General features: G+C 32.3%; 8 protein-coding genes, 3 long non-coding RNA genes and 6 pseudogenes across 22 annotated transcripts; 14 read left to right on the plus strand and 3 right to left on the minus strand.

Annotated features, from left to right (window-relative positions):
• Positions 1-4,907: 4,907 nt before the first annotated feature.
• LOC146925129 (uncharacterized) lies at positions 4,908-9,482 on the plus strand. 5 transcript variants are annotated; one of them, XR_015010407.1, is made up of 7 exons: positions 4,908-5,343; positions 5,998-6,105; positions 7,155-7,193; positions 7,443-7,506; positions 8,311-8,438; positions 8,521-8,608; positions 9,177-9,482. It is a non-coding gene; the product is annotated as an uncharacterized LOC146925129 (long non-coding RNA). The 5 variants fall into 5 exon arrangements; XR_015010410.1 differs by having other exon boundaries at positions 9,180-9,363; XR_015010408.1 differs by lacking the exon at positions 8,521-8,608.
• Positions 9,483-10,715: 1,233 nt separating this feature from the next.
• Positions 10,716-13,869, plus strand: LOC146925130 (FRIGIDA-like protein 1). 2 transcript variants are annotated; one of them, XR_015010412.1, is made up of 4 exons: positions 10,716-11,735; positions 12,529-12,692; positions 12,781-13,594; positions 13,676-13,869. XR_015010412.1 is itself a non-coding variant. In XM_085710091.1 (3 exons), exons 1-3 carry the CDS (start codon positions 10,874-10,876, stop codon positions 13,540-13,542), a joined length of 1,788 nt encoding a protein of 595 aa, XP_085566217.1. In that variant the 5' UTR covers positions 10,716-10,873; the 3' UTR covers positions 13,543-13,674. The 2 variants fall into 2 exon arrangements, 1 of the variants encoding a protein (XP_085566217.1); XM_085710091.1 differs by lacking the exon at positions 13,676-13,869 and having other exon boundaries at positions 12,781-13,674.
• A 12,663-nt stretch (positions 13,870-26,532) lies between these two features.
• LOC146925131 (putative WRKY transcription factor 20) lies at positions 26,533-31,019 on the plus strand. 2 transcript variants are annotated; one of them, XM_085710092.1, is made up of 6 exons: positions 26,533-26,923; positions 28,538-28,702; positions 28,820-29,327; positions 29,427-29,553; positions 29,634-29,792; positions 30,177-31,019. In XM_085710092.1, the coding sequence occupies exons 1-6, from the start codon at positions 26,723-26,725 to the stop codon at positions 30,661-30,663; spliced, it is 1,647 nt and encodes a 548-aa protein (XP_085566218.1). In that variant the 5' UTR covers positions 26,533-26,722; the 3' UTR covers positions 30,664-31,019. The 2 variants fall into 2 exon arrangements, with proteins under 2 accessions (XP_085566218.1, XP_085566219.1); XM_085710093.1 differs by lacking the exon at positions 26,533-26,923 and adding an exon at positions 28,233-28,341.
• A 2,440-nt stretch (positions 31,020-33,459) lies between these two features.
• Positions 33,460-35,090, plus strand: LOC146925132 (uncharacterized). Its single transcript, XM_085710094.1, has 2 exons — positions 33,460-33,848; positions 34,353-35,090. The coding sequence occupies exons 1-2, from the start codon at positions 33,629-33,631 to the stop codon at positions 34,943-34,945; spliced, it is 813 nt and encodes a 270-aa protein (XP_085566220.1). The 5' UTR covers positions 33,460-33,628; the 3' UTR covers positions 34,946-35,090.
• A 147-nt stretch (positions 35,091-35,237) lies between these two features.
• Positions 35,238-38,277, minus strand: LOC146925133 (scarecrow-like protein 21 pseudogene; annotated as a pseudogene). The gene is made up of 2 exons (XR_015010414.1): positions 38,144-38,277; positions 35,238-37,161 (listed from the first exon to the last, which is right to left on the minus strand). The product of XR_015010414.1 is annotated as a scarecrow-like protein 21 pseudogene (transcript).
• Positions 38,278-41,604: 3,327 nt separating this feature from the next.
• LOC146925134 (uncharacterized) lies at positions 41,605-45,504 on the plus strand. The gene is made up of 2 exons (XR_015010416.1): positions 41,605-42,150; positions 44,917-45,504. It is a non-coding gene; the product is annotated as an uncharacterized LOC146925134 (long non-coding RNA).
• A 6,245-nt stretch (positions 45,505-51,749) lies between these two features.
• Positions 51,750-53,827, plus strand: LOC146925135 (cytochrome P450 71D10-like). Its single transcript, XM_085710095.1, has 2 exons — positions 51,750-52,892; positions 53,028-53,827. Exons 1-2 carry the CDS (start codon positions 52,008-52,010, stop codon positions 53,637-53,639), a joined length of 1,497 nt encoding a protein of 498 aa, XP_085566221.1. The 5' UTR covers positions 51,750-52,007; the 3' UTR covers positions 53,640-53,827.
• Positions 53,828-54,494: 667 nt separating this feature from the next.
• Positions 54,495-56,684, minus strand: LOC146925136 (uncharacterized; annotated as a pseudogene). The gene is made up of 7 exons (XR_015011210.1): positions 56,185-56,684; positions 55,893-56,104; positions 55,649-55,810; positions 55,472-55,562; positions 55,120-55,136; positions 55,005-55,035; positions 54,495-54,764 (listed from the first exon to the last, which is right to left on the minus strand). The product of XR_015011210.1 is annotated as an uncharacterized LOC146925136 (transcript).
• A 7,945-nt stretch (positions 56,685-64,629) lies between these two features.
• On the plus strand, positions 64,630-66,038 carry LOC146925137 (uncharacterized). The gene is made up of 5 exons (XR_015011017.1): positions 64,630-64,826; positions 65,015-65,101; positions 65,273-65,328; positions 65,576-65,636; positions 65,823-66,038. It is a non-coding gene; the product is annotated as an uncharacterized LOC146925137 (long non-coding RNA).
• Positions 66,039-75,321: 9,283 nt separating this feature from the next.
• On the plus strand, positions 75,322-76,611 carry LOC146925138 (cytochrome P450 71D10-like; annotated as a pseudogene).
• Positions 76,612-90,959: 14,348 nt separating this feature from the next.
• Positions 90,960-92,964, plus strand: LOC146925139 (cytochrome P450 71D10-like). The gene is made up of 2 exons (XM_085710096.1): positions 90,960-91,981; positions 92,189-92,964. Exons 1-2 carry the CDS (start codon positions 91,085-91,087, stop codon positions 92,798-92,800), a joined length of 1,509 nt encoding a protein of 502 aa, XP_085566222.1. The 5' UTR covers positions 90,960-91,084; the 3' UTR covers positions 92,801-92,964.
• Positions 92,965-104,262: 11,298 nt separating this feature from the next.
• Positions 104,263-106,216, plus strand: LOC146925140 (cytochrome P450 71D10-like; annotated as a pseudogene). The gene is made up of 2 exons (XR_015010418.1): positions 104,263-105,198; positions 105,457-106,216. The product of XR_015010418.1 is annotated as a cytochrome P450 71D10-like (transcript).
• A 1,791-nt stretch (positions 106,217-108,007) lies between these two features.
• Positions 108,008-112,331, plus strand: LOC146925141 (cytochrome P450 71D10-like; annotated as a pseudogene).
• Positions 112,332-113,938: 1,607 nt separating this feature from the next.
• LOC146925142 (cytochrome P450 71D10-like) lies at positions 113,939-116,056 on the plus strand. The gene is made up of 2 exons (XM_085710098.1): positions 113,939-114,943; positions 115,149-116,056. The coding sequence occupies exons 1-2, from the start codon at positions 114,047-114,049 to the stop codon at positions 115,758-115,760; spliced, it is 1,509 nt and encodes a 502-aa protein (XP_085566224.1). The 5' UTR covers positions 113,939-114,046; the 3' UTR covers positions 115,761-116,056.
• Positions 116,057-117,676: 1,620 nt separating this feature from the next.
• Positions 117,677-119,738, plus strand: LOC146925143 (cytochrome P450 71D10-like). Its single transcript, XM_085710097.1, has 2 exons — positions 117,677-118,800; positions 118,970-119,738. The coding sequence occupies exons 1-2, from the start codon at positions 117,904-117,906 to the stop codon at positions 119,579-119,581; spliced, it is 1,509 nt and encodes a 502-aa protein (XP_085566223.1). The 5' UTR covers positions 117,677-117,903; the 3' UTR covers positions 119,582-119,738.
• A 2,724-nt stretch (positions 119,739-122,462) lies between these two features.
• LOC146925144 (cytochrome P450 82A4-like) lies at positions 122,463-125,506 on the plus strand (annotated as a pseudogene). The gene is made up of 2 exons (XR_015010419.1): positions 122,463-123,421; positions 124,697-125,506. The product of XR_015010419.1 is annotated as a cytochrome P450 82A4-like (transcript).
• Positions 125,507-127,111: 1,605 nt separating this feature from the next.
• Positions 127,112-132,341, minus strand: LOC146925145 (uncharacterized). 2 transcript variants are annotated; one of them, XR_015010421.1, is made up of 5 exons: positions 132,031-132,341; positions 131,744-131,793; positions 131,567-131,648; positions 131,272-131,369; positions 127,112-127,257 (listed from the first exon to the last, which is right to left on the minus strand). XR_015010421.1 is itself a non-coding variant. In XM_085710103.1 (4 exons), the coding sequence occupies exons 1-4, from the start codon at positions 132,266-132,268 to the stop codon at positions 131,323-131,325; spliced, it is 417 nt and encodes a 138-aa protein (XP_085566229.1). In that variant the 5' UTR covers positions 132,269-132,341; the 3' UTR covers positions 131,268-131,322. The 2 variants fall into 2 exon arrangements, 1 of the variants encoding a protein (XP_085566229.1); XM_085710103.1 differs by lacking the exon at positions 127,112-127,257 and having other exon boundaries at positions 131,268-131,369.
• Positions 132,342-142,737: the final 10,396 nt, after the last annotated feature.

A 142,737-nucleotide genomic window follows, 5' to 3' on the forward strand; every position in this document is an offset into this window, starting at 1 on the left:
TTGTCACCGAACAAAAAGTTCTAATCCTACCGGCTCAAATTGGTTAAGAAAAAGATAGAATATAACAATTCAAATCAGGGTAGGCTTCAAAAGGCTCACAGGACCAAGCATTTTTGCCTCAGTGTGCTAATGACAAAGATCAATCAACAGTAGAGAAACAATGCAAGTTCTAGAAATGTAAAAGCATGGAACACTCTATATAAGTAAATTGGGAAAATAAAATTTGGACATGAACCTTACAGTTATGATATCTGGGAGTTGTGACTACCGATCTTTAACTGCCGTACACTTCGCCTTTGAAATACCAAGTCACTCCTCCTTTTGAACTTTTGGAATACCACTTGAACAACTATTTGTTACTAAACTGTAAAAAGTCAACAAACAAGCAAATTCATCAATAATAAACAAGTTCAGATTCAATCACATAACAGGGGGATACAACTGAGTTATTCAAACATACTGACAATTGTCTGACTCAACAATAAAAATAAAATACTGAAAACAAAAACATAAAAAAAAAGGATGGGTTGCCTCCCACCAAGCGCTTTCTTTTACGTCATTGAGCTTGACGCTTCAACACCCTAGTCAAGGTGGATATTTCCACTTTGATTCAACAAGCATTCTCTTTCCACTTTTATTTTTTTCTTGTTGTTCATTTCCAACTTCATCTTCACTATCCACTTCGTCAACCTTTCTGTTGGTACTCTCAAGATTCACCGACTTGAGCACTTTTCTGGTTCTCAATTCAATGCCTTTGCCATTTTTATTCTTTGAATATTCAACATTATCCTTATTTTTACTGAAATGGGGATAAGGCAACTTCACATAGTATGGAATCACTTGAGGCTTATCACCATCCTTGAGGAGCTGACTTTTAGACTTTCTCAAAATGGAGCTTGCATCTATGAGTTTCTCTATTTTATCTCCCTCCTTCTTGGATTCACACTCAACTTTCTTTTTCTTACTCTTATCCACTCTCATAAGGATAGCTGCTACTCTCCCATCGCTCATTCCAATCATATTGCATGCATCATTCTTTTGATTGTTGGAAGTATTGCCACCAAAACCTCCCCTTGATTGTGTTGCCATTAGCTTTGACAACTGCCCAATTTGAGTTTCAAGGTTCTTAAAGTAAGCTTCATTGTCCCTTTGCACACTTTCTTGATATGACTTTATCTCTTGGAACTTGGATTGGGTTAATTTGATGAAACTAGTCAAGGCTTCTTCAAGTGCGGTTGGTTTTGTTTGTGGTTGTTGTTGGGATGGGTAAGTAATTGGGTTTAAGGTGTTGTTGTTTGAATATATGAGGTCAGGATTTTGTGTCCACCCCATATTATATGTGTTTGAGTAAGGGTTCTCTTCTTGATAAATTCTCATATCGATGGCTTCCTCACTCACTCCCTCGGGTACACATTCACCATTAGCATGTCCTTCACCACAAAATTTGCACCTCAAAACTTGCGCTTGTTGAGTCTGTTGAACTTGTCTTATACTTATGTCTTGTACCTGTTTGGAAAGTGCTTCTATTTGTTTACTCATCAAAGCCTGACTAGCTAAGATAATACTATTCTCATTCACTCCAAGCACTCCAATCTCACTTTGCTCAATCTCAACACAACACTCATTCTGAGCCATGATCTCAATTAGAGTTTGAACCTCAAGGTCTGTTTTTTCTCTTATACTACCCCCAGCTGAAGCATCAAGGAGCATCCTAGTTTGAACATTCATCCCATTTGTAAATATTTGCATCTGTTCCAGTAAATCAAAACCATGTGGTGGACACCTCTTCAATAATAGTCTGAACCTCTCCCAAGCATCATAGAGAGATTCTGAATCACCTTGTTTGAAACCACTAATTTCTGCCCTCTTCTTCAACAACTTCGATAATGGAAAGAACCGCTTCAAAAACTTCTCCTCTAACTCATCCCATTTTTGAATTGTACCATTAGACAGGGCATGCAACCAATCTTTTGCTCTTCCAGTTAATGTTAAAGCGAACAATTGCAACTTCTTTTGATCTTCAGTCACTCCATCAGGGCAGCAGAACAAACAAGATTCATAAAATAAACTCAAGTGTTCGTATGGGTCTTGAAGTGATCCTCCATCATACTGATTTTCTCGAAGACCCACAAGAACTGAATTTTTTATGTTGAAGGCAACTGGGTTCGCCGGTTGAAACCCATGAGTGATAAGACATCGGTGTGTTCCTATACCATAGTCCCCTAAGGTGCGTCTAGATGGATTATCTCCCATCTTAAATCAAATAGTATTTTGCTTGACCTTGCAGAAACAACAAAAAGAAAAACATACCATCATAGCACCGCACAAGATAAATTAAAAGCAACAAGAGTAATTTTTTTTTTTTTATATATATACAAAAATATAAATGACAGAAATCCTAAATAAAAACAAAATTGCCAAACTGAAATGACTTAACAGTCCCCGGCAACGGCGCCAAAAACTTGATAGGCGTTTGGCAAGTGCACCAAATACTATCGAAGTAGTAAAAATATCGATCCCACAAGGACTGTGTTAATCTCAATTAAGCAATAAGGTAAAATATTTAGGATGTGTAAAAGTTATTTTTGGTTTGCCACTAGGCAGTAGATTTGATTGCATAAAATTAAATAACATAAAATAAAGATTTGGTTAGAAAATAGTAGAGAGATGAGATCAGGTCTTTCGAATCATCTATGTTCCCCTAATTGATATACTGCACCTATTCTTATGAATGATTTTCTAGCTCCACGATAGTTAACAAAATAGTCATAATCAATCCCTTGACTTAGGACCCTCTTCTCACACTACAGCCCCTAATCCCTTAGGTGGTCTAATAATACTTGAAGGTTTAAGCACGTTAACCTAATATCACTAACAAACGATTATCTATTCCTAGACTAACCCTGTTTATTAGAACAATCCAATTAGGTCTAAGTCGAAAGCTATGGTCAGTAGTCATTCGTTCTCACGAAATCATGTTTATATGGTGTCAATATATAAAAAGCATTAAGAACAATTGAATTGAATAAAAACTAGATTGTCATTCACAATAAATAAAGTTTCACAGCAACATGGTTCAATTAGGGTTACAAAGAATCATCTCAGACCTAATCTCTAAGAGATTTAGCTACTCATAATTGAGTTTACAAATAGCATAATCAATGAAAGAATTAAAACATACATAAACTGGTAAAGAATGGAGGAAATCGCCCCGTTCTTCAGTCTCCAGGTCTGCAAATCGCACTTTCTCTCTCCAAAATTCGTAACCCCTCTTTTTGGAATAGGCTTCAGCTTAAATAGGCTCAGAATTTCGCCCAAATCGTGTCACGTTTTAAGTAAATCGTGACACGTTTTTGCAAATAGCTGAAGAAATCGTGTCACGTTTTTGCAATCGTGACACGTTTTGCTCCAATGTCGAAAGCATGTTTTTCTGGTCTGATAAAATCGTGTCACGTTTTGGCAAATCGTGACACGTTTTTAGCGTTTTTCCAGCATCTTCAACTTTTCCTGTTTTTCGCACTTTATCATGCTCAAAATAACTGTGAACTCCAATATTCTTCAGAAAATTACTTTCTTCGAAATCTTCAACTTTTCATGCTTTTCTTGCTCTTCTTGTTGCTTAAGCTTGCTTGTGAACTCCAAAATGTGATGAAAATGACGCTAAAAATAGCGAATAATTGACTGTCATCACACATCTTCAAATAACACATCTTTATATAACTCATTTCTTTAAATCACGCATCTTCAAATTAACATGACAAGGATAAAAATGCTAATTTGTATCCTATTCATATATGTTCTAGCATGGCTGCATCACGTTTTTCTTAAAATAATAATATACCTTTGTACCTTTAATAAAAGAATAGCTACAGGTCACAAATAATTGTCAATATAGTGAACTAGTTACAAATAAATTTAAAGAAGTGCGCAAGGTCAAAATTTGAATCTCCATTATAAGGCGACATCTTTCATAAGACATTTATACTATCATGTAAATTATTCCTAATTAATAGAGTTGATAAATCGAATAACATACATATAAATTACTTCCAACTAATAGAGCTAGTAATTCAAAGAACATATATGGAAGAAAATGCATATATGGACAGTAACTTGGCAACCCAAAACAATGGCAACACTCAAAATTTGTTACATAAAATTCTGTACATAGTAAACACTAGTTAAATTATAACTAACAAAAGGAAGGTCCTATAATTGGTTCACGTAAAATAAGGACTAATATATGAAATTAAAGTAAATCAATTGTCAATCATAACTCAGGAAACATGTAGACACAAACCGTAGCCAATTAACAAGAAGTACGATGTCATGAACAATTAACAAGTGAAAAATAACTAGCTGATTCAAATTATCATATAATGAAAACAAGCCAATGAGTCAGGTAACAGTGCAGCGGTTTTGCCTTCTACGATTAGTAAAATAATCATACAATACACATCTCTTATACTTATCGAATATAGAATTCACGAATATAGCACATCAAAGTCATAAATTCAAAGATAAGAGCATACCAAAATTACACCGATAAATTAGAGCACGAATTTAACATATTCTTTATAAGATAGAAAAAAATTGAAAACAAAACCCTTCACTATCCATATCTTAATAATATACAAACATGAAGCAACAAATAGCAACTTTTTTTACACCAATCCAATGTGGCACATCCTCAATCCAATGTGTCAACTTCTTAAGCATCCAATGCCAAATCAGCACATCTTGAAAGCTCATTTTATCATCCAAAATAGTAATCCACATTTTTTCACAATTTTAAAATCATCAAAATTCAATTTAGAGTATAAATATTTGAATGTGTTAATTTCCCTCTAAGAAATGTCATTTTCGGTGCTATTATATAGAAAAAAACAAATGGCCAATTTGAAATGAAGGCCAATACATACCCAGCCCAACACTAAAGTCCAACCCTTTATCAGATTTTTTTTCAGAACATTAATTGCAAACAACTAAAAAGGGCTGCTTTTCCCCTATTCTCACGCTGAATTGCTGAAACTTCAAACCAAACCCTCAAAATGAACACACATCAGCTATGAGACAAACTTCACTCAATTCAAATTCAAAATTCAAATCCTCCCCTTCAATCTCTCACTCTCTCTCTCTCTCTCTCTCTCTCTCTCTCTCTCTCTCTCTCTCTCTCTCTCTCTCTCTCTCTCTCTCTCTCTCTCTCTCTCTCTATCTACAAATTCATTCTCTCTTTTTCCTCCTCTCTTCTCTTCTGTTTCATTGTTTCCAAATGCGATTCTGAATATCAATCGAAATCCTGTCAAAGTCGAATTTACGAAAAAACGCACGATGGCTGCGAAGGTAAGAATTCTAAATCCATTTTTGTTTTTGAATTCATGATCCATGTTCATGTTCAAACTATATAACTGTTCTTTTACTCCCTCTCCCTCTCCCTCTGTTTGTTGTTGTTGTAGTTATGGAATATCCAAGTTCAAACTCTGTCTTCATTTCAATACAATTGAATCTATAAGATACCACATATACTCCAAAGTTTTCCTATGATTTATTTATTTCTGATTTTTATTTTAGATTATTGAGTTTTGATTTTTGATTCTTGATGTCTGATTATCAACATTTGAGTTTTGATTTTTTTTTCCCTAAAAAAGAAAAACCATTTCAAGTTTTGATTTTCATTTTACATTATTCATCATTTTGTTTGATGTCAGTTTTTACCTTGCTATTTTGCAGATTATACTAAAGAATAAAGCTAATTGTTATTTTTGTATTTAAGTGATTTAAATGATCCATGGACTTTTTATTGGTGATTTATACTTATTATGATTATTTATTATGATTATAATGACTTTACCAATCTCTGTAAGCTATATATACATACCATTTCCACATAAAATTTTATAAATTCTATATATACTTATCAACATGCTTTCAATTGTCAGTTTCTGAAGGAGTTGGTAATCTTTTGATACATGTTCATTTGTTTGTTTTGATGGACAGGTGCCACTGTTTTAACAGTTATTTGGACAAGTGTGACTATATATCACGAGCAAGGACTTTACGTCAGTCTACAAATATTGACATTATGAGCGAGGACTTCATTTTAAGGTAACTAAAATTGCTCCTTTCGCCATTTTTGTTGTTGTTGTTGTGATTTGATGGATTAAAATTGAACTTTAGATCCTATGAAGCCAAAGAAATAAAAAAACCTAATCTCTGTATCACATGATTCACATGTTGTGTTTGTTAGTATGCTTCTTTGAAGGACAATTGTTTTGTATTCTTGATCGTTGAAAATCGTTTGTTATATCTTTTTGATTAGAAATTATAAAATCTGTCACTAAAAAAATTGTCCATAAATGCTTCTATTGTTGTTTTAGTCTTATAGCTGACATTGGCTGCATGTCTACTATATGGCATTGTTGCACATGCCTTGATTCTTTAGTTAAGTGTGTAATTTGATAATTTTTTAGATTAGTTCTTCAATTAAAATATTGTGCAATAGCAAATCAAGTCATATGCCATATGAAATAGGTATTTTATATAATATTTGCATGTGGAATTCTCTGTGACGGCTTACAAGTTACAAATGTGATATGTTTGGGAATCTTTTAATGATCCAATATCATGTCCAGACTTGCAAAACTGTTCAGGAAATTACTATTAAATAGCCAATTCATGGTTTGAAGATTTTAGTATAACCGAGTGTAATTTTGTAATCTAAAAGTCTCTGTGTCAACTTTTGGTTTTGAATAACCTTTTATGTTGATTATTAAGCTTTCATGAATCATTCATACAACCCTATTGCATTACACTATATTGGTTATTGTATTAATTTAGTATCCCTATAATAAAGACTCAACTTATATTTGCATGTACTTATATAGAATTTTTAGGTAGACAATGAGAAGTTGTAAAATCATGAATTATATATTAGGCTTAAGCAATGATGAGAACAATTGGGCAGGTTTGTGATCGATTTTATATACTAAACCAGGTTATTTTGATTAGCATCAAAACCTGATATTTTTTAGAACACAGTCTTGAATAACTGAAGGTATTTGAATCGATAAAGTTGTTAATTACAATCCATAGTTATTCTTCTTCCTTTTTCACATTTAGTTTATGATGTTTTGAGTTAATTTGTTTGTGTACAGGTTCTTTCAAGAAGATATCAAGGAAGAAGAATAAGCAAGGTGATATTTGAATTTCAAAATCTTAACCTGTTTTTTTATCAGATCCGAAATTACCCATCTCTCTGATGAAATTTGTTTTCATTTGTTATTTAATTATCATATCATTCATCTCTGAGTATCGATATTGTTTGGTTTTAATCTACCTATTTTAGTTTCAAATATATAAGTTGTTAGTCTCAATATATCATCTCCTCTGCCAATTTGATTTTGATTGATATTAATATAGAACCATTTTCTTTTTTATTTTAGGTTTAGTTAAAGGTGGACAAATTATGAAGATCTCAAGATTTGGAGCAATGACAATTTGCAACAGGTTAATATTAATATATGAATTTGGGTCGTTCTTTGTAATTGTTATAATAATTGTAATCATTATATTATGTTTACATGAAATTATTCATTGGTCCTCTATTTAGATTTTATACAATTTAAAGTGAATTCAAACTTTATTGTGAATTGCTACTTCGAGTATTGAATGACAATAGATATGTATTACTGTAAGAGTTTATGACGATTGCTATGAAGGAAGAACTTCTTGCAATTTTGAATCCACTTTCAATTCAAAAGCATCTTTTTATTAATTTATTGAAACAACTCATTTTCCATTTACCATGGGATATAGAAAAGCTATGAAATTTAATTATATAGTACAAGAGAACTAAAGTCTGTTGTTTTGCTTAAGGCATCTGAAAGAGTAAGATAGTACAAAGGTTACATACACTTAATAGGTTGTGGAGATATTGAGAAAAGTTCACAATTGAATTCCTATTTTGTAGTTTTTCTGTGAGTGTACCATGCTCATGTATCATTGTTATTCTTACTTATATCTCCACTAATAGATTTGTGAATTGAGGCTTCTTATATCTGCCATCTTATTGTTTGAATTCTGCATTAATAGATTGCAAAATTGATGTTACTTCTTATATCTAAAATAATATTAGATATACAGTTTATAACCCTGTTTGGATTATTGAAAGCCTTAGAATTATTGAAAGCCTTTGTTGCTTCAAGTTTATGTTTCTGAATGGCCTTAATCATGTTGTTTGGTATACTGCAGATTACATAAATATTTAGTTTTTCAAATTTTAGAGCTCATACTTATATGGTTTATTTGAAGTATGAATTGTGGCTGGTGAAAAATGGCAAGGTGAAAAAGACATATCTTCCTCCCTTTTATCTGAAGAAAGAAAACCGATTTGGAGACCGGAATGGTCTCATTACTTCTGAGTCGCCTATGGATTCCAGGTATCATAAACTCCTCTGCTTCTGTTCATTTTTAATTTCAGATATAAATGACTGATTTTCTATTTTCATTTTCATGCAGTAGCTTTGCACTTTAGGAATATCAAACTTTTTGTTCAATATTGTAGCTTTGTTGTCCTGTTTGAAATTAAAGTAGAACAATTTGAAGGAAGGTTTGTGCTTTTTTACAATGTTTGTTAGCCTTTGCTTGGTTACTTCGATTGATGATTGTTTCATTGTGTTAAAAATTGGGTTGATATTCATTTGGTTGTGATTCCAAATTGGGATTCCCATATGCAACAACATTAAGTTTTGAATTTTAGGCTTTGCATTGCTTTACCTTCAGACTTCAAGTTTGATTCCTGAAATTAAGTATGCTAAACAATTGCTTTTTAAATTTGCTAGACCTTGCACTGGTTTGTAATTTTTTATTGTGTTGACTTTCATTGCTTAATTAATGTAAACTTTATCAACTGGTTATATAGTAGTTCATATGATGGTAAGGTTAACCTTAAGGGCAGTCTTGCCCCTGTTTCTCGGAAAATGTTATTTACTAATGTTATGGAAGGTATTTTTTTTTTCATTGGAAAGATGACATGATTTTTGCTTTTTACAAATGCTTTGACTATGGAGTAAGTCTGTTTTTTTTATTTTTTAAAGAAGGCTATAAATTGAACTTTGATGATTAGCTATAAATTGCAACTGCTTTCTTTCTCTCTATTTTAACTTTGAAGTGTTTAGTAGGAATAGGATCTACTAGGAAGGCTCTATGTTGAATCTTGGGTAAGAAGACTTGGTAGATTAGTTAACGTACAAGTGGAGTTAGGTGCATGCATGGAGGGAGTTTATCTATGAAAGTTTATCTACGAAGGACCAAATTCAATGTGCATTATTTTTTGAAAATCAATTTATCCTACTGCTATCTTAATTTAGATTTACATATGTACTGTCTCTTTATAATGGTGATGTAAATGAAACCCTCTTACACTTCCTAATACTATGTTCTTTAGAAATTTCTTTAGAATAGACAAGGCTACTTTGTGATTACACCATTGTCATGTATCAGATATTTAACGATCAATTAAATTGATTGATTGGGATGAGATTTCCCTTTTAAAGTGGAAAAAAATTCCAAAACACGGGAGGCTATGAATATTTGATTTAAGTTTCTGTTTAGTAAAACCTAAACATATTCTCAAAAGACATGTGGTATATAGGTATTATATATTCTTAATACTTTAAATTATGTAGTCATTTAATCATTATTGGTCAGGGTTATGTAATTGCTTTAAATTCAATTGAACTATGTCAAATGATGACATATTTGTTCTGATGATGACAACATCTTATTTATTTAAAAAGTGCATTATATGTTTTTATTTTGGTAATACGTTCAGAGTAATATTTTGTTAACGCCACAATAAATATTTTTTTCGCCCCGTGCGTTGCACGGGTGGAAATCCTAGTTTTTATACAACCCTATGATGAATAGAAACTCCCCCCTTACAAACTCATCCTAAAGCATGTTAGATGCAATCTAATGATTCACAGACCTAATATTAGTGAAAGATAGTCTCACCCTTACCTTAGATAGTTTTTCTGAAATCAAAAGCAGCGTTCTTCGTTCCTAGGGTTCTCTCTCTCTGAGTTCTCCTCTTTCTCCAAAAAGCGGTTTAACGTAAAAACTCTTTCTAACCTAAGCTTCCTTATTTATAATACTACTCACTCTTCTTATTTATAATACTACTCACTCTTCCTAAATCTATTTAGGCCCAATAACTTATTCTTCTTTCTATTCTAACCTCCAATTCTACTTACACTAATAATTCTCATATTCTAATAAATAATAGAATAATGTCACTTAATAAAATACTAGCACCTCACATATTTAAAATAAATCACATAAATAGATTCTAACTTAATAAAAATAATTAAATAAAAGGAGAGCGTTACAGTTTTTCCCTTGAAAAATGGTTTAAGGGGTATTCAGATTATGTAATCCGGAAAAATCATGTAGCGCGCCCTATTTTTTGAAGTTTTCGGATTACAAAATCCGGAAAAATTCGTAACTCATTTTTCAACCTTTAACAAAGGAAAACACCGTTCCGGATTATTAAATCCGGAAACTTCTAGGGCATTTTTGCAAAAATAATGCAGAGCGCGCTAGAAAACCATAGGGTGGGAAAAGTAAATCCCTAATATTTTATCATAGCAGGCAAGCCCAGCCCAACCAATTATTATTGTTTGTACTTCCTGTTGTCTGTTATTGTTCGTTTCCGCACTCTTCTTCCTTCCATCAACTAATTCAACCTAATCACACAATATTTTGCAAAAACTTGCCACTGAATCACTAGTTACCACTACAATTCATTCAATTTCATGTTCATAATCAAAATCAAACCCCTTTCGATAAATCTTTCAAACAAGAACAACAAAGAATGACAACAACCTCGAAAACAATCTCAGCAGCACTAAAACTCATCGACAACAAGAAAGAAAACCTCAAAAAAGCATACGATGATCTTCAATCACACTCTTCTCATCTCTCTTCCTTCCCTCTTTCATGGCCAGACATTGATTCTCACTTCACCACCCTCCACAACACTCTCTCTCAACGCTTCCTTCACCTTCAATCCCTAGAATCACAATTCCAACAAAATCACAACGACCCATCAATCTCTTCTTCAAATTTATCCACCCCAAAACCCAAAAATCAAAACTTTTCATCAATCAATAATGACCCATCTTCGAATTCTAACCCTACTATTCAAAACGGTGCAGTTTCGGGGTCCACAAGTCATTTGGAAGGGTTGAGTGCATTGTGCAAGAAGAATGATGGAAAAGGGTTAAGGGATTTCATTCGTGTGAATTTTAAGGATAAGGTAACAATCAAGGATGAACTTCAGATTGCTTTTAAACGTGCATCAAATGCTGCAGATATGGTTCTTGATGCTCTTGATGGTATTTTTGGTGCAAATGCAGTGGTTGATGGAAAGGAATTACCTCGTTTGAATAAGAGAAGTTGTAATTTTTTGTTTCAGCAGTTGAGGGTTTTTTCTCCTTATGTTAGTTTTGATGTTAGGAAGAAAGCTAAGAAATTGTTTAGTGTGTGGAAGGTTAACTTGGTGAATGGTGTTCATGAATCATGTTGGACTATGGCTTTCTTGCAATTTGTTGCTGTGTATGGTTTTTTGTCTGAATTGAATGTTGGTGAGCTTGCTGCTTATTCTGCTACTGCTGCTACTAATGATGAACTGCCTGACCTGTATCAGATTATTGCTTTGTCAGATAGAGTTCAAGGTAACAATCACTTAATTCAATTTGATTTGATTAGGGTTATTATTAAGGTTTTAAGATTAGGAGCCGGTATGGTGCAATTTTGTTTGTTGCATGTTAATAGTTGCTGTGACACGATCCTTAATTGAATTTGATTTGATTTAAGGTTTCATTTTTTGAGCTGTTAAGATTACGAGCCGTTGTGTTTGTAGCATGTTAGAAGTTGTTGTGAGTTGTGACAGAACACAATCCTTAATTGAATTTGATTTGATTTGATTTAAGGTTTCATTTTTTGAGCTGTTAAAATTAGGAGCCAGTATAGTGCAATTGTATTTGTAGCATGTTGATCGTTGCCGTGATAATACTGTTTTTGTTACATTGTTCTTGGAGTTCGTTGGATTGTTGGTTTTGAAATCTTTTAATGGTATGGAGCAGTGTTGTCATGTCAAATAGCGGCTATAGTGTAGTGTAATTTTAACAAACCGCTATTGTTCCGTGGTATGCATTTAGTATAAATTGTTGTCAAATAGCGGCTATAGCGTAGTGGAATTTTAACAAACCGCTATTGTTCCGTGATATGCGTTTAGTATAAATTGTTGACAAATAGCGGCTATAGTAGTGGTATAAGTTATAACATTGCAATGTAGTATAATTTGAACAAACCGTTATTTTCAACAATATGCAATTGACAACACTAGTATGAGGTTGTAATTTGACAGTTGACACTGCTGTTAGTTTTTTCTAGTGTCACCCTTTTAATAGGCATGGCAGCAAAAGGCTTTTAGGTTGTAAAGACTGATTTTTGTTTGTCTTGCAGATGTTATTCAGAAACTTATTGAAAGGGGAAAACATATTTTGGCTGTCAAGTTTATTTTTCACTTCAAACTTACTGAGAAGACCCCACCTGTTCCTGTTTTGAAAGCTTATGTGAATGATGCAGAGAAACTTGCTAAAAGACTCGCCTCCGAGGGAAAGTCACTGGTAAGTATGGAGCCCTGGTTTATTTCCTGGTGCATGATGTGACTGCCTATACTATATTTAATTAGTTTTTTTCTTTCTTTTTTTGCAGAATGAGATAAAATCTAGAGAAATTCATGCACTGAAATCAGTCATTAAGGTTATTGAGAGTTACAATCTTGATTCTGAATTTCCGCGTGCAAGCATTGAACGACGTATAGACGAATTGAGCAAGCAGCGCAAGGTTGGTGGAAAACCCGCTGCGCCAGCTTTTGCTGCAATGCCTCTTCAGCATCCGCAACAACAACTAAGCGGGATCAAGCGTCCTCTAACATCTGCTCCATTCGGTCCCGCACCTGTCCTTAATAATGTTGGTAACACCCCTTCAGCCATACACCAATACCAACAACCTCATTTTCAGTCAAAAAGTTTGTTGCCGGAACATCCAAATCCATACATGAGCATGCCACCAACCACGCCATTTGGCATGAAGGCGCCAACTCCAACCGTTTCCTCCTATACAGGTTCTTCAACTGGGCCTTATGGTCTTGATGGTGTCCCAGGGGGTCCTAGTGGCAACCTCAATCAAGGTGTTTCTCATCCAAATTCATCCCAGCCACAGGTTATGCCTGGTTATTATGTTCCGATGGGTCCTAATGGCAACCTCAGTCAAGGTGGTTCTCATCCGAGTTCGTCAGAGCCGCGAGTTATGTCTGGTTATTATGCCCCAATGGGTCCCAGTGGTAGCCTCGATCAAGTTGGTGCTCATCCAAATCCGTCTGAGCCACAAGTTATGCCAGGTTATTATGATAGTGCCTCTGTCTCCGGTGGTTATGGTCTGCAACATTATTACGGAACATCTTATCTTCAATAGGTTAAGCAATTGCTTAGGTTGATATTATAGGTTTTTGCACTTTTGGCTTTCGGTTATAGAAGCAGAACATTACATTAAACATTTAAGAATCACAAGTATGGTTTCAATTTCCTGAGCCATTTTGCATGAAAAGGTTCATTTTAGATAGTCATGATCTTCTCTGAACCTTGTTCTTTCTCCTCTTCCTAATTGCGTAGCGTCCATTATTTTCGCTAGGCAATGAAGCTTAAACAAGGTTTGGAAAATAATACTCACAAGAATAGAAACTTTCTACATTTGTATTAGGCATAATTTTGCTCTAGAGTTATTAAACAAGCGGTTTCATAAGTGTTTTTGTTTCTCTTTCTCTCGCCCTAGTAGTTAAAATTGCTTATCAACATCCGATAAGTGTTTAATTTCTTGCTTTTCACAGTCAAGTATACTTTCAAATGTCCTTCCAAATAAAGTGCTACTATTATATTTGCACAATGAAAACATTCCTGACAGCAATAGATCAAATGAAATTAAATTTGTTAAAGACACTCAAGAAAAGTCAAGGAGGAAAATAACGAGTAGAAAATTATACATGAATATTACCTTATGGGAAAGCCACACTTGTCAAATGACAAATATTTGTAGACCAATGAATTTAGTAAAACAATCAATTTTATAAGTTTATACATTAAAATAAGGGTAATGTTAACCGGTGCCCCCATGGCACTGATTAAGAAAGCAAATGTAGTAAGTATTGCATTTGAACATGTGTTGTCAACTCCTCAAAAACATAAAAAAGTGTTATTTTCATTTTAAAATTTCCCTTTTTTAGGTTCCTTAACCGGTGCCCCGGGGGCACCGGTTAACATGACCCAATAAATAATCATGTGAAAAAAATGCACACCTCGTTGAAGAACTACACATTGCTTTTGATATGTAATGCAGGGATGGACACATTGATTGCCCAACTCAGTTAAATCTGTTGAAATTGTGAAAGATGGGTCGCTAAAGTTTGCGGAATTTCTTGATTCGCTACCGTCAGTCATATATGATTAGTCCGATCAAGATCAAACGATTCAGATATTAAATTTGAATTTTAAATTTAACATAATTAAAGTTCAAACTAAATATCTGAATCGTTTGATCGATCAAACGAACCAGATGTGATTGAATGCATGAAGCTAATTGCGCTCATTTTAAAAGTGTACTCAAAAATATTTTTCTTCTAGACTATAAGAAATTGAATGCATATTTTGATAGGGCCTTTTGTTCTAAGAGCCAGATTGTGCTTGCATCACATGATGAAAGTTTTAGATTTTTAGCCATAGATCACTAGATACAAATTATAGCATATCATCAATAACAAAGAAAGAACAAGAGATTGTGTACCTTTGAATTAGGTTGATGAGGATAACCGTAGACAACGCCGACAACTATGAGAGGGGTAACTACCCTCATTCCGTCTAGCTCTAGGTTTTCACCAATATTCAGAATAATTAACCGTCTAATGGGATGACGTTTAAATAGCTAAACGGCTGAGGGCAGGGACCTCTCATTGGGCTTATATAAATGGTCCAACCCATCACGGTCCATTTAGTTACAAAAGCCCAATCACTCAAATTCATCATATAATTAGTGCTTAACACAATAGACCATAATTTATATTATGACACCGACTTATAATAATTGATTATTGTCAATCCATAATTGATTAATTAAATAATTAATCCAACAATCTCCCACTTGGATGACAATACTCAATTACTGGAAGAATAAAAAATTCACTTGTCATAAAGAATTTAAAATTTAAAATTACATGTATGGTCAAAGCACTAATCATTCAAAAGAGAAGTAAGCTTTAATGCTGCAGAAATTGAATTCGATAGGGAAAACAAATCATACAGATCAAAGACTCACTTTTCTAACATATGATGAATCTATAGTGACACGTTTGAATTAAAAAGAATATGTCACTAAAGAATAGCCCAAGCATTTTTAAAAAATGATGTAACAAACTCCCACTAACCCAAAATAACATAGACTTAATCAAATCATTATGAGTTACAATACTCATATATATAAGTCTGTGGTTAGTGGTTCTGCCAATGACTTTTCAATATTACAGAAGTCATATATCCACATAGGTACACGAATAGTAATTACTTATAGGGATAGCCTATTAAGAGAGTGTAATTACATATAGTCAAAATCAATAAATGTTCTACGACATTCAATTAATCCAAGTTTTATAAAAAAACGTGACTATGAAAATCCATAAAAGCAAAATAGGAAATTCAATAATCCCCAAATTGGATTAACATAGACACTTAGTTTAAAGAAAAAAATGTGGATTAATGTGGCCACTAGAATGTCAATAACAAAAGAACATGTATGATTATCTCAAATTATAAGTACCACAAGAACACAATATCATACTCGATAGGAGTATTGATATTATACATTGTACTTACTATTTATGACCTCATAAAATGTAGAATGTTGGTAAAACAGAAGCACAATATATATTTGCATGCTACGAGGTTATTGTGCATATTCCAACAAAATTGACTTAAGCATCCAATTATGATGCTCATTGAGATCGATAGAATTTTAACATATATCTCAATATAATAGAATGAGACTAAAGTTTAAAGTCTCTTAAGCTATGCCATATTTTATAGTGTGCACAAGAGTATATGGCGATAACAACAATAATATTGTGTACACATTTCTCTTGATCTCACATATATATATATATATATATATATATATATATATATATATATATATATATATATATATATATATAAACAAGAGTGAGATTTCTCATTTGAGCTCATAATAAATAATATTGTGTACACACTCCCACTGATCCCACATATATATAAACAAGAGTAAGTGGGATTCTCATTAGTGATCACTGATACAAAATATTATAATAATGTAATATTCAACAGTGGGATACTCAATTACTAGTGCAAGATTATCAACATAAGTGGTTATATAATTTTAGCCAATAGAGTTTCATGAACTCAACCACATATTTTGCACATGAGCATAGCAGAATTATTAACACAAGTGGTAACTCAAGAATAATATGAAACCCCCATAAATACATATTTTATCAATGGCAGATATTATCAAGAATTGAGTTTCGTAGTTAACCACATATTCTGCATTTAGAATTAAGGAGAACGTAAATTTTCATTTAAGAATTTTATAACACAAGATCTCCTTTTCACAATTAAAATTCCACAGAATTTTATAAACATAGTAACCGTTATATGACAGAGTATGATGATTATATAAAAAATTTATCATCATATGAGTGAGATGAGTCTCTAAAAATAGGATATAAGACTCTGTTCACAATTTTAATAACTCACTCAAAACTCAAATGCTACAATTTATACTTACACAAATTTGAGAAACAATTAGGTTACAAGCAGCGGAAATACACAAGACTTATATTTTATTATTATTGAGGATATAAGAGAAAATAGTCATAAGCTTCCATAAGTATTAAAGAATAGCAATAGCATAACTAATATCCTCAATATAAGTCTCTACAAAAATTTCATATCTAAAATATGAAAAACAAATAAATATATTTGTTTATGAGATATAGTTAGTTGACATGTAGAATTTATCTCACTTGTTGAAGAATGATATTTTCTCCACTTGGTGGAGAATGATAGTTAAACTATCTTACCCACAAAAGGATGATTATGTTAAGTAATGTCATACCGATAGGGTATGTCCATCACGTTACACAATACATAGCAATGATTCTCCCACTTGATGGAGAATAGACAATGATAGTTGAATTAAAAAGTCTGAAAGATATTTTAAATAAAATATTCAACTATTTCTCTATCACAAAATGATATGTTAAGTAACGTCACACCGATAGGGTATGTCCGTCACTCACATAACAAAGGGATAGTAGCAATCCAAAATATTTATATATATAAAAAATCACATTTAGGTAGAAATTTAATTCAAAATGTAATAATATTGGATTGCAAAAAATTTATACAATTTTCTACATGTCTTTAATAGGGTAACTTACTTATTGTAATCTCATTCAAGAACCTTAAGGATAATAATAAGTAAGAACTATATCATCACAATGTACAATTCTTATGTCTCAAAATTTAAACATTGATAGAGTATTATAATTGACATAAGTATAAACATTTTAGGTACATTGAATAATAACAATTATATTAATAACAACACACCGATAGGGTATGACTGTTACCAATATAATGTTAATCTATTTAACAAAATTCGCATAATTGTACCCACGATGGGTGAGATTACAATTATACAAATAAATAATGTTTAGAATATGATACAATAATATCATGCATAAACAATTATACTTAAATTTACTCAACTTCGGTCATATTCAAATGATAGAAAAATGTGTTTAACAATATTTTAAATTAGCACATCATAAATATGACTTTAGAATTTCTTTTATATGAAGTAGTATAATAACAAAAGTTATTATTTGGAATAGAAGTGTGTCAAATAGTTTTCTAATTTATCCAGAATAGAACTCTTAGAATAAAATTTTCAATACTCCCACTATAAATTAGAAAGAACATAAATACAAAATGGAGCATTATAGTAAGAAAATAGTATATAACAACAGAGTTCTGTTTAGAATATTCTGAAAAAGGATTTCACTTCTATATAGGATATCATAATTGCTCAACAAAAGAGAAGAAAGACTAAATTTCTTCATATATGCAATAATAAGCAATAAGTTACAAGAGGATAAAATAATTAAATCACAACATACCTCGGAGAGTGTGACATTCATCCTTATACTTAGAGCCAATGATTGTTGATGACTTAACGAGAATATCTTATAATATAGTCATCTCAAAATATTCATCAATGGAGAATAAGCAATTGTAAATAAACATATGTGAGACTCTAATTATAAATCAATATGATTTATATAAGAATTCAGATGTAAGGATGATAAATATTTTCAAAATTGCCTCAATTTTTAATAAGTTGTTATGATAATAGTTAACAGATAAACAACAAAGAGGCTTACAAATTTAATTCATCATTAAAATTTTAGCATAAAAAAAATGCAACCACGCCTCACTCATAGTTCAACATAATTGTGATCCAAATATTTAATCGCGACAAGACACATAATTAGATAGTTAATGGTGTTTGTCACAAAATTTAGAGTAATAAATTAAGGGTCTAGATTAGAGAGTATAGCAGAAAACATAATGTATATCAAAGAGAAATATGTCAATTTTAGATTCAATTAATATAAATGACATATATAATATACAACTTACTATACTCCTTTTGAAAACAAAATATTATTAAGACCCTTTAAATCAATTTGTCGCCAAAAGAATGATCAATTAGTGAACTTTGGATTTTTATGCTAAGACAATATGAATTAAAGAATATATTAAATTCAATATATTTGGCATTAGAATTAATAAAATTGAACCTTCTAAAATTCACAATAGTTTAAGCTCAAATATTGAGAATACATGATTTGAAATAAATTATTCTCAATTTAATTGATATCTAATCCTTACAAGATTTGACAAAATTTTGAAATTCATGCATCAAAAAATACAATATCAACAATTCTCAAAATATATTAGTTTATACAAGATATTTGAGACAGGAATATAAGACTGAGTCTAAAGATTCTTCACAATACTAACACTTTAAAAGAATAATTTACATAAGTGTTATATTTTAGACTCAAATCTAAAGAATACATGATTTAAAAGAACATATGATTCTCATATCAATTTACATAAAAAAATTAGAGATTTCAAAAGTAATTTAAATCCCAAATTTTAAGGGTATAAAATAAATCAAATCTTCTGAATATTTTGGGCACAAGATAAATTATATTTATATTCCAAAATAATATAATATAATATTTACTAGTTAATTAGGGATGTAAAATTCCTCATTGACACATCAATCTCAAGTTTGAGACTGAGATTTCTCATAAATATCAAACAAGAGTAAGGAATATTCATATAATTTTCACACACAAAAAAAAAAGTGAAAATATAATTTAATTATCCCCCCAAATAATAATGTATAAAATATCAACATGTATCAAAATATTCCAAATTTATACCAAAACAATTGGAGGATATAATAATAATACTTATTTGGCATAAAATAAAATTGGAATTTTAAGGATATGGCACACTCTACCACGCGCCTGAGTGTACAGAACAATGATTCTTCTTAGCGCGTGTGCGTCACGCGCCTGACCTCATTTTCTTTGTTGTGAGCGCGTGGTTTTCACGCGCGGGTCTTTCTTCCTCGCCCGTTTGGGCTGGATTCGGGTCGAAACGACCCGCGAATTGACCCGTCCTATCCTTGCTCAATATACAACAAAATTCATCAATCTTTATATGGATTTGATCGAAATTGGGAGAAGGGAAGAACCCATGTGTCAATTTTGAGTAATATTCACCCATTCACAGAATGAAAAATTAGGGTTCATAGCAAAATTTAGATTCAAAATCGATTTAAATTGGGTTTGGTTCGGAAACTATCGATTAAGAGAATTCCTCATTCGATTTCATGAATCATTTACACAATAGTGAGGATTCTAGGATCAAAAATTAAAAAAAAAAAAAAGGTTCATGTGAATCCGATTTGTTAATGATTTGTTTGATAGAACACATATTTTCTCAGTATATTCAACAATACGGATTTAATACACGAAAATAAAACCCTAAAATAATTATGGCACTAGGATAGAGAATTAAAGCCATGAGTTTGGGTTAAAAGTATGCACCGAAAAAATTAGGCAACCATCTATTCTTTTCAAACCAAATTATCGATTAAAAAATACACAAGGTATTTGATAATTTGAGAATTCACAATAATGGTTGATACAAATAAAACCAATGGCATGAATATACCATATTTCAGATTGAAAGAATGAACCAAACACCATGATAAGGTACGTATAAAGGAAGCCATAAATTGTATCTATTAGGCTCTGATACCAATTGATGAAAGTTTTAGATTTTTAGCCATAGATCACTAGATACAAATTATAGCATATCATCAATAACAAAGAAAGAACAAGAGATTGTGTACCTTTGAATTAGGTTGATGAGGATAACCGTAGACAACGCCGACAACTATGAGAGGGGTAACTACCCTCATTCCGTCTAGCTCTAGGTTTTCACCAATATTCAGAATAATTAACCGTCTAATGGGATGACGTTTAAATAGCTAAACGGCTGAGGGCAGGGACCTCTCATTGGGCTTATATAAATGGTCCAACCCATCACGGTCCATTTAGTTACAAAAGCCCAATCACTCAAATTCATCATATAATTAGTGCTTAACACAATAGACCATAATTTATATTATGACACCGACTTATAATAATTGATTATTGTCAATCCATAATTGATTAATTAAATAATTAATCCAACATCACAATCATGTTTTGATTGTTGTTTTTACGCCCTCACATTGTTCAAAAGGTTCTTAGATTTATCGAATCGTAACTCTAATCACACAAAATCTACTAGAAATTATAATCTGATCATTATTTTTTAGATCGAAACGTAACTTACGAGCGACATATTTTAAAGATTGAGTAATCTAAGAGGTCTATAGAGAAATCACCTACGTGTTTATATTAAAGTAAAAAGTAAAACAAATAACTAGAGGTAAAATGAAAAGTATCTTTCATAGTTTTTAGGTGTACTTAGAATAATTGTAAAAAAGAAGAAGATATACTTAGAATAATAATAAAATTACATTGATGTGTTGTGATGAGATATTTTTGATATATTCCAACAAAAACTAATTCAAATTGAATAACTTTTGAGATATTTCTTAATTTTTTTTAGTTATTGCATACATTCTTGGTCTATAGTAGTTTGGCTCTTATTTTTTCTAGAAAACAGCCCAAATGGCAACTAGTTTAGGCTCTTATCAGTCTTAAATTGCTGAATTACGACTGTCTATTTGGAATCCATTTCATATAGGAAAGTTGATTGTATTGTTCGAGTGAAGTTATGGCTATCATCAGAGTTTCTTCTATATACATGTTATGTGCATTACTAAAATATATTTATCTTAAAGAGATGAAATTCTGGCCACTAAACTACTTGTCAAATAAAATAGTCACTGGCTCGAGTTTTACCCTAGAATTTAAATAGGGTACATGAGAGAAAGTTGAAACTATTTTACCTATGAATTGATTTATTACCTATGAAAAGATGTGTCTATATTATTATTAGCTAAAGTATAGACTGTTTATCTCACCTTTGCTAATCTTTGTTGTATGTTGATGGTTTGATAATGTAACGTGTAAGAGACCTCGTTTTCTGTATGTTTGGAAATGTTTATATTCAATGATGGTTGAGATGTGTTCTCATGTGTGTTCCATGATAATCGGTCGTATATATGTCATGACTTCCCAGCTTACTTGGTTTTTGCTATTATTAAATTGTGAACATTTCATTCCATAATAATGTTTAGGTTTAATTACACTTTTGGTCCATGTGTTTTGATTTACTCACGAAAATGGTCATGCCTCTTTAAAACAGAACAAAACTATCCTTCAATTACCATTTTTGTTGCATTTTTCGTCCTACGTCCCATTTTATCCTCCAAAAACACACAGATGGCAAATGAAGGCCAATGTGGCATTGCCAGTCTGAAAAATGCAATTTACATGTCATTAAAACAGGGATTAAAATGTTAATTTACATGTCATTCCCCCCTTATATATCTTTAATTTTTAATTCGTTGTTATTTCTGAAAATGTTAAAATGTTTTTTCATAATAATATAATTAATTTGGTGATTTTATAAATGATATTATCCACATATGCATTGCCACATAGGTGTTTTATTGGCCACATCAGTTAAAATTTTGACACATCAGCGTTTTTGGAGGATAAAATAGGGGGTAGGACGAAAAATGTAACAAAAATGATAATTGAAGGACAATTTTGTTCTGTTTTAAAGAGACAGTACCATTTTCGTGAGTAGGTCAAAACACAGGGATCAAAAGTGTAATTAAGCCTAATGTTTATCCAGCTTTACTTGATTTTTTTTTTGAGAGAATCTAGTTTTACTTGATTGATACTACCATATTCCATCATATTACGTAAATATTAATTTTTTTTTTAATATTATTTCATTACATAATACGACAAAATGCTAGAATTTGATTTAGTTCAAATTTACACTAAAATCATCTTCAGTGGCAGTTCCATTTAGAATTAGCAGGTGTTATTAGACTTATGAAACAGTTTCCCCGCCTTAAAAATTTGCTTAAAAATCAATAATTTGAGCAATATATAGACAAATTGTTGAGTATGATGTTGTTAAATGAAATGTGATACAACAATATATTCATAAATGATAATCGATCATTACAAATCAATTTTGTGACGGTTGAGTTAAAATCATTTTAACCTAAATTTTAAAATGATATTCCAACTTCTTCAAAATCTAACGAGTCCCCTACGATTAGACCACGTCACCATGTGATCTCGTGAGCTTATAAGAAAGTTAGTGTTAGACCCAACTCAAATTCCTATTCAAGTTCTAAGAGACGTATCATGCTACCACCACTTGACACTACATGCAATGCAACCCAAAATGAGTTCATTAAAACTTTGTCATTGAAGATGCTCTGCACTATTCAAGTTATTAAAATCTGGTTTTAATTGATCAAGCACGAGTTTATCGTAAAATAAGTAATAAAAAGTGAGTTGTTAGTTAGGATTTAATTTCACTTTAGAATTTAGAGGAACCGCATCTTTCTCATGTAGGCATAGGCTAAAATTTTAAACGTGCCGAGCATTTTTGTTCATGTGGAGCATGAACTAACCAACTAATTTTTATTTTATTTTTGACAATAACTAAATCGATAAAAAAAATACATGAGTCAGATACAATTTAATCGATAAAAAAGTCAGATAATATTTTTTTAATAAAGTCAAATCACAGCAAATCATTATTATTCAATAAAGTAGAAATAATTTTAATTCATAATTATAATGTCATAATTCACCAAAAAAAAAAATTAATGTCATAAATTAAAGCATCAGATACAAAATAACTATAAATAAAATATAATCATTATGTTGTTTACTTTTTTCTTTCGGTAGAAAATTATTATGTTCTTTTTTTAAGGAGAATTTTTTTTATGTTGTTTACAAGCATGAGTTTTTACTATTATCAAATATCTTCTGATGATTGGTAAAATACGAAAGATGAATGTTAATAGAACAATATACTATTTTTAGAATTCCCCCAACATGTCCCCTCCATGAATGAAATTCTATCGGAGACACTGTTAGTTATAGGTTAAATGAGAACATATTTCATCATCATCGAGATTCAGCCATTGCTTTCATGTTGAGAGAGTGTTAGAGAAAATACTAGAAAGATAGTGCTGCTGGTGCTCCTTTTATTGTATGAGAAGTGTTAGCAACACTCTCTTGTCAACACTTACATTTTTATTGGATGAAATTCATGTGAGTTCCAACACTTTATGTAGACCTCATTTTAAAAGTGAAGACTCGCATTAATTTCATCTAATAAGAGAAGAAATGCTAGCGTCTCTCTTTCGTATATACATTCTCATTCTTTTTTGTTTGTAAGTAAGCAATCGAGTTTTTTTTTTGTTTTTTTGAGAGAAGTAAGTAATCAAGTTGAAGCCTCTAAAAAAAAGTAATCAAGTTGAAGTATACACTAGCTAGTTTGCGTAAAAAAGAGAGAGGTAAGTAAACAATTGCCACATAAATTAATTTGCTGCTTAATTCACATATCACTTGATTTAATTCACTTATCACTTGATTTTGCATCAAATTATTGGTTTTGCAAGTGGATCAACAATCACTTATCACTTGTTTACTACACACATATCCCACATGCATTTGCCTACATCATGCATACGCGTTCCTTGATTTGAATCAATGATCAAAGTTCAAATAATATAGCCAACAAACTATCCAAACAATTAAATTATTTGAATCTAACCCACATATCCCACATATCCCACATCATTTGCTTGAGCTTGACTCTCCTATCAAAACGATTAAATTATTTGAATCTAACCCTTTATGGAACAAATTTTGGTTTAGCTTTGGCTTTCAATTTCAACATGAGGAAAGGGATTTGCAGTTCTTTACCCATCACTCAAGTTGATTTTGTATGGTGAAGAGTAACATTGAGTTGGTACTTGTTACACCACTTTTCACTTTCAAATCTTACCTAGCTTAAAAATAGATAGCAAAGTTATCATAATAATTCTTTTAATTAACAAACAAATATTAGAATAATCATTAATTTGTTACAAAATCTTTGTCCAATAGGGAATAATTCAGTGACAAAATCATCAACCTCACACTCACAACTTTAAAAAGTCTAAAAGTTCAATTTGCAACCAATTTTCTTCTCTCTCCGTCCCATCTCGTTCATCTCTAACTTTTAATTTTGTTTTGTGCAATAATTTAATTTGATGATAATAAACTTTAACCATCTACCACATATTATCTATGATCTCTTACTATAATCTATAAAATATAAGTGCGTTTTCTATCATCACCACTTCAATCTTGCATCGTGGCTATGAGTGTTTATAGAAATTTTCACTTTATTTGTGTTTTTGTAAATATTTTTATAATAATTATTATCATTAAATAATATTACACTAAAAAAGTTATAGAAAATTCAAACTCTATAGTGCTATAAGTTTCATTAAAATGTGTAGACAATATTTCTTGAAGAAACGTAGGCAACCTTAAACGAAACTTAATATGAAAAGAAAGAAGTTTAAAATTCAGAAATTATAATTTCTATCGATTTATGAAGTTACTCATTTGTGAGGTAGCTCAACTCTAATAAAAACAATCAATTAGTGTCGACTTGATGATTAGTTTCATAGTAAAGAATATTTTTTAGTAACCAAAAAAAATAGTAAAGAATATTTAGAATACTTGTACATCACTTAGTTGACTTTTTAACACATGTTAATTTACAATTTTGATTTTTAATATTTTTAATTATGTATTAACAAAATTTATAAAAAATTGATATTTAAAAAAAATATTCATCGAGATAAATCCATTTTTTTTTAATTTTTGATATAATAACCTAGTGGTTAGAAATTCAACCCTAACAATGACTAAATAGAAAATAAAGAGTTCGAACCCTAACACTACATATTGCAACTAAACAATATTCATGGAACAATCCTACAACATTTTAGCTACATTTGTAATTATATAATAATATTAAAAAAATTGCAATTAAAATATGTTACTCATTCCATCCTAAAATAACAGAGTCATTTGCAAAAAAAATTATCACAAAATAATTGACTTATTTCACTTCAATGCAATATTAATTATTTTTTTTATAATTATAACTTTAATTAATACTACTTTCACCACTCTCAATTTAATATATCATGTTTTGCATTAATGATAATGAGGAATGCATCAATACTTGACAATACACTCAAAACCATTTTTCTCTCCTTTCACTTATACACTTTTTCTTAATATGTATCAAATGAACAAAGTGTTTACTTATTATGGAACTGCATAAGTATATGAATAATTTACATGATGAAAGAGGTCATTTATTATGGGTAGGGGTAGTAAATTATTTTGGGGAAATGTTAGTTTGTGCCCTTAAGGCACAAGTTAGTGAATCAAATATAGAAATAGTTTATTGGAATGTGTGTATTACATTTAATTTTTAAGTTTTTATTGAATTGATTGCACAAAATTTTATAAAATATTTCTTCTTTTAGATTTCTTAACATGTGCCGTTAAGGCACAAGTTAACACTATCCATTATTTTGATTAGTAAATAAACAAAATCAAAATTTCAATTATTACACTTTGATGATATTTTTTCCCAATTTGGGAGAGTTAATGAGAAGCAACAAAAAAGGGTGAGAACAAAATGGTTTAAATTGACAAAGCAATGACCATAACTTAACATTGAGTCACACACATGAATGAATGAATGAGTAAATAAATCTAATGAAAGATAGATATTCTAGAGAGAGATTCATTACAATCTTTCAAGTCAACTCCACTCTCTCACCATCTCTGACAAAGAAGACAATATGAAATGACCATTATACCCCTATCTCTATCTTAACTCTCGATAACATCGCCGTCACAATGGAAGCAACCACCACCAACTCCGGCGAAGGGACACCCATTGATCCGAATCGAACTGGGTCGGGTCAAAATTCAATGGCAAGATACAAGCTGATGTCGCCGGCGAAGCTTCCGATCTCGAGGTCGCCGTGCATCACAATACCCGCCGGGTATAGTCCGACGTCGTTGTTGGAGTCTCCGGTTCTTCTTTCAAACATGAAGGTCAGTTTTCGAAGTGTAATTTGGTGAGGGTAAAATAGTAAAAAATATGTACTTTGGAGGAAAAAATTGAAAATGAAAAATGGGTTAGTGAGTGAATTGTGATTCCATAAGTAGAATGTTTTGTTTTTTGGTTAAAATTTGTGCTTTTACTTGACCCACTAGAGTTAATAATCACTTTTTGTAATTGGCATGTTAAAAATTTGTTGTTTTTCACTGTTTTTTTACTTACAATATGGGTGGTGAGTGGTCTCAACTCAAATCTTAGCTTTTGGGTGGAATATTTGATGACTTAAGAATACTTGATTTGAATGCCAGTCATGAAAAGATTGTACTTTGAGGGAGAATTTTCAAAGGGTGTTGTGTAATTGTGTTATCTTGGGAAAAAAAGTAGAAAATAAAAAATGGGTTAGTGAGTGAATTGTGATTCCATTAGTAGAATGTTGTTGTTTTTTGTTGCTAATTTTGGTCAAAATTGATTCTTTTACTTAACCCATTAGAGTTAATTATCACTTTCTATAAATGGCATATTAAAAAATTGTTCTTTAAACTGTTTTTTTCCTTGCAAATTCTCAGCAGCTAAAATTGTATATATGGGGTGGTGTGAGTGGCCTCAAATGTTATCTTTTGGAAGGAATATTTGATGACATAAGATTGCTTGATTTGAATGCTGATGAGCTGAAAATGCCAAAACCTATAAAGTTATAAATTCTTATATGCTTCCTGTTTAGTCTCGTGTCGAATTGTTTCATTTTTTAGAGATATCTTTTTCTTTGTTTGATCCTTTATGTATTAATGGTTAGGTTATGATGCTTGTGCCTTAGAATTTTGTATTGGATGCTTTATGCTTAAACACTGTATTATGTTGGAATATGACATTCTTCTTTTATTATTTTAGTGTCAGTGTTGTTTTTTCACATAATGAATCTTCCTTTTGATTGGTTTCTGGCTTCTTGTACTATTTGTTTGATTTTGTTTTAACGGTGTAGCTGAGTGCTAAGAAAAGTGTGATTGTTTTGTACTGCACTAAGTGGAACAAACGAATCAATGCTTTGCCAATGATTAGTGGATTGATTTTTGTTGTGTGTGCTGAAAGAATATAGTATAAGGAATGTCATAAAGATATGTGAAAAGGACATGATTTTCTAGAAGAATCCAGATGTTAATGGCCTGAATAACGGTCTTAATCTGTTTAGAATTCTGTGCTATATTCATATTGGAACAACTTTTCCAAGATTTTTTTTGGTTACAAGCTTTTCTAAGATTTGATTGATTGATTATATAAGTAACTTCAACGTATTGTACTATCTTTGTCATACCGACTTCAAATAAAAAAGGAAATATTTTCAGGAGAAATAAAGAACTTTGTTTATGCTCAATTGTAGGGAGCCGCTCGCATCGCTTGCTGATAAATCTACTAGGTTGTTTTTGGTTTTCTCAGATGATTTTGTATATGCTCGGTTTCCATAGTTATTACTGATTTCAAAGGTCAATTGATTGCTGTTTGTTTGGGGGTTTAGGGTGTATTTGAATTTATAATTTTTCGTTTGATTCAAACATTGTACGTTGTTACGCCGAGCATTGTAGTTTAGTATTATTTGTTTCATTGCTTTGCAGGTTGAGCCTTCACCGACTACAGGGTCCCTTCTTCAAGCTTTAAACTGTTCTATGGCTTCTGCTGGTTCTGCTACATTTCCTGTAACTTCTGCATGCTTCAATACCAGCACTGTTAATGGCAGAAAATCAAGTTTCTTTGAGTTTAAACCACAAGATAGAAATATGGTAATTGATGTTAGTAACACTTTGATGAAAATAAATTGGTTGTAATGTTTTAATTAATATTATTTTGAAGATTACTAACTGCTTAGCACTTATCCAATGCTATTCACTCATTTTAAGGTTCCTGCAGACTTCAACAACCATGTTAGCGAAAAATCTACTCAAGTGGAAGGTTCAGGAAACGGTCCATCATTTCGATCTTCTCCATTAAATGAAAAGGAGATAGCAGATCAATCTAATGAATTAAGCCTATCATCATCACCTGTTCAAATGGTTAGTTCCAGCACTAGCGCTCCCGTCGATGTCAATTCGGATGAACCTAACCACAAAGGCAACACTGCTAATGGGCCTCAATCATCAAATGATGGATACAATTGGCGAAAGTATGGGCAAAAACATGTTAAAGGGAGTGAGTTTCCGCGCAGCTATTACAAATGTACGCATCCTAATTGTGAAGTGAAAAAACTTTTTGAACGCTCTCATGATGGTCAAATCACTGAGATAATATATAAGGGAACACATGATCATCCTAAACCTCAACCAAGCAACCGATACTCTGCTGGTTCTGTTATGTCTACACAAGGAGAGAGATCCGATAACAGGGCATCTTCTTTGGCTGGCCGAGATGGTAATACCGGCTAGATGTTTCTCGTTGCTTCCATTTTAATATTACTTATTTCAAAGAAAATAATTTGGCTTTCTTTTTCTTCTGATTTTTGAATTGTAGACAAAGCATCCAATAGTCCAGAGCAATCAGTTGTGGCAACAAATGATCTTAGTCCAGAGGGTGCTGGATTTGTGTCGACCAGGACAAACGATGGGTTTGATGAAGATGATCCCTTCTCAAAGCAAAGGTATGATAATTAAGGTCAAATGTCTAGGTTTTCTTCAGCATGTGTGCTTGCTTTCTGACAATGGTTTTTTTATTGAGCAGAAAAATGGAACTCGGAAATGCTGACATCATTCCTGTAGTTAAGCCTATCCGAGAGCCACGGGTTGTGGTACAGACTATGAGCGAAGTTGATATATTGGATGATGGATACCGCTGGCGTAAATATGGGCAGAAGGTTGTGAGGGGAAATCCTAACCCAAGGTATATCCTTGCATGAAATTAGGAAATAGAAGTCAAAGTAATAAATTCCAATTTAACATATGTCTTTTGTCAAAGAATTTATTTTTCTTAATCTGTAGTGTTTATTGGAACTCACACAATCACTTCTCAATCAATTTGCATTACAATCTCTTGCTTTTATTTCTTTGTGACGTTGATGAACATGACATGATATATGTGAATGATATGTGTTTATGATTTTAATTTCCTGCTGCTGACTAAGTGCATGTTTGAAGCTTCAACAAAATCGCAGTGCCACCGTAATTTCATCAAACCCATCAATGATTATAAACATACACTAACACATGATACTTAGCTACATATTTCTTGTTTATCGTGTATCTTATTATCATTCTTATTTGGCAGGAGTTATTACAAATGTACAAATGCCGGTTGCCCCGTTAGGAAACACGTGGAAAGAGCATCACATGATCCGAAAGCTGTAATTACAACATATGAAGGCAAACACAATCATGATGTACCTGCCGCAAGGAGTAGTAGCCATGACATGGCAGGACATGCAACTTCATTTCGACAGACAAGAATAAAATTGGAAGAAAATGATACTATTAGTCTTGACCTTGGGATGGGAATCAGCTCCACGGCTGGAAATAGATCGAATGGGCAAGGGAAAATGCTGCTATCCGAATTTAGGAATAGCAATCAAACTCACACAAGCAATTCCAGTTTCAAGTTTGTTCATAATACTACCTCAGCTCCGGTATACTACGGTGTTCTAAATAACGGTTCAAATCCGTTTGGTTCTAGAGAAAATAGAAATGATGGTTCGTCTTTAAACCACTCCGCGTATCCTTGCTCACAAACCATGGGAAGAATACTAATGGGGCCATGAAATTTATTATTACAGTACTAAATAAAAGTAAAAATTATGAGTAGCATTGTGTTGTTTTTTGGCGGGTATATAGCTTCAAAGGTAAAAAAATCTCATTTTCTGTAAGGAAATGTAGATAGTTCTTGTATGTTTATATCACTATCACTATTTGAGAGCTGCTGTATAGTAGTAGTATTGATAGTGGCTCCAGGTTGACTTTCAATCTAATTGTTGTTTGTAATTGTATAATTATAATTGTTATCATCATCATGATTATTATATCCAAATTCTTCTGTATAAATTATGAAGCTGATATCAAAGCTACTACTACAGAAATCTTGTAAAAGTGGCTGAATGAAACTATTGTTTGTTCACAATTTCACCTTTGGTTAATTATCTCAGTTCTGAGTCCCCACTGCATTGATTTCACCAGTGATTGATGGCTTGTTTTTGGCTATTTTGAAATTCAATAGAATTGCATGTGACATACCATCAACTTTTGCCTGTTGGATTTTCTCAACTATGTTTGTCTCTTACACTAGGTGTTGATGTAAAACTTTTGTATAGTGTCATTTTCCAATGCTTGGTCATTACACTATACCCATACTCTGATATTTGATTACCTTTTTTTGTACAATTCAAGGCTAAAAGGAGTGTGAAAGCTTTCAGGAATGAAGTAAGAAATTAAAATTAACAATATTTTATCATATCATTTTTTTTTCCTGAAAAATGTATAAATTTTTATGAAAATATGACTGTGTAAATAATTGGATGTCATGTGTACACTTCTTTCTTATCCTCTCATTTCCACAAGTGACAACTGAAATCCATACAGGAGGTAGCAGCCAAAATAGATAGACACTGCCACACTGGACCTCTGCCTTGGAAATTGACAAATTGTACTGTGTTTGTTGTTTTCTAGAAAACAAAACATGGAACGGAGATTTTTTGGATATTCCTAGTACATTATTAACATTAGGCTTAACTAATGATTAATCTTAACTAAAACCCTTATACACGTTTTTGGGTGAGATACCTTAGATTTAGAATGAATATATACATTTCATGAATCCATGACCAATTGGAATTTGCATATTGTGTACTACTGTGCTGTACTTTGTAAAATTCATGGGTTGCATGGTTGAACTTGAATAGTATTATTTGATTTGGCTTTATCTTTTTGAAGTGTTCTGACATTTTCACGTTGGTCTTTAATTGCATTGCAAGTAAAGCACAATTTTTTTTTTAATTGGTATTTTTGTCTTTGCTATCAAAAAAGACAGGACTGAAGAACAATGCAGCCACGTCGTCATGCCATATTTATTCACATGAGAACAATGCGTCATCCCTTCATCCTTTCCGAGCACAATGATCCACCCATATGCTATTCCATCTGTAAAAACTCTCGGACACAAACACCACACACGACTTTGTTACTAACACGTTAACACTGTTAATTATTTAAGAAAATAATATAATTAAATGTAATCATATTCGTCAATATCCTTGTGTCGGAGGCCGGACATGTATTCAATCAAAGATGTCGACTTTATAGAGAATTCCATATATCTTTGTTAAGGAAGAAAGTTCCTTATTTGCTTTATTTACTACATGAAATGTGAATGTTGATAAAGTAAATGTCGAGCCATTAAGAAATGGTAATCATCAAATGGCTCTTCAAATTATCAAATCTACTGCAAAATACTAATTCTAAATGTGAATAATCTTATTTTATCTATCTATGAACTACAAGTTACTACTAATCAAAATGGACAAACGTGACTAAATTTAAATCACAGAAATAGGGTCCCAAATGGACAAAGAAATATAAATGAATACGGACAGCCCTTGCTTTCTCAAGCATTCCCGAAGGGAGATAGGAAAAACAGAGATATGCCATAAAAAAGAAAAAGAGATAACATACATTTTTGTCCCTTTATTAATTATTACCTTTGCCCAAAGTTAGGCCAGCCCTCTTTCATACAATTTCTTATCTTCTTCATGTGCTTTTGCTTTGCAAATTATAAGTCACTTTTGATTATTTTACTATGCAAATAAATATATGTATTTTGTTTTGTATTAAAAAAAAGAAATTATGAGTTCCTTTATAAAGTATTCTTCTCAACATGAGAAATTAATAGCCAAGAGAAATGAATAGAAAGAATCATAAGGAGCGAGAGTGACATATAGAAAAATATATAGGAACAACTTGGTGCACAAAGCTTCCACATACGTAGGGTTTAGGAAAGGGTCTCATTATAGATAGAAAAATATATGATAAAAAAATTACTAATATTTAATTAGTATTGTAAAACGATTTATATTTGGGACAATTGTTTTTGCAATTTGATTTACAATGTGAGACAGAATGAGTAATACTTTATAAAGTAGTGGCATGAATATTATTACAAGGTCTTGGGTCATGAGGAGGTCGAGATCTCACATTGAGTTTTGAGTAACCTAAAATTGGACACAATATCTTGACCAATTTTTAAAAAAATTAGATTTAAGAATTGTTTATCTTACTTTTTTTATAGAATTAAATTTAGGGTGTGGAGATGATGTCCCAGTCTAAAGTAAGGAAGACCTTCATGCTCAAAAAACACTTACAAAAATATTTATCTCTTCCAAAGGCACTAACGGGCTCGAACCCAGGACTTCTTGGATTCAAGACCTGTCTTTTTACCTCTAGACAAAACGCTTGTAATTAAGGATTGCTTATCTTATATGTCCTTAACATCTACTTTTCCATCCGATGAGAGATTTTACTCACACTTACATACCTATAAGAGGTAAATTTAGGAAGAGACTAATGTTATACTTTACTGTTTGTACACCTCATTTTTTGTCATTGAGAAAATCTTGCTCCATACTGGACTAAGACAGCAAATCATTTCATTCAAGAAGACACCCTTTTGTCTGCTTTAAATGTTTCATTCCACATGAGCACATACACATACAAACACACACAAATTAAGAGGAAGAAATGCAAGCCTTATGGTTGTCTTTGAAAGACAATGTCAAATGTGGAAACAAACTCACTGATGTAATAAGGCAGCCACCAAAATTTGGCAAAGGGAGTAGCTATGTTCTACAAAAGGAGAATAAAATGAACAAAGAAGATGAAGAAGATAATACCCCCCTCATGGAAATTCCAGCTAGACTAGTTTTTTCCAAGCCAAACAACACACAGGCTCGGCTTTTCGGTAAAGTGATTGTTGCCTCTTTTAAATTACATTTATAATAATTGAGTCTGAGAAGTTACGTAGTCAAGTTCTTACTACTGAACTCCTTTGGAAAGAGTTTGTTGCTCCTATATGCATGAACACAACATAACATATACTGATAGGTTTCAAGATTGAAATGTAACAAGAGTTATGGTTTATAACAAGTCCACATAATGTAGCAAACTATTTCAGAAGATATTAGTTAGCGCATTTCATGTGCAGTATCAAACTTGTCTGCCGTAGATGTCAAGTTTTTGATGTCGCTGCAGCCACATTGAATTAGACCGCGATTTTTTTCTCCTCCGTCACTATTTATAAGCACTTTTCACATTTATTACATATATCGGAAAAAAAAAACTTATAGTATAATTAATGCGTACATTTAGCGTATGACTTCTAATCTTTTATCATTTTATTTACTATTGATTTTATGTAGGAAGTAACTACTAATTATAGTTCCTCTACATTGTTAAATTTTGGCAGAGCTTGGTATTGGAGACCCTTCAAGAAAAATTGTTGAGATGATATTTCAGAAAGCATGGATGAACACCTCAAAGCCACTGAGGAAAGTTAGAACAGTTCTAAGGGTGAGATACTCAGAAGAAGTTCTTGAAAGATTTGAGAAGTATAGAGAAAAAGTGAAGAAACAGTATCCAAGGCATCCAAGAAGTACAGTAGATGGAAATGAATTGTTGAGATTCTATGTCACTACAATGAGATGTTTCCAAGGGAAACCTATGAAGAAAGTTCATGATCTTTGTAAAGATCCATCGTGTCGATTTTGTCAAGTAATTCAATTCAATTTTGACGCGAAACACGCGGAGACTCTGTTGAATACATGTGAGAAAGATTTTAGTAACAGAAAAAGTGTCAATGCAAGAGTGAAGAATGTGAAAAAAGTTTTAATAGTTTGCAGGATAATTGCTGGAACTGCAGTGAATGAAGTTGATGGTAACTACGAAGAATGTTCTGAGTGTGACTCAACTAGGCTAGGAGAAATGCAATTTAGCTTAGAAAGATTTGTAGTGAAAAATCCTAGTTCTATTCTTCCTTGTTTTGTCATAATTTTCAACTGACATGTTTTGTAGGTAAATTTTGTCACTATTCGTTTTTATCTTTGGTGAAGTGCATCCATATTTAAGAATGTACAATCCTCCTTGAATTTTTTAACATAAAGAGCCTGTTTGGATTTATTTATTCGAACTTATGTACTACCATAAATACTTGTGAGACTGTTTAGGAGAGCTTATGACACATTTATAAGCTGTTTTCAGCTTATTTCTTTAAGGTCTCCAAGATAGCTTATGAAAACAACTTCTAACTTATATGAAAACAGTTTGACTTCTTTTTTTATTAAAAAAAAAAAGCTTTTACATAAGCACTTATGCTATAAGCATTCAATTAATCTGTTTTGCCAAACAACACATGAATCTAGTATGCTTTCTAACAAATTATGAAATTATTCTACCAAGTTAAGCATACATCTACTAGAAGAAATTATTCCAGGAAAAATGTTAAGGATAATACATATAGTCTTACATTACAAAATGAACCAGTTGTCATTTGAGTATCACCTCCAAGCACTAGAGGTAATAAGAGGTTGATTCATCCAACCAAGATAAAGAGCACCATCTTTCTCTTGTAGAGTATAATGTCCTTGGTAATTTTCTAGAAGATTTTGTATTGAACAATTAATATAAGAGCTTAATGGATATGGTGTGAATCCAGCCATTGTGAAACATGATCTCCACTTCTTCAGAACCTCGTGACGTTCAACTCTCTCTGCGCCTTCACACGCTACTAAATTGACCACTTCGCGAGCCAAGCAATGCTGTTCCACATTAATCCTTTCTCTGTGCTCCCTTGGCAAAGCAACATCAATTGATTCAAAAACTGCGAAGTAGTAGTTCATTGTCTCGACGAAACGTGCAAAGAATGGAAGCTCGTTGGTATTTGATTCTTGCTCAACAAGAGTCACTACCTTAGGAGACAAACATTTTGCCAATCTCACTAATCGATCGCGATGATTCTTACCACCATGTACATCTTCATCCGGTACATGGTGCAGCATCATGGCAAAATTCACCGCAATAGCTTCACCACGACGAAGTTCAAGGTCTTCAAGTCTCACCTCAGAAGGACTAGCCCCTATAGCATGAAACTCAAATGCTACATTATATGACTCTGCAAGTTTTGACAACCTTTCTCCAACAATACCAAGTCCTCCTCCCCTAGCATAAGCTGAAGTTGAGTCATCAAAACCGGTTATTCTGATCTTCGGCGGTCCTCCAGGTTTTCCAGCAAGTGCTTGGATTAGACTCATCCACTGAATTCCCTGATTAATCTGAAAATCAATTATATGAACTTCGCTTTCATCTTTCAAGGCTTCAGCAATTACACCATTTGCCGACATGTAACCAAATTTGAGGTAAGGACAAATTTCATAAAGCACATGCATGTGTGAGAGTAGTTCTTTACTAGTAGCAGTTATAGGTTCTTTGCATTTCAAGGATTTGTATATTATGCTTCCTGAAGAAGCTATTCTTGCAACAAGAGCTTCCAACATGTATGCTCCTAACCTTTGAATTGGATTTCCTGAAACCGAAACCATTTTCGACAACTCTGACATTAACCATTCAGCTGTTTCCATATCATTTTCTGATATTGCTTTTGCACACGTAAAAAGAATTTCTTTCAAATCCCCTCTAGATATCATCTCAATCATTTTGTTCCACTTTTCTGCCTCTAACAAAAGTGGATCAGATTCTTGTTGAATTATTACAGTATCATTATATATGTCTAGCATATCTGCAGCATCATGTCCTAGCATAGCATTTTCAAGCTCTCTTATCTTGTGCCACAAGTCATCTTGGTTATGTGTCAAGCAAGATTCGTTCTCTAAAGAATCATTGATAATTTCAAGAGAGTTTCGTGACGTGAACGTGTAAGATTTTGACTGTAGCTTCGAGACCGGACTATTGTTAGAAGATTCAAGGGTTTGTTCTAAAGCTTGAAATGAAGGGTAGGTTGAATGGCTACCATTATCAGAAGATGAATAGTTTTTGAGATTCTCATTTTGCAGGAAGCAATATGAATCTAGATTTTGTATAGGCTCAATGCTGAACATGCTAGAATCATATGACATTTTGTGATTAAGAGATGTTTGCATTGAAAAGTATCCGTTTCTTTGAATGCCGTGTTTTTCTGATATTAAAAACCTCTAAACTTTTCTGATTGCTAGCTTCTACTTTTTAAACTCTGGGATCATCTCAAATCCAATTTCTGAAATATTCTGCAGAAGGGGTAACACAGAAATTAAAACAACAAAGATAGATAACTAAAGCGGCAATTCACCATAGCTATAGTCGTATAACAAAAATACCGTCTCAGTTCTTATAGGAAGCTTGTAGCTATGAAGCACTAACATGCACGGACATCAGACTGACACTGACACATCGAGACTAGTAATAATTTGAGAAAATAAAATAACTGAATATAACAAGAGTCAGTGTCATGTCGAACACTGACACGTGTCAGGGTGCTACAAAGACTTGTAGTGTGAAAATGTTGACTAAAATTGGCATAAGGTGAATAGTTAAGGTTTATGGGATTAATATATTACTCAATTAAAAGATGTAAACATGCAAGAAGATTATATTGAAGTGTAATCAGCCATGTTGAAACAAGAAAAGCAATCACAATCTGTAATTTTCAGATTTATTATAGGTTCATCCAACTAGCTGACACCAAAGTTTAAGTGATAGTATCCAATTTTCATAAATAATCTACATGTGCATAATATTAGTTCTTTGAACATAACAGAAACTTTACTTTTAATCAGTAATAATCACTCTGCTTTAGTTTTCCACTTTCTTCCACATGTTCTTGTTTGTGCTTTTTAATCTGATCTCTAATGAAAAAATGTAAATTGGTTCATATAAATCAAACCAAATACCAAATTTTGGAACACCAACTACTACTACTTAAAGCAAAACCTTTTCTTTTTCCTTTTTTGCTTTAATTTTTCTTCATGAAAAGCTCTCAATATTCAATAATACTATAGTGATCCACTGAGTTTATTCCCCTCAGAAAATTAAAAACAAATTCAATTGATAAAAAGCTCATTAAACTCAACCAGAAGGGGTTGAAAGTTGAAACCTGGAAATAGTTTTTTCCTTTCTTCCAGATATATAACAAGCATAAACACCATATAAAATCACTTGCTTTCACACCAAGTAAACAAAGATCAGTTCAATAATTTCAGAGATTCTCACCTTAAATAAAATGGAAACTAGATTATGATTTGAACTGTAGCACTGACCAAGCTTCCTTGCAACCAAAAAACTAATTAGAACTTTGCATTCATATGCAGCTAGCTACTACATAGAAGTTTTGTTTATATGATACTATTCAAAGTTGTAGGATAAGTCCAAATAAAAAGTGGTTGTGTGCTACTTTTTTAATAGTAAATTTAGCTAAGCAATATGAACACGTCCTTTTGTTTTTTATAGATAATATTTCCTCACATGTCCATTTTTAATAAAAGATAAGTTATGTATATAATTTTCAGAAGAGAATGCATGATGCCAAGTGCATGACGACATAGCATTAATTAAGAGGTTAAAAAAGCAAGCACTTATCCCAACTATGCTTCTTAATGATTCGTATTATTTAAATTAAACATTGTATCTCAAATTATTGTTTAAGTAAAGCAAAAACAACAACCAAATCTTTTCAAGTAAACTATGTAACAATGTTCTATCATAAAATATATTTTGATATTAATCATCAAAACTTTTTTAATAATTTCTCTAATAGTATTTTAGGTCTTTTTACTTTTTAATTAAATAGATCATATAATTATCACAATTAGTAGGAGTGTGCTCCTCCTCGAAGTCTCAGATTTGATTATTTTCTACGGTGTTAATTTGAGTGGGCTAATTTAATTTTAAAAAAATTATCATAACTAGAAATCCACAATAAACAAAGATTATTTCCACTACGTTTATTTTATTAATGAAGATTTTATTTTAGTTTGGTCAAAAGTCCGTTTATGCGGTGTTTGAAAAAGAATAATAAAGGCAAAAAGGATTATGTGTCGGCAAAACGGTTGTCGTTTTAACACTGCCTCACGCGGCTGTCTCTCTTTCAAAACACGACAAAAATATTTAGACACATCTTAATACACTTATTTTAATTTCACTGGGTCCTACTAAATTAAGAGATAGGAGCATCTACCAACCACCATATGGTAAACTTAGTTTGGTTCTTAACCTTGTTACTTGGATCTCAATTTAACTCAACTAATGCAACAAAATTCAAATGAATATTGGTAAGAACGTGTTGTTATATTTGGCCACCAAGTTCCATTAATATTGCAATCCTACATCCTCTTAAATATATTTCCTAATTTAATTTCTTAAAAAAATTCATATTTAATGAGATTGATCGCTAAAGTGATGAAACTTGTGTAAGATTTATTCATGTATAGAGGGTGATGTACATGACTTTGCTCCCCCAAGCTCCCATTTCTACCACTTTTGTGCATAATTTTCCTAGATTTTTGTTTGACCATAAATTTTCCTATATTGGATCCTCTATATCAAACCATTCTTTAAAGTTTGTACTGGATCTCAATACTCCAATTACACGTAGTTTTCTTACCCTCTTTCTTATATTTGACCACAGTTCCTCAATCACATACATATATCTGATCTCGACTATTGATTTAAGATCAAAATATCAAAATTACACATCGAAATGAAGTCAATCGTCGCGATCTAGATTGGACAGTTGAGAGAACACAAGGTTACAGCAGGGTATCAAATTCCTACTATGTACCATTGCAAACACAAATGTTTGTATTGTTCCTTTGAATGTTGAAAAGTACAAACCCGATTTTTCTGCATGGCATTGGCATATATGACATAATGATGTCATAAATCGTTATATAGGATGACATGAATTTTTTGTCAGTCATGCGTCATTGATTTTCATTAATATAGAGAGAAAAAAAAAATCTTTAAGCTATATTTTTTTTTGAGTAAATCATTATATAAATGTATATTTTTTGAACACATACACGTATAGACGGTATGGTTACTCTTGTCTTGGAAAATTTAAGATTTAATAGTGAAGATTTTATGCAAGATTTACCAACAAATGAGTTGGAAAAATTACAGAACAATTGTCTAAACATGACCGCGTTGTAAAGTGAGAAAATTAAGCAACAAAGTTTCAATGAATAGAACATTTCAAGGCTACAAATTGTGGATGCATAAAAGCAACAAGGCATAATAATATATTTCATTGGATCTTAAAAGTAACAAAGGAATAATGACGTATTTCAGAGTAGGAAACGTTCATCATAATATTTACGACATTATCAAGTAGTGGTATTGGTTGTTGATTAGTAAAGTAAAGTCTTATCTTACCACAAGATCCACGTAGATAAACAAAGATGTATATACTCTACAAAGTCAAAAGCATGTAAAGTTTATTGAATTAATGTTTGAAGATAAGTTTATAGTATGACTTTTATAAAAAGATGGCTTATGAAGAAGGATCGTAGGTAATCAACGAATTTTACAAGAATAATTTACCTTAAAACATGGTGAAACAATAAAGCAAATAATAAGCAACAAGTTATTGTTTCAACTCATAATATTTATGATCATATCCATAATATACGAAATCACTAAATCCATATAATATTTTATTTTTGGTCAAATAGTCTATCAGTTAGAAATTCACCTTTATATTTTTTTTTGAAGACATAAAAATGGAATATATTAACACTGGCGATGAGAGCTTCTTAGTACAAGGTGTACCAAAAAGACCACCCCAAGAAACAAAGAGTCATACACAGTATATACAAGAGAAACAGGTCAGTCGATACCCAAACAAGACATAGGGTCCGACCACCATCTATGCAAACCATACACAAACTTGGCATTTTTAGCCTTCATCCACCATAAGGAATGGAATTTTACTTTATCTAAAAGCTGGAGTTTCGACATTTTTGAATACCCTGTTATTACGTTCACTCCATATCAGCCAAATAGCAAGAAGCCACAATAATTGAAGAAAAGAACATCGGGCTTTTGAGAAACATGTGGAATGAATAAATTGAATAAAATGGTCATAATTGAAATTCACCTTTATAAGGTGAATAAGTGGTGTGTCTGGAGTTTGAACCCCGATCAATGCATATATTATACAATGTTCTTATCAACTAAGTTAAGCTCACGAGACTTATGAAGTCCTAAGTCTTTCTTTCTATTACCGTTAGTAAATTGAAAATAAATGAGACCAACATGATTGTTTTGCAATTCCATTGTTGGGATCACCAAAGAAATGCTAGAATTGACCAACATATCACATTTCTCAGCTCACAAAGACAGAATAGGATATTTGATTAAAATATACTAACACACATGAAATACGTTCATTTATTGATTTGCCTATATGTCTGGGTCATGATTTAACTTCAGCGAACACGGTGAGAGAATACGCAAGGATGAAGGGAAGATAGCATTGTTAAAAATTCTCTGTTCTCATGTATGCACCCAAATAAATGGGATTGCTCTTTAAACACTTAATGATTGCTCACAAATACCTATCGATCAGCAATTAACTATCATTTAATACTTTTTAAATCGGTTAATGCATTTTTTAAATCAGTTTTTTTGGTGGTGATATATATATTTTTTGGTGGTGTTTTTTAAATCGGTTTATCACTTACTCCTTAATGTTATTAGGTTAGCAAACACTTAACCCTAGAAATTTCCCTCTAAATCTGAAGCATTAATTGTTGTTAGTGTTAACCCTAAAAAATTCCCTCTAAATTACACTTTTGAATTTCAAAAATGATGATGACAGGAATAAGAGCAGTTTTATCCTTTCATTTCCTCCAATTTTTAACGTGACATATTGAAAAAAACAACTGCATTAAATTGCATCCTTTGCTATGCCGCATAGAAAACAGAAAGATCTCCACTCACCATATCTGTTGGCTTTCCCATACATGTACACCGGATTTCCCACCCACTTCTCAATTCAATCAAATCCGCCCTCCACCGTGCCCGTCAACAAGCCACCACCTCCTCCGCCCTCATCACCGCCGTGCACACGGAAAATTCTTCTCCAACGGCTACGACATCGACCGGGCACAAAACAACAACTCACGCATGATCCTCATTGACGATCGCCTCCGCTCTGTCGTCTCCGAACTTCTCGCTTCCCATGCCAACCGCCGTCACCAGTCACGCCTTAGCTGCAGGTTACATCCTCGCATATCTTTTCAACTTTCCTTATGTTGTCCATATTTGTACCTTTTTCAAGTTAGTATCTATAAACCTTTTGAATTCATGATTTCTTTGATTGTTACATGTGTTGGAACAAAATATGTTTAACAATGAACCTTAAAGAGTTTTGATGATAACAAGGTATTAAAAATTGTAAATTGGACTAGCTAATATTTGTTCAAGTGTACAGGACCACAGTTAAAAAGTTACATCATTAATTGGTTCTGAATGAGCAAATAAAGAGCAAAAGAAAATGAAGCTTAGATGATTCTGAAGGCAAAGCGCTCCTGAAGTCAAGCTGCTCCTGAAGAAATAGCGCTCCTGAAGTAAAGCTGCTCCTGAAGAATAGTGCTTCTGAAGACAAGAGGTCCAGAAGCCACATCATCAGAAGCTGAAGAAGCTGCACCATCAGAAGCTGCAGAAGCTGCTTCATCAGAAGCTGCATCATCAGAAGTCATTTCACCAGAAGCTGAAGATCAACTGGATTTGCAAAAGATTCAAAGATTGAAGAATCTACATTGCAAAAGCTGTCTATTGGATTCGAAAACATAGCAGAAAATTAGTGGAACATTGCAACGGTCATTTCAAAGGCGTTTGAAGGCATGTGCTTACAATTTGGACGAAAGCGTTGACATTGTACTATTGTACGAACTGTACAACCACCTTCTCCACTACTCTGTTTTGTGTCCACGCTACAAGACAAGAAAACAGCTCCAGAATACGGCTTCGCCTGCATAGATGTTCCTTTGGATAAGGAATGGATTTCAAATTGGTTCTTCATAGGACAACAACCAAATCAGGCAAAAGATCATTGGTGAAAGATCAAGCTTCAACTAACGACTCTTTGGTGTGCTGGCAATTTCACAACGTCTCTTTCACACCTCTATATAAAGGAGTGAAGACCTAGAGTTTTGGTAATGCAAGAACGCTGAACGAAAGACTCACAAGATTTTCACAAGTACCAAACCTCTGCTGAAATTGTTCTGCATTCACTTAGAATTTCTGTGTCTCAAAGTCATATCTTAGAAATTCTTAAGTCCATTGAGTCTGTATCTGATTTGTATTGTGAGCACCTCTGATTGTATATCAAGTGTTCAACCTTAAACAATTTTCTGTGTAATTTTGTTTAGTTAGGAAGTCTCTTGCAGTTGTGCTTGAGCAGGAAGTCTCTTGATTGTGTTCTTGAGCAAAGGAAGTCTCTTGCTTGTGTGCTTGAGCATTGGAAGTCTCTTGCTTGTGTGCTTGAGCATTTGTAATCAGATATTACTCATAGTGAAATCTCCTTGGAAGTGCAAGGGGGACTGGACTACTTCCGGATTGTGGAAGGAACCAGTATAATTGCCTTGTGTCGTTCTTCTTCTCTCTCTCTCTGTTTTATTCCGCTGCATTTAGATTCTGATTATCACTTCAGAAGCTGTCTCACCTAGCTTCTGATCAGTGTGTTCAGTCTTTAGGAGAAATTGAAGAATTTTTCAAAACACAATTCAACCCCCCCCTTCTTGTGTTTTTTTCTCACCTTCAATATGTATATTTTTCACATGTATTCTAACTGTTTGATGAAAAGCCCAACCGAAAAAAATATACAAAATACCATTTTCTTTTCAATTTTTGAGAGTTAGGATTTGAAGATGGTTTATTTTTTATTCTATTTGTTGGCCATTCTCCTCTTCATCTTTCTTTGCAATTTTGGATACAAAAACATGAGGGACTATATGGTTTTAGGATTTGTGGGTTATATGGACTGAATCTAATGTGTCTAGAATGTATAGGAGTTTGGATGGAGCACATAGGGATGGTTTGGGAGCGAAAAAGTGCAATCACAGAGGGGCACTTCAACCTGCCACGACAAGTGTAGTAACACTAAATTTTTGAGTATTTTTGTTCACATCTTCAATTTGGCTTTTGGATTTTCTGTTCATGATTTTTTCTTTCGAATTTGTCTTTTATATTTAATGAGTAAACAAGTCAATTGAATTTGATTAGCATATCATACATTATGAAAATTTGATTGGAATCCTAATTGTTTTTTTTTTTAATAAGCCTACATAACTTGATTGGAATCATAATTGTTGCTTTGATTAATTCTCGATAAATTTAATGGTTCCTAATTCTCGATCAATTTCGTTCATAGTCTCTCCAATTCATCCGACGGTGACAGGTATATCCGGCAGCGAAAATTATGATTCACTTTTGAACTTAAGTTTGCTGAATTGAACACATTATATGATTAAATTTTTAACTTAAGTTTGTTGAATTGAACGCAGGGCCTGTTTGGATTGACATATATAATATTCTATGTGATTCTGTGTGATTTTTTTTAGAATGAAATTATGTTTCTTAATATATAAACAGACATGTTTTTGGTTTGTTTACTTGAAAACCTGGAGAAAACACTTTAACCTGAAATTTTTGTATTTCTCTTATTGTGTTTTTTGGACATTTGATTGGTAAGTGAATTGATACGTTGATGAGAGTTGCTATGCATTATAGGAATCCAACTATAGTAATGCAATTTGTTATATCAAACTTGCTTTCTCCATATTTAACTGAAGATAATTGATGAATCCACGAATGACTAATGTTACCTTATCTGTTTTGGTTCATTAATTCTCTGGTTTTGTTTTGGTATTTAATAGCCAATGGAAATATGTGTTTCTTTTGATCAAATTTAGGTAGATTTTTGTTGTTGTCACTGTGTTTGATTTGTATGGTATTTAAATTTCTACTTCAATTTACAATAGAAGGTTGGGTGCTCTACAAGGGGATGTTTTCAGGCGTGTTGTGAGCTGTTTGCGCAGGCCTGTGATGCTGCCTGCGTTTTTTGGCACCTGCAAAGACTATTTTTGGACAATCACGAGCTGCTGCTGTCATGTCTGTTATCTGCGGGTGCTGCTACTGTTTGTGTTCGTTGGTGACAGTTAGGGGGGTGGCCGACTGTTAATTTGGTGCTGGTTAAAGTTCATATAAAAGTTTGCAGGTAAAAAGCTCATGCTATGTTTAGATAAGAGGTAGCAAAGTTAAAATAGGTCAACTTAGAATGTATTTGTTATGACTTATGAGTGAGGGATAAAAGAACTAAAATTAGCAAGGCCAAAAATGAAAGGAATAAATGAAATGCAGCAGGTTTGGTATCTATGGCATGCAAAAAAGTATAAGTGGGCTGGAACTTTTATAATATTTTGTTTGAATTTCAGTGTGAATCTAATGTGTCTTACTTTGCTGGTTGTGTCCATTTTCCTTACTCTTGCTTTATTCTGATACCTATTTAGGATACGACTATTCTTTGTACTGCTAGCAATTACAATAAGAAATGTATGTGATGCTTTTAAGATGGTTATTTCACCCCTCACAATTTCTATATATTTGATTTTAATATATTCCTACCTAATTTATAAGGTGGCTAAGACCCCTGCCTATTCTAAGCACTTTGATTTGATTAACTAAGTGCTTTGATTTGAGTTTTGGATCAAATTAAACGTTCGAATGGATAACTAAGCGCTTTGATTTGGTTACGTTGTGTAATTCGATATGGTTCTGCTGTGAAGGCTGATTTAGAGTGCATCAACAATTTTTTTACCGCAGTTTCCATGCATTTCATTGCATTGATGTGGTTCGCGCTAGAGTTTTTGACATAAAGTACTATGATTCCTCTTTGAATTAAAAGAGATGGTTGTGTGTGGTATTTTATTTTTTTAATTACGTGATGAAAAATGAGATTAGCAAATTTTAATTGCTTTTAGAAGTTCGTTGCAATTTTGATGCACATTAATCAGATATTTTTTAAACTAAGTATGTAGTGTTAAATTTTTTTTCCCCCGAGAAAATGATATCCCTTCCTTCATTTTTTACGAGTAAGCACCAGTCAATTTCGACAAACAAAATTATTTTTGCACTTAGTAATAACTCACCCGTGCAACACTTAACTCATCCGCGCGTTGCATAGGTTTATTGAGATGATGAGTGATAAACTTGAAAAAAATCTTGGCCACTCATCCAAATTCCATAATTATCTATTTGAATTTTTTTATTACATGTTTATTACTCTTTTCTATATTAACTACTAATTCCCAACTCTTTCTATCCTATGCTTTGTGAATATTGAGCCACTTTCTTACATTGTATCTTTGCCTTTTTTATATATTTCTTTGAGATATTAATTTCTATTTTTTTGGTTTTAAAAAGCTTTATTGACTATATGAATATTTGTGAAACTAATGAACTACATTTTATTATCTTACATTTTCATATTTATCATAACTTTCATTTTAGTTGAACCCGGTTGTAGATGGTCATTCTCCACTGTTTTTGCCATTATGCCACACAAATTTTGGTTGAATTAATTTCGTTTTTAAAATGTATATTCACGACACTAATCTTTAATTAATTACACCTTATTAGCAAACCACTAAAACCGTCCCCCACTTCTTATCCTAACTTTGCACTTCCTATAAACTTTAATTTTTTCTTACACTTATCATTTCTGGTTCTTAAATATTGGTTCAAATAATTATTTCTATGCGTTGAAATTACATAATTAATACGTTATTCTTGCTCATAAGACCCGTGCGGCGCACGGGTCATCAATCTAGTATGATTTAAAAAGTGTTCGCTAGGTGCCTAAATAACAACTTGACCCTTTAGCAAACAAAAATAACGAGCCCAACTTTAAAGAATTGAAAGCCAATCGAAGAAAATTTAAGTAGCTAATATCTATCTAATTGTTACATAATACAGATTCTAGTAGTATCATTAAGAGCATGTTTGTTATATATTACTTTTACTAAAGAGAAATGATATTTGAACAACCAATTTTAAACAACTTTAATGACAATCTTTTTTCCTCTCTTCTCATTGAACAATAACAATAGAGAGAGAGAGAGAGAGAGAGAGAGAGAGAGAGAGAGAGAGAGAGAGAGAGAAAAAGGGAGAGAGAATAAAAGTACAATGAGAGTATACTAGAGAAAGTTGTCACAAAGTTGTTTAAAAATGGTTGTTCAAATATCATTTCTCTTTAGCAAATGAGGAATGATATTTGAACAACCAATTGTAAACAACTTTAATGACAATCTTTTTTCCTCTCTTCTCATTGGACAATAACAATAGAGAGAAAAATGGATAGAAAATAAAAGTACAATGAAAGTATACTAGAGAAAGTTGTTACAAAGGTGTATGATGTTCAGAATAATACTGTTTGTGGTTGGTAATAATCGTTGCAACACACATAAATGGAATTTTAAAGTGATGTAGTATGATTGAACAATGTTATATAAGACAGTAATTAGAGAAGAGTCTTCTCCAAGCTTTCCAAAATTACCAAATGCATATTATAGTTACGAAATGCAAGTCTTCATTTGTGTCATGGTTGGTAATTTCAAAATAAACGAGGGTTTGAAATTTGAAACTAAATTTAAATAAGATCACCAAGGTGGTTTTGCAAGTCCATATTGTTGGGATCACTAAATAAATGCTACAATCGACCATCGCATTCGTATTATATTTTCTAAGTTTACCAAGGAAATATGTGATTGAAAAAATATCATATCTTTTTTGACATTTTAAGTGATTGAAAAAATATCATATCTTTTTTGACATTTCAAGATTTTAAACTTGGTCAGGAAAAAAAATTGTATAATTGGCACATCCATAAAATAATAATAATCTAAATTTTATTTGGCAATAGTATGGATGTAAATGGATATGCATTTGTGATATCCATGTCCGCTCCGTTGGATAAATATGAAATTTGTACTCTATTAATATCTACATAGATATTTATTTAGCGGGTAATCCACAGATTTTGAAGTATTCACAAGTTTATGCACATATCCATAGATGACATTTATAAAAAAACTTGTTAATTTTTTTTTTTTGGCTAAAATTTAAAAACAAAAGTTCTTCACATAACCCCCTTTTTTAGCAAAATATAATATCCCTACATTACCATAACAACAAAGATCTTTGACTCAACAAAAACATAAATAAAGTTCGTTACAATATATAATAATTTGACATGTGAAAGATGTTTGTTATACCTGATTGATATAATGAACAAGGTTAAATAAATTTTTGCTCTCGGGAAAATTAACAAATTTTGGTTTTACTTCCTATATAAAAATGGGCAAATTTTTGGTCCCTAATAAATTTTTCATCCACGTTTTGATTTTAATCTTTAACGTTAGATTAATTATTAGCTGACACACAAAATCCAACATGTCATCGCCATCTGGATCCTTTAAAACAGATGGTGTAATGTGTTCTAGCACACCAGATCCCTAATTTTGGTGTAATTACTATGGAATATTTCTTCCTGTCACATTTATAAACAAAAAAACTATTTTTTATGTTTATTGAATACCTAATGTATCTAATCGATAATATATATCAAATACATTAGATATTCAATGAACTTAAAAAATAGTTTTCTGCTTGTAAATGTGATTAGGAGGAGTAACATTTTGCTCTAAAAAAATCTAAACATGAAATCAATTTATTATGTTAAACTAGGGATGCGTTTGTTTCAGCTTTAAGGAAAAAAATGATTTTGTGTTAAAAGAATTTAGAGATTTTTTTAGAGATTTTTAAAAAAAATCTGAAGTTATTTGTGTTTGTCTACTATCAATAAAAATCCATTTAAAAAAAATGAGTTTTAATTTGTACATGTGTTACCGCATTGTTTTTGAAGAAAAAAAAAGATTTTGAGAAAAGCTAATCCTAATAGCTTTTCATTTTAGGATCAAAATATATATTTTTTGATAAAATGTTTTTTTTCTCAAAATCCTAAACAAACACTTAAGAATAAAATAAAAACTGATTTTTTAAAGAAAAAATAGATTTTTTTTTGAAAAAAATATCTTAAACAAACAGGGCTTAGTTGTTTTTCCTGGAGTGGAAATGTTGAGTTTTCACGTGAAGCAACAAGGGCAAGTGTGTTGGTGTTAAGTTTCAAAAGCATTGACTTTTGAGATTGATTAACACAAACTCAAACTAATTGTTTTTTGTGATTTTTTTTTTTCGAAAAAAGAATTTGTCTTTGAGAATGAGAAAAAATGGGGATAATATTTGGGTGACATTGTGGCTGATCATCAACCACAATGTCACAAGTTGTTTTCTTCTTTCTCTTTCACATGAATATTTTTTTTGTTTTTTTTTATAAGCTTGCATGACATTGTGGTTGTCCAATATCATCAACCACAATGTCATTCAAATGCTACACAAAAAATGGACAGCGGCGTAAAGTATGCAACGAATGTGAAGGCATAGTGAAGTAATGCAAGAAACGAAAAACTGTAGGGTCGTTATGATTTTTATTTTTACAATTTACTTTATTTTATATTCTTTTTATTGATATATTTACCATTGATTTACTCCAATGGGCAGAATAAAGTTGTGTAGAGTGGAGTAGAGAATTAACGTCAAAAAAAAAAAGAGTGGAGTAGAGAATCATAATGGTATTTGCACAACCATCATGATAATTTTTAAGACAAATATTTTTAGAGTAGAAAAACAATAAAAAAGAAGAAAAAGAATAATAACACAATAAAAAAGGAATAATGACGTATTTCAGAGTGGGAAACGTTCATCATAATATTTACGACATTATCAAGTAGTGGTATTAGTTGTTGATTAGTAAAGTCTTATCTTACCACAAAATCCAGGTAGATAAACAAAGATGTATATACTCTACAAAGTCAAAAGCATGTAAAGTTTATTGAATTAATGTTTGAAGATAAGTTGATAGTATGACTTTTATAAAAAGATGGCTTATGAAGAAGGATCGTAGGTAATCAGCGAATTTTACAAGAATAATTTACCTTAAAACATGGTGAAACAATAAAGCAAATAATAAGCAACAAGTTATTGTTTCAACTATTTATGATCATATCCATAATATACGAAATCACTAAATCCATATAATATTTTATTTTTGGTCAAATATATAGTCTATCAGTTAGAAATTCACTTTTATAAGGTGAATAAGTGGTGTGTCTGGAGTTTGAACCCCAATCAATACATATATTATACAATGTTCTTATCAACTGAGTTAAGCTCACGAGACTTATGAAGTCCTAAGTCTTTCTTTCTATCACCGTTAGTAAATTGAAAATAAATGAGACCAACATGATTGTTTTGCAATTCCATTGTTGGGATCACCAAAGAAATGCTAGAATTGACCAACATATCACATTTCTCAGCTCACAAAGACAGAATAGGATATTTGATTAAAATATAACACATATGAAATACGTTCATTTATTGATTTGCCTATATGTCTGGGTCATGATTTAACTTCAGCGAACACGGTGAGAGAAGATGCAAGGATGAAGGGAAGATAGCATTGTTAAAAATTCTCTGTTCTCATGTATGCACCCAAATAGGACATTTATTAACATTATTTTTAAGAATCTTGATAACGAGTATTCTAAGAGCACTCCTTAACAATTACACCCTCCTGTCACTATTATAAGCAAAAATCAACATTTTGGATTCATTCATTTAATGATGTATGTGGTCTATAATAAAGACCACATACATCATTAAATGAATGAACCTACAATATTGTTTTTTGCTTATAATAGTGACCGGAGGGTGTACAAATTAATAGAAATATTTATTTATAATGTCAAATACTTCAATTTCCAAAACATTAGATACATATTTTCACGAAAATTTATTATTTAAGGTCTTTAAAGATGGTCCATAATATCATAATTAACATTTATTTATTTCTAAAATGTATTCTTTGGAGTTTACTTTTCACCTCTCTATCACAAAATATTCATGACATGAACCTTTCATTATCGTATTAGAAATTTAAAATAAACGTTGTACCAAAAAAAAAAAAGGAATTTAAAATAAACGTAAATGTAAAAACGGAAAATGTATCGAGAAAGTAACCTTACATCAATAATAACGTGGCCATTAGAGCTTAGAAGAATCATTGTCATTATACATCATCTGGATCACACCTATCTTTTTTGAGAGGATCTGGATTACCTAACTTGAAAAGAAACCATTCTAACGACGTTGGTATTTATATAATAATATTTTACAATGTCAATATCCAATTAAAATAATTTCTAAAAATAATTTATCTGAGAATGTAAATATGAAAATTTGATTATTTGCTATTTTTTTAAAAGTGTTTGGTACATAACTTGATATTTTTTTTGGTAGGTAGCGTAGCGGCTATAATTCATATTTTTCAAGATGAATAAGTGGGGTGTATGGGGTCAAACCTCAACCCCTATATATAACAATGCATGTTCCTGCCAACCGAGCTATGCTCAAGGGGATCATAACTTAATATTTTTATTTGATATTAATTAGATGTATGGTGTTCGTGAAATATTTTTCTACTTTTATATTAGTATTAAATTTATATCAATTTTCACGATTGGAAATAATAAAATTGGTTTTAAAGATGAAAAAAAATTGTTTGTCCAAAGCCAGGGTGATGGAGTAAAGTTTTGGATGCACAGCCACGTGTGTTTGCAAGTGAACAAAATCAAAATGGATAAGTCTTGTAGTGTGCCGGACTAACTTTACTTCAATTGGTAATTGATTTGAATACTTTGTTGAGAATTAATTGCTGTACAAAAGTGTTTCGTGATGTTGGGAGATATAACAGTGTGCTCTATTTTTATTTGGTATTAATTAGATGTATGGTGTTCATGAAATATTTTTCTACTTTTATATTAGTATTAAATTTATATCAATTAACACGTCTCATTGACTCGAAAATGAAGATGATTATATAATGAGTCTTTGGCACAAATAACTTCATCTAGTCATTCTTGTTTTGTTCCTCTAAGATAAAGCTACAACATTAATCATGGAGCTTTACATCCCTTTTTCTTTTATTACCGCCATGGTCTCCTTTCTTTTCCTCTTGATGTTATTCAAAATAGTTAAAAGACGTTCCACTATCAATTTACCACCAGGACCATGGACACTTCCACTCATAGGAAACATGCATCAAATTATCAGCAACTCACTTCCCCACCACTGCTTCAAAATTTTGGCAGAGAAATATGGACCTCTAATGCACTTAAAACTAGGAGAGGTATCATACATAATAGTTAGTTCACCAGAAATGGCCAAAGAGATCATGAAAACACATGACCTTGCCTTTAGTGACAGGCCAAACCTTCTTTTGCCCACAATACTTACATACAATAATACCGATATTGGATTCTCCGTATATGGAGAACACTGGAGACAACTACGAAAGCTATGTGTTATAGAGCTATTATCTGTAAAGCGTGTTGAATCATTTAGGTCTATAAGAGAAGAAGAGGTGTCAAATCTTGTTAAATCAATATCTGGAGCTGAAGGATCCATTGTTAATCTCACTCAGAAGATTTTGTCAACGATATATGGGATAACAGCACGTGCAGCTTTTGGGAAAAGGAACATACACCAAGAAGCGTACAAATTAGCAATGGAGGAAGCATTGAGCCTGTTGGGAGGTGTTTGTATTGCTGATTTGTATCCTTCTATTAAATTTCTACGATGGATGAGTAGGGCAAAGACCAAACTTGAAAAACGTCACAGAGAGCTTGATATAATATTGCAAGACATCATTGATGATCATAAAAGAATTCACATGGAAGAAAGAAAAGATGAAGATCTAGTTGATGTTCTTCTCAAGATTCAACAGGAAAGTGAGCTCTCACAACATCCCTTGACTGATGATACTTTGAAATCAGTCATCCAGGTTAGTCAACAACCAAACATGTTAATATATAAGTTTATTTTCACCGTTTAAATAAAGACTAATATATAATTTTTCATATGTTTAAACGTAAGATTTCCCGAAGCTGAAAAATAAATTATATTAATCCAATTACAGGACTTGTTCACTGGTGGTGGCGAAACATCGTCAGGGACTGTGTTATGGGCGATGTCTGAGATGGTAAAGAATCCAAAGGTGATGGAAGAAGCACAAGCTGAAGTAAGAAGAGTGTTTGATAGAAAGGGGTTTGTGGATGAGACAGAGTTGCACCAATTGATATACTTGAAGTCTGTCATCAAAGAAACATTGAGGTTGCATCCCGTTGCACCGTTGTTACTTCCAAGAGAAAGTAGGGAGAGATGCCAAATCAGTGGGTATGAGATCCCAGCTAAGACAAGGGTCATGGTTAATGCTTGGGCTATTGGAAGAGATCCAAGATATTGGGTTGAAGCTGAGAATTTCAAACCTGAGAGGTTTGTTAATAGCCCAATTGAATTCAAAGGTACAGACTTTGAATACATACCATTTGGTGCTGGAAGAAGGATGTGTCCAGGTATTGCATTTGCCTTACCCAATGTTGAGCTGCCTCTTGCTAAGTTGCTTTATCACTTTGATTGGAAGCTTCCCAATGGAATGAGCCATGAAGAACTTGATATGAGTGAATCATTTGGGCTTACTGCAGGAAGAAAACATGACCTATGCTTAATTCCTATTACACGTCGTCCTTAATATTTGTATTGCCTAAGCTAACCTGTTCACCGTGTTTAATTTCCATATACTACTTTCAGTAATAATGTGTATGATGTTCCGAATAATGATTGTGCTTGGTAATAATTTGTTGTAAATGTTTTTACTAGATGTTGTTTACACTTTTATATGATATTTGTGACAAAAATAGAATTTATGTTTGAATTAAATTGTAAACCGTTAAGTATAGTTGTTTTATATTGTATAAGACATTTAACTAGAGAGGAATCTTTCCCAAAGTTGCCAAGGAAGAAAAATTCACCTGAAACAGATGACATATGAAAAAGGATTGTAGATAATCAATTGTTACAACTTTGTAAATAAAAAGTTATTGTTATATCTTAAGAGTATTTATGATCATCTAGTACAAAAAAACCCTTTTTAAGTCGGTTAAAAAGGGCTTTTTAAGTCGGGCGCGCGTCCGACCTTATAGCTCCCGTCATAAGAAGTATTTGCCTTTTAAGTCGGATTTAACAACCGTCTTAAGGCATCATTTTGTAAGTCGGTTAGAAAGGACTTTTTAAGTCGGGCACGTGTCCGACCTAACAGCTCCCGTCATAAGAAGTATTTGATTTTTAAGTCAGATCTAACAACCGCCTTAAGGCATCATATTAACTTCTTAAGTCGCTCGATTTTAACAGACTTAAAAAAAAATTATTTTTTTTTTTAAAAATTAGCATGCATGCAGATTATGCACCATTTTTTTTTTTTCCTGCAACCATTTTTTTTTCCACTGCGTACATGCAGAATTTTTTTTTTTTTTATTGACAGAATACATTCAGAATATCTAATGTCACTAACTTGTAGTAATAGAAAGATACATTGAAGGGTAAACCATAACCAAAATTCACATGTACTAATTAAATAAGACCATAGAACTATAATGTCATACGAATGTAAATAGTTACTGCAGTGGCAGAGTAAAGAACATGTCTCGCACTAAGCTAAAAAACTCAAAACAAGGAACACTAAGCTAAAACCCCAACTGCTAAAAAAAACCCGTCTCGCACTATGATGGCTCCGTGTTTGCTTCAATAAGTTCCATAATCAAATTTACACAGCGTTCTTGAACACATCCTTTTGAAAGGGAGTTGAATCCGCAAATATCTGAATAAATTAATGATGACATAATTTTAGTTTATCAAATAAACATGTAAAAATAAAATTAGAACATATTTAATACATAAGATATCAAATATGATCAAATGTGACCGTTTCGTCGATAAATACTATTCAAAATAGAAGATATTTAATACAGAAACGCCACAAATATGATAGATGAAGCAGTAGCATGTGTAAATAACTTATAGTGGGGTAAAACCATATTACTTTATTATGCTTTCGCACCTGTTGTAGCTTATTATAACCTTCCAAAGCTCTACAATAATAAATACTTAATCGTTAAACTTATATCAATAAAACATGTCACATTTCATGTACAATAAATAAATTGAATACTTACGAATCAACAATGGCTAATATTTTTTTGGCTAAAGTGCAACTTTGGCCCCCTATCTTTCAAAAAGTTGCGATTTTGGCCCCCTAACTTTGAAAACTACAATTTTGGCCCCCCATGTTTAGGGAAATATGCTCTTTTTACCCCCTAACATAAGGCAAATATGTCTTTTGACCCCTTATCTTTTCAAAATGTTGCGATTATGACCCCTTATCTTTTCAAAATGGCCCCTTTTTTTGGACACGTGTCGCCTTCTCAGCAGTTTTCAAAGTTAGGGGGCCAAAATTGTAGTTTTCAAAGTTAGGGGGTCAAAATCGCAACTTTTTGAAAGATAAGGGGCCAAAGTTGCACTTTAACCTATTTTTTTATCTGCCGGCTTCTTTCCTAATGAACATAGAAAGGTTACCTCGCGCTTCATGTGATTAATTATGAGCAAATGCCAGTGATGACTACAAGGGTAGTAAACAATTAAATTATTTGTAAAATTCAAATATCTATATTACAAGTGATTGGATATAAAGAGAAAAAAAATTACTTGTTAAAGTAAGGAGCTAGGTACAAATCCTTTTTATTATGGTCCATGTGTTTCGAATGTAGGTTTGAACACTAACATGGTCATTTTGACTAAGTGTAATACGGATCAAGAAATCCGTACATTCCACTTTTGCCTACTTCAACACAACGACGGTGTAGATACCTAAGATAGTGAAACAAAATTACATTATAAATAAAATTAAGTAATTGAATGACCGTTAAATTTACAAACAAAATATACTTACGTCAGCCACACTTGCAAAATAGTCAAGTGTAATTCTTTTTACCCAAAACACAAGTCCATGATATCGTCCCTCGGTAGCTCAATATCAATCCCACTATGTTCAACCTTAAACTTCAAAGCTTGTTCCATATACATTGCCCTCACTATCAATTTTTGACAAATAGGTTCCGACTTTTTTGGTGGAACATCAACTTTCATAGGTATATCAACATCCTAAACCATTATGATAAAAGATTACACAAGTCTAAATAGTACCAAGTGTAAATAGTGATAGACATAAATATAATAAATACCTTATTCTCAATAACTCGTAAAAGTCCTTTCGGCCATTTAATGAAAGTGTTGACGGCCTCAGCAATTGTTGTCACCTCATCATCAGTGGGCATAGGTACTTGAGCCTTTGCATCTATCACCTTGATAACAACCTAGTTGGCCCTAGGTTGTACACATTATCATGTGCCACCACATTACTGCTTCAATCAATATACAATTCACACTCTTCTAGGATATCCTCTTCATCATCTGGCGTCTGTGGAACAATAGAGCAACTACCCTTTGTGCTAACATGTTGAGTGATATTAGGAGAATATATTGGGAAATTTTGATTTTGTTGAGAGTTAAGAGACTGAAGCACGTCATGTGTAATCTTCTTAGTTAAAGTTGTTAGTTGGGCATCATTGATAACAGAAGGGGTGGAATGAGATTTTGATCCAAAGTATTCTCGAATTCCCACCCCTCAACCAACAGCACAAACACGACCATGGTGTTCATGTTGCCTAAGGGCTTTCACCATTCACCAAGATGTCCTCACGTCCATTTCGCACAAATCCGTCGACACTAGAGAATCCTACAACATCAAATTTATCATTAAATTTAATATGCATAACTGTCCTGCAACCTATGTTCAGTCAATTTTTCTTTGGGCAATGTGACCCATATCATGAAAACACAATTTGGCATTCTATTATTTGATGTTTTCTCAATCAGAAAATTCAATTCAAAGCTATATGGATTGGTGAACCTTTTTAATACACACAAGACTGAAATGAAACTATGCATAAGAATGACAATGACATAATACAATTTTGTATATATCTATAATAACCAATTCAGAACAAGAAAATTGTAGCTCGCATGTTTCAGGGTCCAATACAAATCCACATGTTCCCCTATAGTTTTGCTGATCAGAATAGTTTCAATGATATTTTCAAAGCTATACCGACATAAAAATGGAAGAAAATTAAAGAGAAGAACATAAATTATGAAGAAAATAGAAAATGAAGATTGCAGACCTGTAGATAAGGGTCCTAAGATATGACAATGAATATGGTGGAGGAAGATTGGATATTAAGCCTATATATGTATAAAAGCGATGGTGTTATTTGTATAGAGGTTGTTATGCCTAATTTCCCCCCTTTTTATTGTGAGTGTATATGAACATCACTTAAAAGAATACTTAGTATGTGACTTTCTATATTTACATGTCATACGATGTTTCATTCTAACATGACTAATCAAAGGTAAACACTTGTCTGCACTACACTACAATGACATCAACCGTCACCATTATATTAAAGAAATATTGGACATGAACTAAAGTTAGTAAACAATTTTAGTTGATTTAAATCCAACTTTACTTTAAGAAAACCAAACCACTTTATCCAACAAAAAATAAATCAATTCCATGAGCTAACACTAAATAGAAATCAATTCCAACTTTACAGGTCTAATGGAGCTCCAGGTGGTTGGAGTGCCAGAGGTGGACAAGGAATGGTATAAAACTTACTACTTTTTCTTACTTAATTTGACCATGATCTGGCTATTCAATTCAAATCTATCCCTCTTTCAATTTTGTTTTATAGCATTGCTTATCATGTATTTGTCTAGCTGTTCAGAATCTGATAGTCCTATAGCTAAAATTGAGTGAGGGATAAATCAAATTTGAAATAAAGCTTTTCATCTTAAGTGATAGAGCTATAGGCTGGACTTTTTGATGAATTATGAGGCCTTAATAAAAAAAATGACCCAATGCTCTAACAATAAGAAATCACTTTTTTTCCATATATAGGAAAAGTGAACTACCAAACAATGTCACCCACGATATCTCAATGTTCAGTAAATAAGCATAAATAAATGATGTGAACACTCTAATAGTAATACTAAAAAGAATTGAACTGTTGGAGCGTAGACAAATTATCCTTAGTCCTTACCTTTATTATCTTATAAATATGAATGTGAAAGAGAACAAACACTTTAGCAGCAATGTACCCTAAATTAATCAAGCAATAACCAACAATTTCAAAATGGATAATCAAATAGACGATATATATTTAATTATAATACAACTCTATGAGAAGGACCAACTGTATCACAATATGACAATATCTATGCTTATCTCAGAGTCAGAATGAGTTTCTAAAAGCAGAAACCTAAATGAACTACCCCCAACACTTACTCATTGAAGGAAAAAAGCAATAAATTAAGGAAGAAGCTACCCTTTGACCTTAGCTACCCCTTAGGAAAAAAATAAATGAATTAAATGAACTATGATTTTTGTCTTAAAATGAAATGCAAATAAAACCGAAGCTATGCTTTGGCCATAGCATTACAATATCGCTCTCTTCGCCTTATGTGGTTTTATCATATCTAGCATCTTGATTTATCCTATGAAAAACATGTTTCTTGTTAGCCATCATTGAGCTTGTTGGGGTACTTCACAGTTGGATCTCCACTCAACACATTCATGGTGATGAGTTTTAAGCTAAGACCTAAAACACCTAAGCAGAGATTAATCTAGTTAGTGGAAATACTATGTGTAGCCAATGGGGTGCCAAAGGTCCTAATTACGTGCCTTCCAACCAAAAAAAGTGAGTGAATATTTTTGGAGGCCTAAAGTAATAACTTCAGCATATGCTTTCTCATAGGAACTTAAGTATGAATGATTCTAGAAAACGAGTTCACACTTGTGCATTGTTTTGTGCAGAATCCATACACATTGGGTGAACCCTGTGGATCAAGTAGTGGACCAGCAAGCAAATTTGGTGGCTGAGTCACTTGGTACTGAAACCGATGGCTCCATTTTATGCCCTCCATTTGGTGGTTGTGTCACTTAGTAGTCAGCACCAAACCAACGGTGGGCTCACTAGTAGAGCAGGTGTAGTTCCAATGATGATGGTGTCCTTAACTTCTCTAGCAAGTGCACTAAGTGTGAATTACAATGAGCATACATGCCCTCAGGTAGACTCCATCGTGGCTGGGGAAGTACACAAAGTAACCATGAATGACAAAACAATTCCATCTACTCTGCTTCACATGCATTTTCATGATTGCTTCATAAGGGTATGCTATGAATCACATAATTAGTATGTAGTACTACTATATAGTCACAAGTAGATTGATACGGTTATTAATTAGTAACATGTTATATATTATATGGTTTGTTAATTTATGAAGGGGTGTGATTAATTATGTTTAGTAGGTAAGTGAATCAAAAAACTAGTTTTAACAAAAAACAAGATATCATTAACCACCTGCTAAATGAAATTAATCACATGTTTAAGTTGTGTCAACCATTTGTTTCATGTGTGAACACTAATATATGGTGTCTCATATATTTGTCAAAAAATATATCTAAGTAACATTTCTGTTTTTTTACTATATGAATTCTAAGAATACATTTTTTAACAAATCCTCTTCAATTACTTAAAATTCAAATGGATCGCACTAACAAATTTTGATTTGGGGTGTGATTGGCATTAGTCTGGAGGGCCAACTTGGGTAGTACCAAAAGGAAGAAAGGATGGTAGAATCTCAAAGTTTACTGAAACAAGACAATTGCCAGAAAAAGTAGTAAATTCTACACCTTTCCTTGTTCAAATCAAACACATAAATTCATGGTTATTATCCAGATAATTATTTTCACTATTCTTAATCCCAAACTTGATAGAAATCAAAACCATCAAACCCTATAATTATCAATTTCATCAAATCAATTCAATGACATGACAGTTTCAGTAAACCCTAATACCCAAATGATAGAACAAATTCTAAAAGATTAAAAAGAATAAAAATACCTTTGTTTGAGAAGAGAAGGAGTGACGGAGGGTTTGATGACAACAGCAAGTGACAGTAGCGAGTGACAGACAGAGGGAGTGAGTGACGGAGGTTCGATGACAGCAGTGAATGGCGGAGGTTCCAGAGAGAATGATGGCGGTGATCGATGGCGGTGATCGATTGAGAAAGAAAGGTTCACAGAGAGAGGAAGATCGATTGAGGTTCACAGAGAGAGAAAGTGAGAAATACTTTTTATGTAACTATTAATTTAAATAATAAATTTAATTTAACTTAATAAAATTAATTAAATTATTAAATTAAATTAATAAATAAATGAGGAAAAAAATGAGGGAAATTTTTTATTTTGACAAAAAAAAGAGTGGAAAATCCTTAGGTTGGGTGGTCAACGGACCGACTTAAGAAAAAGACTTCTTAAGTCAGTTGGTCAACCTGTGACTTAGAAAATTTATTAAAAAATAATTTCTTTTCAATATTCTATCAACCTTAAGTCGGGTACCCTTATAACCGACTTAAGGAAATTTAAAAGAATTGCGAAACTGCCACCGCGTCACTTCTTAAGACGGGTGGCAGAGCGAACCGACTTAAGCACGAATCTAAAAAGTATTTTTTGTACTAGTGATACTCATAATTTACAAAATTGCTAAATACACCATATAAAATTTTACGAAGTAGTCTTCCTTTCTGTTACTAATTCTTAAATAAGTGAGTATTAGAAATCTTATCTTAATCTTAATCATAATCTTAATTTTAATCTTATCTTAATCTTAATATATATAAATATATAAAATGTTATACAGTCTCCAATCAACCCTGATTAACCCTAATCCCGCCCTTTTTTTCTGGGAATATTTTTATGAAAAAAAGGGTTTGCAAGGAATTGAATAATCCCGCCCTTTTTTCTGGGAATATCAATCTATATATAAAAGTTGCCCCAAGCAAACAATTTCGCCCTAATTTTACCTAAGCCCTAATGATTATAATTACTATTTTACCCTATTCCAAACTTTAATTATGAAAAACAAAAAGAAAAATAGGGCTTTTCATCTGTTTCCGCTGCAAACACATTTGTTTCCGCTAAACCCTAACTGATTTACCCTAATCCAAATTTTAATTATCTATTTTTATCTATAAAAGTTAACCGAAAGGTTATTTTAGCCCTAATTTTAACCTAAATCCTATTGCCTAAATTTACTGTTTTAACCCTATTAACCTTATTTTTTTGTTGAAATAAATCGGACCAAATCTCCTGTTTCCTATTAACCCTATTTTTTTGTTGAAACAGATTGGACCTAATCTCCTATTTCCCTATTAACCCTATTTTTTTGTTGAAACAAATCGGCCACATCACACCTAATCTCCTATTTTCTTGAACAAAACAAATCGGCCCTAATTTTCACACCTTTTACTAAGGGTGTGGTTATCATGCATAAGCCATAACTTATGCACCATGCATAAGTCCTGCATAAGTCCAGCTCATTAACACCTAGTCCAACAAAACTGCTTTCTACACCCCAGAAAAAACCAAACGCGTAACAACAAAACATAACAAGTAACAAACTCCCACCACCGTCGTTCACCATCAATCTTCCGTCACTGTCGTTCACCATCAAGGTGTATATAAGGAACATTATTTAACTGAGTAAGTGCTGAAGTAGCGGATGTGTGCATAACGAACACCGTGTGTGTTATAGTCTGATCAACAAACATGTATTGAACACAACAATCCTAGAGTACCAAGTCATGACATAGGAAAAAGAAAAAACTATGAAGTATTCCACTTGTGTCATATCTCTAAGGTTTGGAGAAATACAATTTATCCCCTTAATTTTGCTCTTGTATTGTTTGGAAGACAAGAACTTAAGGCGTACAGTAAAAACTTATTGTTCTTAAATGATGACATTCTATTTTGTTAAATTGGAAGCTTGACACTTGCATTGTAAATAAATAAAGGGGAAAACTTGAAAACTGTGAATTTGAAGAAGTGAAGGATTGAAGAAAATGGACTGAGTGCAGAGGCAAAACTGCAGGAAGTTAAGAAGTATGTTAATGATGTTTGGATTTATGTTTATTGTGATTGATAGTTTTGATGAATTGAAACAAACTTCAGGGTATGGATTACTGAAACCATAAGTATAGTTTAATGGTTTTGATAGGCATGTATGTGAAACCAAGATAATTGTGTAATGGTTTTTAATGAAATTATTATTGTTAGATGGTTTTGAATAATGATTAAGATGTTATACACTGAAATTATTACTGAAACCATAATTATGGTTTAATGGTTTTGATAGTCTTCTATGCGAAACCAAAATAATTGTCTAATGGTTTTGCTATGGGTATGGTTTCTATGAGTTGTACTCCAAAACCATTTTGCTGTGGAAATGGTTTCTGTGAGTTGTACTCCAAAACCATTAGATGTACTTAATGGTTTTGAATTTTCTTTTTCATCAATTCACAGCAAGAAACAGGGCCGGCCCATAGCCCGTCGAGGCTGGGCGACGACACCGGGCCTCCAATTTTTTGGGGCCCAAAATATTTTTTTTTTTATATGTAAGACACAAAAATAATGGTTATATATCTATCAAAAGCAATTTATTTCAGTCTGTACAGCTTGCTTTAGTGGCGTGGCTATTTTTTGTTGAGTGTGAGGTCATGTGTTCAAGACCCACCAAAGTGAGATTTATAATATTTTTTTTAAATGGCTTATTTATTTTTTTTGGGGCCCGGAATTTAATTTTTTTTGCATCCCTTATAAAATTAAAACCGGGCCTATGAATTTGTTAAGACGGCCCTGGCAAGAAACCTTCGTCGGAGAAGACAGAGGAGACGAATCCGCTGAATCGGAGAAGACAGAGGTGCACAAACCCTAAATTCTTTCTCTCTCTTACAATTTCTAGATCAACCGTCAACTTTTTCTAGAAATTGTCAAGAACACTATGAACACCATCAAGAACAGTTTTCCAGAAACGCAATACATATGAACACATAAACACAAAACTGAATTTACACCATTCAAACATCACAAATTACTTGAACTCTCCTTTCAATAACTCGTTTTCGGATCCGTTTTCTTTCAACAACAACACTGTTTCAACACAAAAATTCCAGCAACGATTTATCACAAAACAAGATCAAATCTGAAGCGAAAACAACACAATTCCGACTTGCACAGAAACCGAGAACGGAAGGCGGAAGACAGATTCAACCGGATCGGAGTAGTGAGAGGTGTAATCGAGCCGGATTCCAGCAACGGCGGTGGGGAACAGAGTTGACGGCGGTGGAAGAACGGAAGTGACGGCGATGTGGTGGACGGAGGATGGAGGGTGTGGTGGAGGTGGTCGGTTTAGAGAGGAAGAGCTGAAGCTGCGATCTGATTGTGATGCAAAACAACAGTAAAGAGCTGAAGCACAAGATTATAACATGTGTCCCTGATCTGATGGTTGTGATATGTTTATGCATGGTGCATAAGGAAAGGACTTATGCACCATAACTTTTGCCCTTTTACTAAACGGAGTCCATCCTATAACAGTTTCCTCCTATTTTGTTTCCAACACAAAAATCATACAAATAAAATTGATAAACATAAAAAAAGAAAAATCTATTTTGCTGATTAGCTACATTCCTATAACAAAACTCTATTTTGCTGATAAACAGATAAACATAAAAAAAAAATCATTTGCTACTAAACAAATAAACATAAAAAAAAAAATCATTTGCTACTATTAACATATTGCTCCTATTAACTCCTATTAACATATTGCTCCTATTAACTCTATTAACTCTATTGCTCCTATTAACTCTATTGCTCCTATTAACTCCTATTAACATATTGCTCCTATTAACTCTATTGCTCCTATTAACTCTATTTTGCGTAAATAACTCCTATTAACATATTGCTCCTATTTTTTTGGAAGACAAAAATCATTTGCTGCTAAACAGATAAACATAAAAAATAAAAAACAAATCACTCCTATTAACAGATTGTTCCTATTTTGTTTGCACCCTAAGAATCGTTTCCTACTAAACAGATAATCATAAAAAAAAACAAATCAATCCTATTATTTCCTTTAAACAGATCGCTCCTATCCTTTCCAACCTAATTATCCTATTTTTGTTGAAAAACAAAACAAAAATTTGCGTGAGTATGCAATGTTTCATCTTTTGACAAATCCTTTCTTTTTCCGTTAATAAATTTGAGAAAAGCAATGTTTCATTTGCGTGAGTATGCAGATCCTTTCTTTTTCCATTCTATTTCCTGATCATTTGTTCTTCTCCCACTATCTCTTCAATTCTCATCCTTCCCATTCTATGAAACGCCATCATGATGAAGAAATATCTCATGTTTTCTTCTGACACTGATTTATATCTCTATTTTCTAATTATTACTTTTGTAATTTCTCTTTGGCATCGACTTTTCAGATCGATTGGAGAAATATTTTGGTAGTACGAATGATAGATTTTGAGATAAAGAATTTAGGCATTTTTCATGAGTAATGGATTCTAAATATTTTTTTTAGCTCATTTGAATCAATATGTTCTGTTTCTCACTGCCATACCTTTTTTAAATTGTGATGCACAAATCCTTTTTATTTTATTTTTTTCATATTTGTTCTGATTCAAACAATTTTGTTGTTTCTCTTATTGTTTTTTGGAAATGTGATAGGTGAGTGAATTGATATATTGATAGGTTGCTCAATATCTCCAAAAAGGGATGCTCATATAGAGTATGGAATCCTTTGATTTTGGTAGAAGGATGGCTGTTAAGAAAGAAATAGAGAAAACAGAAAATGCACGGCAATCAAATGCACTTTTTGATGATAGCTTTAGCTTTCTTATATAAGCAACCTTGCTTGGGAATACAGTGAGTTTTTTCTTACTTTACTGGATTACAATCACTTTATTTCCTTATGATGTATAATTTTGTATAATGCAATACAACTCTAGCTAGATGAAAATTGATTGTGTTACGTGTTTTACATCTTCTTCATCGTTATAAATGGTATTACTATTATAGTACTAGCATGAAGTCTGCTTAGTGCTCAAATGTAGGGATCTGATGAGTGGTTGGAGTAAGTCGATGAATGATGATGATGGCTGATGGTTGATTGTAACCTCTTAGGTTGATGTGCATTGCAGGTACCAAAGTTGTTTCCATTCTGCAAATACCCAACGTTACTTTCTTTTTAGTGTATTTTTTGTGCCTTTTTCTCTTTACCTCTCTATATAGCCCTCAATCTCTTCTGTTATGTGGTTTCATTTAGCATGAAAAGTCTCATGAGCTAATTTTCATTTGGTTTTCTTTGTTAGGGATTGCTAACATATTGACTCAGTATTTTAGGGAATTATTACATCCTCCAATTGAGGTATTTTTCTACAACATTGCTATTATCCCATTTTTAAAAATATATTAATTAGCTTAAATGCAGAATTTTCCAATTTTTTCCTTTCAATGTTGCTAAAGAATATATTTTATTTGGTTGCTAAAGAATATATTTTATTTGACGGGGACTACAATGCAAACCATTAACCTAAATAATATATTTTATTTATTTGATGGGTACTACAATATTAACCTAACACAATGATGTTGAGTTTGCTTATGCTATGCAGGATATTTAGATCACTATTGAAATTTGATTGTTGTGTCACTTATGGCTTGCTTTGTATCAAGGTACTTTTTTTTTTGTGTAGCAGGATTTACACAAGACATAGTCATGTAGATTAAATCATTTGCTTATTTTTTTTTTCCTTCTACTCTTCTCTTTAGTTTATATATTCACTTTTGTTTTCAGTTTTTCTAAGTTGATTTTGTTATACTCCTATAAACCATACTCATTTGATCCACTTTATTTTGCAGAATGGTTTGTAAGCATTAGGAGTTTTCTTACCTTTACCATTAGAGGACACTCAATTACATTGGTTTGCTCACTGACCAATTAATATCTTGGCTCTTATGTCTATTTTCTTATAGTTTAATAGTAGTTTAATGAAAAAGATGTCTTCTTATTTATGTCTTCTTATCTACGTCTTCTTATATATTCTTATTTATGTATTCTAATTTATGTTGTGATATGGTGGTTCATTAATTATATGGTTGAGCAAAATGTATATCAATTTCTTGACCACATTCAATTTATTGTGTCATGGGAATGAAGTTGCAGGAAAAATCGAATTGCTTATGAAGTTGCACTAAAGAAATGCTTGGAGGATAAAATGCACTCCAAAGACCGAAAGAATGTGTTACATGTTCAATGAGGATAAGTAATAAAGTATATGATGCACCAAAAACAAAATTAATAAATAAAGTATATCATTTGTAAATAACAAAAAACTATCAACATTGATATTCATAGATCAGTTTCCGTTAATTGTTTCATTTGCAATGACTATCAACGAAAGCCAAGGTTAGCCACTAAAAAATGTTGGTGTCTATTTACCTTCTCCTGTTTTTTCACATGGACAGTTGTATGTTGCAATATCAAGGCTTACTTCAAGAGATGGTTTGAAGATCTTGATAAATTATGAAGACGGTGACGATACCAATGTTACGTCGAATGTGGTTTATAAAAAAGTTTTTTGTAATGTGTAGTACTTCGTTGTATAATATATTTTTTCTGACATATGTTCATTTTAAAGGTATTAGCAAACTGTCAAACTTTTTGTGTTAAACGACTCATGCTATTTCAATATTATGTTATATTCGCAGAGTAGATGTTTCATTATAAAATGAACTACCATCGCACTTTTATATTATTTTTTATTTCATTGTCAATTATTACTATTGATATGACCCGTGCGAAAGCACGGGTCGATGGTCTAGTTTTTATGAAAAAAAGGGTTTGCAAGGAATTGAACCAGGTACTCCCGCCCTTTTTTTTCTGGGAATATTTTTATGAAAAAAGGGTTTGCAAGGAATTGAATAATCCCGCCCTTTTTTCTGGGAATATTTTTATGAAAAAAAGGGTTTGCAAGGAATATTTTTATGAAAAAAAGGGTTTGCAAGGAATTGAACCATGTACATTTTTATGAAAAAAAGGGTTTGCAAGGAATTGAACCATGTACTATATGGCACCACTTCGTAACTTTTACCACTAGGCCACAACCATTTTTTTGAAATATTGTTGCTTCTAAAATAGATATGTAAGGCCTTTTTTTAAGCCACTAACACCTTGGCGGTTCCTTTTCCAATAGCAATTACTTTTTTATTATTGGCGGTTTCTTCTATATTTTTCCCAATTACTACATAGCAGTTCCTTTTCTTATTTTTTTTTCCTTTCTTATAACAACTTCTTTTCATTATTCTTTTTTTTTCTTTCTGTAACAACAACATATCAATTTCATATATTATTTTTTTGGTGCAAACTTTTGTCTATTATTTTCTTTTGATTACAATGTTCACTATGAATTATCATTTTAATTGTGTTGATATTCACTTTTGATTACTTCAGCTGAATGATACTTATATATGAAACTCTATAAAAACCCGTGCATCGCAGGTTAGAGTCTAGTTTAAGTTAAAAAGCAGCGATTGGTATACTGCAATTCCATTGTTGGGTTCACAAAGGAAAAAAAAGAAAGATCAATAATTAAAAATACTCCATTTTCTTAAACATTTTGGAAATTGCCAAGGAAGAAATTCACCTGAAACAGATGACATATGAAGAAGGATTGTAGATAATCAATTTCACCTAAATGACTTACCTTAAAATAGAGAGCAACAGTAAGGAAATACTAAGCAACCAGTTATTGTTACAACTTTGTAAAAAAAAAAGTTATTGTTATATCTTAAGAGTATTTATGATCATACTCATAATTTACAAAATTGCTAAATACACCATATAAAATTTTATGAAATAGTCTTCCTTTCTGTTAGTAATTCTAAAATAAGTGAGTATTAGAAATTTAAGTTAAATGAAAGCAGCGATTGGTATTGCAATTCCATTGTTGGGATGGGATCACCAAGGAAATGCTAGAATTGACCATCATATCACATATTCACATTTCTCGGTTCACAAAGGAAAAAAAGAAAGATCAATGATTAAAAATACTCCATTTTCTTAAACATTTTGGAAATATGTACCCACGACAAATAATAGTCTTGTCGTTCCTTTCTTAATTTGTCTAAAATATGTATGCTTGAGTTATGGTTTAACTTCAACGAACACATTGAGTGAATAATATAAGAGCGCTTAGATGGAAAGGCACGAGTCTCTCAACTAAGGTATTGAACATATAGCAACGTTAAAACTCTTAGAAAGAGTTTGCCATCCAGTTTAGTCCCACAAGACTTGAGGGAATAGTCTCATAGTTATGCGTGGATGATTGTGTATTTTTAAAACATGAGTGGAGGGAGTTGTAATATCATTATCATTAAAGGGATGAAAGAGTAATTTACTCTAAATAAAACTATCATGTACTCTATTAGTTCCATTAGTCTATCTATTGATAAATATGCTAAAAGAGTTAAATATTCAATATCATAATCCTAATGATCAGTTTTTAACCTAATTAAGAATTTGTTACATACATGTTGTTTTAATATTTTATACCTTCCGATTCTCAAATAAAAGGGTATGTTAATTTGAAGTTTCGTCGAGATGTAAGTGAAATTTGACCTAGAATATTTTTAAACAAGTTTTTTAGGTGAACACTCTGATACCATAAATTTTTTGCAGGTATGTTATTCAACATTCTTCTTGATCAAGAATTATTCTATCAAGGAATTGAACTCGATTCTCTTGTTGAGTATACATTTTTGTTAATTAGTATAAATAGGGCTCATTACCAAGTGTTTTGGCATTCAAAAAATATTGAGAAAACTAGAGTTTGTTTCTTTCACTACCTTTCCTTCCGTTCCTGAGCCAGATTCCTTAGCTGTTATATAATATCTTGATTGCCATAAAAAATAACCCCTGAAGACTAACAATTGGACTTAACAAGAGGCACATGCAGGGACGGAGCCAGAAAAAAATATTGAGGGTGGCGGAAATATATCACATAATAAACAAAATTAACAAATAATTAGTCTCTATTATTAATAATTGTATAAAATTTAATTTTAATAAAAACATAAATTAAATTTCCTTCGAAGTTGCAAATACATACAAAAAGTATTGGCTTAGATCATGGTAATCTTTGATTATTGGGAAAATTACACTTTCGTACTTTATTTTTTTCTTTCAATTTAGTCATTTATGTTATAAAATGTCAATATCTTATCATTTTTTAAGAGATTTTTTCAATGAAATCTGAGTTTTTAGGCATGTATGACGAAGATTTGGATTTGTTTATGAGTTTGATGAGTTTTTGATGTTTTTTTTAGAGTTTTTTATTTTTTTTATTAGAAAGGACAATTATGTTGACATTATATAACAAATATTATGTAATACGTAAAACTTAAAAAACAGATAATATATGAACCACCAACACCTTCCTAAAGACTTAATGACTTCTAGAAAAGTCCAATCTCATGTTGTCATCACTTCGCCTTGTCCCAAGACTCGTGCTTGGGGGGCTGTGAACCGTCATAATATTCCTAAAGGCCCTCCAGAAAGGCTCTAAGACCTCCAGAAGGGCTCAGGCGCCCTCTAGAAGGGCTCCTAAGACCCTGGCGCGCTTGCCTTGAGGCACCACCCTTCTAAGCTTCTAGAAACCTCTAGAAACCGCCTAAAATACACAAATACCCCTGTTGCTTGGGAACCAAGCAACCGAAACCCAAGCCCATAGCAGGCTATAAATATCACTCTTGAGAGCATTCTCAAGGCATCCAATAATCAGTTTAAACCCTAATATACGATTCTTAACCCTAGAATCTTTACCGTACTTTTTGCAAGTACAGTTGGTGCCGTCTGTGGGAAAAGGTAAAACTAACCTTGACCACGTTTCTGAATCGTACAATTTGGAAATCATGAACCCTAATTCTGAATCGCCTCTAAACTGTGATTCGGAATCCCTAACCAACCAGATTAAACTCCTAGATCACATCTCTCATCTCGATTTAGGAACCCAACCTTGCCATCTCTCCGATCAGTTATTGCTCCTTCACCGTCATAAGTTTCATCACGCCTCCTTTCAAGTTTACCATCGTAAGACTGTTCCTGCTTCATGCTTTTTCTGCTTCAGCGACGCCGCCAAGGAAGAGATCATGATGTCGTGTCAGGTTGTATCTTTCTAACTCTGTTGTTCTCTGATTAATCCTACTATCAAAATTCTTGAAAGAATAAAAATCACAATCAGCGGCTTATTTTTATTCGTCTGGTTATTTTTGTTGTTCGTGCGATATGCATTTGGATTTGTTGCTTTCGTTTTCTCTTTATAAATTCAGCTGCCTTTGGTTCGTATGGAAAAACATATGATGTGCTTCTCCGCTGTGTGCTACGAGAGTTTTAAGTTTATGAGAATTCTGTTTTCAAATATATAAAGTTTAAAATAATTTTCCCTTCCAACTATGAAACACTATATCTATTGCAATCGGATCGACTTTTATTAGAATTATGCTATATAACTAGCTGCACGCACTATGCTAATGCAATGAATAAATTGCATAATCATCACCGCCAATAGATAAAAGAAAAGCATAAGTAGAGACTAATTTATAACATGAGAGAGTAGAGACTATAGCTTTTGAGTCTTAGGCAGTTTTTGCTTTGTGGACACTTCAGTCACGTTAACTAAGCTTTATTTTCTTTTGTGACGGCATCAGGATTTGATTAAAGAAATCATTATTATGGCGTTCTTAGTGTGATTTATAAACACGTGTTGTTAGCTTGAGCTCATTCTGGAGCTTTGCAAATAGGGAAGTACATACATCGCCAAACAACAGGAAAATAAAAATTGTAACAGTTGAGGCGAATATCAGCGCAAGTCTCACAAAGAAGTTCGCAAGTGTTGCTCATCGGCGACCTCGAAAAGACAAAAAGACGATGACTGGGGAAGACCAAACCAACATCAGGTCACAAAAACTAGACGACGACATACTCTCTCAAAGCGATTCTCCCACCCTGAAGCAGTTTTCAAAGGAATATCAGGTTCTGTATACTTTGAGAAAATATATCTACACTTTTTGATTTGAAGAAAAAATTTTATGTTCAATATACTTTGAGAAAATATATTTACCCTTTTAGATTTGAGGACAATTTTATATTCAATATATTTGGAGACAATATATTTCCACTTTTTTTTTTTTTTTTTGAAGAAAATTTCTTGCCCAATATATTTTGGGAAAATATATTTTACAAATTTTAAAGGCTGTTAGCGATTTGTTTATTTTACAATTCTTTGTTGGTACATATACCTCATATGTGGACAATAAGTCTTATAGACAAATTAGCTTTAACTTAATTTGTTTCACTTGATATTAATTTTCGTTGGGCGATTTAGTTACGATGTAATGATGAGTAAAACACAAGACGTAGGGTCAAGTTATTAAAACAAAGACCACTCTAGGTACCCCATGGCAGAAGTAAAGTGTAGTATTGTTAAAAGGTCACATGTGAGGGTTTCTGGCGAGGAAAGCCTTGGTATTTAAGAGGTCCAAGTGACCCACCTCTCTTTCCTGGGAACCCCTTCCATGTACCATTCACTTTGCGAACTGAACTGAACTGTTTAGTAAAAACATAGATAAAGACTAATAGCACTAGACCCACGTAGAAGAATGAAGATGAGCAGGAGACTTAGTTCCAACTTTATGGGAGGAAACAAAGACATACAAAATAAAGTACCAAGCAAGTTAGAATTCAAGTTAGTAAGAAGAAGAGAAGGGGTATAAAATAAAAGAACAAAGTAGGCGAGCTAGTAAGGAAGTAGCGGGACAATTAGTTTCCAATCTAATAGAAGAGAGAAAAGGTTTAAGAGCACAAGATAATAAGAAGATTAGCAGTAGAATGAAAAATGTAGGAAGGGGAGTAGGAAATATGGGCGAGTTAGTAAGAGAAGACAACAAGTAATTAGTTCTCATTAAGTAGGATGACGAAGACGCCTTTATTTTGGAAGTTCGAAAGTAACTTTATATTTCAGATTAATGATGATGTAAATCGCCAATACGCATAGCCCGTTATCATCTTAAATTTTTGTATATAAGCTGTATTTATGATGTCATAGAATTTCTGACAAATAGATGTGAAAGTGGCTAACATGACTTGTTCGAGAATGTATGTCATATCTTTGTAAGAAGAATTCAATAAAACAAGGCACGGCGAAGACTTCAACAAACGTAAACATATGCAAGCAACGACAAGAACTTTTCACGTGGTTTGCAGGCGGAGCAAGGTCTTTTCAGATAAGCAAACAGAGAGAAGTTTGATGTGAGTTTTCTCAAGACCAACAAAGGATCGACACATAAGAAGAAAATCAGATGGAGTGTGGCACGCCTCTTCAATTTTCGCGATCAATATTCTCACAATCAAGGTGATATTGTTACAATTTGATATAATGAAAACCATCCAGGTTCTATATTTCCTCAATTAATTCATAGCACTCGCTTGGTTTAATTATCATATGTTGCATGAACGCTACACATCACCATGTTATCTCCACTTCCACATGTGTTTTCGGATTAGGTATATTTATATCATCAGCTGACTTACTATTATTCCATCATCCGTGTCTATGGTACTTGCTAAAATTCATCGTGATCCACTAAATAATCGTGAGCTATCATTATAATTTGAAGACAGCATGGTAAATACCCTTGTAGTAGGTAGAACTTGATTCCATATTTATAGCACTAATAACCATAATGACCATGAATGCGTGAAAGCTTATTCTACTCATCTTTTCCTATGTTCGTAATTGTGTTTATGCTACATTGCTCCTTGTTACTATTGTTTATTACTTAGAAGAATTCGGCCTTGTTATATAGTCAGTTTAATTCAAGTTTGAAAATATGTATGATATCGGTAAAATCTTTTCATCTGTATCGTCTACAGTCAAGTAAGTATAGTTGAATAGAAGTTAGTTTGGATTTAACATGGCCAAGTAAATTGGTGAAGGACAAAGAATAGTTAGTTCCCATTGAAAATAATTGCATATGATTAAAGACTCCTTTATTTATGATACTGATTACTTTGGAAGCGTGGAAGAATTATTATATTTCAGATAAATCAAGGATGGACGCTAACAAGCCCGCCAAGGGCTGGATGATCGAAAGAAAAGAACTCGCCAAACAACGCGCCATGATTAAAAATGCAAGGAAGCAATGGTCCCACCATTAAGAACATAAAACACGAAGTTATTCTAACCTTTCTCAACCTTTGAGATTTGTTTTGCAGGTTTTTAACGAGGCACCTTAATTTCTATAAATACTTTGCCATTTCCGTTTGTTATTTTGTTCAGGTGCTACTACTACAATATCCACGGGAATCTACAAATTAACTAGGCGCCCTAAACGCCAACCCTGTAAGGGCTCTGGCGGGGTTCGACTAAAAATAACGCCAACCCTGGAAGGGCTCTGGTGCTCGCCCAAAACGCCAACCCTGTAAGGGCTCTGGCGGGGTTCGACCGAAATATCCGTCAACTCTGTAAGGGCTCTGACGTCGACACTCAACATCAACCCTGGAAGGGCTCTGATGCTCGCCCAAAACGCCAACCCTGTAAGGGCTCTGGCGGGGTTCGACTGAAAATTCCGTCAACCCTGTAAGGGCTCTGACGTCGACACTCAACATCAACCCTGGAAGGGCTCTGATGCTCGCCCAAAATGCCAACCCTGTAAGGGCTTTGGCGGGGTTTGACTGAAAATTCCGTCAACCCTGTAAGGGCTCTGACGTCGACACTCAACATCAACCCTGGAAGGGCTCTGATGCTCGCCCAAAATGCCAACCCTGTAAGGGCTCTGGCGGGGTTCGACTACAAAATTCCGTCAACCCTGGAAGGCTCTGACGATGACACTAAACGCCAACCCTGTAAGGGCTCTGGTGAGCACCTAAAACGTCAACCCTGTAAGGGCTCTGGCGGGGTTCGACAGATTAGAGTCTTAAACTCAACAAAACTTAGGCAAGTCATCCATGACATCCATCATCGAAGAAGTTAAACTAACGAAAAAAAGAATACGACTAAACAAAAATAAAAACAAGACGTCAGAACAAGAATAAGCTCACAGACGAAACTCCTCATGCACGGACAACACATTTTTCAAACGCGACATAAATATAAGTTTAAAGTCACAAACCATCTCGCCTTCTCTCAAGGCTCATGCTTAGGGGGCTGTAGTACATGGACCAAGTACGATCTGCAGATGACACACGCACCCTTAAGGACTACTAAAGCACCTTAAGGTCGCCCTAAGGGAACGTCTTAAATACAGATCACTTACATACCCTCGGGGGCTCCAGTTCATTCCAGGGTCGCCCTAGGAGAATTCTCAAAAACAACAGCAGGTGTAATCTCAAAATTTTGAAGAAATGCCAATCACTTCGCCTTGTCCCAAGACTCGTGCTTGGGGGGCTATGAACCACCAAAACCTTCATAAAGACTTAATGACTTCTAGAAAAGTCCAATCTCATGTTGTCATCACTTCGCCTTGTCCCAAGACTCGTGCTTGGGGGGCTGTGAACCGTCATAATATACCTAAAGGCCCTCCAGAAAGGCTCTAAGACCTCCAGAAGGGCTCAGGCGCCCTCCAGAAGGGCTCCTAAGACCCTGGCGCGCTCGCCTTGAGGCACCGCCCTTCTAAGCTTCTAGAAACCTCTAGAAACCGCCTAAAATACACAAATACCCCTGTTGCTTGGGAACCAAGCAACCGAAACCCAAGCCCATAGCAGACTATAAATATCACTCTTGAGAGCATTCTCAAGGCATCCAATAATCAGTCTAAACCCTAATATACGATTCTTAACCCTAGAATCTTTACCGTACTTTTTGCAAGTACAATATAAACAAACCCCTTCAACAAAAAAATCAATATAAACAAATTATATTTGATTTTACAACAGCCAATCATATTCTTCTTGCCAATAATATAATCAAGAATAAAAGGCGAAGTGAGGAAGTGTGTTGTCTAAATAAGTACAGGGGCGATTACATTTTTTTTCCTTTTATATATTTTACAGGGGCGATGACTATGCATACATGTAGAGTACTATCATATCGCTAAGTTTAAGGGTGGCGACCGCCCAATTTTCATATAACGTAGTTCCGTCCCTGGGCACATGGCGTGTCTGTTGAGCAGAGTTGGTGGGTATCTTTAGGTTATAATAATGTGTTAATTTTGTATTAGTAGTACTGTATTAATTAACATGTCTGCATTGTCTTGCCATTAAAAAAATGTCTGCATTTTCTTGAAATACATGTGAATGTGATCATATGAGTCTTTTGCATAGATAGGCATTCTTCTTTAGTTCCTCCTCGATCAAGCTATCACCATGGAGTTTCACAATCCTTTTTTTTAATTTTACCTTCATGACCTTCTTTCTCTTCCTTTGGATGCTATTCAAAATAGTTAAAAGATGGATTAGTAACAATTCCGAAGACAATTTACCACCAGGACCATGAACACTGCCCCTCATAGGAAATATACATCATATTATTAGCACCTCACTGCCCCATCACCGTTTCAAAAATTTGTCAGATAAATATGAAACCTTTATGTACCTAAAACTAGGAGAGGTGCCTTACATAATAGTTAGTTCACCGGAAATGGCTAAAGAGATTATGAAAACACATGACATCACATTTTGTGATAGACCAAACCTTCTTTTGTCAACAATATGGAGTTACAATGCTACAAATATTGTATTCTCTACATATGGGGAACATTGGAAGCAACTACGAAAGATATGTGTTGTACTTGTAGAGCTATTAAGTGCAAAACGTGTTGAATCATTTAGGTCCATAAGAGAAGAAGAGGTGTTGGATCTTGTTAAATCAATATCAAGAAATGAAGGATCTGTTGTTAATCTCACACAGAAGATCATCTCATTGACAAATGGGATTACAGCACGGGCGGCTTTTGGGAAAAGGAATAGACACCAAGATGTGTTCATATCAGCATTGGAGAAAGTATTGGTACTATTAGGAGGATTTGAGATTGCAGATTTGTATCCTTCTATTAAAATGCCTCAAATGTTGAGTAGGCCAAAGAACAAACTTGTAAAACTTCAGAGAGAGACTGATATAATATTGCAAGACATCATCGACGATCATAAACGTAGTAACAAGGAAATGCGCAAGGATGATGACTTAGTAGATGTTCTTCTCAAGATTCAACTGGAAAATAAACATTCACAACATCCCTCGACTAATGACAGTATAAAATCTGTCATCCAGGTTAGTCTACAACCAAATTTGCATATGTTCAAAAGTGAATTTCCAGAAGAACAAAAGAATACTATCTTGATTAACGATAGTATTTTTCTTTGTTGTGTTGTATAGAAGAAAATACATGATGGTTTAGATAATAGAAAATATTATTGTTATTCCATTTGTAGGACATGTTCGCTGCTGGTAGTGGAACATCGTCAGGGGTTGTGATATGGGCGATGTCTGAGATGTTAAAGAATCCGAAGGTGATGGATGAAGCACAAAGTGAGGTAAGAAGAGTGTTTGACACAAAGGGGTATGTGGATGAGATAGAATTGAATCAGTTACTATACTTAAAAGTGTATCATCAAATAGCATATGAAGAAGGATTGTATGTAATCGATTTTATATGAATAATGTACCTTAAAAATAGAGAAATTGTCAAGATATACAAAATCAACATATGCTAAAGCCTTTGGATCATTTTGCACGCTTACTTCAGTAGTTCTAATTTGCAGGATTAAGATATATTTTTCTCTATTGGTTTTCTATGTAAGATTAGGTAAAGATGCAAGTTAGATGCATTTTAAATTCTCACTATAAGTTTACAATTGGTGTGTACTCTAAAATTTATTCTGAACTTATTTACATGGTTGTGTACTTAAACTTACATTTTTGCAAATGTGTATAGTTTACACTTCATTTTTTTAGGGGTCAAATTGAAGGATTAGAAAACTAGGTGGATGAACTTTGATTTGAATGAGTTCATTTGTTTGCTCGATCACTTGACTTGTGTGTCCATGACTAACTTGGTTCTCAGCATATGTAATATAGTTTGGGAAATAAAGTAGGTGAATACTCTTATATCCATGTAGTTTGATTCGGTATGTACTCTCGTTCATTCATTCAATATCATGTCATCTTTTTATATTAATTTATTTTAAAATAAATTTAAATTTTAAATGAATTTCGCCTACATGGTACCAATATTCAATCAAACTCCAAATTAACCAGAGAATTTACCAATATTTTATGTTCGATCATGAAATACTAAAATCCTGTCATTTGTTCATTTAATCGCCAATGTTTGCTTCATGGTTTAACTTGAAGAAACACAATGAGTATGGTTGATCCGTCAGGGCTCGAGATCTACCGTCTGTGCAAGGTGGTAATGAGTAATGACTTTGAGTTGGCAACCTTCGGTCTGGCTTCCTTCTTCTTCAGAGGGGTGATGTACATGCAAACACTTCGATGATCAAATAAAAATGCGTCGAATTTGCGAGGTCTTTATCAAACAATTTTTTAGAAGAGCTTTTCAAAATAAGATTTTAACACAATTCAAACACCCCAATTTCTCGTGTTTTTCACAATATTCACAGAACTTATGAAAAAACGAAAAAGAGCCATGCACCTGGCGTTTCTATTATTTAATGAATCAACCAAGAGCGATGTACATAAAGTTTAAAAAACCCAGTTGACTAATTTTGTTTGGCTCGCCCTCGATTGGTGAGTGTTTTATATGGTTATAAAATGTCTGACATTAATATTTATAAAAACTTAAAAGGTTCCGCATCAACCAATCCTTAAGAAAGAAACATTAAAACAACAATTAAAATAGGGAAAATTATAATGACCTCCTTGAGGTATGTCTAAATACAAGAAACACCCACTCTATTTTCCCAATAATCAATCTCACCTCCCCTGCCGTTAGTTATAATCAAATTCCGTTAACAGAGAAAACAAAAGCGTTCTGAAATTGTTGTTGCTTTCGTTTTCCCTATCAATATTCATACGCACACAAAACTATAATTGTTTTCTTTCTTGTCTCTAGATTACTCATTCACTTTTGTTTTTGGGTTGCATCCTTGATCTGTATTCCCAGTATCAAGATGTGCTCCCCGTTGTTGCTCTTGCAATCATTTTCGTCGTTGCTCTCGCCGGTTTATGCGTCACCGCTTTCCCGCGTTGGTGTTTTTATTACCGTCATCATTCTCTTAGTTCTTGCTATAGTGTGTATTGCGGTGTTCAATTACCATAACTCTTGTATTGCTCGATGGCTAGGGATTTCACTCATTATCTTAGACTGTCAAGGTCTCTTATCCAATTTGGAAAATGCTTCTACGTCTTTCTTTAGCAAGAAATGACTTTTACCAGCTCAGAATTTAGTATGTCCTTAGTCTTTACTGTCAACAATAAAAAAAAAAAAAAAAGCAATTTTCACAAATAATAGAGTACTGTTTTAGACCTCTTCTACTTCTGTCAATATAAAAACCTCTCCTGTTATAATATTTGAAAGAAAGAAAAAAAAAAAAAAAGGAATTAAAAAACTTGGAGTAAATTAACTTGAACAAATTTAACTCATGAAACAAAACACTAATTGCCTGTTTGGAATAGCGGTGGAATGGCATTTATCGCGGCCCGAGGCGTTTTGAACGTGAAAATACAGAAGCTACCTTTTGTAGCTTTTGTCCAAACGGCGTTTTTTTCCACTCCCACCGCTGTGGCAAACACACACTAAATTAACTATATATTTAGAAAATAGAATCATTTGATAAAACAAGAGAAATTGTAGAATCAGATGAATTTCAAGTTACAAAGCCATGGATTTGAGAATTGAAATAAAATTAAGAGAATCAAAAGTAAATTGCAGCACATTGCAGATTAAGGGGAAGTAGAAGTAGCTTCATAAATAGGAGAATAATAGTTTTCGAAGGAAGCACATTGCAGCAGCTTATGACTGTCTCATAAAAGAGTTTAAACACCGTCAACCTGTGGGGGAGGTATCTGATAGTTAGAAAATTAAATAAGGGAGGTGATTGATTGATTGAGAAATAGAGGAGGTGTTAATGATATTTTAATAAAGTTTAGGGGAGGTGGGTGTAATTTACCCATTAAAATATACATAATTTTTTGGGTCATGCTAACTGGTGCCTCCGGAGCACTGATTAAGTACACCATAAAAGAAAAGCATTACTAAAGATTAAACTTGGTTAACTTTTTATGGATTAATTACACAATTTTCACTACATTAATTAATATAAAATTTCTTTTTTAGTATCTTTAACCGGTGCCCCGGTTAACATTTCCCTAATTTTTTTTTGGGAACATACAACTCATATGATAAAACTTTACAAAAACATTGATCTGATGAGATGCAGATGCAAACTCTCAATTCTACACTTCTTTGAACTTAATGCGTGTAAGTGTGAATTTTGTTTTTTTAAAACATAACCTGAACCTAAGCATTTTGAGAAGAAAAACAGAAAAAAGACATATTTTGGACCTTGGAAACGCTCTTTCAAAATGTTAGGCGATGTTTTATTCATGAGTAGACCAATTTAATATTAAATACACCCTCCAGTCACTATTATAAGCAAAAATCAACTTTTTAGATTCATTCATTAACTGATGTATGTGGTCTATAATAAAGATTATGTACATCATTAATTGAATGAACCTAAAATGTAGATTTTTGCTTATAATAGTGACCGGAGGGATGTATGTTATTTTAAAATCGACTTTTTAAAATGAACAATTCGCTTTAGAGTGTAAATTGGGTAATACCAACAGTTAATTAACAAATTAAAGGCAAATATTATAAATGTATCTTAACAATCATGAGTTTATATAATAACAATTCTAGATTTTTTTACTTTAAACTTTATTCACTTTAGAGGATCTTTGGAGACGATGATGAAGTGAGATGATGATGATGACCAAATGTTTTTTTTTTTTCTTTTGGTTTGTTTTTTTATGAATGCATGTATGAAGAAGAGGAGTAGGGAAGATGATGAATAAAGATAAACCAAATTAAGTGTTGATGGTCCACTATATTAGATATAATAGACATGCATGATCTAATGGTCGCATTTTTAAAAAATAGATCAAACGGATAATATAAAACAATTAATTAGGTATTTGGTGAACCATCAACACTTTTGATGCACCTTAGATGTTGAAATGGAAAGTTAAAGGGAAATGACTAATTTGACTAACCAAATTAACGTTAAAGAACCAAAATGTAACAACCATTAATTAAAGACTACAATAGAAATCATAAATAAATTAAGGGATCATCTCTATTATATATATTTGCGTTATTTTTTTTCTAAAGTACACATGTCACCTCTTTATTCTAAGCATCATTTAATGTGATATCATTTAATGTTATATATGCTTAATTAGTTGGTAAGCGAAAATTAGTAGCCTAAAATTAGTTTAAAAATTTATTGTTTTGTTATTGAATAATTATAGTTAGTAGTCAAATTTCTAAATTATTTCTCAATACATCAGTTAAAATTTTATATCGAATGATATTTTAACATGTGTCATTATTGTGTTGTTGAGCCAATTATATCGCATCTTTGTTACATCTTATTTTTTGGTTTTTTAGTGCTTCAAATTTTGTTTATACTTTTTTTATATTCCAAATTTTGTTTTTACAAAAAAAGGTATGAAATGATCAATCTTTAATTTTATTTGGTCAACAAAGTTTAACTACGCAAAATGTATTTTTTTTACTCTACCACGAACAATTTTATTACCTTAACTGAAGAGTTGATTATTTGCCGCACTCATTTTCGCTAATCATGTATGAATTTGTCTATCTTTTAAAAAAAAGGATTAATTTGTCTAATCATGGAAATTTCTAAGCTACGATATGATTCATGTAATCGAAAGTATTAATTTGCCTTTATTAAGAAGATTCTAAGCCAATGTAATATTTATGTACCTGAAAAAGTGATGATACAACAACTTTCTAATTGACTAAAGGTGTTAATCACGTCATTAAAAAGAGTTTCTCCAATGGTGGTTTAACATGTGTCAATTTTGTTTTGTTGAACCAATCATATTTGCTTGATTTTGGTTTTATTGTGTCATATATATTTTTTTTTCATATTGCTTCAAATAATATTATACTTAAGCTCTTAGACTATATATATCAGATGTTTTATTCGACTCTTTCATCTGCTTTCTTCTTTCTTCATCTTACTGCAACCACATATCAACTTCTTATGTTTGTTTTGCTTCATGTTGTGCTTTGATTCTTAAGTCCATATATTTCTTTCTCTCTTATATTTTCGTTCAATTTTTTGTGTGTATTGAATCAATTTATTTTGCCTTTTTTTTCAGATGTTCAATTATTTCATGTGAAGAAAGACTATAAATGATTGATGCGATTATTTCATGTGAAGAAAGACTATAAATGATTGATGCGAGTGACGTGAAATTGACACCGTTTTTCAAGAATTTAAGCAAGATTTGAATGTTTGTCATATATACATCGTTTCTTATTATGAAATTCGTAAAAATTTATTATTCATTTCATTGATAAAGTCTTTTATTGTTATTGCACTATCTTTTTACAATATACAAATATATGTAGAAGGCTCATACATTCAAAAATAAGGAATGCATTTCAATTTGAAATTTCTACCTAAGGCATGTGTTAAAAGGATTTGAATAATATTTATTTTTTCTCGCATCTGTTCTTCTAATTTTCTGACTTCCGTTTTTTTTTTCAAAGCATTATAATAAATTGCATATTAAGGACTGATTTAACTTCTCTCAAACATCCTAACAAGACCGACTGACATGACATGTTTTAGGACCCTGCGAATGTCGTTATTCTCTAATAATAAAATATATGAATTAATTTCGTCCAAAATATATATGATTTAAAACACTCATTATGAATATTTTTTTTTTTTAACAAATCAAAATAGAATATATTGCTCAAAAGAGAGTGAATCACCCCGCACAAGGTGTGCTAAAGTGATGAAACACCCAAAGTCTGTTACAAACCACAGTCACCTAACAAGAAAGCCACCATCTAAAAAAGAAATACAAAGAATAATTACATGACACCCATACAAAGTAGTGGGTATCTCCACCAATCATGAAAACCAAACGCAAATGACCTTAAGATAATAATGAGTACATTGTGGTAAGCCTGCCAAATGAATAAAGTGAACATAATGGTCTGTAACTCATTATGAATAATTAAATGTCGCTTAGCTCGGTCTGTTGGGACAATGCATAAAATATGCAAGGTCCAGGGTCCAAACCCCGGCCACTACCATCCAGGGTTCAAACCCCGCCCACTACCAAAAAAAAAGAAGAACTACCAAAAAAAAATAAAAAAATGTCACAAACATTTTCTTAATTACAATTATGCACATTTAATAAATGCTAAAACACTCTTATTTAACTATTTTTTTTATTCTATCATTAAAAATCTCAATTAATAAATGCTAAAAAGTCAGAATCGTTTAATAGTTTATTGTCATTCAAGAAAAATAAAAAACTTACTCTACTCAGTTAGCAAATTCTTTTTTAAGGGAGTGAGCCAATTTTTTTTAATGTTTTAATATATTCATTTTAAAATGAACTTTATATTGTAAATTTTGAATCTCTATCTCTATTATAAACATTTGCCTTAATTTTTTTGAAAAGTACACATGGCATCTTCAAATTTCTCATCTCATTTAATTTTTTTTATCAACCAATCAAAATGGATCATGACTCATTTATTTTTTATTAGCTAATCAAAATGGATCATGACTCATTTATTTTTCATTAGCCAATCAAAATTGATCATGACATGATTTTTTTCTTATATATAGACAAATTGTTTTTCGTTATTTTCATCTACCTCTTCCTCTCATAAAAAAAAAAAAACCACTTTCAACCACATTATCTTTTCTTTTATTTGTTTATTTCCTTTTTTTTTATTGTTTGATTAACATTTCTTATTCTTATGTTACTTTTTATTGTGATTTTGTGTGTGTGAAGAATATTGTGATTTCTTATTCAAAATTGGTGTTTATATGTTCTTTGTCTTTTACCGGATTCTTATTTTGGACTTGAAAGCCAATCAAGAGAAAAGAAGAAATGCATCACATATCAATGAAAATATATATGAAGTATTTATTTTTATGTAGTATTTGTTTTTGGAAATGATGTTTATCAATTTTATTGATTGTTGATATTTTATTGTTATAAAGCTATGATCAAGGTCACGTATAACATAAAGTTTTTACCTTTTTCCAAACATCATGCCTTGAACTTGAGGAATCCATGTTTCGTATATCAATATACCTATGTTGGAACATAGTACCTAAAAAACTAAGCAAGTAGCAAATCTGTAACCTTCATTTTTTTTTTTTAGATAACTGAGGATATGGAAGGTCAAATCGAAAACACACTAACTCATGGATATGGGAGCATATGAGAGAAAGAGGAAATACCACCGGGAGACCAAAACTTAGACTAACATTGACACCTTAACTAACTTAATCAATATTATCATTGGATTAAAATCAATCAATGGCTAAAATTTGGCATCAAATAAACTTTGACACTTTAATGTCATTTAATCCTAACCCATTTTTATATATTGATTGAGGGTATTTATTTGATAAAAAAAAGTATGTCACTATTCCCTACTTCAAAAAAACTAATGTGATTTTTTGTTTGCAAGGCTAGGAAATGAAAAAAAAAAATGACTACAATCTCAAGAAGGTTCATATTGCATCAGCAACAAGCATATCCCAAAGGCCTGGCGAAAGAAAAGCGTGAACGAAATGGTGAATATCAAAAGAAGTGCAAAACATGAATTAATAGCTAATGTGATTTTCTTACTTCAAAAAAAAAAAAAAGCCAATGTGATTTTCCTTAAAAAAAGCTAATGTGATTTAGCAAGATAAAATTTTCATTTTTAATTACTTCTTTTTTGTTATTTTTACTTACTCATATTAATGTAGTAATTTTCACGTGCCAAAGCAATTGTCCTTTTTTACGGTGTAAATTTTATAATTTTATAATTGCAATGGTACCTATGCAAATCTTTTTTCATTTTTAATTTCACTAAGATAGTAAAAAAAAACAATGTTAACCCTTTACAGCCGATTAAGGATCCATTTCCTAAAAAAACAAATACCCATATATTACCAAAAAAAAATTGTGAAGAAAAAAATATTTATGAGTTGATTATTGTTTGTATAATATTACCAAGTTTACTCTGCTAAAAAAATAAAAATTTACCAAAAATGGTAACAATCACGTTTGGATTGAATCTGTGTGAGACACACCAAAATATAAAGTTTTTTTAATTGTTTTTCTTAAAAAAAAAATTGGTAGATGCAAATTTCACTATTGTAAACAAATAAAAAAATAGCTTCATTTTTTTTCAATTAAATCTCTAGATTAAATTAGGAAAGTGTCTAAATGATTTTTTTAAAAAACTCGGTATCTGACCCATGACCGATTAATTCTGGTAACCATTCTCATATCCGCTAGAGGGGGCCATTTAAAGGCAAATCAAACTCTGTACAGGCTAGCCTACTCAAATTTGCATAAGAGGATTCAAATTTGATACCTTGAGATGATCACATTTCAAGGTGTAAAGCATACACCAATGGTTCGACAAAATTGTTTAAAAATGATATTTAGAAAGAAATATACTTGAACATGTCTTTTTAAGAAACTAAGAATAAGGTTCTTGCTAAATTGTGCCTTGAAGACACGAGCTAAGAAGGTAAAATTATAATTAAAAAAATTAAATTTGTATTGAAAAATAAAATTTTGAACTTTCAAACTAAAAAATACACAACTTCCAAGATTTCATTTATGTGTTTAATTTCTTTATTTGTACTATAAGGACATCTCTATTATATACAAATGTCTTCCTAAAAATCAAAAGTACACATTGCATCTTCATATTCTAAAGACCATTAAAGTCTAATTCACCTCATCTAAAAATCGAAAGTACACATTGCATCTTCATATTCTAAAGACCGTTAAAGTCTAATTCACCTCATAAAAAAGTTTACACATGTGATTTATTTGACAAGACAATGTGTCTATGTAAACATGCATTAATATTTTTATTAATTACCTTATTTATAAGCGGAAAGCTGTAAAAGTCTTATAATGACAAAAGAATAATTGAATTTTTTTATCACTTATTAATCATGTTTCAAAGGCAACCATCAAATTATCATCATTGTTTGATTTCTCAACCAATCAAATGTAGTCATGTACTCTTTGCCTTAACTTTCTACCAATTAGAGTAACTAAATCATCATAGGTTTCAATCATACACGAATTTGTTAACAAGTTGTGTGTGTGTGTGTGTGTGTGTGTATGTGTGTGTAGGTACAACAAATATAACTTACTAACAAGCAAAATCTTCAACTTTCATCTAGCATGTTGACGTGACATTTTTTCTTGGGCTTTAATTTTTCCTTTTTTTTTTTTCGTTTCTCAAACATGAAACATATCATTGATGTCATTACAAGGACCATTGAATTGCTTCTAAAATGCAAGGACCAATGAGTACGAGTATATGATATAACATAACAAGTATGTGTAACATCGCGGTTTAAGTATTAAGAATTTAAAACCTTTTCAACTCAAATGGAGTTTTACTTTAAGATTTGAACTTAAAACATCATAAAAATGACTTTGAATAACTTTATTTAGAAGAAAGATTTACAAAATATTTACATTTACATAAAAGACACCTTTTAAAATATAGCGGATAATGAGACCCTAAACTAGACTCTACTGTGATCCGGCCTCTGATGATACTTTGAAAATTACTTATACCTGATAAATAGAAATAAACATGGGTGAGAGTATGAGTGTATGTCATTGCAAGGACCTTTGAATTGCTTATAAAATTGATTTAATTCAAATTATTTTTGGTCAATTTGTTTTGATAAAAAAAAAACGGATCCTAAAAATATGTCAGATTATATAGTTGATTTAATTATAATGTTACGAACAGTATCATTTTTTTTCTACAAAAGATGCAAAATCATCTTAGCATTTAATGAAATATCAATTATCTAATTGAATGTATTTATTGATTTTCCTTGATTGTGTTTTTCCGATGATGTTAGAGGTTCTTGGTACAAACTCGGATGAAGAAGAAAAAAATTAATTTTGTTTTGAGAAAGAAATAAAAATTAATCTAACAACTAATTATTAAATTTGCCATTAAAAAAGCCTTTGTTAAATAGGATATCTTTTTTATTAATTAAATACATTAAATATATAACTTTTAACCTATGATGATCAATAAAATCTCATGTCTTTCATTTTAAATAGTATTCTAGACATTTTTTAAATTAAAAATAGAAAATAATTGATATTTTAAGGATCGTTTCTAATAAGTATTCTTAAGATAAAAATTTATGGAGAAAAAAAAAAAAACTAGAAGACGTAAACCTAATCTGATAAAAAATTAGGGACATAAATTGAATCCAAGAAAAGAGCTAACATGAACTAAGTTGTATAATCACATTAGGTTAAAAACAACCACATTAATTGACACTACATCTTCGTCAAAATCCTTAAGACATTAGATATATGGACCATCTCATTTATATGTTTCTCTTCATCTACTGATGCATTCAATATGGAACTTTAACTCACATATGACACATTAACATCACTCTATTTAGTGTGATTTAATGGATGAAGCTTTATGTTCATTTCTTTCATGAGTAAAGAGAAAGTAAATTAGGAAATGAAAGATGATAAAAAAAATCTAAACATGAGAAAAATGATAATGAATATCTTCACAATCAAAAGAATACATCATAGAGTTCAGAGCTATGAGGAAGCCTACAATGAATTGGATCATTACATTTGTCTAAGAGAAACCTCACAAATGAGATTGACACCACATTTTTATCTAAAATCTTTAGATACATGTATATGAGTCATTTCACTTCTATGTTATTCATCATCTACTCTTCCATCTAATGTAAAATTTTAACTCTCTCTCTCTCTCTCTCTCTCTCTCTCTCTCTCTCTCTCTCCAATGTGCGACTCTGTGTCCATAATTATGTGACATACTACATAGTCAAACAAGGTCACACGGAGGCACAACATGGTCAAAAAGGTGGATTGATGTAATTTAATGGATTGGGGTTTATGTTCCTATCTTTCATGAGAATAGAGATAGAAAAATTAGAAAAAGAAAGAAGATCATGAAAAATAAATTTCAGATTAAGAGATATGATAGTGGTAAAAAAAATAAGAATTGTGTGTTTTGTCCATAAGGTTATAACAAATAGAGTGATTTTATAGTAATTTTATCGGTTTATTGAAGGAGTTTGAGATATTTGGGTAATTAATTTACCAAAAAATTAAACTCAATTAAAAATACGTCACAACATTTAAAAATGTTCAATAAAGATGTATTTTGTCAACTCAACATAACACGTCAACGTTTTTCTATCGTGAAATCCCAACGAAGACCAAAACTGAAGGAAGTTGAAATAATAGAGATTGATATTATAAAATATTGCATGAAAGCGAACAACATCAAAAAACTTCAATTTAATATAAAAATTATACAACCAACGTTGAAAAAACTAACGAAATAATTCATCAAAATGTTTAGAGTTTCAAGGCCACCAACAATGAGTTAGATCATCACAAAGCACACAACTGAGATTGACACCACATCATCACCCAAAACTTTAAAATATTATGTATATTGGTCATCTCACTTATATGTTTTTCAAGATCTACTTGCATCTATTGTGGAACTTTAAGTCACAATTGACCCTTTAACATATCTCCCATAAGTGTGAGACTCTTGCGTATGAGGTCTGGTGATATAGCCAAATAAGGTCAACCAAAGGCACAACATGGTAAAAAATGTGGGTTGATAGTGGTTTGATGGATGGAGGTTTATGATCATCTTTCATAAAAAAGGAGAAAGAAAATTAGAAAAAGAAAGAATATAAAAAAGAAATTTAAAGATAATAGAAATGATAAGGGAAAAAAGTAGTGTGTGTTTTGTCCATTGAAGTGTTAGGAATAGAGCGAGTTACTGATAATTTTATGGGATAGTTGAAGGAGTTGAAGATTTATCAGTAATTATTTCACCCAAAAAGAGAATCAATTAAAAAAATATCACATCATTTTTAAATGTCTGATAAATATGTAATTTGTTAATTTAACATAACACGTCTACATTTTTCTATTACTAGATCCCACCAAAAACCAAAAGTGAAGGTATTTAAAATAGTGGAGATTGGATAATTTTTTTCTTTCATGAAAGTGAACATTGAAAAACTTATATTTAATATAATAAAATTAAACTAATGAAATCCAAAAACTAAAAAAATAGTTCATCATAGTGTTTGGAGTTTTGAGTGAGCTTATAATGGATTGATCATCACATTTAACTAACAGAAACCCCAAAAATGAGATTGACACTACATCTTCACCAAAACCTGAAAGACATTATATATATTGGTCATCTCACATTCATGTTTCTCAATATATACTTTTGCTTTGAATGTAGAAGTTTAACTCACACATGACACATAAACATATCACTATTATATTAAAGGCATAACATGTTAAAAAAGTGAGCCAAATAAACATATCACTTTTGCTTTGAATGTTAAAAAGTGAGACAATCCGTATTTCTGATCTGGCGAGAGAGCCAAAAACGATCAAAGGCATAACATGTTAAAAAATGTGGGTTGGTAGTGGTTTTATAGAGAAATATTTTTGTTCCTTTCTTTCATGAGAAAAAAGAAAGTATATTAGAAAAAGAAAGAAGACGAAAAAGGAATTTGAACATGAGAGAAATGAAAAGAGAAACAAGTAAGGAGTTATTGTTTTTCTCTAAGAGTATAAAGTATATAACGAGTTACTGGTACTTTTATACATTATTTAAGGAGATAAGAATTAATGTTCAATTAATTTACCAAAATATTATACTCATAAAAAAAATGCCACGACAATTTAAAATGTCTAATAAACATGTATGTATTTTTTATGTCAGCAAAACACATCTACATTTTACTATTGTCAGATCTTATCAAAGATCAAAAGTGAATGAATCAAATATAACAGAGGTTGAATAATTTTTTGACATTTGAAAACTAAAATTTAAGATAAAAAATTAAACAAAACGACATTCAAAAACTAACAAATAAAATTATCACAACGTTGGAACTTCTGTGAGAGTCTGAGTTGAGTTTATGATCACATTAGGCTAGGGTGTTCGCGGTGCAGTTTGGTTCGGTTTTGAGGCTAAAAGTCATCTGAACTGCAAGATAAAAAAGCATGTGGTTTGGTTTGGTTCGGTTGACTTTTAAAGCACAATCCGAACCAAACCAAACCAAACAAATACGGTTTGAGTTGGATCGGTTGGTGCGGTTTTTTTGAGACAATACAATTTTTTGTTTACAACATTAAAATCGAGTTAAAAAGGTAACACACAACATATTTTCAGCAAGGTTCCGACAATGTTTTTAATTTCATTCCACATTAAATTTTCATTTTCACCAAACAACATAAACCAAATTAAAAATGTGGACAAAAATTAATTCTATTATGTAAAAAATGTAAAATACTTATATTTTATCATTCTCTAAAAGTTCAAGTAGAACATAAATACATTTTTGAAATAAAAAAGCAAAGAAGAAACTTAACAAGAGAAAAAATATGTCATTTATAAAAGTTTTCATTGAGTTTCTATGAGTATTGGTCTAGGTGACATAGATTTTAATTAGTGTTTTTATTATGTTGCAGTTTGGTTTGGTTGGTAAAATGAAAACCGCAAACCAAACCAAACCATGTGGTTGAGTAAAAAAGTGATCCGAATACATCCAAATCAAATGCAGTTTTTTGCAGTTTCGGTTTGGATTGGTTCTGTTTGTGGTTTTTGTATTGGATTGGTTCAGTTTTGAACACCCTTACATTAGGCTAAGAGCAATCACACGAGTGAGATTAACATCAAACCTTCATCCAAAGTCTCAAGGCATTACAACATGGATCATATTATTTATATGTTGTTCACATCTACTCTTGCATACAATATAAAATTTTAACTTACACTTAACACATTAACATCTCTCCATTAAGTTTCAGATTCTCCGTGTTCGTGATCCACCACCTAGAACACTCCCTCTCCCCTACAACATTGAACCAGAATATCATACCACAGTTGGACTTTTTGGTGGAGCCAACAATAATGTGGATCAACACATCGGAGAAAGGGCAACAACACAGTGAAAATGAGACTACAGTTTCATCCAAAACGTTAAGGCTTAAGTATGAGTTTTTCACTCTTTTGATGTTCAACCTGCACTCTTTCATCTAATGTTGAACTTTAACGGACTTCTGCTACATCACAATATTATCTCCCTTAAGTTTGACGGAATTCTAGCCCGTGCTTGGCACGGGTGTCCATGCTAGTATATCTAATTCAAGCCGGCGTGCAAGTTGCAGAATTGTGGCCCACATTACAACAACCATGATCAAGCGAGAGGTCTAATAATTCACAGGGATAGGGTTGTAATTTAAGTATATCTTTTAGAGGAGAGGAGTATAATTTATTTTAAGTTTTTATTTTCAAAGTATATACTATAGCATAAGAAAGGAGAGAAGCATATTTCAAGTTTCTCTTAAGAAAGGGAGTGTAATTCACTCTTTATTTTAAGGGTCATGTTTGCATTGATAGTTGTATAATCAATGCATTAAAAGCTTAAAAAATATCTTTTTTGACTTAGAATTTCTTCTTTTAGCATCCTTAATCAGTGCCCCGGGGGCACCGGTTAACATTTTCCTTATTTTAATTGCAATTGGTTAATACAAATTCAAAATGGAAGTACGAGTCAGCCTAAAATTGATAGTATCAATTAAATAAGCCAAGCAACTCAATGATTGCAAATTAATTATCAATATGATGATGTATGCTGCTAGAGTTGCATATCTCTTTATGTTATAATAATTTATTAATTTTGTGTGGTATTATCATTAGTATTGAAGCCCTTTTTGTTGTATCTTTTGCACATATACCATCATCTAGGCATTTCATTTTTTCCACCAGGGTCAAGCTATCTCATGGAGCTTCACAACCATCTTTCTAATATTTCCTTCATTTCCTTCTTTATCTTTCTCTTGGTGCTATTCAAAATAGTCAAAATATGGAGTTGTAACAGTTCCAAGATTAATTTGCCACCAGGACCATGGAAATTACCCCTCATAGGAAACTTACATCAGATTATCAGCAGAACATTGCCCCATCATCGCTTCAAAACTTTGGCCGATAAATATGGACCATTAATGCACTTGAAATTAGGAGAGGTACCATACGTAATAGTTAGTTCACCAGAAATTGCCAAAGAGATTATGAAAACACATGATCTCAACTTCTGTGACAGGCCAAACCTTCTTTTGTCCAATATATATAGTTACAATGCTACAAATATTGTCTTCGCTACATACGGTGAACATTGGAGGCAAGTACGAAAGATATGTGTTATAGAGCTATTAAGTGCAAAGCGTGTCCAATCATTTAGGTCCATAAGAGAAGATGAAGTGACAAATCTTGTTAAATCAATAACTGCAAGTGAAGGATCAGTTGTTAATCTCACTCGGAAGATTTTCTCAATGATAAATGGGATAACAGCGCGGGCAGCTTTTGGGAAAAGGAATAGACACCAAGATGTGTTCATACCAGCATTGGAGAAAGTAGTGGTACTATTAGGAAGATTTGAAATTGCAGATTTGTATCCTTCTATTAAATTGCTTCAATGGATGAGTAGGGAGAAGACCAAAATGGAAAAACTTCATAGAGAGCTTGATATGATATTGCAAGACATCATTGACGATCACAAAAGCATTCACAAGGAAGCAAGCAATGATGAAGATCTAGTAGATGTTCTTCTCAGGATTCAACAGGAAAATTATCACTCACAACATCCTTTAACCGATGACAATATGAAATCAATCGTCCAGGTTAGTCTACAACCAAAAGTGTTAGCAAGTTTATTTCACAATTTAGAAACTAGTTTATAAATTTGCATATATGCTTAGGAGTCAGATTTCCTAGAGGAAAAAAATAAGATTATCTTGATTAATAATAGTATTTTGGAGAGAACATCAAATTAATGACTTAACTTTTGGGTAGTGTTGTATGTAATGTTAATGTTAATCCATCTGTAGGACATGTTCGCTGCTGGTACCGAAACATCGTCAGAGGTTGTGTTATGGGCGATGTCTGAGATGGTAAAGAACCCAAAGGTAATGGAAGAAGCACAAGTTGAAGTAAGTAGAGTGTTTGATAAAAAGCGATATGTGGATGAGACAGAGTTGCACCAATTGATATATTTAAAGTCTGTCATCAAAGAAACATTGAGGTTGCATCCCGTTGCACCATTGTTAGTTCCAAGAGAAAGTAGGGAGAGATGCCAAATCAATGGGTATGAAATCCCAGCTATGGCAAGGGTCATGGTTAATGCTTGGGCTATTGGAAGAGATCAAAGGTATTGGGTTGATGCTGAGAGTTTTAAGCCAGAGAGATTTCTCAATAGCCCAATTGATTTCAAAGGCACGGACTTTGAATACATACCATTTGGTGCTGGAAGGAGGATGTGTCCTGGAATTGCTTTTGCCTCAGCCAACATTGAGCTACCTCTTGCTCAGTTACTTTACCACTTTAATTGGAAGCTTCCCAATAAAATGAAGAATGAAGAACTAGATATGACTGAGTTTTTTGGGATTACTGTGGGTAGAAAACATGACCTATGTTTAATTGCTACTACTCGTCGTCTTTAATGTGTATTATCTAAGCAAACAAGTTCAGAAACAATGTTCCTAATAAAATTTGTAATGGTAAACTCTACATATAGGTTTACTATATGTCGTCTAAAATTTGTGTATGATATTTGTACCACAAATATAGAATATGTGTCCAAACATTGCATTTGGTTTAGCCAAAATGTTGAACTACCTCTTGCTAAATTATTTTATTACTTTTATTTTTATTGAAAGCTTTCCAATGGAATGAATAATGAAGAACTTGATATGACTGAGTCATTTGGACATACAGTCGGAGGAAAACACGACCAATGTTCCGTTCCTATTATTGGTCGTTTATAATATTTACATTGTCCCTTTCTAAAAAAAAAAAAAAAAATTGTATTGTTTAAGCAAACTAGTTAACAATGTGTAGGGGTGGGCAAAAAGAACCATGAACCGAACCGAACCGAACCGCGCGAACCGAACCGAACCGAAAATAACCGAACCATTATAATGGTTCACAAACCGAACCGTTAATTTATTAACAGTTCTTGAACCATAACCGAACCATCTTGAACCGAACCGAACCGTTTGAACCGAACCAAACCACTTGAACTGTGTTTTTTTTTTAAGGAAACCACTTGAACTCTTTGTTGGATCTTTCCAAAAAAACAACTTATTTAAAATAGCTTATTTTAAAAAGCTTATTTTATTCAAAACACCTTATTTTAAAAACAGCTTATTTTATGAAAACAACTTATTTTAAAAAACAGCTTATTTTATGCAAAATAGCTTATTTTAAAAGGCTATTAAATTAATTTAGATTAGCTACATAAAATTTAACTCAGTAGTTAGTAAGAGCCTCAACTCATTCAAATACTGTAAAAGGTAAACATAGGTTATTTTCCACATGCCAAACATTGTAAATAAAATTGTTATTCATACTCAACTTGTACAGTACCAGACATATAGAATTATTACCTTTCCAACCCCATCAAGCTTTGTCAAGAAATCATGGTTAAGGGCACGACAAGAAAAGAAACAAAGCTGAGAACAAAACTGTATTCCATGAATGAAATTAAAATATAAATTATCAAACAAATTCTGAGTCTAATATTCATGCAGGTATAATAAAGTACGTGTTAACATAACCTATTGTTTCATAGATCAGAACTGTCATTTAATGTTAACTGCAAATATTGATGGTAAAAACTTGAGACTAAAAACTGGTGGCTTGCATATGCTTTATTATATCCAAATTTATAAATCCTGATTTCTAACTTGTGTTATTGTTTTCACCTAATCAAATAAATAATATTTTTCTTGTTTGTTGTTCAGAATAAGTAAAATAGTTTCTAAGCTTGGCCAATCAATGGATAACCTTAATTTTGTATCTCTAAGATAAGATTTGAATGTTTAACACTGCAGAAAGAAATTCGTGATTTTATTGGTTTAAAAGAAACTGCTTAGATAAGTCAAATAATAGAATTTACTCATTTATCAAAGGTTTACAATCTATCAAAGGTTTACAGTTAGCATCAAGACCTCCAACTCCTCGGGTTCCTAGTGTGTTGGATGGCCTGTTAGCATTAAACTTATTATTTTACTGTGTTTGTGTAATAATAATATTAATAAAAAAATTATATTCTTAAAAAAAAGTAAATAAAAAAATATTTTGCATTTTGGATAAAAAAAACACAATTAAATTCACAAAAGGATAAAAAAAAATACATTTCGGTTCAAAATATTGTTTTGGTTCGGTTCGGTTCATAGGTAAGAAAACGGTTAACCGAACCATAACTTTGGTTCAGTTCGGTTAGCTCCATACCTGAAACGGTTCGGTTCGGTTTTCCAGAACCATTTCAAAATTTCGGTTCGGTTCGGTTTTTTAGGTTAACCGAACCATGCCCACCCCTAACAATGTGGTTAATTTTCTTATACTACTTTTAGCAAGGTGTATGAATCGTTAACATTTTTATTAAGATTCTACGTTTGACATGATATTCAATTTAGCTCGAAAATCCCGGGATTTCTTCAGTTAATCCGTTTGTTCCAACTCCTTCATCAAAGCATTTGACATGACATATGTTAAAGCATTTGCATCATTTTGCAAAGTAGCACTTCGGTGCCATTAATGGCACGGTGCCATTAATTTTGGTCCATAGAATCTTGTGCCATTGCATTTGGTCCATAGGATCTTGTAAACATAAACCCTCTCTGCACATGTGTCAAAATTTTATTGGCTCTATGCACAATGGTACCGTGACATTATGTCACTGAAGTTTTTCCCTCATTTTGCACGCCTATTTTTGTATGTTTAGTTTGTAGGGATTAAGAGATCTCTCTCTCTCTCATGCAACTAATTTAGAGTATAAAGAATTTGATTTGTGTGTCATGGTCTCACTTGGTTCTCAGCATTTGCAAACAGTTCGGTGAGCATGAAACATTACGGTCTTGTTATTCATTGCCTAATAAATCAATAAAATAGTTTTGGTATTCATTAATTTACCAAGCTTGTTTCATGTTTTAACTTCAGGGAACACAAGGAATAATGAACGCTGAAAGGAATGCAGCGACAAATTGTTCAAAATTCTTTGTGCTTATGCGGTGACAAGATCCGTAAATTTCAATAAATGAGGTCAATATTGTTTATCATAATTATTTATACAAAAATACTCTATATAATAAAATGACATTATTATCATTAAGAAAAAAATTAGAGATTACAAAAAATATGTCATAATATATCGGTCTCTATGAATGTTACCATAAATCATTCTAAAATTCATATACATATAGTTGTGCATTTGATTTTTCACAAAATTCATAACAAAGAAACTACTTTCGACAATTAAAGTCTTCACATATAATAGTAATGTTTGAGTACTTCTTGTGCTCGTTTTTAGTAATGTTAACTTCAAAAGTAAATACAACTTTGGATAGAAAAAAGTTTTATAATTTTTCAGATTTTTTTTGAGAGATCAATCCTTTCATCTGAATTAAAAAAGTGTTCAAAAATTCGGACGTCAAAGCATTTTCTTTTTAGGGTTAATTATGTTTTTGGTCCCTACAAAATTGCGACTGTTATACCCTAATTTTGGACCTAAAAATACTTGTTCAATTCTTCTTTTCTTGCATTTCAAGCCATTTGAACTGTCCCTGATCAATTACATCCTTCTCTGCATTTTATTTCAATATTATTTGCAAAATTCATGAAAAAGGGTATTTTAGTCATTTCCTATGTTAAAATTTCTTTCAGTCTTTTAAAAATGGTTTGAGCCCTTTCAAATAGTTTGAGTAATTCTTTGTTTCCATTCTATGTCAAAATTCATTTCAAAAAATTGCATTTGAAGTCATTTTAAGTCAGTTTAGCCCCTAGGGGCATTTTAGTCTTTTCATGTGTAAAATTGCGTTTGAGTCATCTTGAGTCGTTTTAGTCCCCCAGGGGCATTTTAGTCATTTCACACGAAATTTCGGCAGAGAGAGGTTACTTTAAAGTACCTCATTTAGGTAGTTGGTTCATTTTAGTCCGTTTTGTCAATTTTAATCGTTTCACTTTACGTTATTTTCCATTTTTACCAATTTTAATTCAATTTTATTTTAATTTCATTTTAGACCTAAAAAATTCTAAAAATTGCATTTTGGCCCTTCTGTGTCATTTTATTTTAAGTTTTTTAATTTTAGGTCAATTTTCATTTTAAGTCCTCTTTTTGGTCAATTGCAGTCCAGTCCTCTAATTTCCACATATTGCAGATTAGTTCTTGGTAGTTTTTTTTTTTTGCAGGGCAGTCCTTGAAGCTTTCGAAATTGCAAAGAGACCCCTGAGTCTAAATTGGTCCAAGGCCGAATCAGTTAGGGTCCAGGACACATGTCACCATGCCATTTGATCTCAGGAACACATGTCAAGCTATAAAAGGGTCTAATCATTACAGAATCAATCACATTTTGCCAACTCAACAAACACGTTTCCACCAACCCTCTCTCCTCTAACAGAATCAAACACCATTTCTCATCAAGAATATGATGAAGCTCACGAAGAACTTCATCATCTAACAAACCCTAACCAACTCAAATCTTCACCAAATTCGTCACAAATTACACAAGATCAACACAAATTTCCAGAAGATCCAAACAAAAAACCATTTCAATTCAACAAGTGTTCGTCAAAATTCAATTGAGTTCGTACCAAGTTCTCAGAGATTTTCCATGAAAATCTTCATCATCGAACCATTATTTCATCCTCTCCTTGCAATTCAAGCATAGAGCGATCACAAGAAGAAGATTCAGAGAGAGAAGAAGAGGGAACGAAGTAGGGTTTTGAACCAGCAAGAAAGGAGAAGAAGATTTACCAATTTATTTTTGGTCTCAAAAGTTTCGAACAACTCACCAGAGGAATCTAAAGCCATAACGAAGCTCTCTGAAGAGTTATCTGTTCAAATCTCCAAATCAAAAGTCAGGTAAACACACGAACGTTTCTCATTCTGTTCCAACTCATCATCGAAAGCTCGTAACAAAAATAAACGGTGAAACTGAACAGATCAGCGAGCGTTGAAGCTCATCCTTTTAAAAAAAGTTTGAAAAAGATTGAAAAAGTTCAAAGTCGAAACCCTAAAATGTAGATCTAGGATAATTCACCATTTATTTTGTAAAATCAAGTTCAAATTCATAATCAGCACGAAAAATAGAATAGATTAGGGTTTGGAGTCATGTGATTCGAGTATGAAGCTCGTCGGAATCTGGAATTCACGGCGGAGTTGATGAAGATTCCGATGAATCTTCATCTTCTCCGGCCGTTTCATTCCAGAAACCGGCAGGGAAGACGACGGAGAAGAAGAGAGAAGGAGGAGCCTCTCTCTCTAAGTTTAAACCTAGAGAGAGAGTGAGAAGGAAGGAATGAGGTGAACCGGCCTCACTCTCCTTTTATAAACGTTTTTGAACCGGCCGGTTCACCCAAACCTTGCTGGTTCACTTTGGTTCAGTCCACTCTTGCAATCTCAGCCGTTAATTTTGTTTGATGATGAAGTGTATGGACGTGATTAGCCTTTCCTGTGTGTTCATTTCGTGTTATCATGCGCTGCATGTTCCTAGCCCTTGGATTTAGGGTTTTGATGAGATTGGATCAATCCAACGCCTCTGAGGCATTTGGATGATCCAGATCCATCAAGACCTTGGGCCTGGATCTCCTCTTTGCTGGATTTTGTTTGTTCCTTGGTTTTCTTGCTATATGCACCATGTGACATGCTTTTCACACCCCTGTTCACTCAAAAGTCCTTTAAAAATTCCTAAAAAATTCCTATGTGTTCTTGATCATTTTCTTGATATTTTTGTGATGTTGTCATGTGTTAAATCTTGATTAAAAAATGTGTGGTATTTTCTTGTCAATTGTTTGCTATTTTTGTTGAAAATTGTGAAGTTCTTATATGTTTTTGTGTCTAAAAAAATTCTTTAAAAATTCTAAAAAAATTTCATACACATTTCTTGGTAGTTTTATGGTATTTTTGTAATGATTCTAGCCTATTGAAAATTGACAAAAATATATGCGGAGTTTTCTTGTGATTTTATGTTACTTGTTGTTAATTTCTTGTGAAATTCTTGCATGTTCTTGATCCTAAAATCTTGCTATGGTATATTGACCCTTGGTATGAGAATTTACAATGTGTATGCCTCTAATTTGGTGTTATTCTTTACTGTTTTGGAGTTTGATTTGTTAGTTTCGTGTTTTACAAGTTATGTGAATATTTCTACGCAAAAATAAAGTGTAGAATGTGCCTAAAAGTGTGTCATAACTCTTGGTTTGAATATGTGCCTATAATTACCATATTGTGGCTGCAATAAAGTCTCTTGAAAAGTGCTATGATGAGAGAATTATAGGTCATGTGCATATTGAGAAGTTATGGTAAACTTTTAGTATATTTTAACACTTTATTCTTGTTGATTTTACCACTTTTGTTTAACACTTTCTTGCCTTATTTTTTTATCCTATTGCATCTTGTGATACTAACCCTTTCATTTCATATTTCATACATTCCATAAGCATTTCAATCTCCATCTCACATTCTTGGTTTTTATCTTCCTACACTTTAAAATTCATGCAAAAATTAGAATGTAAAGACTTAGGAATTTTGTAATATTTTACCTTTATGCAATTTTAATTTCTTGCAAGACCATAGAATGTATCTAGGCCAATGATGTAAAGGACAATGGACTCTAATGATGTACACCGACACAAGCACCGACACATGCACACACATCACTTTAGGTATATAGCTAGAATATGCATGTTTAGATGTATGTTTAGGATTATATGTTTAGATGAATGCCTAGGATTTACACTTAGAAAAAAATCTTCTTTCCAAAAAATATGTATAACATCACTCAAACATTTTTCCAAAGAAACCTTGGGATCAAAATCCCATTGAATTTTCCCTTTATTTCCTTAATCAAACTTTAATGAAAAATTAATCCCACTTAGAGTTCTTTTGCAAAATAACTAATTCAACCTCACAATTTCACAATCTCATGCCTTTAAGGCTTCTCAATCTCCATTCTTCAAAATCCAATTTTCAAACTTAAAATCAACCAACAAAAACAAAAACTTTTTTTGGAAGAGAACTACGGTGGATTTGATCCCTTAAACGGGTACGTAGGCAAGGAATCAAAATTCCTTCAATTCAAATAAAATAAAAATTCAAACACATTCTTCTCCCTCCAATTCTTCACTTAGAACACTTTTAGGTTTAATAATCACTTTCAAATAGCATTTAAAAATAAAGCGCGCGCGTAGAGATTAAAGACGGTTCCTATAGGATACTATAGTCGTTATGGGTGCCTAACACCTTCCCGTAGCGAAAACAACTCCCGGACCTCGATTCTCAAGGGTTTTGCTTATTTTTTCCCTTCCCAAGAAAAAATGAGATATCACCGGTTAAAAAGGATCAAACGTAATCAATGTTTGACACCCGAAAACCAAGATAAAACAGCGACCTTGTAAGTTTAGTCCTTACTTAATTTTAATAGCATTTTTAATCCCTACAAAAAATTTCTGCACTCAATATTAGTCCTTACTCAATCCAAATTTGTTTAATTTATGCTTAAATTCTTAAGTTTTTCAACAATTTTTTATAGGCGTGTTAAGAACGTTATTAAAAGGTCCTCCGAAAAAAATATCGCAAAAATTTGATTTCTATGTCGATATTTTTGTTACTTATATCTTAAACTTTTGTCGTTTTAAAAAATTCATATTTAATTTATTTCATGTTAAAAAATTATAGATTTTAGTAAATGAACCTTTCATAGTGTTCTAAACTTGTATAAAAAGAATCGTTAAAAATTTAAGAGTTTAAGGATAATTAAACAAAATTTATTTTAGCAGAGACTAAAATTATAAGTAAATATTTTTTGTAGGGATTAAAAAAGCTATTAAAATTAAGTAAGGACTAAACTTAGAAGGTTGCAATTTTATAGGGACCAAAAACATATTTAACCATTCTTTTTAAGAGCATTTTCTTTTATCCTTTTAAGAGCATTTTCTTTTTGTTCTTTTAAGAGCATTTTCTTTTTGTTTTAATGAAAAATCAATAGTTTTTTGAAAGTCAAAGCTTAAATGCCAATTGTTTAAGTGTTCTTTTATGAGAATTTTCTTTTTGTTTTAATGAAAAATCAATAGTTTTTTGAAAGTCAAAGCTTAAATGCCAATTGTTTAAAGAAAAGCTTAAATGCAAATGTTTTGTTCTCCATCCATATTCGTAAACGGTGATAATTCTAATCCATTTTTTACAAACGCACTACAAATTAGTATGAGAGTAATACTACTATTATAACGAATACACCCTCCGGTTACTATTATAAGCAAAAATTCACTTTTTAGGTTCATTCAATAAATGATGTATGTGGTCTATTTAATGGACCACATACATCATTTATTGAATGAACCTAAAAAGGAGATTTTTGCTTATAATAGTGACCGGAGGGTGTATAATTTAATATTAATTTAGATATATGTCATTGCTTTACCTCTAGTGTATTACTTTGGTAATGTGAGGTCAACATACAAGATATAAAATCATGCTATTATTGCTTAAAATAAAAACTAAAGAGTGGGGTCAACTGACCCCAATATACATCATGTGCATTTGTGCCTGTTTATGTATCCAAAAAAATAGATATGTTTTTTTTACCTGAAATAATTTGTCCTTTAGAAAGAGGAAAAAAAAAAGAGATGACTAGGCCCAATTTTCTTCAAGGTATAAGATTCATTTGGATAATAGCTTTTTATATATATTTTTAATATTATAAGATGTACCGGGGAACTATTAGAGCAGTTATGGTTTCTTGCTATGGAAGCAATCAGAAATTAGGGTTTGTAATGAAGGAGATGAAGTTGGTTATGGTGGTTTGGAGTTTGTTATATATTGATGAAAGAGAGAACTAGTATTGGAAAGTTGTTATTCTCTTTGATTGTGAAATTGAGTTACAAGCAAGTATTTATATACAATGACTTAGAGAGCAAGCCTCTTGTAACTACCTAACAAGTTTATCCAAACAAAACAAACTAAACTCTTAAGCACTTGTTAATCATGATTATGGATTAAACACACAAACTAATACACCCCTCTTAATCCATAATCCTAACATTCTATGAGACCTAATTGTCAATATTCAATGCTTTTGTGAAACCATATGCCAACTCAGTAGGACAATACACTACTTCAATCATTCCTTTTGTCACTTGTTCTCTTATGAAGTGAAACCTAGTCTCTATGTGTTTACTCCTGCCATGTGCTATTGGATTCTTGGCCAGATTTATTGCTGATCTATTGTCGATCTTCAGTTTCAATGGTTTCTCTACTTCACAGTTGAGTTCCTTCATCACATTGTCAAGCCAAATTACTTGACATGCTGCAAATGTCCCTGCAATGTACTCAGCCTCACATGATGATAAAGCAGTAACTGGTTGTTTCTTAGTGCACCATGAGATTGCAGCACCATTGAACTTGAATAGGTAGCCAGAAGTGCTTCTCCTATCCATTCTATCTCCACACTAGTATGAATCAGAGTATCCCTCTAGCTTAGCCTCTCCTTCATTGTTAGTAGCTGGAAATATCAGGCCAAACTTCAGGGTACCTTTCACATATCTCATTATTCTTTTAGCTGCAGTGAGATGAGATTTCCTTGGATCATTCATGAGTCTACTGATGATACTTACTGCATAGCATATATGTCTGTTATTGCATAAGTACCTCAGTGATCCCACTATCTGTTTGAATTCAATAGATTCTACTCTTTCTTCATTACTGCATATTCATCCAATTTAGCATTTGTTTCTGATGGATTTGATGCAACATTACAATCAATCATTTGTTTCAGATGGATTTGATGCAATAACACAATTCAAACTCCCGAATTTCTCGTGTTTTTCACAATATTCACAAAACTTAAGAAAAAACGAATAAGAGCCATGTGCCTGGCATTTCTATTATTTAATCAACCAAGAGCGATGTACATAAAGTTTAAAAAACCCAGTTGACTAATTTTGGTTGGCTCGCCCTCAATTGGTGAGTGTTTATGGTTATAAAATGTCTGACATTAATATTTATAAAAACTTAAAGGTTCATTAGATCATCCATAATGGTGGGTGCTTCACCTATTTAGCACCATATTAAATAGGCACCACCATTGTGGAGTATAATATTTGGGTGCCTATGGAGGATTCAAGATCCTCTCCATTTATGGAGAGAGTCTTAACCCCCTATGGAGAAGGGTGACTATGGAAGCACCCTCTCTCTCTCTTCACTTTTTGTGGACTCTATTTAATAAATCATAATGAAATAAATAATTTTTTGTTGAAATGTAATGATATAGAATTATTTATGGGACCGATTTAGTAATTTCTTTTGTAGTGTTGGGTTGGAGAAAATTGGTGCTTATTAAGTACTTCCTCAGTTTCAAAATGAGTGTCGTTTTAGGTGTTTACACACATATTAAGAAATACAATGATTAAGAGAAAGAGAATAGTTATTTTACCAAATTATCCTTATTAACTATTGGTTAGTTTTAAAAGTAATACTTTGGAAGTAGTGTGCAGAGTATTAATTGGAGGGTACAATTGAAAAGAAAAAGTTATTATTGCATTGGAAACTGAAAGCGACACTCATTTTGAAACAATTTTTTTTGGCTAAAGCGACACTCATTTTGAAACGGAGGGAGTATTATTGTAAAATGAGTGATGTGGATAAAGAGGTCCCATTTAAACACTTAAATCGGGGTGCTCTGTTGTGGATGGTCTTATCAACTGATCCTTAAAAAAGAAACATTAAAACAACGATTAAAATATACATAATTTTTTTCAGTAAATACAACTCATATGATAAAACTTTGCAAAAGCATTTGATCTGAAAAGATGCAGATGCAAACTCTCAATTCCACACTTCTTTGGACTTAATGCGTGTGAGTGTGAATTTTGTTGTTTTAAAACATAGCCTGGACCTAAGCATTTTGAGAAGAAAAAGAGTAAAAAGACATTTTAAACCCTCAACCACAATTAAACTCTAATACCTTGGAGACGTTTTTTCAAAATGTTATGTGATGTTTTATTCTTGAGTAGACCAATTTAATATAAATATATTATTTTAGGACCAGCTCTTCTAAAATGAGTAACTCATTTTAGAGTGTAAAGTGGGTAATATAAATCGTTAATTAACAAATTAAAGGTATATACTATAAGCATATCATAGCAAATTATGAGTTTGTTATAATAACACCCCAAGATTTTTTTTCCACTTTACACTCTATTCACTTTCAAGATGGTTGGAGACGATGATGAAGCAAGATAGATGATGATGATGATAGTGAACAGATGATTTTTTATTTTATTTTTATGAACCCGTGGATGAAGATGATTAAGATGAGCATGGAAGATGATGAATAAAGATAAACCAAATTAGGTGTTGATGGTGCACTATATTAGATATCTTAATCTTAAATAATATATAAACATCAATCTAAGTTTTAGACCACCAATCCTATAGGTGTCACATTCTTAAGCCATCTTTGCCAAATCATCAAATTTTGTAAGTATATTTTATCATCACATTTAGTAATAGGGACCACAAAACCATAACAATTTCAAATTTACACAATAAAAAAACATCAAAATTTAATTTAGATCATAAAAGTTTGAATGTTTCAGATTTTAAGTGATGTTGATAATTTTATAAAAAAAATTTTGAAGGAATTTTTATAAATTTTTTAAAAATTTTATATATTAACGAAAAATTGCGTATTATATTTAACAAAATTATCCTACGTGATATAAAATAGTATATACATATTTTCTTCCATATAATAAAAAAAAATATTATTCTCGTAGTTGTTGCAAGAAAAAAATATTATATTTTTCTTTGCAGTCTGATTTAGATCATGTATCTCTTTGTTAATATTTATTAATCTTGTTTAGTATTATTAGTGTTGAAACTGCAGATGATCACGTGAGTCTTTTGCACATATAGCATCATCTAGGCACTTCTTTTTTCCCTACTTGGTCAAGCTATCTCATGGAGCTTCCCAACCCTCTTTCTAATATTACCTTCATATCCTTCTTTATCTTCCTCTTGGTGTTATTCAAAATAGTTAAAATATGGAGGTGTAACAGTTCCAAGGTTAATTTGCCACCAGGACCATGGAAACTACCCCTCATAGGAAACTTACATCAGATTATCAGCAGATCATTTCCCCATCATCGCTTCAAAATTTTGGCAGATAAATATGGACCTTTAATGTACCTTAAACTAGGAGAGGTACCATACATAATAGTTAGTTCACCAGAAATTGCCAAAGAGATTATGAAAACACATGATCTCAACTTTTGTGATAGGCCAAACCTACTTTTACCTACAATATTTAGTTACAATGCTACTGATGTTATATTCTCTACATATGGAGAACGGTGGAGGCAACTGCGAAAGATTTGTGTTATAGAGCTATTAAGTGCAAAGCGTGTCCAATCATTTAGGTCCATAAGAGAAGATGAAGTGTCAAATCTTGTTAAATCAATAACTGCAAGTGAAGGATCAGTTGTTAATATATCTCAAAAGATTTTCTCAACGACATATGGGGTAACAACGCGGGCGGCTTTTGGCAAAAGGAGCACACACCAACAAGTGTTTAAACACCAACATATGTTGGGAGGCATTTGTATTGTTGATTTGTATCCTTCTATTAAATTGCTTCAATGCGTTAGTAGTTCGAAGGCCAAAATGGAAAAAGTTCACAAAGAGATTGATATGATATTGCAAGACATCATCGACGATCACAAAAACATTCACAAGGAAGATAGCAATGATGAAGATCTAGTAGATGTTCTTCTCAAGATTCAACAGGAAAATTATCACTCACAACATCCTTTAACCGATGACAATATGAAGTCAATCATCCAGGTTAGTCAAGATTAATCACAAGTGTTAGCAAGTTTCTTTAGCAAGTTTATTTCACAATTTAAAAACTAGTTTATAAATTTGCATATATGCTTAGAAATCAGATTTCCTAAAGGAAAAAAATAAGATTAATTATCTTGATTAATAATAGTATTTTGGAGAGAACATCAAATTAATGACTTAAATTTTGGGTAGTGTTGTATGGAAGAAAATGCATGCTTGTTTAGAGAATAGACTGTGTTAATGTTAATCCATTTGTAGGACATGTTCACTGCTGGTACCGAAACATCGTCAGAGGCTGCGTTATGGGCGATGTCTGAGATGGTAAAGAACCCAAAGTTAATGGAAGAAGCACAAGCTGAAGTAAGAAGAGTGTTTGACAAAAAGGAGTATGTGGATGAGACAGAGTTGCACCAATTGATATATTTAAAGTCTGTCATCAAAGAAACACTAAGGTTGCATCCTGTTGCACCATTGTTAGTTCCAAGAGAAAGTAGGGAGAGATGCCAAATTAATGGGTATGAGATCCCGGCTAAGACAAGAGTGGCTATTAATGCTTGGGCTATTGCACGAGATCCAAGGTATTGGGTTGAAGCTGAGAGTTTTAAACCTGAGAGGTTTGTTAATAGCCCAAAATTGACTTTAAAGGCACAGACTTTGAATACATACCATTTGGTGCGGGAAGAAGGATGTGTCCCGGAATTGCATTTGCCTCACCCAACATTGAGCTACCTCTTGCTCAATTACTTTACCACTTTGATTGGAAGCTTCCCAATAAAATGAAGAATGAAGAGCTAGATATGACCGAGTCATTTGGGATTACCGCAGGTAGAAAACACGATCTATGCTTAATTCCTATTATTCGTGGTCTTTAATATGTATTGTCTAAGCAAATAAGTTCAGAAACGATGTTCCTAATAAAATTTGTATTGGTTATCTTTACATATAGGTTCACTATATGTTGTCTAAAATGTGTGCATGATATTTGTCCCACAAATATAGAATTTGTGTTAAAAGGCAGGTCCGAACTTGTATAGTTATTGTGTACGTAACACATTAACAAGAGAAGAATCTTTTGCAGGACTGCCAAGGAAGAAATCCACCTAAAATAGATTGCATATGAATTCAAGAAGGAAGTAGGAATGTGATGCAATCAATATCACACAAGTAACTTACCTTAAAAAAAAAAAAATAGAGAAACAATAAATCAATGAGAAGTAACAATGCTGATATAGGATCATAACCATAAATATATAAAAATGCTAAATCCATATTATGGTGATGAAATCGAATTCGTCCTCTCTGTTAATCTAGTGTCTTTCAGAAAGAAATCATTATAGAAAGACTTTCAGAAAGAAATCATTATAGAAATGTATGAATTGACCAGCGTATCACGTATCGTAGTTAACAACTAAAAGAAAAATGAATCTTTGACGATGCACTTTGAAGCCATAATAATTGAAACTTCAAAATAAAAACAAACGATAGATTAGAAAATGGAGAGTGTCTTTTGGTTTATGAAACCCGGATACGGGTGCGGGTACGATACGATACTGACACGCGGATGCGCGGATTTTTTTAAATTTATGATATGATACAGTTATGATACGCTAACAAACAATTTATACTAAAACATATGTATGTAAAATACTTGAAGAAAATAAACATTGATTACTCTTCATTATTATTATTATTATTATTATTATTATTATTATTATTTTGGTAGAAACTGTTCATTATTATATTATTATAAAAGACATAATTTTAAAAAAAAATAATACATGTGATCAAAATTAAAAAAAATGTAAAGTTTTCTTATAAACCATATTATATTTTCATATGTTGATTACTCTTCATTATTATGATATGATATCGGGAGAAACATTATTAAAAGAACTCAACACAAGTTTTATTTAATGTTAATTAACTGAATCACATCTCTCTCGTTATCTTCATCCACAAGAAATATAATTTTAAGTGGTTCATCGAGAAACAATTTTATTGTTGCATATCTAAAATTGAATCATATACATATTTACTGAATTTTTACAACATTGAATCATATAAATGATGGCGCTCACATAGCCCATTAGAAGCTAGCTGCCAAGTGTTTATTGATGATCTTATAATTATATAAGTCAACGCAAACTTGTTGTTGCTAATTAAAAAGCTTATCTCTTTCATTGTCTAAACTTCCAAGTAAGGATGAACTAGCTATCGGAATGATAACTAGAAACTGGAGAAATAATGTATTTTCAGTCATTATGGAAACTTTTATCTTATATTTTTCTCTTTCAAAGTTGAAGGGAATGAACTAGCTATCGGAATGATAATTAACTAGAAACTTATAGGTTCCTCATCAACCAATTCTTAAAAAAAAAAACATTAAAAAACATTTAAAATATACGCTCAAAAAAAAAAAAAAAGAACTATTCGAACATACATAATTTTTCTTCGGTAAATATATGATAAAAGGTTACATAAATATTTGATATGATGAGATGAAGATTCAAACTCTTAATTCCACACTTCTTTATGCTTAATTTGTGTGTGAGTGTGAATTTTGTTGTTAACTAACATAGTTTGAACCTAGACTTTTTGGAAGAAAAGAAAACGACATATATATTTTGATCCCTCAACCACAATTAAACTATAGTACCTTGGAAGTACAAGCGAAAGGACTAATAATTTATTTTAATCGCAATTGGTTAATAAGATGATGTATGCTGCTAGAGTTCAATAGTTTTTTTTTTTTTTTTTTATGATGATGTATGCTTCGAAAGGTCTAATAGTTTTTTATTTTTATTTTTTTTTATATAGTAATATGCCATCATCTAGGCATTTCATTTTTTCCTCGACGGTCAAGCTATCTCATGGAGCTTCACAACCATCTTTCTAATATTTCCTTCTTTATCTTTCTCTTGGTGCTATTCAAAATTGTCAAAATATGGAGTTGTAACAGTTCCAAGATTAATTTGCCACCAGGACCATGGAGACTACCCCTCATCGGAAACTTACATCAGATTATCAGCAGATCATTGCCCCATCACCGTTTAAAATTTTTGGCAGATAAATATGGACCTCTAATGCACCTTAAACTAGGAGAGGTACCCTACGTAATAGTTCTGAGCCGTCACAGAAACCCTAGTTTCTTCTCCTTCATCCACCAAGGAGGGGTGATTTAGGGTCAATTTTTGACCCAAAATCACCCCTCTAACTCGTTTTTTATCTCCCTTTTATTGAAATAAGTGATTTTCACATCTATTTCGTTTTATTTTGTGATTTTGTCGTCTTCGTGCGACGTTGGTTGTTCGTCGTCTTTGTGCGCCATTGTTTGTTTTTCTTGTTTCTCTCAGCTATTTGATCGCTTCAGATTGTCAGATCAGCTTCGATCCAGTGCAGATCCAATCAATGACTTTGGCGTCATCCACGTTACAGATCCGGAAACATGGTTATTCCGGAGATTTAAATATAGTCATATGTGTAGGCATGTGTACTTTGTCGTTTTATGCTATTAACATGGATGTTGTGAGCTTATTCACAGATTCATCCTTTTTGTTTTTAGCGAATTTACATTATATCATATACTCTTTTAATTTGAATGAATGAATATCAAGAAATTGCCAAAGAGATTATGAAAACACATGATCTAAACTTTAAGTGGTAGGCCAAACCTTCTTTTGTCTACAATATTTAGGGAGGTGTATTAGATTGAGATTTTAAAAGATTGTTTTGATAAAAAAAATCTTGAAGATTTTAAAAGACTTTGTTGGATTGTATTGATTTTATGGGATTTTAAAAAGCATTTTTTGAAAGACTTTTTACAATCAAGATTCTCAATGCAAGATTTTAAAGGACTTTAATGGATTTTTAAGATTTTAAAGGGTCCATAAATTTTTTTTTTTTTTTGGCTTTCGCACCGGTTTCCGACCCATCAAAGGTGGACGACTAATCCGGCTCGTACGTAGAGGCATGCGTACTGGCCAAGCGTTGTTCCCCCTGGGAATCGAACCCGGTATTCCCCGGATATGTCCTTGGAAAGAGCTCCTTGCCACTGGAGCCCAAGCAACTTGGTTAAAGGGTCCATAAATTTAAAGATACTGTACGGTATAATACTATTAGATGTATGGATCAGTTGCATTGAATCAATGAGTGTATAGACTATAGATGATATACTACTAGCAGGTTGACTGATCTTAAAAATTATGGGCATATGATATCAAAATAAATAGACCTATATTAAAATAAGTTATGTTAATTAAGTTATTGATAATAATAATTTGATTGAAAAATGCATGTTACAGGTAGAAAAATGCAAGTAGAAAAATTATTATAATATATGAACGTAAAGTTGTGATTGTTTATAATAATTTGATATATAGGTAGATCGTAAAATAATAAGTTATGTTAAGAAAAGTGCAAGTTAAAGGCATGATGATTTCAACAATCAAGTTTGCCAAACAAAATATATAACCTGCTATTGTCACAGTAGAACAGAAAAGAATTTGGAAGAAACGTAAAAAAAATAAATAAATAATGAATTTGGAAAAGTATTACAAAATCTCATGAGTATGTGTGAGATTGTTGGATAAGTGTATTTTAACTAAAAAGTCTCACACAATCCATTCCACAAATGAATCCATTAAAATCTGTCTAATTTTCGATACACATAGACATTTTATAAGTTCTTAGAAATCTTAATTGAATACCAACGGATTTCGATGCCTTGAAAAAAAAATCTTAATTGTCTTGATTGAATACCATAAGATTTATTTAGATTTCATAAAAGTCTTGATTGAATACCACAAGATTTTTTTATCATAAAAAAGTTTATTAAAATCCTTTGAAATCTCAATTGAATACACTTACAATGCTACTGATGTTATATTCTCGATATATGGAGAACGGTGGAGGCAACTACGGAAGATACGTGTTATAGAGCTATTAAGTGCAAAGCGTGTCCAATCATTTAGGTCTATAAGTGAAGGATCAGTTGTTAATCTCTCTCATAAGATTTTGTCAATGACATATGGGATAACAGCGCGAGCGGCTTTTGGAAAAAGGAGCAAACACCAAGAAGTGTTTAGATCAGCAATAGAGGAAGTAGCAAATTTGTTGGGAGGCGTTTGTATTGTTGATTTGTTTCCTTCTATTAAATTGCTTCAATGCTTGAGTAGAGCGAAGGCCAAAATGGAAAAACTTCACAGAGAGCTTGATATGATGTTGCAGGACATCATCGACGATCACAAAAGCATTCACATGGAAGCAAGCAATGATGAAGATCTAGTTGATGTTCTTCTCAAGATTCAACAAGAAAATTATCACTCACAACATCCTTTAACTGATGACAATATAAAATCAATCATCCAGGTTAATCTACAACCAAAATTGTAAGCAAGTTTATTTCACAATTTTAAAACTAGTCAAATATCCTAGAGGAAAAAAAATAAGATTATCTTGACTGTTAATAGTATTTTGGAGAGAACATCAAATTAATGACTTAATTTTTGGGTAGCGTTGTATGGAAGAAAATGCATGTTGATTTAGGGGGGTGTATTGAATTTGGATTTTGAAGGACAATTTTTGCTTAAAAAAGTCTCAAAGATTTTAAAAGATTTTGTAGGATTTTAATGACTTTCATGATTTTAAAAGACAATCAGGATTTTTAATTTGGATTTCAATGGATTCACATCATAAGATTTTAAAGGATTTTATGGATTTATAAGATTTCAAAAGAATTTTTGAATTTTAAGGACTCATTGCAAAGAAATGATTACAACGCACTCTCTATCATAATATTTTGAATACATACTCTTATTTTTTATTTTATTTTTATGAGAGATAGAGAGAGGGGAAAGAGAGGAGGGAGAGAAGGGAGAAAAGAGAGGTGAGAGAGGGAGAAGATATATATATATATATATATATATATATATAGAGAGAGAGAGAGAGAGAGAGAGAGAGGGGGAAGAGAGAGAGAAGAAAAGAGAGGAGAGAGAGAGAGAGAGAGAGAGAGAGAGAAGGGAGAGACGAAGAGAGAAGGGAGGGAGAGAGAGAGAGAGAGAGAGAGAGAGAGAGAGGAGGAAGAAAAGAGAGGAGGAAGAAAAGAGAGGAGAGAGGGAAGGGAGAAGAGAGGGAAAAAGGGATAAGAAAGAGATAGTAAAAACTTTTAAAGAAAAACAATCCCAAAAAATCTTATGTCTTCATGAAAGACTTTTTTTTGTTAAAATTTCACTAGAAAATCCCACAAAATCCATCAAAATCTAATTTATTAAACAATCCTTTGAAATTTGAATGATTTTGAATATCATGAGACTTTTTTTAAGTGATGAAAAGTCTTGATTGAATACCTCAAGACTTTTTTAAAATGACAAAGAATCTTGATTGAATACCACAAGACTTTTTTTAAATTGCAAAGAATCTTGATTGAATACCACAAGACTTTTTCATAATTAAAAAGTCTTTTAAAATCCCTTAGAATCTTAATCCTTAGAGAGTAGATAGTGTTAATGTTAATCCATTTGTAGGACATGTTTGGTGCTGGTACTGAAACATCGTCAGAGGCTGTGATTTGGGCGATGTCTGCGATGGTAAAAAACCCAAAGGTAATGGAAGAAGCACAAGCTGAAGTAAGAAGAGTGTTTGATAAAAAGGGATATGAAGATGAGACAGAGTTGCACCTGTTGATATACTTAAAGTCCGTCATCAAAGAAACACTGAGGTTATATCCTGTTGCTCCATTGTTAGTTCCAAGAGAAAGTAGGGAGAGATGCCAAATCAATGGTTATGAGATTCCAGCTAAGACAAAGGTTGCTGTCAATGCTTGGGCAATTGGAAGAGATCCAAAGTATTGGGTGGAAGCTGAGAGTTTTAAACCGGAGAGGTTTGTTTATAGCCCAATTGATTTCAAAGGCACGGACTTCGAATTCATACCATTTGGTGGTGGAAGGAGAATGTGTCCAGGTATTGCATTTGCCTTACCCAACATTGAGTTGCCTCTTGCTAGTTTACTTTACCATTTTGATTGGAAGCTTCCCAATGGAATGAAGAATGAAGAACTAGATATGACTGAGTCATTTGGGATTACTGCAGGTAGAAAATAAGATTTATGCTTAATTCCTATTACTCGTCGTCTTTAATATGTATTGTCCAAGCAAACAAGTTCGGAAACGATGTTCCTAATAAAATTTGTATTGGTAATCTTTACATATAGGTTCACTATATGTTGTCTAAAATTTGTGTATGATATTTGTACCTAAAATATAGAATTTGTGTTGAAAGGAAGTTGCGAACTATTTGTACAGTATTGTGTAATACATTAACCAGAGAAGAATCTTTTCCTTGACTGCCAAGGAAGAAATCCACCTAAAATAGATAGCATATGAAAAAGGATTGTGAGGCAAACAATATCACACAAGTAACTTACCTTAAAAAAATAGAGAAACAATAAATCACAGAGAAGTAATAATGCTGATATAGGATCATAATTATAAATATATAAAAATGCTAAATCCATATTATGGTTATGAAATCTAATTCTTCCTCTCTGATATGACTGAGTCATTTGGGCATACTGTCGGAAGAAAAAAAGACCTATGTTCGGTCCCTATTACTCGTCCTCTTTAATATTTGTGTCTAAGCAAACAAGTTCACAATGTGGTTAATTTTCTTATACTACTCTCATCAAGGTGTATGATGTTCCAAATAATATTGTTTGTAGTCCTTAACAATCGTTGTTGACATTTTTATGAAGATTCTCCGTTCGACATTAGATATTCAATTTAGCTTGAAAATCCATGGACTTCTTCAGTTAATAAGTTTGTTCCAATTCCTTCATCAAATCAAACATATGTCAAAGCATTTGCATCAATTTGAACGCTTATTTCAGTATGTTTAATTTGTGAGGATTAAGGTTTTCTATGTAGGGCCAGGAGAAAGATGCAACTTTATAGTATGCTGAATTTTAGTGTATGCATGTCTCACTTGGTTCTCACTCAGCATTTGCGAACAGTTTGGGAAATATGTACGAACATGAATGACTAAGATATTCACGAGCTCTAGTAATAGTATTAAAATCACCAATGAAACTCCAATTTTCCGGTAAAGGATGATTAATTTGGTGATAATGACATATAATTACAAGTCTAACAAGACCCTATCTAAAATCACTAGTGTCTTTTGGTTTAATAATGTAGTGTTATTATTAATTTTACAAAATAATTTATTTGACATAATGACCGAACCGAAGTAAATAATACACTAAGCTCTTCAAAATGTAATATGATTTTTTCAGGTGCAAAATAGAAAAAATATAATTCCACAAAAAAAATGCAAAATATATTATAAATGAAATTTTCTTGAGTGAGACTAAAATTGATAGGATCAATTTAATAAGCCCTTGAAGACGGGAAGATGACAATCGAGTCTCACATGATGTGCTGCAATTTAATTAACTCTAATGATCTACATGTGTGTGTGTGTCTTTTTATTAAATTGCTTTGGATTGGAGGATATCATGCAATGAAGACTCCTTTGTACTGGTTGTTCTATGTTTGACCACACAAAGCACACCTTATGCTTCATGTGTGTCTTTATTAAATTGCTTTGGATATATAAAAAGAAAATTAAACAACTGGCACATGGTTGGTGCAAGGAGAAATTGTTGTTAATAATATTTCTTTACATTAGAACGTGTATCTTAATGTTAATACTATAGTGATTTTATATTAGTATTAGCTGTGTATTAATGAACATGTCTGCATTGTATTGAAATTGCAAGTGATCTTTTGAGTGTTTTGCATAGAAACCTTCTTTGTCAAGGCACTCTTCAGATTCTCTAGATCAAGCTACCAACATGGAGCTTCACAACCCTTTTTCTAACATCATCTTTATGGCCACCTTTCTCTTCCTCTTTCTGTTGTTCAAAATCGTTAAAAGATGGAGTTTTAACAATTCCACTACCAAATTGCCACCAGGACCATGGAAACTACCCCTCATAGGAAACTTACATCAGATTATCAGCAGAACATTGCCCCATCATCGCTTCAAAATTTTGGCAGATAAATATGGACCTTTAATGCACCTTAAACTAGGAGAGGTACCCTACGTAATAGTTAGTTCACCAGAAATTGCCAAAGAGATTATGAAAACACATGATCTCAACTTCTGTGACAGGCCAAGCCTTCTTTTGTCCAATATATATAGTTACAATGCTACAAACATTGCCTTCGCTACATACGGTGAACATTGGAGGCAAGTACGAAAGATATGCGTTATAGAGCTATTAAGTGCAAAGCGTGTCCAATCATTTAGGTCTATAAGAGAAGATGAGGTGTCAAATCTTGTCAAATCAATAACTGCAAGTGAAGGATCAGTTGTTAATCTCTCTCATAAAATTTTCTCATTGACATATGGGATAACAGCGCGGGCAGCTTTTGGGAAAAGGAATAGACACCAAGATGTGTTCATACCAGCATTGGAGAAAGTAGTCGTACTATTAGGAAGATTTGAAATTGCAGATTTGTATCCTTCTATTAAATTACTTCAATGGATGAGTAGGGAGAAGACCAAAATGGAAAAACTTCATAGAGAGATTGATATGATAGCGCAAGACATCATCGACGATCACAGAAGCATTCACAAGGAAGCAAGCAATGATGAAGATCTAGTAGATGTTCTTCTCAAGATTCAACAGGAAAATTATAACTCACAACATCCTTTAACTGATGACAATATAAAATCAATCATCCAGGTTAGTCTACAACCAAAATTGTAAGCAAGTTTATTTCACAATTTTAAAACTAGTTTATAAATTTGCATATGCTTAGAAGTCAAATTTCTAGAGGAAAAAAAATAAGATTATCTTGATTAATAATAGTATTTTGGAGAGAACATCAAATTAATGACTTACCTTTTGGGTAGCGTTGTATGTAATGTTAATGTTAATCCATCTGTAGGACATGTTCGCTGCTGGTACCGAAACATCATCAGAGGTTGTGTTATGGGCAATGTCTGAGATGGTAAAGAACCCAAAGGTAATGGAAGAAGCACAAGCTGAAGTAAGAAGAGTGTTTAATAAAAAGGGGTGTGTGGATGAGACAGAGTTGCACCAATTGATATACTTGAAGTCTGTCATCAAAGAAACACTGAGGTTGCATCCCGTTGCACCATTGTTAATTCCAAGAGAAAGTAGGGAGAGATGCCAAATCAATGGGTATGAAATCCCAGCTAAGACAAGGGTCATGGTTAATGCTTGGGCTATTGGAAGAGATCCAAGATATTGGGTTGAAGCTGAGAATTTCAAACCTGAGAGGTTTGTTAATAGCCCAATTGAATTCAAAGGTACAGACTTTGAATACATACCATTTGGTGCTGGAAGAAGGATGTGTCCCGGAATTGCATTTGCCTTACCCAACATTGAGTTGCCTCTTGCTAATTTACTTTACCACTTTGATTGGAAGCTTCCCAATGGAATGAAGAATGAAGAACTAGATATGACTGAGTCATTTGGGATTACTGTAGGTAGAAAACACGATCTATGTTTAATTCCTATTACTCGTCGTCTTTAATATGTATTATCTAAGCAAACAAATTCAGAAACGATGTTCCTAATAAAATTTGTACGTAATGGTAAACTTTACATATAGGTTTACTATATGTAGTCTAAAATTTGTGTATGATATTTGTACCACAAATATAGAATATGTGTCCAAGCATTGCATTTGGCTTAGCCAAAATGTTGAACTACCTCTTGCTGAATTACTTTATGGCTTTGATTGAAAGCTGCCCAATGAAATGAATAATGAAGAACTTGATATGACTTAGTCGTCATTTGGAATTATAGTCGGAAGAAAACACGACCTAATATTTGTATTGTGCACTGCCTTTCAAAAAGAAAATATTTGTATTGTCTAAGCAAAGAAGTTCGCAATGTGGTTAATTAATTACTTATACTACTTTCTGCAAGGCGTGGTTCACATTTTTATTAAGAATATACGTTTGACATAAGATAGCTTGAAAATCCCGGGATTTCTTCGGTTAATCAGTTTGTTCCAACTCCCTCATCAAATCAACATTTTGCACGCCTATTTCAGTATGTTTAATTTGTAAGGATTAAGATTTCTCATTTCTCTCTCGGGTTTCTTCTATGTAGGACCAGGAGAAAGATGCAACTAGTTTTATTTGTGTCATGTCTCACTTGGTTCTTCTCAGCATTTGCAAACAGTGAAGTAAGAAAATTGACTTTTTTGAAAAAATTATTTTGTTTAGTCAATAATGTCCTGCTAGTGGACCACTCTAAAACTAAACTTTACCTTATTACAAATCAGTCCTCATACAAAATATTAAGGGGAATTTCAATTTTAGTGAACAAATGAGAATCTATATTTTCCTTCAAAAATAAAATGGGAATCTATATTTAATTTTGATTTAATCAGGGACACAATTGCAATAAATAAAGATATAATGAGACATTTTATGAGCAAATGTGCAATACACCATATAATCTGACATGGTATAGATTAAATAAACAAATACTCAATGATTGACCATTTAACTTCACCAAAAAAGTCGTTCTCATCACCATAGAATTTTTCATTCCATTAATTAGCAAGCTTGTTTCATGTATGTACGAGCATGAAACATTACAGTCTTCTTATTCATTGCCTATCCAAAATAACTAGTGTCTTTGAATTCAATTGGAGTGTATCTGAAATCATTAGTGTCTCTTGGTTTAACTATGTAGTGTGTTATTATTAATTTTTACAAAAAAAATTATTTGACATAATAACCGAAGTAAATAATAAACTAAGTTCTTCAAAATGTTAGTGGATGATTTTTTTCATGTGCATAATACAAAAAATAAAAATAAAAATCCACAAAAAAATGCAAAATATATTATAAATGAAATTTGCATGAGTCCTTGAAGACGGGAAGATGACAATCGAGTCTCACATGACGTGCTGCAATTTAATTAACTCTTAATCGAAAATCATTAATATGATGCCTGTTCACATAAAAAACAACAAGAGTTTTCTAAGTATTTTGATTTAGCGATATGGTTCTTGTGTAGTGGTTGTTTTATTTTGACTCCACAAAGTACACCTTATTCTTCATGTGTGTGTGTCTTTTTATTAAATTTCTTTGGATTGGATGGTATCAATATTTTTAATTGTATGTGATTAGGTGTATTGGGGATTCCACTTGTGTACCATTAAGGTACCAATGGTATATACCATTGGCCAATTAGAGTGTGTCAACTACCAATGTTACTTTATAAATGTTTTATTTGATATGTTTTTTTAAAGGGTATGCTACGTAGCACATTCTAATTGGACAATGGTATATAGCATTATGGTACACAAGTGGTATCCGTGTATTGGAGGATATCATGCAATGATGATCAGTTCCTATTTTTGACCACACAAAGCACACCTTATCCTTCATGTGTCTTTATTAAATTGCTTTGCAAATATATAAAAATATCAAACAACAGGCACATGGTTGGTGCAAGGAGAAAATGTTATTAATAATATTTCTTTACATTAGAAATTGCAAGTGATTTTTTGAGTGTTTTTATATTAGTATTTGCTGTGTATTAATTAATGAACATGTCTGCATTTTATTGAAATTGCAAGTGATCTTTTGAGTGTTTTGCATAGAAACCTTCTTTTGACAAGGCACTCTTCAGATTCTCCAGATCAAGCTACCAACATGGAGCTTCACAACCCTTTTTCTAATATCATCTTCTTGCTCTCCTTTCTCTTCCTCTTGGTGCTATTCAAAATAGTTAAAAGATGGAGTTTTAACAATTCCACTACCAAATTGCCACCAGGACCATGGAAACTACCCCTCATAGGAAACATACACCAGATTACTGGCAGTTCACCCCCCCATCACCACTTCAAAAACTTGGCAGAAAAATATGGACCTTTGATGCACCTTAAACTAGGAGAGGTACCATATGTAATAGTTAGTTCACCAGAAATGGCAAAAGAGATTATGAAAACACATGACATCACATTTTGTGATAGGCCAGATGTTCTTTTACCTAGAGTATTTACTTACAATGCTAGAGATATCGCCTTCTCTACATACGGAGAACTTTGGAGACAATTACGAAAGATATGTGTTGTAGAGCTATTAAGTGCAAAACGTGTCCAATCTTTTAGTTTCATAAGAGAAGAAGAGGTGTCAGATCTTGTTAAATCAATATCTGCAAATGAAGGATCAATTGTTAATCTCTCTAAGTCGATTTTCTCAATGACTTATGGGATCGTGGCACGTTCAGCGTTTGGGAAAAAGAACAGACACCAGCAAATGTTCAAATCAACAATAGAGGAAGCATTAGGCCTATTGGGAGAATTTTGTATTGCTGATTTGTATCCTTCTATTAAAATACTTCAAAAGGTAAGTAGAGTGAAGACCAGAGTTCAGAAACTGCAAGGAGAAATTGATACGATATTGCAAGACATCGTCAATGATCATAGAAGCAATGACAGTAAAACACGCAAGGATGAAGACCTAGTTGATGTTCTTCTCAAGGTTCAACATGAAAATGTTCACTCACAACAACCCTTAACTGATGAAAATATAAAATCAGTCATTCAGGTTAGTCTACTGCCAAACATGACGTTAATATGCTTTCCTTTTTCACAACTTAAATACTAATATTTTGAAGAAAATATCAAATTAATAACCTATTTTATGGTTGTAATATATGGAAGAAAATACATGGTCGTTTAGATCATAAATATTCTTACTGTTAATCTATTTGCAGGACTTGTTCATTGCCGGTAGCGAAACATCGTCAGGAATTGTGTTATGGGCAATGTCTGAGATGATAAAGAACCCAATAGTAATGGAAGAAGCACAAGTTGAGGTAAGAAGAGTGTTTGATAAAAAGGGGTATGTAGACGAGACAGAGTTGCACCAGTTGACATACTTAAAATCTGTCATCAAAGAAACATTGAGGCTGCATCCTACTGTACCTTTGTTGGTTCCAAGAGAAAGTAGAGAGAGATGTGAAATAAATGGCTATGAGATCCCAGCTAAGACAAGGGTTGCCGTCAATGCTTGGGCGATTGGAAGAGATCCAAAGTATTGGATTGAAGCTGAGAGTTTTAAACCTGAGCGGTTTGTTAATAACCTTATCGATTTCAAGGGCACAGACTTTGAATACATACCATTTGGTGCCGGAAGAAGGATGTGTCCAGGTATTGCATTTGCCTTACCCAATGTTGAGTTGCCTCTTGCTAAGTTGCTTTATCACTTTGATTGGAAGCTTCCCAATGGAATGAGCCATGAAGAATTTGATATGACTGAAGCATTTGGGCTTACTGTTGGAAAAAAGCATGATGTATGTTTGATCCCTATCACTCGTCGTCCTTAATAAAGATAGAATGATTATGTTGCTTTCAGTACTTAGCAGTTGGAGAATGATTGTAATATAGATAGAAAATAAGATTCATTTCTCCCATGAAGGAGTATGATGTTCCTAATAAAGTTTGTACTTAATTTTTACAAATAGATTTATTGTATACCACAAACATAGCATGTGTCATAATGAAGTTGTAACCATTGAAGTATGGTCACACAATGTTTTGCTAACCGGTGACTCCAGGGCTGGTTAAGAAATTCATAAATAAAAATTGTCTTGAAAATAACTTTTTTTTTATAAAAATTTATTTATTTTGGTTGCTTAATCAATGCCTCTGAAACCCTATTTAGCATCAAAGAGGTATGAAGAGTGTATGATATACTAATTGTCGTCCTAAATTTGTGTATGATATTTGTACCAAAAATATAGAATTTGTGTAAAACTGCAGTTGCAAATTATTGAAGTATAGGTATCCAATGTTCTATAATGCATTAACTAGAGATGAACCTTTTCCAGGACTGCCAAGGATGAAATCCACCTGAGATAGATAGCATATGAAGAAGGATTTTTGAGGCAATCAATATCACACAAGTAATTTACCTTAAAAAAGGTATAGAGAAACAATATATCAATGAGAAGGAACAATTTATTTTAATTTATTAAAATAAAAAAATCTCAGTTTGAAATTAGTCTACATTTTGTGGCATGCTATTCAAAGTTGGAAAATTTTCTAATAATTGTCATATCCCCTAAAATAAGTCCTGATGCTTCACACATATCACATGTTTTTTGAGCAATCTGTAACAAATATACAAAATTGAAGACAAAGAATGAGATTCATAAGTTATGAGATAGCAATCATCAAGAAAAAAAAAGTGGAGTAAACCACAAAATTAGAGATTTTCCAATAGGTCTCCCACTACTAGAAACTCTCTATTTTCCTGCGGAATTACCTGCGGATTGGGTGAAATTTCCGCAGGAAACCTGTTTCCTATGGATTTTGCCAAGGATTAAGGTTCCCAGGTATAACTTTCGTGGGTAATTGTTTCCTTAGGATTTTGAAAACCGCAGGAAAATTCGGACAGTTATTCTAGAGATTCTAGTAGTGTCCTAGATTATGAATATTTAAAAAAGGTTTCCAACTTAAGTGTCAAGTTGGTCCCCCACTTACTATCAATTAGGTTATTATATTATAACAATTTACTAGTTACTATCAATCTGGTCCATATCTTCATCCAGTTCTATCAGTTAATATATGACTTCAATATCAAACTTACATTCATCATCCAGTTACTATCAGTTAAAATATGACTTCAATATTAAACTTCCGTTTGGATTCACTCGATTTTTAGCGTATGAAAAATAGCTTATACAAATAAATAATCTTTAATTTTATGTTAATTCATAAGTTTTCGTTAACAAAAATTGTATCTTTATAAACTCTCTTTTTTTATAAACTACCTTGACAAACTAATGAATAATACATAAAAGCTTTTTTGTTTTGACAGAAGTAAAATACATAAAAGCTTATTTATTTTAATTAACTATTTTGCATAAGCTAAAAATTAAGCCAATCCAAACGAGCCGCTAGTGTGATTATAGTTTTTTTAGTGTATGTGTTTTATCTATTTGCATTTTAGTGTTACCTCTTATCTTGCTAGTTCAATGACTACGTTTTAATTTGGTATGACATTTTTTTTTTTTGGCCAGAATTTGGTATGACATTGTATATAGTTCTATGGATATATTTTGATTATTACTCTATATAATTTTGATACATGGTTATCTTTTGAATTCTTGATGACATATGAAACAAAATTTTATGGTGTGTGACTGTATATTATGCATATACGGTTAAAACATAGTCAACTTAACAAAGTCGGGTTACACAAGTTTTTAAGTCGGTTCTGAGTTAACCGACCTAAACCATTTTTTGTTAAGTCACTGAAAATCCGACTTAACAATATAAAAAAAAAATAAGTAAGGAACTCAAAAGAAAAAATATGTCGTCTACTCTTAAATAGGATGCAAAATCGACTTACGAAGTCATTCTTATCCGATTTAACAAGTGTTATATGCAATAATGAAATTATATAAACAATGAAGATAACACAAAAATCCAAAATTTTGATATGGTTGTAAAATAGCGTGTCTTGAATTCGAAGGATTTGGGTTTAAACTCCGTCAATGTCTTGGTGGGAGATGTAAGTAAATACATTTGAAAATGCTCAAGGTAATAGTTTGTTGAATTCAGCTATTGAGATGATAAAAAAAAAAAAGTTATTATATTTGAAAGTATTAAAATGGAAACATACTAAACATTTTATTTTATCTTATAATAATCTCCGATAAGCATCAGCAATTTTATTTCATCGTTTTGGGCAGCGTCGGAAATTGGACGATGTGCCGACATATATGATTCTCTGGTCACTTTCCTATAAAAAAAAAAAATATGATTCTCTGGTCACTTATGAAAAGAATAATTTATTTTTTTTGGTTACTTATGAAAAAATAAATATAAGAATTAGTTCCCTCAAAAAAAAATATAAGAATTAGTTGTACCATTCTCTCAAAAAAAAAGTTGTACCACGTGGGTCATAAAATACAATTTTGGTTCTATATCGTACAATGGTTCAAATAATATAGCCGACATTACATCATCCTGACCAAAAAAAAAAAAAATATCGCCGACATTTATGATTCAAATAAAATTAAAATAAAATAGCAATGAGTTACGCGATGTAGTTTCCATTGGTGTAATGATTTTTTTTTTTTTTTTGGATCGATCAATATTATAATACATGTTTACATACTCCAAACTTAAATCATTAGTTAATCAAAGTTTTTCCATACCTAATGATATATAAGCATATGATTAACCATCATTCCATTCAAGACACATGGATTCCCTAACTATTGCCATTACATTCGCACTATTTTTTATATTCTTCTTTTACAATTTTGTTTCTTTATAGTTCTTCCAAAGTTTCTCATAGCAAAGAGGCTCCTGTAGTTCAAGGGGCTTGGCCAATACTTGGTCACCTCCCACTATTGACGGCTTCACTAGGACCCCATAAAATCTTAGGTGCATTGGCTGACAAATATGGACCCTTATTTACCATCAAGATTGGTTCCAAACGTACTATGGTACTTAGCAATTGGGAACTGGCTGAGGAATGTTTTACCAAAATTGACTTGGCAGTTTCCAATCGCCCTAAACTTGAAGTAACTAAACATTTAGCTTACAATGGAGCCATGTTTGTGTTAGCGCCCTATGGTTCTTATTGGCGTCAAATTAGAAAGATTGCAAATTCAGAGATCCTAAGCCATAGCCGTGTGATGCAAATACAACATTTCCGTGTCATGGAAGTTAGAACTTCCATTAAAGAGGTCTACAATGTTTGGTGTAGTAGAGAGAACAAGTCATCAAACTATGTGTTGGTGGACTTGAAGCAATGGTTTACTCAATTGAGTAAAAACATTGTTCTTCCAATGTTGGTTGGGAAGCGATATTTCGGAGCTACGAATGTGATTGATAAGGAAGAAGAACAAAAATGTATGAAAGCTTTGGAAGAGATGTTGCTTTTGTTAGGGGTGTTCACAGTGGGAGATGCTCTTCCTTTTCTAAAATGGTTTGATTTTGGTGGCCATGTGAAGGCAATGAAAAAATCTTCAAAAGAATTGGACAAGATTTTAGGTGATATGTTGGAGGAGCATCGTCATAATAGGACTTTGAGAGAGAATGAGGTTGATCGTGAGCATCGAGACTTCATGGATGTGATGCTTTCATTGCTTGATGGAACAACAATTGAAGGATTTGATTCTGATACCATCATCAAAGCCACAATATTGGTATGTATTTAAAATTTAAAAAAATTATTATTAAATTTTTTGCATACTAGTTTTGTCACAAGGGTAATTTTGTCATATACATGTAATATATTATATCATTATTTGACTTAGTTAAAAAAAAAAAAAAAAACATGATAATAAAATATACTCCCTCCGGTCTCAAATATAAGAAAAGATTCCTTTTTTAGGTTCATTGAATAATTAATGTATTTGCTTTACAATGTAGACTAGATACATTAACTACTCAATGAACCTAAAAAAGGAATCTTTTCTTATATTTGAGACCGGAGGGAGTACATGATATTTTACACTTGAGGTGCTAGCTCGTGGTAAGCTTAGTCTTGTAACCTAAAGATACAAAGTTCAAATTTCATCATGATGGTTGTAAAATAGTCGTTAGTGACACTTTAATTGATAAAAAAGTAGGTGTCTCACATCTCTACATTTTTTATTAAAAAAAAAAAGTAATAATAACAATATATGATATCAGTTCGTTTCCTATCAAAGTGCACATCAAACTCATAATTTATCAAATACGCATCAAACATATGAATAACTCTCTAACTCTTGCCCTAAAAGAGATTATTTCATCTCTTATCATGCCTTATCTTTATCTAATTATCTTATATTATCCATGTCAATCCTTTAATGATCACCAAGTGTACCCTCTAACTCTTACTCTCTAAAGATACAATCCCTTTGTTTCAAATTATAAGTCGTTTTGGAGAAAAATTTGTCCCAAATTATAAGTCGTTTTACCATATCAATAAATCATTAATGTTACTTTTTCTCTTATACCCTTATTAAGTACTCTATTTTCTTTCAATTATTTAATCTATAAATAAATCATTATTTCTCTTTCTCATATCAAATTGATTACATTTCTTAATTTGTCTGAAACTACCAAAATAACTTATAATTTGAGATGGATGAGTAATTTGAAGTTATTTAAATGGACCAACTCCCCCTTTATATATAAGAAATATGACTCCATTCATGACGTGTACATTAGCATTCTCATCATCTCAAGAGCCTTCTTTATATGAAATGCCTTGTTTTCAAGTTTCAAAGTCAAAACCTTAGCATTTACATATTTCGTGCATTTATTATATAATCAATATTACCTGAGTGTAGTGTTTTTCTATTATATAGTGAAATTTCTACACATTAGTTTACTTTATTTCTTGATTTATACATGATACATTGATTTTTATTTAGACAAACACTAGATGCACACTTGCAGCACTTCTTATGGAATTTGCACTTCTTTTACAGACGTTAATTGGAGGAGGAGTTGACACAACTAGTGTCACCCTTACATGGGCAATATGTTTGTTACTGAAAAATCCTCTTGTAATAGAAAAAGCAAAAGAAGAACTTGACATCCAAGTTGGCAAAGAGAGGTGTTTAAGAGAATCAGATATAGACAAGTTAATGTACCTTCAAGCTATAGTCAAAGAAACACCAAGATTATATCCAGCTGCCCCTCTCTCATCACCGCGTGAATTCTCAGAAAATTGCAATTTAGGTGGTTATGATGTCAAAAAAGGAACCCGATTGATCGTGAATCTTTGGAAGATCCACACTGATCCTAAGGTTTGGCCAGAACCCTTAGAATTCAAACCAGAACGGTTTCTTACAACTCATAAAGATATTGATATTAAGGGTCATCATTTTGAATTATTACCATTTGGATCGGGTAGAAGGATTTGCCCTGGAATGTCTTTTGGCCTTCAAATCGTGCATTTAGCTTTAGCTAGTTTTTTGCATTCCTTTGAAATCTTAAATCCATCAACTGAACCTATTGATATGGCTGAAGTTTTTGGAATAACCAACACCAAAGCAAATCCGCTTGAGGTTCTTGTTAAACCATGTTTGCCTTCTAATTGTTATGAAATTATTATGTGATCTATATATGTAGTAATCATTTGTGATTCATGTTGTTAGTTATGTAATCTTTTGAGATATGTGGTGTGCTCTATTTTCAAGCTATGTAATCATGTGATCCATATTATGTTCGTTATGTAGTCCTTTGTGATATTTGGTGTACTTCATTTGGTTAAATTTCAGTATGAAGGTTGAGAATATCATATGGTCAGAGATTATTTCTCAATGGTCTTTTAGTCGAAGAAAAAAACTCATGATAACAGCCAAATCTTTTTTTTTTTTTTTTACGCCTAATGACTAGAATCTCGCATTTTAAAATGAATAAATAGGGTGTTTAAAGTTCAAATTTTAACCCCTACATATATCAAATATTTGATACTTTCTATAAATTGGTATAATTGACCGACAAAAACTAAAGTTTTTCGAATCATACATACCAGTCTCTTGTTTTGTCTCTCTCTCTCTCTCTCTCTCTCTCTCTCTCTCTCTCTCTCTCTCTCTCTCTCTCTCTCTCTCTCTCTCTCTCTCTCTCTCTCTCTCTCTCTGTATTAATAGTCGATTTATGGCATTAAAGAAATCTATTTTTACCCTTTTCTGTCACAAAAATCAGTTTACGGTGCTGACTGGTGCAGGGTTGAGATCATGGAACTCATGGAGAAATGTTATCATATCTTATCGATAGAAAACCAAAAATCAAATTACTCAACCCATATTGCTTTGCATGGTCCGGTTTTTGGGTTGAAATCTTGGAGTGTGTATTTTTTAAGATATTAAGTTTGAATCCTCCTGCATTCGATTTTGCGTCCGATTCTAGATAATATCCATATTGTGGACCAAGAAAGAAAAGATTTGTGATAAGTGTGGGTCATGTGGTCAAAATTTCAACTATTGATACATTATACTACTAAAAAAAAATGAATTTTGCTCTCCGCCCAGCACTTTTCACTCGCGCCCTGCAGCCATTCCGAAAATACCCCTGCGCTAGTTAACTAGCGCAAGTGTAAAAAAAAGGACTTAAATTTTACACTTGCGTGACTTAAGTCACGCTGCGTGAGTTAACTCACGCATAAATTAACACTTACGTGAGTTAACTCACGTAGGTATTGTTTTTCATATTCAGTAACCATCATCTTCTTCATCTTGTTTTATTTATTTTTCTTCATCTTCTTCCCTCATACCTTCTTTATCTTCTTCATGAACCTCAATCAATGAATGGAGGGCTGAAACATGAGGTGCCTCCAGGTACTTCTAAATTGGAAAAATAAAATAAAATTTCCACAAGCTCACATACGATATACTTAAAGTTTGTCATAAAAAAAACATCAATTATTTGAAGAAAAAAAAGAACGATAGTTTATTGTATATGTGACCAGAGGAAGTATGTAAAAGCAATAGCTATATATCCGAACTAAGACTTAGAGAAGGGTCGTAGTCAATGTTTGGGTAATTGGAAGAGAACCAAGATAGGTTGAATATGATAGTTTTAAGCATAGGAGGTTTGGTAATAGCTATATTGATTGCAATGGTACATACTTTGAATATACATGTCATTTAGTGCTTGAAGGAGGATGTGTCCAGACATTGCATATGGCTTACTCAACGTTGAGTTGCCACTTTGATTGGAAGCTTCCCATATGAATGAAAATTGAAGAACTAAATATGACTCGATCATTTCGGATTATAGCATGAAGAAAAAAGACCATAAAAATTATTGACTCCATTTATGTATGGTGATGGTTACAAGTGAAACAAATAGTAGTCCTTACACAAAATAATGAAAACACTAAAAAGAAAGAATGTACGTAGATCATAATTATAAATACAGTTCATCAATGAAGGTAAGAGAAATAAGAGCAACCATAAGTTGACTCTTAAGTTTATACAGATTCTATCTTCAATTAAGGAGTATGATGTACTTAATAAAGTTAATATTTTGAATATTTACAAATAAGAGCAATAAGAGCAAAAAAGAAAGATGTGGCCCAATTGATCAAGAAAAATAACCCAGATGTATTATGTGTGCAAGAAACTAAGGTAGCAGAGGTGGATAGCAGATTGTGCGAAGGTATTTGGGGAACAAAGGAGTTCAGGTTTGCATTCAAGGCTTCAGAAGGTAGATCAGGGGGGCTGTTGATGATCTGGAATTCAAAAAAATTTAAACTTCAATCCGAGACGATAGGAGAACACTTCTTATGCTTAGAAGGATTATGGGGTGAAGATGATATTCCAGTGGCTATAGTTAATGTATACGCTCCATGTGAAGGACCAAGGAAGAGAGTGCTTTGGAGAAAGTTGTTCGATCTGTTGGCATCAAGACCTGGGTTTAGATGGTGTATTCTCGGTGACTTTAATTCAATCCGATTAGAAACAGAAAGAAAAGGAATTGGTGAATTTAGCAGAAGGGAAGAGATGATAGATTTTGATTCCTTCATCACTGATTCATCATTGGTTGATCTACCCTTGATAGGGAGAAGATTCACTTGGTCAAGACTGGACGGCTCAGCTATGAGCCGTATTGATCGTTTTTTGCTATCGGAGGAGTGGTATTTGCAATGGTCAACATGCTCTCAATGGTGTTTGGATAAGGGACTTTCTGATCATTGTCCAATATTACTACAAGATGAAATAAAGAATTGGGGGCCGAAACCTTTTAGAATGCTCAAGTGTTGGAGTGAGATGGAGGGATATCATAAATTTGTAGAAGAAAAGTGGAGAAGTATGGAAGTTGAAGGGTGGGGCGGTTATGTTCTTAAGGAAAAACTGAAGTTAATCAAGACTCACTTGAAAGATTGGCATAAACAACATTGTGCAAATTTGGTTGGAAAAATTGAGGACTTAAAAAATGAAGTCAACGAGCTAGAAAAGAAAAGTGAAGAATTGGCGTTATCGGAAGCTGAGATCAATCGCAAAAGAGAGGCCACCACTCAATTGTTTAGCCTCTCTAAATTAAATTGTAGTATTAATTGGCAAAAGGCTCGGATGAAGTGGTTAAAAGAAGGTGACGCCAACTCAAAATTTTTCCATCGATGTATGCTTAATAGAAGAAGAGTGAATGAAATAGTGTGCATCGAATCCAATGGAGCAAAGATGACAGAGGTTGAAGAGATTAAAAATGAGATTTTTGAGCATTTTAAAGAAAGGTTCAGGGAGGACAGTTTCAATAGGCCTCGAATGCAACATTTTGACTTTAAACAAATTGAGGAAGAAGACAGGTTGAGGCTGATTGCAGAATTTTCAGAGGAAGAGATAAAAAGAGCGGTGTGGGACTGTGAAAGTTCGAAGAGTCCGGGTCCGGATGGAGTCAATTTCGGATTCATCAAAGAATTTTGGGAGGTGATAAAAGGTGACTTTCAAAGATTTATGGATGAATTTCATTCCAACGGGAGACTGGTTCGTGGTGCTAACAGTACATTTATAGTGTTGATACCAAAGTGTGATAACCCGGTAAAATTGAATGAATTTAGACCAATTTCCTTAATTGGTTGTATGTATAAAATTCTTTCCAAAGTTCTTGCAAATAGACTCAAGGCGGTAATTCAGAAAGTAATATCAGCTCCGCAGAGTGCTTTTTTGGAAGGAAGGCAATTGGTGGATGGCATTTTAATAGCGAATGAACTTGTGGATGAGGCGAAAAGAAGGAAAAGAGAAACTTTGATGTTTAAAGTAGATTTTGAAAAGGCATACGATTCAGTGGATTGGATATATCTTGAATATATGTTGGAAAGAATGGGGTTTCATCCGAAATGGAGAGGTTGGATATCAGAATGCTTAGGCACCACACAAATGTCAGTGTTGGTCAACGGGAGTCCTACAAAAGAATTCAGTGTGGGTAGGGGTCTTAGACAAGGAGACCCGTTATCGCCTTTTCTGTTTTTGATAGCTGCAGAAGGTCTGCATATGATGATGTCGAAAGCGGTTCAACAAAATCGTTTCAATGGATATCAATTTGGTAATGACGGAGGGGTAGTTTCTCATTTACAATACGCAGACGACACACTTATTATGGGAGAAAAGAGTTGGAAGAATGTATGGGCAATTAAGGCAATACTTCAATTATTCGAATTGGTGTCTGGGCTAAAGATAAATTTTCACAAAAGCTTGCTTGTCGGTGTGAATATTCAACAATCTTGGATGGAGGAGGCAGCAGCAGTGTTACATTGTAGGATTGGAACCCTTCCATTCAAGTATTTGGGGCTACCCATCGGAGGAGATCCGCGGAAAGAGGGGATGTGGAAACCGGTAATTGATGCAGTTAGAAAAAGATTATTCGGCTGGAATAACAAATACCTATCTATCGGTGGGAGAATAGTCTTGTTGAAATCAGTCTTGTATGCGTTGCCAGTCTACTTTCTTTCTTTTTTCAAAGCTCCGACAGGTATCATCTCTAAACTTGAATCTCTTTTTAAAAAGTTTTTATGGGGTGGGGGAGAGGACTCTAGGAAGATTAATTGGGTTAGGTGGGATAAAGTGTGTCGTGCAAAAGACGAGGGTGGTTTAGGGATCAAAAATCTGAAAGCTTTCAATTTAGCGCTATTAGGAAAATGGGAATGGAGAATGTGTTCTGAAAAGAACAGTCTGTGGTATAAAGCATTAGTGAGCAGATATGGGGAGTCAAATGGGAGAATCAATATGGAGGGTAGGAATTGTTCGGCGTGGTGGAAAGACTTGCAAAAAATTGAAAAGGGACTGTGGGGATTTAAATTGAACTGGTTCTCTGACAAGTTAAGAAAAGAAATAGGGAATGGGGTTGATTCGAATCTCTGGGAGGATCCTTGGTTGGAGGGGGTGCCACTTAAAATTAGATATCCAAGGTTATTTGTTTTATCCGAAGAAAAGAATGCTTGTGTTAGGGACATTGTTCGATGTGAAGGGGGTGTGAGATTATGGAAGTTTAGTTGGAGAAGAGACTTATCGCAAGAGGAATCTGTTTGGGAAGAGGAAGTGATGGGTAAAATTCAGAGATTAAATTTGAGTCTTAATGGAGTGGACAGATGGGTTTGGTCAAGGGGATCATATTCTGTAAAGGAAGCTTATGATACAATAATGGAGGGAGGGGTGTCTGAGGAGCAGAGGAGATTAGCAGCTGCTTGGAATGGTTTGGTCCCGTTGAAGGTTGCGGTTTTGGTTTGGAGGTTGTTTCAGAAAAGGATACCTTCAAAGGATAATTTATGTAGAAGAGGAGTTCTGACTGAGAGTCAATCCGGGTGTGTAAACGGATGCGGAGTGGTTGAAACTGCTTCTCATTTATTATTCGAATGCCCTACAAGCATAAAATTATGGCAAAAGATTCTTTTATGGCTAAATCAAGCATCTGCTTTACATAATAATGCCTTGCAAAATTTATATCAGTTTGCTGGTTTGGCAGGCAGGGGCAGAGTTCATGAGGCCCGTATTAGTGTTATTTGGTTTGCTTGTGTCTGGATTTTGTGGAATCGCCGTAACGAGATGATTTTCAGCAATCTAACTAGTTCGGTGGATGATTGGATAGATGAAGTAAAGACTCTATCTTGGAAATGGACAAAAGCTAAGGCGGTCGGGTTCAACTATTCGTTAAGTGAGTGGTTTTTACGTCCATTGGCGTGTCTATAACTTGTTGGAGTTTATGTTTGTGCAGGACTGATCTGAATTTATCTGATATCCTTCTCAGTTTATAGCTGTATCAGTCTGATTTTGAGCTGGTTTGATGCCTTCAGTTTTGTGGTTCGGTGGCTTTTTTGTTTCTTAACTGACAGCTACATCTTTGCCTATCCTCTCATTTGGTAGTTTGTTGTAATTGTGGCTCAATAGCAGCTCTATTGTCTCTGTGTTTTGGTTGTGTGTGTGGCTTTTTTCTCTTGGTTCTTATTTTATTGTGTATGCCACCACATTTCAAACTCTTGTATTCCCTCTTTTGATCTATTCTTAGCACTCCTTGTGCATAGCATAGATCTGTTTAATTTAATTTTGCCTTTTCAAAAAAAAAAAAGTTTACTAGTATATGCCACAAACAAAGATGTATAATGTTGTACAATACATTAACTGGAGAAGAATCTTTTCCAGGATTGCCAAGGAAGAAATCCACCTGAAATATATAGCATATGAAGAAATGATTTGTGAGGCTATCGATTTCACACAAGTAATTAACTTACCTTAAATATTTGAGAACCAAAAAAATCAATGAGAAGTAGCAAGTTTCTAATTGTCATTTTAAACTAAAGCATGATCAAAATGATGATAATAATGCTTATAATCAAGATTAAGAGAATTCAATAAACATACCACATTCTGGACAACGAAAATAGTTCTTATCCCTAAAAACAAGTCCTGATCCTCCACACATCTCACATTTTTTTTGAGCAATCTGTAACAAATATTCAAAATTGATGACAAAAAACACACAAGAATGAGATTCATAATTTATGAGAAAGCAATAATCAAGCAAATAAAGTGACTTACAATTCTCTTGCTAAATTCAATCCCTGCCACCACAAAAGGTGTAATCCCAGCTACAAATTTCAAAACAATAAAACACACAAAATCAAAAACCCAAATAACACATAACACAATACAATACCACCTCTTTTTTCCTTTCCAAATAGCCTAACTACGAAACTGACACATACTGAGTACTTAGAAGTGAAGAATTACAAGTTAGAAACTTCGTCTTGACATATAAAATATCTATACAATTTTTTTGCCATGTGAGCTAAATTTACTAGCCTAGTCATTCTCTAAGATATTACCTATAGTTCCAACCACAATTTGCCATGTGATTTCTACAGGAGCTGGATCAAGTACTGTGGTTACATCACTCACAGACACAACACCTACCCTTGTTCTTCTTTTTGTTGTTGTTCTTGCATTCTTAACCCCAAAATCACAGGTTTTTCTCACAGCTAAGGAACAACAATTATGTGTAACTATGTTCCTAGCTTTGGTAGTAGTTAAAGAAGGCAGAGAACAGCAAACTGAAGCTTCCATAGTATCACTTAATTAACAACTAAAATCCAAACTCTTTTTCATCTTACAAAATTCACAACAATAACAAGATGTTTGTTATATGAAAAAGAGGCTACGTGGGCCTTTTCAGCTCACAGTCTCACGGCCCCACGCAGCCACACATTAATATTATCATTTTTTTTATGGAAAATGTTAACTACAGCCCCCAGAACACTCTTTAAGCATTTTAATTAGTAAGTTTTTTATGAAAAAGTTGTGTATTGAGTACATTGAAAATTGTAATAGTTGATTTTTTAAAAGAATAACTGTTAAATTTAGGATGCTTAAAGAGTGCCCAGAGGCACTCGTTAACTAGATCCTTTTTTATAAGTAATTCTTCACAAACACATACGAATAGTTTTGGCCATTGGGTACACATTAAAATATTTTTTTAATAATGAAAAAGAAATTGATAATAAAATGATTTAGTATTTTTGAGAATAACTTTTTTATGTGTGTGACCAAACACTATTCATTTGTGTTTGCGACTATGAAAGAATGTCTCTTTTTTTGGTAGTGATGAAAGAATGTCTCTTATACCACGTTAATATTACTGTTAATTTTTTTATAGGGGAATATTATTATTTAGGGGAATATTTTTTAATCCTTATAAGTATTCTTATTTTGATTAACACTTTTTTTTTTGTATTAGCTTGGAACTTATGACTGTGTTCCTTCTCAAGATTTTAGATTTGATTTCCTCCCTGTATCAATTTGAAAGAGTTAATTTAGTTTCTTAAGAAAATTATGTTTTAATTTTAGTCGCTATAAAAATTGGTATTTTTAGTATTTTCTAAAATGGTGCTTTTTGAAGTAAAAAAAAAAATAGTGAATAAACATATCAAAAAAATTATAGAGCACATATCATTAATTTTATATTGATTTTTTGAAGAAATTAATTTTGTATAGATTAAAGATATATTTAACATTTATTACTATAATTATGTTATATATGATGATGTAAACAAAAAAGAAGATATATTTAGTTTTGCCATATTATTGTATCAACAGCCATATTATTTTATCAACACAGGGGTGCCTCTGATATGCACCCTTTTAAAAAGGACTCCACTTGTGTAACATAGTGGATTTCTATGTTATATAACATCATCCAATCAGTGTGTGACACGTGGATTTTGTCCTCTTAATCTTTTAAATCGGTTATTTGGAAAAGCGATTTTAAAAAGCTTTTGTTTTAGGAAATAAGATATTTTTATTTTCTTTTTTATTTTTGTTTTCACCATTTATCCCTTAGGATTGTATTACTGGCTCTGATACCAGGTTGGGGCAGGGTCGCCAGCGGAATTTTCTCGAACTTGGTTTAACATTTGTTCGATTTTATTCAAACCTTGAAATGGTTTTAAGAGTGTTTTAGCTCTTTCTCTTTGTATAATTGTAAGTTTTTCTAAATCTTCTGTTTCTTTTAAGAAATCGTCAATATACTCTATATGATATTTTACTAAATCTTGAGCACAAAAAAGAATTTGTTTTAACACAATTCTTTCATTATAAAAGTTTATATCAAAAATTATCTTTTCTAATCTCTTTTTAAAGAGTTCTACTTCTGTCTTAAGATCTAATCCGGGCATTATTGATTAGTCGTGGAGTTTTCCAAATTTTTGGCCTCTTTTAAAAGTGATTCGATTTGTGTTAGAGCTTGAAAAGGTTCTAAAAGAATTTTCGCTCTTGTTTTTTGAATCTCGGTGAGATTATTTTCTTGAATTTCTTCTAATAGATTTTCAATTAAATCTATGTGAACCATTGTTATAGTTTGAGCCTTATAACAAATTTGTTTGAATATTATTAAATCATAATACCATTCAATATCACTGACTATGGTTTTTAGTCTCTCTTTTAAAATTTCTAATTCTGTTTTAATTGTTAACCCAGGCATTATATGTTTGAATTTTCTAGAATTTTTTCTAAAGATTGTTCAAATTCAACTAGTTTTTGAGATGGCCATAACAGGGTTGTGGCTCTTTCTTTTTGTATAATAGAAACATTTTCTGTTTCTTCTAATTCTTTTATTACTTCATCTACATATGAAATTTGTAGAATCATTAAATCATGGATTCCCCAAATTGCGTTTTTCATTTCTATCCTGAAGAAATTTTCTTCTATTTTGTTAACTAGAGTATCTAGTTTTATTTTGAATAATTTTAGTTCATTTTTTATTGTTATTCCTGGCATTATAATTTTTTATTAATCTTTAAAAGTTCAGTCTTTATTTCTGATAAATTTTTATCAAACTTTATACTGTCTAGTGAAGTTCTTGGTGGTAGGAACCTTAGTTCACTAGTATTTTCCTCTTGCTCTAAGAGAGGTGTTCTTTCTATTGTCATGATAGACTTTGATCTTTTTAATGGTTTTAGAATCGGCGATTCTAGTTTTACTAATGGTGCAAATAGTTCATCTATTTGTATTTTTTCTCTTCCACTAAACTCTACACTATAATGAGAGTTACTTAGTGCATAATTCATTTTATAACTTATACTAAAAGGATGATTTCCTGGTCTCATAAGTTTTTGGTCTTTGAGTTTATAATGAATTACTAAAGATCTATTTAGATCTATATCATTTAGACTTAAGCCTATTTGTAAATTTATATCAAATTTTATTTTTCCACCTTTTAAATTTCCTTCACCTTGGGTTATTAGTGAATGTTTTTTATCTAACCTAGCATCTTCAATAAGAAGTTCTAGTTCTGAATTTATTCCTTTCATAAAAGTACTTTTTATGATTATCTGGATAGTCGATATATGAATATATCCTATCTTCTGTCTTTTTTCTAACGATAAGTGTTTTAACCTTTCGTTTATTTGTTCTTTATCAATCATAGATATTACAACAGATCCATCTGTTGATTCCATTGGTATAGGAACTTCTCCTATCATCATTCCATATTTTAGAATGTTTTCTCTAGATAGTTTTTCTTTTATTAAAGAAAAAATACTTTTTTGTTTGAAGTTTTCTTCTGGTTTTAAGGTAAAATCTACCTTTTCTATATGATCTATCAATACATCTGCCATAAAACCAGATGAATTTTCTTTTATCATACTATATTCCATTATGAAATGTAAAAATTATAAAGTATTTAAAATATTTAAAATCATACCTGACTTTGCCTTGGATTTTTGATAATTCTGATCTTTCGATCCTTTGGATTTGAAATAATCTTTCGATTATTGATATTGAGAATTAAAATCTTTTGATTTGGTTATGACAACCTCAAATCCTGCGAAGCCCTTTCCCACAATGTTTTTCATAAACTAAGGTACTTACTTCATTGATTTAAGTTGTGATTTACAAGTGAGCATCGAGGCTCTTATTTATAGGAGGATAGGACTTACAAGTAGTTCACATGTCCTTATCCATGACAGCAAAAAAGAAAGACAATTAAAACACGCAAAGAAAAAGAAAACGCATTATCACTTAAAGTGATAAGATTCTTATCTCTAAGTGGACCCCGTCTGACTCAGATGATAAGTTTTCATTATTACATCATGATATCTACATGACGCGTGTCTAGGCTTTTTCTTTTGCCTTATCTCCAATTGTTGGAATTGTCGGTATTTTATTTTCTTCTGCCGACACTTTGTCTTTTGCACACCATTTACAGATATGCCCTTTATAGGTTGAGAAGTATTGGCAACACTCCTGTTGTACTTCATCTGGAATTCTATGGAGACCATTTTCGAATCCTGAGAATAATTCTTCGAATTGAAGTGTTTGTTTGAGGTGCTCTGTAGAGACCTTTTTCTTTGAATCACAGACCATGAAACAATAGTCTGAAACATATAAGACTTTATAATTGGTAATGGATGACCCATATTTGATTAAATAGTCATAAAAACGTTTCATTTGTTGAACAAATGAGATTAATGTCCATCCAACACTTGTTGCATTTGGTTCTAGATAGGTTTTGTTTGAGATACCTATCTTTATAGCTGTTCTTGGTCTTACAGCCATCTGATTATTTTCTTCTTCGAACCATGGATATGTTTGTTCGAATTGGAGAAATATTTCTCTTCCTTTGGCAAGGAAGTCATTAAATCTTTTTGCTGTATCACCGATTTCTTTTGGAAGATCAGCAAGTTCTTGAAATCTATAACCTTCTTTTTCCTCAAGATATACGGTCTTGAGCATTCCATAGTCATAGAATTCTTTAAGTAATTCCTTGGATATTCCTGGAACTGTATTAGCTTTTACCCCATGTTTGGTATTAACTGGATAAAAACATTCAATTGCTAGTTCTTCCTTGAAGTTGGCTAGCCATCTCCACTTTCCCATGAAATCATCAATGGTTTTTATCTTGTTTTTTTCTTTTTGGAGGTTTATAATTGATCCTACTGAAACCTTCTTTTTAGATTCCATTTTTGATGGTTGGCCAATATCTTTTGCTATGGCCATTTCCTTGTAGGAGGCCTTGTAAGCTTCTTTTGCTTCTTCCATTGTTGGATAAGCTTTGTGTCTGACATTTTTGCCATTAATATGGAGACTTGCAATTGCCCAGTTGTTGTAGATGCCTTTCATTGGACCATCAAAGATGACATACACCTTCTTTGCTGGTTGTGGATCGACAACATCGCTTGGTTGGTCTGAACCATTTTTTGACTCTTCATCTTCTTGTTCGACTTTGTCAGCCCATGACTTTTTTGTATCTTCTTCTGGCATAGAGCCTGCTGAAGATGTTGATGAAAAACTTTGTTGTTCATTCAAAGTCTTTTTTGTTGGTTCTTCTGTTGTTGTTGAAGTTTCAACATTTATGATCTTGGTTAGGCTTTCGATCATTTTAATCATCTCCCCCCTCTCTGAAGAGAGTTGTTTTAGCTTTTGGCTATGAATTTCAATTTGTTCATCTTTTTGCTTCAAGCTATTGTAGAGAACTTTTAGAGCTTGCTCCATTCTCTTGTCAGAGTATCTGCAAAACAATTGTTTTCTGATTTTATTAGTTGAATATAAGGATAGAATTGTTGGATGCGCATTTGCCATCTAACAAGTCTTCCTTGTTTATGATCAACTTTTAAATTGTAGCGCCAAAATCCGCTAGCATAAGTTGAATCAGTTCGTAATAAAAATCTTGATGGAATTAAATCCATTCTCCATTTTTCTAAAACATTTAAACAAGAAAGAGTTTCTTTCTCATTGATATGATATCTTGTTTCAGCATCTTTAAAAGAACCTGAAACATACTTGCATAAAACAAGATCTTTATCCTTAATTCGGATGTTATTACTTGAATAATCAATTTTTGAATCAGTTGAAACTGATGTTTTATCTGATCGCCCATTAGGGATATCTGATTTTAACTGTGGGGTTGCGCCCACAATGGTATAGGATTGTTGTGGGGTTTCATCCTCAACATATCCATTGAGATTTAATCCCAATTTTTGTTTACCATTAGGTAGAGCTCTCATAACTCCAGCCCATGTAAACTGATTTGCATCAACATTTACAACCAAAAAATCATTTTCTGTTGGGTTGTATAGTTGTGGTAAAACTTTTAATTTTTCTTTTAAAGATTTTACAGCCTCAGTATCTTTTTGTGTCCATGACCATGGCACTTTTTCAGATATCTTCTTCTGTAAAATTTTTCTATCATTTGCTAAATCCTGAAGGAATCCTTCATTAGCAATGTAGTTTAAGCATCCCAAAAATCTTTGGATTTGTTTTCTATCCGCTAATTGATCAGGAAAAAGTAAAATCTTTTCTTGAACATGCGGTGATAAATCGAGTTTTCCTCCTTCTCTTATAATAAGACCAAGGAATTCGATTTCTTGTTTTAAAAGTATTGACTTTTTTCTAGATAGAACAATTCCTCTATCTTTTATTCTGTTTAAAACAGTCATAACATCTTTAACATGTTGTTCTTTACTTCCTTTAGTAAAAATTAATATGTCATCGATATATACAAAACAAATATGATCAAGACCTTTAAGAGTATTGTCCATAAATCTTTGATATATTGATGGTGCTTGTTTTAAACCAAATGGTAAAACATTCCATTCAAAATGTCCTTCTGGACAACTAAAAGCTGTTAAAGGTTTAGTTTCTTCTGACAACCTTAACTGCCAGTATCCAGATTTTGCATCTAAAGATGAAAACCAATTACATCCTCTTATTTTTTCAAAAACGTAATCTTTTCTTGGTAACTTATATGAGTCACTTATAGTTGCCTCATTAAGTTTTTTATAATTGATCACCATTCGAGCTTTTCCTCTTTTTATCTCATTATGTTTTCTGACATAAAAAGCTGGCGCTGAATGTGGACTAATAGAAGGACTTATTAATCCTTTCTCTAATAGTTCTGCTATTTCTTTTTTAAATTCTTCCTTATCTTCTCCTGAGTAAGGGATCTTGTATAAGGCTTTGACTTCCTTCTTAGGATCTTTAAGTTTTACAACAATTAAATCTTGTATTTTGTTTACTATAGTATCCAATGGATTTTCAGAACAAACTTGATCTAGACGATGTTCTAGATTTTGTTCAGTTATTAAGTAAAACTTTCTTTTATCCCACATACATCTAAGTATGTTAAGATTTTCTGAAATTGCCTTTAAAATTTCATTTTTTGTTATAATGTTTGTTGTAACAAATTCACTTTCTTTTGGATTATTGACATCAAACCATTTTAATGTTATAGTGTCAGTTTTTTGAATAAAAGGGTTATATAACTTTAAAAAGTTATTCCCTATTATCAAATCTATTCCAGAATCATGTTCATAGATTGATTTTACATAGAAGTATCTATGTTCAATTTTTATAAAAACATGTTTTAGAACAAACCATATTTGGTGTCTTTTCTTATCAGCAAAGATAATTTCTTTTGGTTTTTGTAGTCTAATCCAACCTTCTTTTATTATGGATCTCCTACCAAAACATAAAGTAGCACCAGTATCAATATAACCCATAATTTTCTTTTTATTCAATGTTATTTGAATAAATGTCGCATTAGGGTTTCCATTTTTTAAAATTTTTCTACTCATTCTTCAAATTCTTCTTCAGTAGTATATTCAAAAATACTACTTTCGTCAGAATCTATATCTGATTCTATTGGTTCGAAACCTACTTCCCAAATTAATTTCAAGGTTTCTTTTTTAGAATCTTTCTTTTTAGGACATTCATTTGCATAATGTCCTTCTTCATTACACAACCAACATGTGCATGTTTTCTTTCCTTTAGGACATGAATTCTTTTTAGGATATTTTTTATTTCTCCTAAAGTATTTTTGTTTATTAAATTTCTTAGGAAATTTTCTTTTCCTTTTATATTCAGAGCGGTCTATTTTCCTAAAAACTTTTTTCTTTTTCTTTCTTCTAGGTTTACTACAACCGTAGTTTCCTACTTTGTCTTGAATTCTATCACAGCAAACATTTATTTTTGCTTCTCTTTTAGCAGTTTTTTCCATGCATTTTTCGGATATCCACTTCCTCAATGCAGTTATCCTTGTTCCTAGAGTATCGTCTAATCCTACGATCACTTCTAGATGTTCTTGAATTATTTTTTCCATTATTGTTCCTACAGATGATGGAAGTTTATTGTAGAATAATCCTAAAAGATTATATTGTAATCTCTTTTGTGGAGATATTGCATAATAATATTTGCTAAACTCACATATAAATGGTTCAACATAACACATATCACAGATTCTTAGATTAAAGATTCTATGGATGTTTGTATTCATTAGGTCTGCTTCTGCTTCTGGCGCATCAAAACCTACGAATTCTTTTTTTAGAATTGAATAGACATGATTTATAACCTCTTCGGTTGTTGATGGAAGTTCTGAATCTGATTGTTCAGACATAAAACTCCAAGCATTTCCTATAGTTTTTGTTTTTAAGTAGTTAAAAATACTTTTTGGACTTAGTTTTCCTAATGTAGGATCTAATTGGATTGTTACCATGTGATCATGATACCAACTTCTTAGTTCCTTTTTAATATCTTCACTACAATCAATGTTTAAAACATTATCTTCTTTGTGACGATTTATTGTAGGTATATATTTAGGTGGTATTTGTTTAAATTTTCTTTCATCCATTTTACTTTGAATGATTTGTTGATCAATAAATTTTTCACTATCCTCTTGACGTCCTCTTTTACGTCCCATTTCTGATGATTCTGGTTGCTCATTGGTTTTTACAAGCCCTACTTGTGGTTCTTCTTCCATGCTAAAAGAACTCTCTGAACCAAAGTCGTAAACAAACTTGTTTTCGTCATCAGATTCTTCGGTTATTTGGTTTTTCCTATTAATGTCTAGGGAAGCCATTAATGTTTGTAATTCATTTAGCTGATTAGCTATTTCTTCTTCTGTTTCGTCCATTTTTAGGATAATGGCGCAAAGAAGTTAATTTCTTTTTCTGATTTTTCAATTTTTTCTGAAATTTCTACCATATCTCCCCCTTCTTTTTTGACAAAAGTTTGTAATTCTTCTAGGGTTAGACATTTATCTCTTATAGGTAAGAGTTTTAATAGATCGATCAAATCATCTATTTTAACACAAAGTTTCTCATCTAACAATTTTTGGTTTTCTTCTAAGTTAGATAATTTTTCATTGAGTTTTTCTTCAAACTCTTTTTCTAGTAGAACTTCTACTATTTTATCTAACTGTTTCTGAAGTACTGTTAGGTTTTCAAAAATATCTTGTATATTTTCACTTACACCTTTACTAGCCATGTATAAACTTTTGTATTTTAAGGCTTAAAAGATTTGCAAAGTTTTCATATTCCCAATATGTGGAATAATTATCTTCAAATATTAGAAACCAATATGCTGTTTCTCTTAGCCAATTAATTTGATTTCTCATTCTAATTATATTATTATAATTAGGCTCTAATATAAATGGTTGGGGTATTATTTTCCCAAATGGGTTTATAAGACCTTCCATAAAATATTTAGTTTTAGATATTATCCAAATTATTTTATTTCGTTTTAGACTTTTAAAGCCGGTTTTTATAAGAACTGGTTTTAAAAGATTTCTGACATGTGTCAAAATTTGACTGGCCAATGGTACAATGGTACCCAACTACTATGGTACGCAAGTATTTTCCTTTTAAAAAGGGTCCAAACATGGACCATTCAATTTTACATAAAGTAACCGGTCATTTATTTTTTTAATAATTGTTTAAGTTCTCCTTTTGTTAAACATGTTTCTCTCTCGTGTCTTTATCTTCTTTAATGTCATCATTCCGCTTTCTCTCTCTATGAACAACAATACCGTCCCCATTCTTGTAGGTTCTCAATGACCGAAAATTCTAAAAGATCTGATATTATTTTTTGTTTTGTTTAAGTGATAAGAAACACAACCTTTAGAAAAATTATTAATCAAAATATAGTGCTGAAATGAAACTAGGTTGAAAAGCCATTAGTGTGGAACTTGAAGAGCCAAAAGGGAAAATATCGTCTTATTTCTTTCAACATATTGGGTTGATTTTATCATAGTCATTTTGTTCATAAAAGGATAAAAGGTTTTGATGGAAGCTGGGTCAAAATCAAAATTATTTAACAACAGGCCGAGTGGGATTAAGAAGAGTAATAAAGCTATTATTAAAATCAAAGTGCAAACTTTTACTCCTAAATTTTTTTTTTGAAAAAGCTAAAATCTTTTACTCCGAAAAATGACCACAATCGAATAGAATTACATTAATGGGCCAGGAACGGTTTTGTTTCTGATTACCCAAGAAAAGAGGGATGAATGGAAGTGAAAAATTTGAACCTTTTCAGGGAGAAGAAAAGGGTCTTCATCTACTACTCATAGATCCGGTTTATTCAGTACATTCTTATTTCTTAATGATTAAGGAACGGACCATGGTGGTGACAGTCGAAAGAGATGGAATATGAATTGTATATTTGAGTGTTTGAAGAAGAAGAATGAAAATAGTTTTTTTCCCAAATTAGGTGACTGGCTGGTGCCTGTCATTTGTAAAGGTTCACCTATGTCCCTTTAATTTGAGGTCCATAATAGGGGCTCCCATGATATTTATGTGTTAATTTTGAAGTGTTCCATGTAAAGTCCGGTGGTAAAATTTTAAATTGTAAACTTTAGTCTTAATATTAGAATTTTCATAAAACAGAACATTATTGAATTGTAGTTTTTTCAGTGCTATTTTAAAAAAGTTGTATCTAACTACTCATTGATCCATTTCTCAAAAAAAAAAACTACTCATTGATTAGGGATGGCAATGGGTACTACTTATCCGCAAGATGAATTTTTAACAATTAATCTGTTTGGTAAAAAACAAAACAAAAAAACATTATCAACAACTACAAATGTCTTCCATTAGGATTGAATTGATGTTAAGAAGTTCGGTCAAATTTTATGTGCTTGCAAAAGATTGTTTATCACGGAAAATACTTAGGTGACATTGTGGTTGGTGACATTAGTGACATTGGTCAACCACAATGTCACAAGTGTACATAAAAAAAAATACCTTATAAAAGAGAAAGAAGAAAAA

Source organism: Medicago sativa, chromosome 5, assembly GCF_051527215.1.
Source record: "Medicago sativa cultivar Bolivia chromosome 5, Bolivia_mono, whole genome shotgun sequence".
Taxonomy (NCBI): Eukaryota; Viridiplantae; Streptophyta; class Magnoliopsida; order Fabales; family Fabaceae; genus Medicago; species Medicago sativa.

Bases quoted from the DNA above. Each gene is read 5' to 3' on its own strand.
- LOC146925145 (XM_085710103.1), bottom strand. From the start codon at position 132,268: ATGGAAGCTTCAGTTTGCTGTTCTCTGCCTTCTTTAACTACTACCAAA. The intron at 131,794-132,030 runs GTAATATCTTAG...TGAAATTTGTAG, and splicing joins AATTGTGGTTGGAACTATAG to CTGGGATTACACCTTTTGTG. The intron at 131,370-131,566 runs GTATGTTTATTG...TATATATTTCAG, and splicing joins TTTTCGTTGTCCAGAATGTG to GTGGATTTCTTCCTTGGCAA.
- LOC146925135 (XM_085710095.1), top strand. From the start codon at position 52,008: ATGGAGCTTTACATCCCTTTTTCTTTTATTACCGCCATGGTCTCCTTT. The intron at 52,893-53,027 runs GTTAGTCAACAA...ATCCAATTACAG, and splicing joins CTTTGAAATCAGTCATCCAG to GACTTGTTCACTGGTGGTGG.
- LOC146925130 (XM_085710091.1), top strand. From the start codon at position 10,874: ATGACAACAACCTCGAAAACAATCTCAGCAGCACTAAAACTCATCGAC. The intron at 11,736-12,528 runs GTAACAATCACT...TTTGTCTTGCAG, and splicing joins TTTGTCAGATAGAGTTCAAG to ATGTTATTCAGAAACTTATT. The intron at 12,693-12,780 runs GTAAGTATGGAG...CTTTTTTTGCAG, and splicing joins CCTCCGAGGGAAAGTCACTG to AATGAGATAAAATCTAGAGA.
- LOC146925142 (XM_085710098.1), top strand. From the start codon at position 114,047: ATGGAGCTTCACAACCCTTTTTCTAACATCATCTTTATGGCCACCTTT. The intron at 114,944-115,148 runs GTTAGTCTACAA...ATCCATCTGTAG, and splicing joins ATATAAAATCAATCATCCAG to GACATGTTCGCTGCTGGTAC.
- LOC146925132 (XM_085710094.1), top strand. From the start codon at position 33,629: ATGCAAGCCTTATGGTTGTCTTTGAAAGACAATGTCAAATGTGGAAAC. The intron at 33,849-34,352 runs GTAAAGTGATTG...AAATTTTGGCAG, and splicing joins CACACAGGCTCGGCTTTTCG to AGCTTGGTATTGGAGACCCT.
- LOC146925131 (XM_085710092.1), top strand. From the start codon at position 26,723: ATGGAAGCAACCACCACCAACTCCGGCGAAGGGACACCCATTGATCCG. The intron at 29,554-29,633 runs GTATGATAATTA...TTTATTGAGCAG, and splicing joins GATCCCTTCTCAAAGCAAAG to AAAAATGGAACTCGGAAATG. The intron at 29,793-30,176 runs GTATATCCTTGC...CTTATTTGGCAG, and splicing joins AGGGGAAATCCTAACCCAAG to GAGTTATTACAAATGTACAA.
- LOC146925143 (XM_085710097.1), top strand. From the start codon at position 117,904: ATGGAGCTTCACAACCCTTTTTCTAATATCATCTTCTTGCTCTCCTTT. The intron at 118,801-118,969 runs GTTAGTCTACTG...ATCTATTTGCAG, and splicing joins ATATAAAATCAGTCATTCAG to GACTTGTTCATTGCCGGTAG.
- LOC146925139 (XM_085710096.1), top strand. From the start codon at position 91,085: ATGGAGCTTCACAACCATCTTTCTAATATTTCCTTCATTTCCTTCTTT. The intron at 91,982-92,188 runs GTTAGTCTACAA...ATCCATCTGTAG, and splicing joins ATATGAAATCAATCGTCCAG to GACATGTTCGCTGCTGGTAC.